Below are 128,979 nucleotides of genomic sequence, written 5' to 3' on the forward strand. Positions count from 1 at the left end.
CTTCATGCTAAAATTGATGGAGCATAAACCGATTCAAATTCATAAACTATTCCATTCAGCATGCACTGTACAATGATAAGACGACCATTTGGATCATTATAAGCTACTATTGGCTGTAATTCATGTCTCACAAGCACATAGTGTTGAGATATATCCTACAGTATGTATGTATGTATGTATGTATGTACGTATGTGTGTGTGTGTGTGTGTGTGTGAGGTGTGAACACACCCTCAGCCCAAGAGATAAGAAAAAGTGAGTGAGAAGAGAAGTGTGATGAGAATGGATGATGTATGTGAGAAATAGGGGAACAATGGAACAAGGTGAAGAAGGTGGTTGAAGAAGATATTCGTGTTTGTCTACACCACATATACACACACTCTTGTTAAGATTGTGATATCAGAGTGCAAAAAAAGAGGCAAGTGAAGCTGAGGAGAAGCATAGGATACCACAAAGTTCAGCCACAAGAAGCTGCAATAGAGGGAAGAGCCTCAAGCAAGGACGAGCACTAGGTGTGGGTGAACAAGGGCCTAACAAGAGGCTCACTCCAAAAAGGCCTTTGCAGATCAGGGTGCCCTCTGGAAACACGCTGTTAGGTAATTTTTGGTAATATTTTCTTGGCATATGTACACACTCATGCATGGCATTTACAAATAAAGGGTGTCCATCTCCAAGGGCCAAAGGGGGTATAAGGCCACATGTGAACGGACCTAACAAAAATATGCAATGTGTACAGTTGGTTATTGGTTTACCTTGATAAATAAGAAATGGAAGGAGTGTGAGATGAAAATCAGTTTCACAAGGCAGGTTTTAGCACTATCATATGTGGACAAGGATGTTGACAAATGATGTGAGCATGCAAAGCACTATTTTTTTTAGAAAAATTGGATAGGGACCCGTCAGAGGAGGTCAGCTACAGTACCGGTCCTTGGCATTTCATGGGAAACAAGGTATTTGTGGTCCACAAGATGTTATTAAGAAGGTGCAAGTCTTCCTTGAATGCAAAAGTCACCATGGGATTTAATACAAGGCTTACTAAAAATAGAAGGTGGCCTTGGATTGTTTAAAAAATTCCTCAACTAGCCTCAAATTTCAATGGGCGCCGCGTGGAGGTGTGGAGGAGAGCTCTCTGGCGACCTGGCATCTTTGGAAGCATTGTAAATAATATAATATATCTTTTTGGGTTGAACGGGCAGCGCAGCCGAATGATATAAAGGGAGGAGGGGAGCGAAGCCAAACCAGAGATAGAGCTTGCATCTATAATGCTCTTAACGCAGCTGTTGTGTGAGAGAGCATGTGTTCTGATTCTCTCAATGAGTTGCGCAGAGTATGTATGCTGAGAAGGTGTGTAGCTGCGCAGTCCATATGCCAGTGTGAGAAATAAGGAAGATTCGTTTCTCTAATGCTCTTAATTGTAGTCTTCAGAAGGTGTGTGGAAAGCTGCCCAGCCCATGTGTGTAGAGAAGCTGCGTAGCTGTGCGTAGCAGAGTGTGTGAGAGAGGCGCTGCACTCTCTATTGGTGTATAGGAAAGGAGCTGTAGCTTTCAGAGTGAGTGAAAGGGAGAACTCGCCATTCTTATGCGCAGTACATGTGCGCAGCCAGGTGTGTATAAGAGATAGCCTGTATAGCCAGTGTGATGGTGAGAGCTCGACTCTCTGATGCTCTCAGAGGGTGCGCAGCCCATGTGAGTAAGGAAGGTGCGTAGTTGTGCGTAGCAAGTGTGTGAGAAAGCACAGCTCTCTCTATTTGGTGTGTAGAAGGGCTCTCAGAGAGAAGCGCTGCACTCTCTATAGGTGTGTAGAGGGAGAGCTACAGTCCACGTGTGTATAGGAGGGCTGCGTAGTTATGAGGCTCTCAAAGAGCTGCGCAATCCATGTTTATAAGAGTGTGAGAGAGCTCGTAGTTTCCAGTGTGTGAAGGGGAGTTGTAGTTCTAATGTTCTCAAAGAGTGCGGCCCATGTGAGTAAGGGGAGAAGCACAGCCATTGTGTGAGAAGGCGTCGTCTTCAAGGTGTGGAAGCCGTGTGTTTTTTTCCTTATGAGTAAGAAGCTGCTCTCTGTGTTTGAGAGAGAAAGGAGACGAGCTCGTTTTCTTTGAAGAGAAGTACCCTCAGAACAGCCCACGGCACTCCAGTTTGGGAGGGGAGGAGAAGCTGCAACGCTACTTGTATGAATGAAGAGAAGGTACCACGCCTAAAGAGTGCGGCTCTCTGTCATGATGGCAGCCCATGCAATGTAAGTGACGGCTGGCCAGTTTTTTGTTCTCTTTTTTGTGAAATAACTCATATACATAGGAGGAATCACCAGTTTGTGGCTTTGGAAAACCCATGTATATGATAACCAACTCTCTGATTTTGTGGAAAGCTCATGTGTATGAGAAAGACAGCCCTCTGGTTTTGCTTGAGAGAATATGTATGTATGGTGGTATGCTTCTTCAACATACAGACTGAAGACCATAAAGTGATTGTGCCTCCTAGTCACACACTGCTTGCCAGGTTGGGAGAATTGAAGTTCCTTACTGATGTTGACTTTTCTTGGGGAACTGAAGTTTTGCAGAAAGCTCATAATTGATGGAATGTAACCTTGCTATGTCAAGTGGTTCTCTCACCATTTCTCTGTGGTGATCATTTTGCTTATGGTTGTGAGCCTATTTCATTATAAGGGTGCACCCCTATATGCATATGTATCAATTGAGTAAAGGGTGGCAGATGTTGATGTGCCCATCTCCCCTTGCATGTCTTGATCAAATGTATGTAGGCTCCCTCCAGTTACTTAGAAAATTGAATGAGGGTAGAGACAAGATTCTATGCTTAAGATGTTAAATGTTGTGTCAGCTCACTGAGTAGCTGACTGGTACCCTTTTTTCTTGATGTTGGTGTGTACTCCGAACTGTGGAAAGGCATTGCTATAGAGGTGTTCCGTGTTTCTCCGCCTCCCTTCACAGTTTTTGGTGGCCCCACTGAGGAGCATTCCAAGAACCTTCAGTTTACAAGACTGAAAACATGTGCATGTGATTAATCTCAGTGAATGACTGCTATGCCAGGACAGTTGTGTGACAGATGCCTTCTAAAATTGTGCTATATTACCTTGATTTGACAGCCAACTGAAGTATGGTTTGCAGGCTGAAATTCTTGGGATTGGTGCCGTTTCACAATTGATGTGTTGCCTAAAAATTCTGGTAGAATTGGGAAATTAGCCAGTCGTGCCTCTTGGGAGTTGGATGGCCACTCTCAATGGATAATCACAATGGACCTCAATTTACTCCCTTCCATTTTACCCAAAGAATTCAGATAAATGTTCATGTGGACAGAAAAATTTTCTTTCAACAGCGTATGGCATATATGTTTGGGCCAGAAAGACTGAGGGAAATATTGGAGTCTCCTTTGCCGGTGGTAATTCCCATGATTAACTATGCAAATTCGTTTGATGTGCATGTGTTCATCCTCTTCTAACCCTGAAGTGTTTTGAAGTTTTCTTCTGAGAATTGAGTTAGTAGAAGGTTTTGTTTTTGCATCTGTGTCAGAAGGGTTTTTTGGGTAACAATGGCTTTCCCTTATCCAGAGTTTCATGGAAAAAGTGATAAGAGTGTGGAAGAGTTCTTAGAAAACATGGAAGTTGCGTGCATAAGCAACCATATCCAGATACCCACTCAAATGTTACGCCTTTTGCAAATCTGTTTGAAGGATGATGCACGGAGCTGGTGTAAGGGTTATGAGGAGGAGTTGCAGAGGGCTGATCCACCTATGCCATTGACATGGGATAATGTCCGACAAGCTTTAACAGCACAGTTTGTAAAGGTGAAAGATCCAGACAAAGTTTGGCATGAAATACAGGAATTGAGACAAAGAAAAGCGGAGCCCATTGATGATTACATCAAGAAGTTTTCCATATTATGGGAAAGCTTGTGTCAAGCCTTGCAGCCCCAAGTGCCCCCACCAGATATGATGAAGAAGGACCGGTTCTTGGTTGGCCTCAAGGAAAACCTACGTTGGAGGGTAGAACTGAAGAAGCCAAGAACATATGAGGATGCATTGGAGGTGGCAAGGAACAAAGAGTGGAAGTTGAATAGACTAACTCAATTGGGAGTGAGCTCACTACCTATGGTGTCAGAGATGAAGCAAATGGATTCCATGCAAAGTCGGGTTCCAGAGGAGGTTCGTCCGGCAGATGCGGTTTCAGTAGCTACTCAAGTTGTGCCAGCAATGGTCACCACTGCAGCACAAGATGATGAACTGAGGCAGGACTTGAGGCAAGTGGTTGATTTGATGAAGAATCTTAGCCTAAATATGTTAAGCAATGTGGGAAATAATCGAGGTTGTGTGAGACTTGTATTACCATATTATAGTAGTGATGTGTGTGAACACACTTAGGACCGCCGGGGCACTTTTTCCCTCACTAGGAGGTTTTTTCCCCCGTGCATTGTATATACGCCCATTATCTTCTAGGGCTTGTAATCTTTCATTTTTGGCACTCATAATACACTACTGTGTTGTGCTCAAGCTTCCTCATCTTCTTGAAGTTGTGTGTGCATTCCTGCAACCCTAATTCCAACAATTGGTATCAGAGCAGGCTTCCTCCTCCCGGGCAGCATCACCGGCACCTGCCGCTTCATCTCCTCCGATTGCGACGAGGTTTCACGAGCGTCTGCAGGTTAGTATATGCCGTGGGAGAGCCCGTAGGGCTCGTTCGTTTTGGAATTTTGATCTGAAGTCATTTCGCCCTCCGTTTTTGCATTCCAAGTACTGCGCAGGCAAAATCGTCCTACTGTGCAGATTTTCTGTCAAGATTAAAATCTGCAGGACAGGTGCCCATTCGTCTGTTTTGGGCTGTGCTACATAGCACAGGTCGATTTTATACAGGTTTACCTCTTACAGACAGCATTTACATCTAGTAGTACAGTCATTGGCCATGGCTGACAACAATGATGTATTCCGCATGTTGGCTGCTGAGGATAAGTTGGATGGCACCAACTATCCATTGTGGGCATATATGATGCGACATGTATTGGTAGCAAAGGGGTTATGGAACATTGTGCAGGGTGTTGATGCACGTCCTATTGTGGCTGGGAATGCTGCAAACACATCAGAAACAGGTACTGTTGATGATGGTGCAGGCACAAGTGCTGTAGCAGCTGTTCGAGAACCACCACTTTCAGCAGAGCAGATTCGTTGGGATGGTAGAGATGCGCAGGCTCATGCCTTGATTGCGCTGTCTGTCAAACGTACCATTATCCCACATATTCGCTCCTGCAGGACTTCTAAGGATGCTTGGGATGTACTTGCCACATTGTATCAGGCAAGAAATGAGGCTCGTGTTGCTTACCTCCGAAAACAGTTGGAGAGTGAGCATATGAACGAAGGTGATTCTATGGATAGCTTTTTGACAAAGATCAAGGATTTCAAAGAGCAGCTCATTTCTGCAGATGAAATCCTGTCAGACAGTTCACTTGTGCAGACTGTTTTGAATGGTCTACCAGATTCTTATCAGGGTTTTGCTTCCACTCTTCGCTTGATGATGAAAGGCAATCCCAATGCCTTATCATTTGAGGAGTTAGTTTCTGTTTTGCTGCAAGAAGACCAGTCAAGGCAAAACAGGAATATTATGCGTGTCGCAGATCAAGCTTTCGTTGCTAGTCAGAGAAGCGGGAAAGGTAAAGCTGGCTTTTCTTCTAGTAAGCAGAAATCTGCAAATGCTGCGCAACCAAAGAAGGAAGACAAAGATGAGAAGAAGGGTGACAAACAGAAGACATTTTGCAAGTACTGTAAGGGAAATGATCATGTCATCAAAGCGTGTCCTAAGCTGGCTGCGAAAGAGGCTAAGAAGAAAGAGGCTGGTATGGCTGTTGCAGATGCCTCTCCTTCTAACAATGAATCTGCTAATGTTGTTCAAGATACAGAATGGGCATTCAATGCGCAGTGCAGTTATGACCCATCTTTGCATGACACATGTATGTCTGCAGTAGATTCAGATGTATGGTACTTTGACAGTGGTGCCACTAAGCATATCACCTCGCAGCGCAGTTTATTCACTTTCCTTGAGTCTGCTCCCACAGGGAATACTGTCACTTGTGCCAATAACTCCTCTTATCCCGTTAAAGGAGTTGGACAGATTGTGCTGAATGTTGCAAATTGCAACACCTTTACACTTTTTGATGCATTGTATGTGCCAGGGATCAAAAAGAATCTGCTGTCAGTCTCCGCATTTGCCAAAACAGGTTTGGTTGTAAAATTTGTGGATGACAGATGTACTGTTCATGATCTCTCTTGTGGTGACATCATTGTAGCATCTGGTTCACTATGTCGAGGGCTGTATAAGCTCAATATGGATGGCAAATGTGTAGAGGATTCAGCATGTGCTATTATGGATACGCAGGCTATTTCAAATGCAAAACTGTGGCATGCACGTTTTGGTCATCTGAATTTTGCAAGTTTGCTGCGCCTGCAGAAATCGGAAATGGTGTCTTCTTTGCCTAAGCTTGAGGCACCTGTCAAGCATGTTTGTGAGGGCTGCATATTGGGTAAAATGCAGCGTGCTTCCTTTCCCAAAGATGGATCAGTGAGAGCTGAACGCAGATTGCAGCTTGTTCACAGTGATGTTTGTGGTCCCATGCAAACTCCATCATTTGGAAACTACCTTTACTTCGTGACTTTCATTGATGATTTTACCAGGCATGCATGGGTATATCCTTTGAAGGCAAAGTCCGAAGTGTTTTTGTGCTTCAAACAGTTTTTGGTTATGGTTGAAAATGTGTCGGAAAGTAAGATGGGCACCCTCCGTTCAGATCGAGGGGGGGAGTATATGTCTTCAGAATTTAATGCATTTCTGGCTGAGCGTGGGATAAAACACCAATGTACAGTGCCGTATACACCACAGCAAAATGGTGTGGCTGAGAGAAAAAACAGGTCTCTCATGGAAATGGCAAGATGTATGGTTAAGAGTCAAAGTCTACCACATGGTTTTTGGCTTGAGGCTGTCATGTGTGCCACTTATGTACTAAACAGGTGTCCCACCAAAGCATTACAGGTTGTCACTCCATATGAGGCTTGGCATAGCCGCAAGCCATCTGTTGGCCATTTACGTGTTTTTGGTTGCCTGGCATATGCATTAGTGCCTGTGCAACATCGCAGAAAATTGGATGACAAAGCTGTCAAATGTATTTTTGTTGGATATAGTGCTGAGAGCAAAGGCTATCGTTTGTATCATCCACAGACAAAGCGCATTTTGGTTAGCCGTGATGTTGTATTTGTGGAAGATGCAGTTCAGCCCTTGGTTTCATGTACTAAGGAGACAGATATCAGCTCACGTGATGTCTATGATACATTGTTGCCTCTTTTCAGTGGTGCACAGTCAAGTGCAATACCTCATGAGGCAGTTTTTCAGCCTATGCAGGTTTTAAATGATGGCACAGATCAGCCTATATCTGATGCAGATGTGCATGATGCACTTGAGGATGAGAGACAAGAGATTGAGGGCTCTAGGAACATGCCTAGATGGCTGGTGCAGACTTTGCGTGACAGCAAGTTGGATGCCCCTTTGTCTAGTCGCACTCGTTCTGGCTCTCATGGTGCCTCTTATGCGTCAGATTGTTATGCATTGGCTGTTTCTAGTATGTGCGATGAAAGTGAGCCTGTTTCATTTGATGAGGCACAAAGTTCAGAAAATTGGATGGCTGCTATGCAAGCAGAATACGATGCTATTATGAAGAATAGTACATGGTCTTTATGTGACTTGCCCCCTGGCAAGAAGGCCATTGGCACTAAGTGGGTATACAAATTGAAGCGTAAGCCTGATGGCACAGTGGATCGCCATAAGGCTAGGCTTGTTGCAAAAGGTTATGCTCAAGAGAAGGGCATTGATTTTGATGAGACTTTTGCTCCCACATGTCGTATGACCACTGTTCGTAGCATCTGTGCATTAGCAGCTCATAATGGTTGGAATGTACATCAGCTGGACATAAAGACTGCGTTCTTAAATGGAGATTTGCATGAGGAGGTGTATGTATCGCAGCCTCGTGGTTTTGTTCAAAGAGGGCAGGAAAACAAAGTGTGCAGGTTAAAAAAGGCTTTATATGGTTTAAAGCAAGCTCCACGAGCTTGGTATGAAAAAATACATGCATATTTGACTGCACATGGGTTTCAGAATAGTCCAACAGAAAGCACTTTGTATGTTAAACGTGTGGATGGTGTACATCTAATCATTGCTCTCTATGTCGATGACATGCTGCTCACAGGACCAAATGAGAGTCATATTGCTGATTTTAAGGCTGATTTGAATGCCTCTTTTGAGATGTCAGATTTGGGGCATTTGCATCATTATTTGGGGATACAATTTAAGCAGTGTGATGGAGGTATTGCTTTGTGTCAGACAAAGTATATTGAAACATTGTTGCGGAGATTTGGCCTTGAAGACTGCAAGCCTATTGCTACTCCAATGGAGACAGGTTTGAAGTTGAGTCTTCATGATGCTGGAGATCACTTTGATGTCACACTCTATCAGACAGCTGTTGGTTGCCTCATTTATGTATGCATTACGAGGCCAGACATTCAGTTTGCAGTCTCACAGGTGAGCAGATTTATGCATAGCCCAGGCATTAAGCATTGGCAGGCAGTGAAGCGTATCTTTCGCTATTTGAGTGGTACTCGGCATCTTGGGTTGTTTTATCCCAAGGGGGGATCATTGCCGCCAGATTTACATGTTTTTTCAGATTCTGACTGGGCTGGTTGTTATGACACACGCGTGTCCACGAGTGGTTTTTGCTTCATGCTTGGAAGCTCATGCATATCATGGTTGAGCAAGAAGCAGCCTACTGTGGCCACTTCTAGTTGTGAAGCTGAGTACAGGGCAGCTTTCACAGCTACGGTTGAGTGTGTGTGGCTCAGACGCCTTATGGCTGATTTGGGTGTTGGGCAGCCATCTGCCACCACCATCTTCACTGACAGTCAGAGCGCATTGGCAGTTGCGCGGAACCCAGTGTTCCATGCTCGTACGAAGCACATTGAGGTGCACTACCATTATGTCAGGGAGAGACTCTCTGCAGGAGAGATCAGTTTGGCTTATGTGCCAACACAGGATAACCTTGCAGACCTTTTCACAAAGGCTTTGCCTCGTGAGAAGTTCGAAGCTTTTCGCAAAGCTTTGGGCTTACTCCCTTTTGTGGATTCGTCCACATAGCTAGACACTTCCCTATACATGAGTGCTAGCTCTTGTTCACCGCATCACTCCAGGGGGGATTTATTACCATATTATAGTAGTGATGTGTGTGAACACACTTAGGACCGCCGGGGCACTTTTTCCCTCACTAGGAGGTTTTTTCCCCCGTGCATTGTATATACGCCCATTATCTTCTAGGGCTTGTAATCTTTCATTTTTGGCACTCATAATACACTACTGTGTTGTGCTCAAGCTTCCTCATCTTCTTGAAGTTGTGTGTGCATTCCTGCAACCCTAATTCCAACAACTTGCAAATCAGCCAGGAGGTGAAGGACAACCAAAAAATGGTTTTGGTGGACAGAATAACGGCAGGGGTTGGAGGCAGTTGCCCACATGCTATAACTGTGGAGAGCTTGGCCACATCAGCCCACAATGTGATAAACCACCAAGAATGGATGGAGATATGTATCCATTGCCTGCACAGTTTCCGAACCGGTCAAATGATTATGGCATAGAGATTAAGGGTGAGGCAGGACCTAGTGGACTGACCAAGGAGGACAAGGGAAAGACAAAAGTGCTAAGTGTGGTCACCTTGGAGAAGGCAGCAATGTTGGAAGATACATTAGTAATGCCTATTGGGAAGAGAACCACAGAGGATAAAGAAGGAAGAAATGAAGCAGGTCCCAGTAGGAAGAAAGGGAAGAGTCATGAGGGTGAAGATGTGAAAGCTAAAAGGAAAAGGAGAGCTCGCCGAAAAAATCACGTCTCAGATTTTCCACTAGGGGAAGGGCAAGATAGCTATGACTTGAAACAGGACCTGAGCAGCAGGAAGGCAGACGTGACCTTTGGACAACTAGTGGAAATGATACCGAAGCTGAAGCGCCAATGGAAGAAACTAGTCAGCCCGCTGGGGAAGGAACCCAACAGAGGGTCAGTAAGAGTGTTGGCCATTGATGAGTCTTCAGACATTTGTCCCATAGTGGATGTTTGGCACAAGAGGAAGAATCTTGGGCAGGGATACGTGGATGGTGGTGCACAAATTTGTGTAATCACTCAAACATGTGTAGAAAAGATGGGCCTGACAGTAGAAGGAGTCTCAGGATTCCGCATACGACTGGCAAACCATCAAAAGATAAAGTGTCTAGGGGTAGTAAAGAGCTTGGAAATCGAAGCTTATGCAGTCAAAACGGTAGTAGATTTTCATGTAATGCCAGCAGGATTAGGGGCTTATCCTATCATCCTTGGAAGACCATGGCTACGCGCAGTGCGGGCCGTTCAAGATTGGAGACACGGTACAATCAGCTTATATGGGGAGACAGGGGGCAAAAGATTATTTGACATGAGTAGCAGGAAGCCACTAGATGAAGATTATGAAGAAGGGGAGAGTCCTAGTAGTGAGGAGTCTTCCACTGAGTCAGATGAAGACAGTGGCACCACCACTAGTAGTGAGGGAGAGGTAAATGTGGCATTTCTGATGGTGGACAGGATCCTTGAACAGACCAGCATAGTCGCATCCATGAAAGGGATTGAAGATGAGTCCAAGGGCCCATATGAGGTGATTGAAGAGCTAATGCAACCCCAGGTGAAGCCACACGAGAAACACGAATTGATGGCTAGGATGATTAGCACAGATCTCTCAGTCATGGAGAAGGAGAAGTATTTAAAAATGTTGTCAACATATCCAGATTTATTCATCACATCTTATGAAGAAGTTCGGGGCTTCAAAGGGGAAGATTTGCACATAGAGCTAAAGGAAGGAGCCAAGCCAGTACGTCAAAGATTAAGGAGAATGGGTCCAGAACAGATGAAGGCTTTGCGAGAAGAGGTGGACAAACTACTAAAGGCTGGTTTTATATGCCCTGTGGAGACAACAGAGTGGGTGAGCCCAGTCGTGGTCACTCCAAAAAAAGACGGAAAATGGAGGGTTTGTGTGGATTTCAAACCTTTGAATGCAGCTACAAAGAAGGATCCATACCCACTACCTTTCATTGATCAAATCCTGGATTCAGTGGCGGGTCATGAAAGATACAGTGTGTGATGGGTTTTCAGGCTATTTCCAGTTGAAGATTGCTCCAGAGGATCAGAAGAAAACTACTTTCATTACGCCATGGGGCTGCTTTTGCTATACAGTACTACCATTTGGGCTAACAAATGGTCCAGCTCACTATCAAAAGAGAGCATATTGGGCGCTTCTGCCATTCATTGGAAAATGTGTACAGGATTTCATTGATGATTTTTGTGTTTACAGCACACGCATGGATCACTGTGAGAAGCTGGAGATGGTGCTGGAACGATATAATGATTGTGGTGGCCAACTCAATCCCAAGAAGTGTTTCTTTGCAAAACCAAGGGTAAAATTGTTGGGTCATATGGTGTCAGAAAATGGCATTGAGGCTGATCCAGACAAGGTCAAGGCAATCATGCTTCTTCCTTCTCCAGAGTCTACAAAAGAGTTGGCAACATTCATTCAGAAGGTAAAGTACATGTCAAGATTCATTTCATTGTCCTCACAGCTTTTATATCCATTACAACAGGTGGCAAAGCACGATCCTTTGCAATGGGATGACAAGTGTGAAGAGGAGTTTCGGAGAGTCAAAGAAGTCTTAGGGGAGATGACAGCGGTGCAGGCTCCCAATTGGGAACAGGTTTTTTATGTGAACCCTTCAGTAGGAGAGGATGCTATTGGTGCTATATTGCTGCAAAAAGGGAAGGGGAGCCAATATATGCACCCTGTCTATTGTGCTAGTAGGGTAAAGTCAGTAGAGCAGAGAGGGGACTGTCAGAAATAGAGCTGGTGATGGTAAGTGTGGTGTTTGCTTGCCGACGGTTTCGCCAATATCTTTTGACAAAGCCATTTGTATTCCTAACTAGTTACACATTCTTGCCTCAGCTCATCAATGGTATAAACATGTCTAAGGCAGTGAAAAGGTGGGTGATTGAATTACAGGAGTTCGAGTTCTCTTTCTTGGTGGAAGAAAGCAACAAAGCTACTTTGGCAGACTTGTTAACTTATAAGGAAAACTCTCTGCTTGTCAAAGAGGAAAGTGTTAGAAAGGTAGAAAATGTGGCAGAAATAAGCAATGCTCATGTTTTGTTCTTTGATGGTTCATACAGGAAGAGCCATGATGCAGCTTCTGGTGGTATAGCTCTTTATGACCAGCAAGGTAAGCTGGTTTGTAAAAAGGGATTTAAAGTTGATGCTCATACTAACAATGAAGCAGAGTATTCTACATTGGAAGCAGGGCTAAACATTTGCATTAAGCATGGTGTAAATATGCATAAGAGGTGATTCTCTACTGGTGGTAAAGCAAATACTAGGAGTATGGAAGAGCAAAAACCCTGCATTGAGGAACAAGTGTTTCAAGATCAAGAGCTTGTTGAAGGAGTTTGAAGCATGGGGCATTCGGCATGTGGAGCGTTCTCTTAATACAGAAGCACATGAAGTAGCACAGGGAATGATTGGCGAGCTATGTGTGTTAAAAGCAGATCTGCCACTTTATCGGGGTCGTGAAAGTCTGACACTGGAAGAAGAGTTTCTGTTGACAGGAGTCATTCCCAAGGACATTGAGAAGGCAAAGAAATATGGGTTTGTACGCAGAGCTTGCAGATACAAGCTCATTGGTGACACCTTATACATGCAAGGGGCTGACTTGGTGTTAAGGCGTGTACCATGGAAGGAAGAGCTGTACAGAGTGCTTGAGGAGAATCATGAAGGAGCATGCGGTGGCCACTTTGCATTTAAAATCACATTGCACAAGATCTTACAGGAGGGTTACATATGGCCAAGTATACAAAAAGATGTGCATCACTGGTGTAGCTCATGCAAAAGGTGTCAGGCATTTGGGAAACGAGTTTTAAAACCAGAGTTGCGCAAGACAATCTTGGCCTTTGACATTTTTGAGAAGTGGGGAATTGATGCAGTAGGACCCTTACCCATTACCAGCAGGGGGAAGAGTTATATTTTGACAGCTGTGGATTATCTTTCCAGGTGGGCAGAAGCTAGAGCAGTGAAGCAAATTACTGCAAGAGATGTTACAAAATTTGTTTATGAAGACATCTGCTGTAAATTTGGGGTGCCCTTGGAGCTTCTTTCTGATCAAGGGCATGGTTTTAGAGCTGACTTGCTAGAATACTTGTGTGCCAAAATGCGGATTAAGCATAATTTTACTACTCCTTATTACCCGCAGTGCAACGGTTTGAATGAAAGATTCAATGGTGAACTTGTACACATTCTTGCAAAGGTGACAGAACATCAGGGCAAGAATTGGGATCTGAAGCTGGTCAGTGCTTTATGGGCTTATCGTACATCGGTGAAGACAAGCACAGGTTTTACACCTTTTCACTTAGTGTATGGCAAAGAAGCTTTGTTACCTGTGGAAGTTGAGTTGCCTGCAGTTAAAATGTTAGAAAAGCTGCTAGGGCCATCTAGCAACACATTTAAAGAGAGACTCTTACAGTTACAAGAGGTTCAGCTGGACAGGATGAGTGCCTTGGAACATTATGAGAAGATGCAAAATAGGGCATTGACAAAGATAAATGAGAAGATTAAGAAGAAGGGTATTGAGGAAGGAGATTTGGTGCTACGCTATAATAGTAAGCTGGATAAAACCTTTCAAAAGAAGTTCCAAGTGAAATGGGAGGGGTCCTTCAGAGTAATGAATTGCTTTGCTAATGGCACATATCAATTGGCTGACCTTGATGGGACCCCACATGTATCAAGGGTGAATGGTTTGCGTCTCAAGCTATATCATGCACGACTGATGATGGTAGACAAGGATGAAAGAATTGAAGAAGTGAAAAGCAGTGAGAACATGGCAATATCAGATACATTGAGTCTCACGACACTGTTTTCTGCTGACCATGAATGATCTAGCAGGCTAGGGGATGGGCAAACTATGTTAGGTAATTTTTGGTAATATTTTCTTGGCATATGTACACACTCATGCATGGCATTTACAAATAAAGGGTGTCCATCTCCAAGGGCCAAAGGGGGTATAAGGCCACATGTGAACGGACCTAACAAAAATATGCAATGTGTACAGTTGGTTATTGGTTTACCTTGATAAATAAGAAATGGAAGGAGTGTGAGATGAAAATCAGTTTCACAAGGCAGGTTTTAGCACTATCATATGTGGACAAGGATGTTGACAAATGATGTGAGCATGCAAAGCACTATTTTTTTTAGAAAAATTGGATAGGGACCCGTCAGAGGAGGTCAGCTACAGTACCGGTCCTTGGCATTTCATGGGAAACAAGGTATTTGTGGTCCACAAGATGTTATTAAGAAGGTGCAAGTCTTCCTTGGATGCAAAAGTCACCATGGGATTTAATACAAGGCTTACTAAAAATAGAAGGTGGCCTTGGATTGTTTAAAAAATTCCTCAACTAGCCTCAAATTTCAAAGGGCGCCGCGTGGAGGTGTGGAGGAGAGCTCTCTGGCGACCTGGCATCTTTGGAAGCATTGTAAATAATATAATATATCTTTTTGGGTTGAACGGGCAGCGCAGCCGTATGATATAAAGGGAGGAGGGGAGCGAAGCCAAACCAGAGATAGAGCTTGCATCTATAATGCTCTTAACGCAGCTGTTGTGTGAGAGAGCATGTGTTCTGATTCTCTCAATGAGTTGCGCAGAGTATGTATGCTGAGAAGGTGTGTAGCTGCGCAGTCCATATGCCAGTGTGAGAAATAAGGAAGATTCGTTTCTCTAATGCTCTTAATTGTAGTCTTCAGAAGGGGTGTGGAAAGCTGCCCAGCCCATGTGTGTAGAGAAGCTGCGTAGCTGTGCGTAGCAGAGTGTGTGAGAGAGGCGCTGCACTCTCTATTGGTGTATAGGAAAGGAGCTGTAGCTTTCAGAGTGAGTGAAAGGGAGAACTCGCCATTCTTATGCGCAGTACATGTGCGCAGCCAGGTGTGTATAAGAGATAGCCTGTATAGCCAGTGTGATGGTGAGAGCTCGACTCTCTGATGCTCTCAGAGGGTGCGCAGCCCATGTGAGTAAGGAAGGTGCGTAGTTGTGCGTAGCAAGTGTGTGAGAAAGCACAACTCTCTCTATTTGGTGTGTAGAAGGGCTCTCGGAGAGAAGCGCTGCACTCTCTATAGGTGTGTAGAGGGAGAGCTGCAGTCCACGTGTGTATAGGAGGGCTGCGTAGTTATGAGGCTCTCAAAGAGCTGCGCAATCCATGTTTATAAGAGTGTGAGAGAGCTCGTAGTTTCCAGTGTGTGAAGGGGAGTTGTAGTTCTAATGTTCTCAAAGAGTGCGGCCCATGTGAGTAAGGGGAGAAGCACAGCCATTGTGTGAGAAGGCGTCGTCTTCAAGGTGTGGAAGCCGTGTGTTTTTTTCCTTATGAGTAAGAAGCTGCTCTCTGTGTTTGAGAGAGAAAGGAGACGAGCTCGTTTTCTTTGAAGAGAAGTACCCTCAGAACAGCCCACGGCACTCCAGTTTGGGAGGGGAGGAGAAGCTGCAACGCTACTTGTATGAATGAAGAGAAGGTACCACGCCTAAAGAGTGCGGCTCTCTGTCATGATGGCAGCCCATGCAATGTAAGTGACGGCTGGCCAGTTTTTTGTTCTCTTTTTTGTGAAATAACTCATATACATAGGAGGAATCACCAGTTTGTGGCTTTGGAAAACCCATGTATATGATAACCAACTCTCTGATTTTGTGGAAAGCTCATGTGTATGAGAAAGACAGCCCTCTGGTTTTGCTTGAGAGAATATGTATGTATGGTGGTATGCTTCTTCAACATACAGACTGAAGACCATAAAGTGATTGTGCCTCCTAGTCACACACTGCTTGCCAGGTTGGGAGAATTGAAGTTCCTTACTGATGTTGACTTTTCTTGGGGAACTGAAGTTTTGCAGAAAGCTCATAATTGATGGAATGTAACCTTGTTATGTCAAGTGGTTCTCTCACCATTTCTCTGTGGTGATCATTTTGCTTATGGTTGTGAGCCTATTTCATTATAAGGGTGCACCCCTATATGCATATGTATCAATTGAGTAAAGGGTGGCAGATGTTGATGTGCCCATCTCCCCTTGCATGTCTTGATCAAATGTATGTAGGCTCCCTCCAGTTACTTAGAAAATTGAATGAGGGTAGAGACAAGATTCTATGCTTAAGATGTTAAATGTTGTGTCAGCTCACTGAGTAGCTGACTGGTGCCCTTTTTTCTTGATGTTGGTGTGTACTCCGAACTGTGGAAAGGCATTGCTATAGAGGTGTTCCGTGTTTCTCTGCCTCCCTTCACAACGCGAATGTGCATGTAGAAAAACAGGTCATCTGCCACTATGAAGGGTGTGGAAAGAGGTTTATGGATAGCTTAAAGCTGAAAAGGCACTTTTTGATTCATATAGGAGAGAGGCCTTTTGTGTGCCCTGTTGACGTGTGTGCCCGTTTTAAGACTGGGAGAAGCGTTATGCCCATGAATACAAGCTACGTGCACATCTCCGAACATGTCATGAAAAGGTATTACCTCCTGAGGTGAAGCTTGGCAGCATATCGTGTCTTTTTTGAAATTTTCAGGTTTCCTATTTGGAATAACTAGAGAAATAAATATGCATTCATGTGTTTGGAACTTAGCAATGAACTTGGGGTATTGTGTGAAACAATGGTGATGCTTCTGGACATGTTAGTGAAGCCTCAAAGTGATGAACAGCAGTGAAATTCAGAAAGCGCAGATTTGGTCATATTTGGGAATTACTATGCAAAGAGCGTTTGATGCTGCATTGTACACCTGTGATTTGCGCAAGGTGAAAGGGGTGATTGTTTGCAGTAAAGCCGTGGAAACACAGCGAGTTGAAGTGGTTTGGGTATTCAAAAAAAGCGTGTTGCTCATTTATCCAGTGCTTATGTTGTGTTGACAACTAGATAAGCATAGCCATAAGACAATGATGTCTGGAATGCTGTGGCCTGCTGCATACACCATAAATGCTGAAAAAGAATTGATGTCATATGCTGAATGTTTGTGTGGGATACAATGGTCACATGCTACATGTATGTATGAGATTGATGTTTGTTGAGCTGAAATCAGCAAGGTGATTTATCATGTCGGAAAGTTCACAGGTAACGCAGATTGTGGGTGAGAAACTCACGAAGGATAACTACCCTGTTTGGTCTTACAGATTGGAAAATTTCCTGATGGGAAAAGGCATGTGGGAGCTATTACAAGACCTGATGAATGTCCAGAATTACCAGATTAGGACCCGTCAGATGAGCAGAAGAGAGCATACAAGGAATGGATAGAGCGGTCAAGAAAAGTCCTACATTGGATTTCTATGTGTGTCAGAGTCATTGATACCGCATATCAAGAAAGGGCATACACCAAAAGATGCATGGGACATCATTGCCAAAGTGTATGGCACCAGTACGGAAGCAAGGAAAATCTAGTTGAAGGAACGGTTGCATGGTATGTGGAGAGGCAACTGCAGTATTTCCGACTACGTGGCTGAAATTAGATAGATCTTGGAGGACTTGGCATCCATAAATTGTGTGGTTGAGGATGATGACTTGGTGTCCGTTACATTAAACGGACTTGGCCCGTAGAACAAATCCTTGGATACGTCTATTGACGTGCGCATTGCGTGGCTCTATGCCGGACTTTGAGGAGCTAGTGGCACTATGCACGACCGAGGAAGTTAAGCTTGGATTGGGTGCATCTAGTAGTGGATCCAACAAATATCAAGTTTTTTTTATCACAGTCGTGGCCGAGGTGGTAGCCACAGAGGATGTGGAGGCTACAATAGACGTTGTGGACGTGAGAGTCATGCCTAAGGACACCATGCAGGAAGAGGCGACTTTATGCCTAGAGGAGGTGACTATAGGCCTAGAGGCAGGGGGAGAGCCCAACCCCGTGGAAGAGACCGGACAAGTCATGTGCCGTGCGATGGAGAATGCCATTTTTGTGGCAAGTATGGTTAATTGCTACCACAAGCAAAATCAAAGCTATAGAGGTCGAGGTGGTAGACATTAGTATGGACATTATGTCGGGTATAAAGGTGGCTTAGGGTACAGAGACACAAGAAATATATATGCTAGCAGGTCTAGTGGCCATCTTTTTGCCATGGAGCATGTGTTGGGAAGTATGTCAGAGCCACAATTGAATGATGATTGATTTTTGGACTCGGGAGCTACAAATCACATGACTTACCATGAAGAATGGTTTGCCATCCGATGAATTTGTGGCCACTGGAGATGATACGATGCATAAGATTACTCACATTGGCAACGTATCTTTGCTAGCTAAGAATGGCACACAAAATGCACTGGGGGATGTGTTATATGTACCTACTATCACGAAGAATCTTGCATCAGTCGGACAGATGACAAATCAAGGTCTACAGGTCCGTTTCAATAGGTATGGATGCTTTATCGAGGAGTATCACAATGGGAGACCGGGTAGAGTACTTGCAAGAGGACACAAGAAAGGAAGACTCTTTGCATTGGATGCCGGAAATCCCTTTGTTTAGAGTGGCATGTATGCCAAGAAAGGTCATGCGCAGAATGCCGAGGTGGAATTATGGCACAAACGCATAGATCACGTGAACCTACAGTGCTTAAAAACCAGCAGACAAGGGAGATTGTGCGTGGATTACCACGGTCCGGACATATCAATTATGAGCATGTTTGTGAAGCTTGTCAGATTTCCAAAGAGGGGGAGAGTAAGCAGGTATCCTTTGGAAATTGTGCATTTAGACATATGGGGACTTGTGAGAATGTAACACCATCGGGATCACGGTATTATATTACATTCATTGATGATTTCAGCTGCATGACCTGGGTCTATTTTATGAAGGCCAAAAGCGAGGCGTTTGAGGTGTTTTGTGGGTATAAGACAATGGTAGAGAAAGAGCTTGGCTTCTACATAAAATGTCTACGCACAGATGGTGGTGGAGAGTATCTTTCAGCTAGGTTTGGTGCCTACTTGCGTGAGCATGGGATACGACGGCAGGTTACATGCCGATACACTTTGTAGCAGAATGGAGTGGCGGACAGAAAGAACATGGTAATTGCTGAAATTGCTCGCACAATGATGAATGAAATGTACATGCCATTGAGCTATTGGGCAGAGGCTGTGCACACGGCGGTCCATATCATGAATAGGATGTCTATAGCCACGACACATGACATTGCTCCATATCATGAATAGGATGTCTATAGCCACCACACATGACATTGCTCCTTATGAAAAGCTTTATGGGATCAAGCCAACAGTGGCTTACTTGAAGGTGTTTGTATGTGTGCGCTATGTGCATGTTCTTACAAACCTTGATTCATCGCTTCCATTGTTCATCTCTAATGACCAACCTATCCATTAGTTTTATCTCCTTCAGACGTACTCCTGGCCTGAATGCAGTGTTGTTCTCCAACATTCTTTGTATCTTCTGATTCACTTTCTCAAGAACATGTAGCCTCTCACTTATTTAGGCATTATGTACTTCTATTCCATATTGTGCTTCCACCATAGTATGCATTGCACTTGTATCTTCTGATTCGCTTTCTCAACATTCTTTGTATCTTCTGATTTGCTTTCTCAAGAACATGTAGCCTCTCACTTATTTGTGCATTATGTACTTCTATTCCATATTGTGCGTCCACCATAGTATGCATTCTCTGTACTTTCATTCGATACTTTACTTCCAAGTGAAGTGCAAATCGGATGGTACAGTGGAGAGATACAAGGCAAGGCTGGTCTCAAAGGGTTATGCTCAAACCCATGGCCTTGACTATGATGAAACCTTTAGTCCAGTGGCAAAGATGACTACCGTTAGGACGGTAATTGGATTCGTAGCCATGTATGGTTGGCAATTGTGGCAAATGGATGTTAAAAATGCTTTCTTGAATGGGAATCTACAGGAAGAGGTGTACGCTTGAAGGGTATGTACACTTGAAGTACCCACAATATGTGTGTTTACTGAAGAAAGCACTGAATGGATTGAAGGAGGCACCGAGAGCATGGTGTGAGAGGATCAGTAAGTTTCTTGTGAGCATGAATTTCAGCCAATCAATGGCTGATTATTCCTATATGTGAAGTAGACAGATGGTGGCTTGGTTGTGGTAGTGATATATGTTGATGACGTGATCATTACGGGAAGTCATACCGCTGAAATTTCAGCCATCAAAAAGTGGTTGTTGAAGGAGTTTGACATGAAAGACCTGGGAGAGCTGAGATATTTCTTAGGCATTGAGGTGGTTGATACACCTACAGGTATATGGATGGTACAGAAGCACTATGCACTTGAATCAGATTGATATGTTACAGAAGTATGGAAAATGGTTGGGAGTCTCATATACCTAACCATTACTCGTCCAAATTTGAGTTATGCTGTTGGTGTGATAAGTCAGTTCATGCAACACGCATGCAAGAGTCATCTTGATGCAGTCAGGCGGATCTTATGCTATGTGAAGACGACTATTGGATATGGGATGTTTTATGCGAAAGGGGGAGACATGTGCATGTATGGATACAGAGATGCAGACTGGGTTGGCAGCTTTATCGACAGGAGATTTGTTAGTGGTTATGCTTTTTCACTGGGTAGTGCTATGTTCAGTTGGAGTAGCAAGAACCCGCCTACCGTAGCCTTGTCGAGCACGGAGGTAGAGTATCGTGGAGCAGCTATTGCCACGTGCGAGGAATCATGGTTCGTGACTCTACTGGTAGACTTGGAATCTATATTGACAGGAGCGTTGTCATATACTGTGACAACATTCGTAGCATCATGTTGGCCAAGAACCCGGTCTATCATCAAGAACAAAGCACATAGAAGTGCATTACCACTTCATCAGGGAGAAGGTGGTATGTGGTGAGATTGACTTGGTCTATGTGAAGACCAATGAGCAGGTTGCGGACATCTTTACCAAGGTGTTGGGTAAAGACAATTTTGAGTACTTCAGAGAGGCATTGGGCCTACAACATGTGTAAGCTCATTCTAAGCTTGAGGGGGAGTGTTGAGATATATTCTGCTGTATGTGTGTGTGTGTGAGGTGTGAACACACCCTTAGCCCAAGAGATAAGAAAAAGTGAGCGAGAAGAGAAGTGTGACGAGAATGGATGACGCATGTGAGAAACAAGGGAACAATGGAACAAGGTGAAGAAAGTGGTTGAAGAAGATATTCGTATTGGTTTTTGTCTACACCACATTTACACACACTTTTGTTAAGACACAGACGCCAGAAAAAGTATTGATGCTTGCATAATATATATCATAATCATGGAAAAAATCAGTTTGCCGAGCAAGAGCATGCTGATTATGCTCCTACGAACACACTAAATCTAGTTTCATTTTATATACATAATCCCAAACTAGTCTCCAAGTTGGATTATTCAAACCCTGTATATTATATGACATGCATTTTATTGTGACATTCATTATCATGATGAAGGGAGGAGAACCAAATGCAATATGAGCTTGTCAAGTGCAGGCCATATCAATAGCATCTTGGAAATCTTGCAATTTCAGCATTTTCCCTTTGACCACTTGAGCCCAAAAACCGCCCCTCTCAACATTTGTAGAGGTGGAAGTTCTACCCTGAGGTGCTGTTGATTCTGCCCATGTACGAGATTGCAATGGTCGAGGTGTAGACTACTTTACGTGCATTTGTAGTTTGCCATCCATGTGCATCTGGCACAATTTTATCCTTGTTAAGAGAGGATTTTTGAGTTGACTCAAGTCGAGTGTTCAATTGTTGTATAGCTTTGTCTCGAGTTTGGATACTTGCACTCACAATCGGTCTTGACATAGGATTAGGCATCTTAATGGGAGGAGGCTTTTGGGTAACTGTATTTGCCAAGACAATTGGAGGCGGAGGGATAGAGTCAACAGGTGGTTGTAGTTTCAAGATTGGACATTTTGTGGCGAGGTGTCCAAACCTGTGACATGTGAAGCATGCTCCTGCAAACATACCCCTTTTTAGCTCAAAGCATTTCTCACCCATATGCACGTTCTCTATTCCACGCTTATAGAATTCGGGGTGGGTTTATCAAGGTCCCATAATATGCAAAATCTATTATGGTTTCCCATTATATGTGGGGGGGCATATCACTACACACAATTCCTTGGCCAAAATTGGCACAGCATCACTGAAAACTACTGGGAAGTTTACTACTTCTACGGATACAAGGCAATGATGCTTAACCAATGCTTGATAATCCAAGGAAGCACATGTACCATCTGCTTGCCATAGAATAGAAAAGATTTTTCCAACAACTGAAAAAACCCCTGGCAGCAGAATACACACCTTCAGCAAAACAGATTTTTCAGCCATTGAGCCACTTCATTTGCAGACGGCATTCTGCCATGAAAAAAAAGTATCCTTGCTCCCTCTGAAAATTTCTTGACCTTGGGCAAAATCATTTGCATGGGAATTTTGCATTTTAAAGTGGGTTTAGGCTTAGTGATTTGCGTGGAAGTCCTTATGCAATGCATCAATGAAAACTGTGCATCCACATCAACATGTTGAGTAGCAAATTATTCTGTCTCTTTCATTCTCTTTGGATCTGAAGCATTAGGAGATTTTTCAGATCGTCTTGAATATACATGATTAAGGGACTCCATGATAAACACACACACATACACACACAAGTGAGGTTGAGTAGAAAGCAGAGACAGCAGCAATGAACAAGAAGAGGCAAAGGCAATCAAGAGACAACAGAGACGGGAAGGGAGCAGGAAAGGGCCACAACAGTAGGAGAAGAAGAGGCTAAGCAAGAATAGATTATAGACAACAAGAAAAGGCAGCAGCCCACTGCAGGAACAGGTGATAGCCCACATCAATGACGGCAGCTCTCTGCAGAAAGAGGCGACAGCCCTCAACAAAGACTGACGACTGCCTAGAGATTGGCAGGAAGAGGCAACGACCAAACTCAGCACAGTAGGAACAGAGGAAGGTAGAAACACTAGCAGAAGCAAGCGACTGTACTTTGAGACACTCACACATGCATCATCTTCTTCACATTCATCCCCCGGTTTTGAAGAAGCCTTCTACTGACTATGAGCTGCTGTAAACCACCCTTTGCTGCATATAAAAAAGTTTCCCCTCTCCTCCCTTCAACAAATTTACTAAAGGCAATTCACCCCACGCAAGTGGAGGAGGAGGGAGTCATGTAGCTGATTGCAGATTGCAATAGTTGTACAGAGGTTATTATGCAATCTGTTTCTTATTGGAATATAATCACATCTCTCGGCTTCTTGTTTAAGCAAGTGTGTGCTTTATTTGCTGTAAATCTCTTCTGCTACTATCCCTTTCTTGGACTTGTGCAAGCTTCCACATTTTTTCTATTTGGAGCCCATTCGCATGCTTGGTATAGCCATGTGCATGTGGGTGGCTTTCTTATCATTGGCATGCATTTACACTACCCTTTGTGTGCAAACCCCAACCCTTATCTCACTGTAACTCAAATGATAGCATCCCTTTGTGAGGACTCACAGCTGTTTTGCGAAGTCTTAACTTACCTATACTATGTACTACAGTCTACAGTATACATGTCCTCATCTGTCTTGTCACACGCATATGAGGACATGCATGTGACAGCCTCCCAAGTGACTCTGGAACATAAAGTGAGCCCAAATAATTTTATATGTTGTTAGTTTGCAAGAGGAGCTGCTTGTTTTAGGTTTTCTTGTATTCATTTCTGCTCTCCTTTGTCTTGCTTTTCTAATGAAATTGCTGAATGTTGTTTAGGGTAAAATGAACACACCGGCAGCTCAAGAGAAGTGCATCACTCATCTATTGTTGTACCACACCTGTGTCAACCTGCCATTGATGATGCTTGCATATCCTATGTTCAGGTGGATGGGTATGACAAGCAAATTGCCTCTACCTTCCTGGTAAGTAGCATGATAAGCTGATTGGAATTTCGAAGATCATTTTCTAGGCCATGAACATTTTATTTATTGTCATATTTAATATGAGATTACCTCACTGGTTCATTCCACCCTTTCCTATATTTTCTTTGACAGGAAGGTAGTGGCTTTCCAGATCATATCATATTTCATCCTTGAAGACTTTATTTTCTACTGGGGTCATAGGATCCTGCACACAAAATGGCTTTACAAACATGTGCACAGCGTACACCATGAGTGAGATTTCGTGCTTCAAATTAGTTTACTCTTCTTGCAATTTAGGCCTCGTGGAACATGTGCATTGCCTAATCTACAGATGGCACTTGATGTGATTTTAATGATGGTCTTGCAGATATGCGACTCCCTTTGGCCTGACTTCAGAGTATGCCCATCCTGCTGAAATCCTTTTTCTTGGATTTGCGACTCTCTTTGGTCCGGGAATAACTGGGCCTCATCTTTTTACACTCTGGCTCTGGATGATATTGAGAGTTTTGGAGACAGTTGAAGCTCATTGTGGTTATGATTTCCCCTGGAGCCTTTCAAGACTGTTCTCTATTTATGGCGGGTATGTCTGTTCAGTTATCTTTTAAGTTGAGCTTGATCAAAGGAATGAAACTTTTGCTACTAAGCGTACCCTTGTTTGCAGTTTTTCGGAAATCAGATCATGTGTGTTATTTGAATGTGACCATGGCTGGGTTGCTTTATTTCTGTCTGTGATTGCGGGTTTTTCTGGCTAGGTTGATGTATTTACCTTCTTATTGGTGAGACATACTGTATGTACGCAGCTCATGAAAGATTTATGAGTCAAACATTGTTTTTTAGCCATCATTAGAGGGGTCATGCACTTTTGTGGGTGTAAGCGAGAATTGGCCCATCTGCTTTCAAGGTTATATGCAGGCCAGTCGTACCCCTGTCAACCTACCATACTAATGAATAGTATCAAGACCGGGTTGTACCACATTAAACCAACAGGGTTGCAAGTTGTACTACTTCGCTGATCATGGCTAGCTTCTAACCAGACTTGAAGGCTTGGGTCAGTGTAAGGTTTAAGAAAAAATGTTTATAGGGGAGGGGATTGAAAAGAACAGAAAGAAATCTTTGGTGTGACCATCTAGTGGAAGATGGGTGTCAATGTAATACATCTCGAAACGTTATTGGCATCTTCATAAAACAAAAGAATCTAACCTATGGGAATGCCAAGTGAAATGAGGCTTTCAACCTAAAACATTACCACATATGAGAAAACTTCCACAAGATAGAAGTTTAGCAAAGATCAAGATTCATGTGTCACAAACACCCAACAAAAGCTATTGGATTGCTCTTTGACCAAAACAACCCCAACAGATGACTGCATAGCTCACCACCCAAACCTTAGGGTCGAACGACCTTACTCTCGAGCAATTGCCATAGAGGAATCCAAACAAACCATTAGCTAGAACCAACTAACAGTCTGCATCCCATACTAGGAACGATCCCATATAAGGGTGGTGTCGGACCTTCCCTAGCACTATTGAGCCAGTACTGAGCTCATGAACAAGAGTCTTTGCTAGTGTAGATGTAACTAATGTCAAGCACCCACTTAAATAGGCTAAGGCAAGTCAACAATAGGGGGTCCCATGCTATTCTCATCTTTTTAGCTATTTTTAATAGTTTTCTAACCTGTCCTAATTAATCTAGCCATCAAGATTTGTAGAACACTTGTGCCTATGTGCTAGGGTTTTTAGAGATAGAAAAAAGCATGGCAAAACCACACACATACATTACACGCAAGAGTCCTAAACTATTGCTCTGTATTATGTACAAGAAAGAAGGAATACAACTGAAATTCAAGTAAAAGATGTGGTTTAGAGCCAGTGAGGTGATAGCTCAAGTGGTGAAGGTGTTTGCCTAGGACCAAGAGGTCCTTGGGTTCAAAACCCCCCTTGGTGCTTCCTCGGTGGCATCGCCTACGGGCGGATAATTAAGCGCCATGGGTGGTGGAAAATCGGTAACTCCGGGAGGATCTTGGGCCAAAGGCAAGTCGGGGAAAAAAAAAGAAAAAAAAGGATGTGGCTGAGAATGAAGATGTCAAATCACAGCCCACACACTGCACCTAAGATTTCCTTGACCAGCATGTATCGTAGAGAGATGCTTTGGAGGCTCTGATGGCTGAGGAATGTAGATGGTTATGACGATTTTGCTACTCATGTATATATATGCATCACTATTGCTAGTCGGCTTGTTGCCCGCTGGCTAGCCACATCATCATTTGCCACGTGGCACTTGTGCTTGCTGCCCACGGACTGTGCCTATATTTGCTGCTGTTGCTTAAGAGCACACAAGCATACTTGCTACAACATTAGATTATATGATGGATTTTTTTTGACAAAATTGTAATCAGCACACCAACGAGTATCAAACTCCATCTCACCCATCATAAGCAGTATTCCGACCAAGGAATGACATCCACTACTTATGTTCTATTGTAAATGAGGGTTGTTGAGATACCCACCAATGTGTGTGCTATAGGTAGACGATCTTACCATTGACAAGATATGACAAGATATAACTCTCCCATCTTAGTGTGTACAAGAAGCATGAGTGCACATGCACTTGTGACGTAATGTGGATGTATTCTTAGCTTGCCTATTTAGTCCCATCATAGTACTTAAGGATTAGTAGCTTACTCCAAACACTAGCTACTTCTACCATGTCAGATCGCGTGTCCACTAGCGCCAGTCTAGATACAATCAACAAAAGTGCTTAAATAGAACGTTAGTAGTTCATTGATTTGGATCCATGATGTAACATCATTAAACATCTTATACCACATAATTGTATTTATCCCCTAGTAGTAGATCATCCAATCTAGAGTATTTGCTCCAAATGAAAATTCGGATTTCATGCAGCATTCTCTTTCTCATGAGATCCATCCTAGTATGACCCATATGTCCGGACTAACAACTGGCCCTCTTGTCATGTATACCATCTCCATGATAACCAAAGAGGAGGAGAAATCTGTGTCCGTGTGTTTTGACGAATACCCTTGTGTATATATGACCACATCCCCGATATACGAGTGGTCAATTATATGACTTAATTCTTACTCAAAAATCTTTCTTCCTCCACATACAAAGAAGCACTTGCTTGGAAAGGGATAAACTTGATTGTGCATGACACCCATCACGGCGGAAAGAAATTTTGAAACACAAATAATTAAAAGAACACCTTGGATAACTTCACAAAGCTTGCGCTGGTGTTGTCAAACTCTTGTGCTAGATTTCTGTCACCACCTTTGCATTATATATGCTTTGATACCAAGTGAGGCGTGCTCATAGGATTCATTATGGATTGCACAAATCCATAGATATCAGAGTGCTCTTTGACTGAAGAACCCCGAACAAATGACACTAAATCGTAGAGTTGAATGAGCTCACCTTGGAGCAATCAAGTTAGTGAAATCCGCATGAACTACTAACTAGAATGGAGAAACTTCCCACATCTCATACTTCAAACAATCCCACCTAAGGGCCGCGTTGAATCTGCTGCAAGCAGTCCTGAGCTCATGAACAAGAGTCTGTGGCAGTGTAGAAGTATGTAACTAATGCCAACACCCACTTAAATAGGCTAAGCCAAGCCAATAATAGTGGTCCCATGCTATTCTTAGCTTTCCAGTTTTTCTTGATAGCTGTCCTCTAATCTTTATGAATTGGTGCCCTTTAATCTAGCCATCTAAGGTTAATCCAAACCCTAGAGTATAGGCATTCATCCTTAGGATACTCTCGTACCCTAATAAGCATCCCACTAGCCCTAGTTAGCCACCAACTCTGGTTGATCCAGGGATATAACAACTACCCTAGACTTGGGAGGTAACTATGGAGCATATTCGTGTATGCCTTTGCAATAAGCGTTTTTAAAATTAATGGTGAGATGTGGTGCTGCCATATGTGAGTGTGAGTGTGTGTTTGTGTGTATGCTGATATATATATATATATATATATATATATATATATATATATATATATAGATATGAATATGTATGTACATGTGTAATGATATTTATGTGAGAGGATCCGATTTCTAGTCTCTGTCTGGGTTGTGCCTAACTGTCTATGCTAATTCTAGCAATTCTTGGCATGTGCATGTTGTGTACATGGCTGATATTACTTTCTCGGCCACATTTATGGTCGGCACATCCAATCAGCTACCCACAGGTTTGGTCCATGCAGCCAAGTATCTCAAAGATCGATTGTGCGTAGCATATATGATTTTCATTATGGCAGCAGTGATCTGTCTCTAAGTGGGAAGTGATGAAGAAAGCTTACATGCAATGCTTGATATGCAGTGTGAACCAGGAATTGTTGTAGTAGACCTGGCCTCAAACTGGAAGCCCAAGAGAGAAATGAAGATGAAGCTTTTGAAGAAGAATGAAACCTTGGAGGTAGCCAAGGCACTTTTACTGTCTTAGAGGCTGATTTTCCAAGTCAAGACAGTCTGCTTGAGGAGAAAAACATCAGTCTCATCTTGGTGCTTCACCCTTGAGACTTTCATTAGGTCAGTACCAAAATTGGGGCTGTCATCCCTTAAATTCATGGCCGCTGCAAATTTCCAGGAAGAAATCTGAGCAACTGTTGAGCAAAGATAGGTGGGAGGATCAGGCCCCTTCCATGCCCATCACTTCGAGGGAAATTCCAAACAATCCCCACTACGGTGGTGTCAGATTCACAGAGTTCCCAAGAACGTTTGAGAAACTTAGAAATGCTTTGACAGGTTTCAAGACCTAAATTTTTTGTTCACTTGTGAAGAACCATGTAACAGAGAAATGCTGAGGTGCACCAGAAAAATGTTAATGTTTACGAAAGGCCAAAATGAACTATGAGAACAAATACTGAACATGAAAACCATGAAGGTATTTAGAGAACAAAACAAGGAAAGAAAACCTACTAATCAGCTAGTAGGTCAGGCATCAAATATACTCGTCTCAAAAATCATCAACTGGTGGTCTTATTTTGGGTTTTGGTTTGGATTTATGAATTTTCTCAACGAGGGCTCTACCATCATGAGAGAGAGAGAGAGAGAGAGAGAGAGAGAGAGCCATATTAACGTTCACTGTAGGCCAAAATGGCCTATGAGATGAATATACATAATTGAAAGACCATATTGTTGTTGAGCTAAATCTATGGTCCTAAAAAGAAAAACATACATGAAAGCGTTGTGAGGTTGAGCAAGAACAACTCCAGGCCTCTATAGCAACTCAACCAAGACACTGTGAATCGTTACATCAACCCAAAACCCAGCCTCAATGGACACTATTACATTGAATCCTTCAGGCTTCAACACCCAAGATACATCGAATTATAATGGTATATGAGAACCAGCATAAGGAACTGAACATATACACGGAGTATACCATCCATTTCAGTTTTTTTCTTTTACAACTGATAGCCATGCAGTAGCACCATGGTCTCAGACAAGCAAAAGCTTCTGGTCTTCAATGGTCTTGAGGTCTTGAATGGCAATGGTCTTCACTACCAACACCTTCACGATCAGCTTCAGTAGCATCTTCCCCACACCCTTGTCTTTTTGATGACAGCATGTACTTCTTTTCTTTTTCTTTCACCCCCAATTCCAGTCGTGTTTTGGCCTCCACTCCTCTTCTCTCGAACTCACGAGCTCCCCCAAGTCCCAGCCTTGGTTTGGATAGTGGCCATGTCATCATCATCATACCTTGCTACGCCATGCTGCACGCCATCAACTTGCCCAAGAAGGGCTCCCCAATCTGCTGTCGTGGATCAGCCGCCTTCCCATACTGCAGTCGGCCAGGGTTGCCATGCCATCATTGTGTGGGCTCAGCCCACACCCTTCTCTCCCTTCTTCTTCCTCCATAGCATTCGAGTCCGGCCATCACGCCATGCCATTTGGCTGCCATGCGCCAGCCCACACCCTTATGCGGCGCCTCCGACCACCCATTGCCTCCCTCCACTAAGGTTTTAAAACCTTAGTTAATATTTTGAAATTTCAACAGCACTAGCCCTTGTTCACATGTCCAAGACTAAAGCGTGACTCCCAAAGTCCACACCTCTAGAGCATGTGCTAAACCAACGGCAAATGCCGAGAAGTCCACCCAACTTCCAAAACCGGAGGTGCAATGTCATCCCGAGAGAGCACTTTGAGCTATCCATCATTGTTTCTTGAGCCTTGTCACAAACGCACACACATTGTGCAACAAGCAACAAGCTATATATACAAAGATGAGTTGATGCATCATTCAAATCCACAATGCAAGCATACTAGTTGACCATTAGTGCACCCCTGTCCTCTAGCAGGTAGAGGATCCTATTACTACTCCAACACAAACACAAAGTAAGAACACCTGAGTGTACCAAGGCAAGAGGTACATACCTCAGCCACTCCTGTACATGAGTTTGGGGTTTGCCAATTTCTCCTTACAGCATCCTACTAATGTACTAGTAAATTTGCAATGTCAAGCTTCAATTACAATCACGTCTGCTAAAAATCACATGGTATTGGTTTTTTTTTTAAAGTTTTGTCTTGGGTTTTTCTTTTCCTAGAAATCCTCAATGAGTTCTCTACTTTCACAATGGATTGGCCACTTGCCTTCTTTCCGAGCTGCCCTCACCTTGGCTAATTTTGTATTATTCTGTTTGAGCTACATTGGGGTGAGTTCCTCAGTGATCCGTATCTTTGTTTCTTTAAGTTGGTTTGATCGTTTGAGGACCCCAATCTTATCTTGACTTGAAACTGAGATTATGTTAGTGTCTATTAAAGACCCAATGTGTCTATGATAAGACCAAAAAGTGTTATATAAGTTCCATTTGTAAACTGAAGACCATAAACATGGAGAGAGAGAGAGAGAGAGAGAGAGAGAGAGAGAGAGAAAGAAAGAAGAAAGAAAGTTATATTAACGTCCAAAAGACCCAAAGGATCTATGAGACTAAAGTGGTACACATAGCGTCCATGAAATCTTGTCATGGATGAAATAAGAAAAAGCAAACAGTAAACTAAAACTGAAAACTGAAAGCTAAGAAGTCAGACTTTGAGATTATACAAGATGAAAAATCTAGATCCTACTATGCCAAGTATAGGGTACAATACAATAAGTGATGGGATATGGGAGAGCTGAATAAAAACAGTCAATCGACCCTGTATGCGGGGCAAGGGCCCATCCAAGTTGTCCATCATGGGTGATACAAGAAGGCTAGAGATGTCGATAGTTTGCTGTGAGGATGAGGCTGCTGGATGGCAGGTGAGGATCTCCTGAATCTGGGGTTGTTGACATGGGGTGGCCGGGGTCCGACGGGACGATGTCTAGCTCTATTGAGTGTGTGGATGTCACTCCCATGGGCTTGTTGCGACGAGAGGGCACTGTGGTATAGGCTCCCATATACATTGTGATGGGCTTTGGTGCCTCTCTCTCTCTCTTAGGCTGGAAAAAACTGGTGATGGTAAGCTTAGAGGAGGGCTGTTGGGGGCAAGGATCTTTGAGTAGTAACTTTCTGTGTCGACTGAGCTCTAGTAGGAAGAGTCGAAGGCACCTTTGATTTGGGTACACTTCATGATCTGGGATAAGGGTCCAAAGCCCTCTCTCAATAGACAATGAAATCTTCCTCTGATCTCAGAGTAGACTGGGCACTGGCTTCTCCGACTCAACCCCCATTTGACAGAGTCTACATGTGGTATCCGCTCAGCTTTGCCAGTCTCTATCCTCAGTCTATGGGATGATACCTTAAGCTAGCCAGTGGCTATCCTCATAGCATGGGACATGAAGGCATTCAGATAACTTGGTCTTTGTATCAAACCATATATATATATATATATATATATATATATATATATATATATATATATATAGAGAGAGAGAGAGAGAGAGAGAGAGAGAGAGAGAGTTATTGACATGTACAACTTACATGCAGGGCTGATTTCCATGATTATCATCATCGACTATTGTATACAAAATCTGGAAACTACTCATCCACATTTACATACATGGACTGGTATACCTGCAGTTGGTTGATTTAAAAAAAACTCGTTATTAAAAGCTTCAAGATTATGCTATTATAAGATTATTTTAATGCCTTTGCAATGCAGGATTTTTGGGACTGACAAGGGTTATCGCAAATTGAAGTCTTTAAAGCAGGGGACAGAAGTTTCAGAAGAATTTCTTGTTGGAAACCTGTTGGAAAGTCCCGAAGAAAATGAAACAAAAAATTGATAATGGACTGCAAAACCACCAGTATCTAGCCTAGTGAGACATGCTTGCCCGCTTATCCCCTCGTGTCCGAGGCTATGTGCTCTTTTCTCAGGGCTCAGGATACAGGGGTTGTGGCTGCCCTTTTGCACTCTTGGAGGAGCTTTTAGATGTAGAATTTGTAGATGATACCGTTGCCTATCTTTTTGAATTGGAGGGGAGGGAAACCTTTGACGCTTTGCAACACCAACTGAGCATGGCTTCAGAGGGGCATGGATCAACTAGCACTAGTCGTGTGGTTTTTGGGTTAGCAGCACCCTTAGATAGACTCGTTTCACTTGTCCATTCGTTTATCATTTGTGCGTGCAAGTCTTTTGTGGTGTGTTAATATTATTATGTTCAAATCACCTCGAGAAGTCTTTCTAATATATTTATGTGTGAGTATAAAGGTTATAGACAAAGATGGAAGTTCCAAGTAAGGTGGCAATTACTATGGACTAGATCAACCTTCCTAGACTCTAGGAATGTTAAGGTGTCACATATGTTGGAGGAACCTAAGTGGTGTAGATGGCACATTGGACACTGCACTTGGGCACATAAAAGTCACATAGAGACGCTTTCATCAATGTATAAATTGATGTAATTACTTTGTGATATTTGAGCTAATTTAAGTGATCTAAGTGGTTCTTTGTGGACATTCTGATGCACTTTATGTGAAACTCCTTTTGCTACGTGCACAGTTGCTCCATGAGGAGGTCCTCATGATCCTTGGCTCTACCATTGTGTAGCTTTAATAGGGTAGTGGTGAAATTAGATATGATGGGGTGTGGATATGAGATAAGTTGGGAGGAAGCTGGTCGGCATGTCATATAGTTGGCATGGTTACGTCTCCCATATGTGATCGGTATGTCGTATAGTTGGCATGCTTACGTCTCCCATATGCGAGGGTTTGCAAAGGTGTCAGCATCCTTTTTTTTCTCAAGGATCCAAGATGTTTGCGCTAAATATTAAAAAGAGACAGTAAAAAAGAAGAAGATTGTGTAACTCCTGATGCTTAGCCAAAAACTCTCGCTTTTGTCCTTGTGTTTTTCTTATTAGTGAGTTTAGATCATGATTAGTTCTTTGATCTTGAATAGTGCTTGCACTTAGTGTGCAATTTATCTCTTTGATGTTTGGTTCATGATTTCTTGATGAGTTGATCAATCTAATGGAGAAGGGTATAATCTCTTTGAGGATTGGTTTATGATTTCTTGGTGAGTAAGTTGATCACATGGAGAAGGATATAATCCCAAACTCATTAAAGGCCTCCATCTCCCATAAAGTTGTAGACGGCCTATTGTTGAAGGAATTTTTAACTATGGGTCCACAAAATTAGCTCTACTAAATGCAATAGACTCACAATAAGGGAGGAGGCAAATCCTACGTGATCCATTGAATTGAGTAGATTGTAGTCATGTCTACTTTTGGTACTCGTGACTTTTTTGAAAAATTTGGCCACACCTCACCTTGTTGCTTGCAAAAATGGGCATGGGCATGGGCATGGTCAAGTACCCACTTTTTTTCAACTGTTTTATGAGGAATTGACAGTGAATAATCTCATAGAACTATAAGTAGCAAATTCTTATGAAGTTTCTATCAAATGTTTCAAGCAAGTAAGAAAGAGGTCTTGGACCTCACCAAGGGAGTGTTTAAGAATGAAGCTCTATCATCTTTATTCAACTAAGGGTGCCCTTATCTTTGTAGCTTGGGCTTATCCTTATGGAAACCTCAGCAAAGGTTTTATGCCTTTAATCTTGCCAATACTACATGCTTGGCAATAGAGTATCATTGTGCAAAGACTCCCATAATCATTCATGAGACAACACGAATACACAAGCGTCCTTCTTCTTATAGGAACCACAATATAGGAAAATAATTAGATTGCTACATGCATTTAGTACCTTAATGCTCATTCCCAAGACACACCAAAGATTATCCTTTTTGTAGGCAAATATAGATGACACTTAACCACACATCACTCAAACTTTATTCACATAGGCACACTTTGATGAAGTCACTTTGTCACAAAAAACACCTAGACTAGAGTAGGAACAAATTGGATGACCAATCAATGATCAATAACTACACAAAAGATCACACCAAGATTGGTTAGTAGTAGATTCTTGGCACATAGCCATGAGATATATGAACAATAAGACCCACTTGGATGAGAATAGGGAAAGGTTTGAAAACGCCCCCATCTAAAAATTTGCTTGATGCAACCCTGTAGTTTGCTGAAGAGAGATTCATGGACAAAGACTAGATTCAAGTTGTGAATACAGGATTCAATGTTTTGGAGAGAGAGAGAGAGATTTTAACCTACAAGCTAAATTGGAGAGCCAAGCCTACACCAAAACAAAGCTATGGCTATGGCTATACATAGACATGGCCATGTAAATGCTTGGCTATGCATAGGCATGCCATGGCGGTTGCCCTTGGCATGCCTATGCATAGCCAAGCCTACAGACGGCCATGGTTATGCATAGCCGCCTGATTTAGAGTATAAGCTTAGCGATAGAGCTTTGAGGGAAGGAAGTGCTCTATCAAAGCGCGGCAACAAAAGTGCTCTGATGCATTCATCTCAAGCAAGAGAAAGTTCAATTTAGAATGGTGGTTGGATAATCAAATAAGGTTTTCCATGTTGAAGCACCATGCATGCGTTTACATAAGATCACTTCAACACATTGTGTAATAGAATACCTTCAAATATGTATGTATGTGCACTCAGTAGTAGAAAACAGGTTGGTATGGTCGGTATAATGTACGATGATTAGATGTGAAGGGTTGGGTAGCAACACAATTCAAAAAGAGGGGCTGCACACTACAATCACTGTGAAATGTGCCCACCCATTCATATGAATGCAAATCCAGTGTGCCTATTTAATAAAGTTATTGGCCTCTTTATGACAATGGTCACCCACATTTTTTAAATGGATATAATTATGACATCCAAGAGCATGTAGTGATTGCCGTGATTTCTTAGCCACCATCATAAATTACATGTAAATGGTAAAATACTTGCAAGTCTGATCCTTTTCCCATCACATTTGATGGGCAAGGGTGCCCGTCAAAAGACAGCCCTAATTACAAAGCTCACTATCCGTCACTTGTTTTGGATCAACTCCATTAAGCTACCTTTGCTAGGTTTCGTGTGTGTACTTCATAATAATGTTTTGTTCACTACTCAATACTCTGTGTGTGATACTGCATTTCTTCATGAATAAGAGAGGGAAGAATGAGATCTTTTGGAATAGGGGCTCGAACCTTGGTGAAAGCCCTCACATGCTTGGCTTCTACTTTGCTATGTTCACTTTTAACATGTGTGTATAGAGTGGTTTCAAACTTTAGCATCCTGAAGGTATATAGGGTGTCATTCTCTTAGCATATGCATAATACCCCAATTGTTAGCGAGCAGCTCTGAAATATATCATGATTCATTTGTATGAAGGCTTTTTTTTTTGGATATGCCATTACACAACATATAAAACTTACAAGGAACCCTTCAAAGTTGAATGGTATTTTATCAAGGATAATCTTGCAATAATTTTTTTCCCTCATGGATCGTTTCATGCATTTTGTACAAAGGCTGAAAATTTTTTGGGTATGCCATTACACAAAATACGAGACTTACAAGGAACCTTCAAAGTTGAATGGTATTTTATCAAGGATAATTCATATTGGTACATTCAACATTTTAAAAAAAAAGGAGAAAAAACATACAATATATCATTGTTTGGGGACCTAAATTTCAGAATCAGACAAACAATTTTAGAAAACACTATATTTTTTAGAAAAATAAGAGACTTTACTTCCTAAATTATCTTAATGAGCAACCGTTGCCTTCTTGACACTTTATCCACAAATACTGAGACAACTTCTCAATATTTAGTCCCAAAGTGTCTTCTTGAACTTTTATACACAAATACGAAGACAACTCAATATTTAGTCTCGTAATATTGACACTTTACTTACATAGTTGACCTAGGACTTATAGAATGAGTCCATTTAAATATGTTTCAACATCTTTTAGATTTAAAATGTCATTCAAAAATGATTTTTTTTCATGCTCCCTTTTCTCCTATCTTTAATCATCCTAGATTATGTTTTTTTGATAAAGTTATTATTTATCATGGTAAGTCCATATTAGAGTCACCTGTACAACTAGTATTATGGCAAGCTAAGAAGCTCTTTATTCATCATGTTTGACTTTCTGCTCATTCCAATTAAATGTATGGTATATATCAAGACCTAGAGGTGAAGGTAAGGTTAAGGAATAGGGTTTATTTTTAATTGAGATTTATTTAAATAATTATAATTATAAATTAAGAGGTAGAAGACCTTACATTCTTTAAAAATACTCTAAGAGATCATATGTCATTGTTTGCTAGCAAGATAAATTCAAGAGAAGACAAGCAATCTTACCACTTTAAAGCTCTTTAGAGTTTTGGTGTTTTTCCAAACTTATCCACTTTCAATGATGAAAGAGAACAAAGTTTACACTTTTTTTTTGAAAATAGGTACTTTGTAGCATTTATCAATAATTTTAGAAAAAATAGTGCTAAGTTGGTTTTGTGAAAAAAATTAAATCCACTTGCTTCATTCTTTATTTTACAAGCCCATGAATTTTCCAAAGCCTTTTGAATTCTAAAAATAAAATTTTTCTTTGGATAAAGAAGTTAGAAGTAAGAGGTTGTGAAAACATGAGGAAATTAATGCAATGGGTCTTTTCTAGAATGCTATTATTGATTCTAAAAGTTTATTAAATGGGTATGCTATTGTTGATTTAAAAAGTTTATTAAATGGATCTTTTCTAAGATGCTATTTTTAATCCAAAATCCAAGTCATTGATGAACATTCTTTATTCAATGAATCTTTTCTAAGATTCCCTTTTAAATCCAAAATCCAAATCTTTGAATGGCTTTCTAGATTTCAATTTTGATTTTAAAGTCAAATGTAGCAACAATGCATATTTTTTCGTCTAAATTTTTAAGTCAAATGTAGCAACAATAATTATGCGTATTTTTCGTCTAAATTTTTAAGTCAAATGTAGCAACAATAATTATGCATCTTTTTTTGTCTAAATTTTCTTTTTAAAAACATGTTATTTTTTGCTCGATAATTTTAATTTAAGATGTGAAGTTATTTTTAAAAAAAATTGAGAATCCAAGTGCTTTTAAATGTACCCTTGAAAATATCACCTAACCAAAAATATATAAAATGTGGCCTTAAAAAAATGAGTTTATGTGAAGGATTATGGTGGGCCTTGATTCTTGTTGGGATTCTAGCATGCAAGTGCACATCAGGTTGCAAATAAACTAATTCATCTTTACAAAAAACTTTTAATAGTCAAGTTTTATTTTTCATGCATTTGCATGGAGGTGTGGCAAATTCTAGGATCCCATCTTAATCTTGAAAAACACTAGATTTGGCTATTGAAATGTGACTCCTCAAGTGAGATTAGAGAATCCCTAGAACCTAAAACTTGATGTGGGATTTGGATTCTAGAATCTAAATGGGATTCCAAAATCCTAAAAGAAAATTGCTTTTCATATAAGCTTGTTGCTTTTTTGTGCTTCATTTTCATGCTTTTCTTGATGTCAAAGCATTGGGTGAAAAAAATAATAATGATAGTTTCTCTTTAGAGGTGAGTAAGACTAAAACCATAATGCAGGCCTTTAGATCAAATATTTTAGAAGGGGGGAGGTTGTGGGAGATTACTACAAGGGTTTCTTTAAAGAGAAGAACCTAACCCAAGAAACCACCAACCAAATTTGTATCTCCTTGCATAAGCATGTTCGGAAATCTTCTCATTTTGGTGTTGCAATTGGTTGCATAAGAAAGATAATTCGAGCTCCTTGTCCTCATGTTTGATCTCATGCAAGCTATTTGGTCCACCCATGGCAATCTATGAGAGAAATAAAGCATGATAATTAGCAAGCTAGTTGCTATGCTTAGTGTGCAGCTCTTCATACGGCTATAATTAGCTATACGACTGCCCGAAAATACGAATGCCAACAAATCATTTATCATTATTTTATAATTAATTAAGTCTACATAGTCAGTTGCTTTAAGTATTGGAAGCGCCTTCACAACAAATAAGGACCCAAATCATTTATCATTACTTTATAATTAATCAAGTCTACATAGTCAATTACTTTAGTTATTGGAAGCGCCTTCCCAAATAAGCACCCAAAACCCTTTTTTCCCCATTAATTAATTAAATCATGTGTTTTTTTGGTTGAGTTTATAAAAGTAAGGTTACCATGTAAGGTTGGTGAATAATTGATATGCAATATCTTTTGAAAGGCCAAAATTGAAATTGTTTGATTCCCTGTTGTTTGCTAGATTCAAGGGATTAAATAAATGGTTCTCTCTCTCTCCCCCTTGAGAAACACAAATAGTTTTCCTCTCTATTTATGCACCACTTACTCTTGCCACACATGGAGCCTGTTCTCTCTCTCTCTCTCTCTCTCTCTCTCTCTCTCTCTCTCTCTCTCTCTCTCTCTCTCTCTCTCAACAAGCACGAGTAGGTTGCTTCTCTGTTTCTACACTGCCTACTCTTGCCACACACAAAGCCTATTCTCTCTCTCTCTCTCTCTCTCTCTCTCTCTCTCTCTCTCTCTCTCTCTCTCTCTCTCTCTCTCTTTCACACACACACACACACACACACACGCTCATATAGTTTTTTTAATATAATCGACTCAATGGTTTTTTTTGGGGATAATCGCTATCAATGGCTTTAAATCAAGCCTTATCACCTTTGGTTGTACCACCATTAATGGGTATAAATGCACTGGTTATTCTTGGCAACATGCGAAGGGGTCCTCTACACAAAATCTCACGTGGATTTTCCATGAAAGCTCATGGCAGTGGTAACTGGCATCCTCTGCTTGATTGCGAGTATAAAAAGGCAATCATCCATGTGAGTTATACAAACTCACTTAGCCTTGTTGTGTATTATAGGATTTTTTCGACTATGTCAATCATGCTTGCTTTGGCTAGGAGCTCATCTCAGGTATCTACTAGTATGATGCCATGGTTTGGTTACACTCTCAATCATGCTTGCTTTGGCTAGGAGCTCATCTCAGTTATCTACTAATCAATCCTATACACATTAATTCTATGCCAAGAAATCTATCCACCATAGTAAAATAAACAAAGGCACTAGTAGAGTGACAATTGCAGCGAAGTAAACCAATGCACATAAAACTCAAGCACTATACATGGCACAACTAGGAAATAAACACGTTATATTATTCATAAATTATGGTCATTAGAGCATACAATTGCTTGGAAATTTTTGCACTCAATACAGGAAAGGCACATCAAAAACACATCCAATTAGTATCGAAGCATGATCTTATGCATTGAAGCATACACTTTTTTAAGAACACACCCACCTCCAAAGCTCAAGGTAACTTTGTCTCTCTTCCTCGTGTGTCGAGCCCCTCATAGATACAAGTAGTACTTGTTGCCACTCCCATGCTAGGTTGATTAGACAATCTAACAAACCTCCCAAGAGGATTATTCCTATCTTCAGGGACATGCCTTTGTGAGAGAGGAAGGAGGGCATGGTGTCGTGACGTGGGCGGTGTCGCTGGGGAAGCGCGAGACTTCTTGCTGTGAGAGTAGTGGTTGAACTTCAAGGGGCATCACCAGCAAAAGCTAGAACCATCATAAATTTAAGACTCAGCCATACATGGGTAGTCAAAGCAACCGAAAGCCTCATAATCCAGGCTAAAAACTGGCATTAACATAGCTTGATTCATAAAACTCAACACATCAAACCCCAGAAAAACATCTCATAGGTATATACATCCAAGATTCACGGCCAGCATTGGCACCATAGTTCATATCAAAGACAAGGCTGACATCATCATAACATGTCATAAACATAGGACCTCAACTTTATGAACCATCTTATCATATTCACAATACTTTGCCTTCAAGGCTTATGCATTCACTTTGCATTCCTGGAGAAGTCGACCAGTAGTAAAGAAAAACACACACTCATTCTGGCATCACCAACCTCTGTGAAATGGCCGCCACAAATACAAAGAATTCACATAAAAGACTCCGAGTGACTTCTGTGCTTGTCACCTTTGTTAGAAGCAGAAGATACCCATGGTGCCTGGTTGTCCAATCAGACACTGCTCACGCACAAGACACCCGAGATGATGCTGCCGCTGGAGAAGCTTCTCCCCGCCTCTACACGTACAAGGCCACCATACTCTGCGCCAGCTCGCCAGCTGCGCATCACCTGTCACCCGCTAGCGACCTCAGCACCAGCCTATCAGCATCCATTCTTTAGAACCTGCAGCTGCGCCCTTCTCTTCTCACTGCGAAGCCCCACCAGTCCTCTTTGGCGCCTTCTGTCACCTTGTGCCCATCAGCTGCACACGCACTTCACAGCCTCCCTTTTCTTTCAAAGCAACTCAGCACCACGACCACTACTCTGGCAGTCTTCTCTCACGTTTGCCCTCCAGCACACTGTACAAATACCCAACCCTCTGTGTATATCTGCTGCTGCACACCCCACCGCTTCCTTCTGTACTTGCCTCCAACCCCTCTCGCCTTCCTGTCGCTACACCAGTGAGCCCCACCACACACGGCGAACTCCCTCCTTCCCCCGTGTTCTCTATCAGGCGGCGTCCTTCCTTTTTCGTTTGCAGGCCCTCGCCAGCTTTCTGGAGGCCCTTCGCTCACCTTCTCTCTGCAGCCCGCGCTTCCATGAACTCCTTGGTGCCTGATCTAGCTATGGTCCCCAAGTTGTTCACAAGATCTGCTTTTGTGATCCCAACCCCACTTACTGCTCGTCGTCGTTGTGCTTGCTGCATACCACCACCCTCTCCGCCACTAAGTATATCCAGTAGAAGCCCACCCCAAACTGCCCTATCATGCTCACCTCTGCACACGCCCAAGGGCCCCCCCCATTTCACTACTTCCCTTCGCTTTTTCTTCTCGCTGCGCGCCAGAGAGCCTCAATCCAGAAATCGCCTTCACGTGCTGGCCGATTTCAAAAGCTCCTCGCTGTGGCTGCCGTGGAAACATCCATGTGGCCATGCTTTATTGGCCATGTTAATGTATTATTTTTCATTTACCTAGAAGATGGCCATCATCAAGGCTTTCACACTCATCTAAAGGCTCCCTTGGCCCATTAATATTAACTGCTCCATGCTCCACACACCTCGTAATGCAACCTTCCAATGTCCACTCTCACTTGGACGCGCACACAAATTCAGGTTACCAAGCAGCTGATACCAACCCCAGCGGACCACATTTCGGACAGGCTTGTAACAGGCTCAACACCAAACCATTTCACCTGTACACCTGGCGACGCCCTCAAAAGCAAAACCCTCCACACACCATACATCCCATATGTACCCAGGCACTTAATCCCATGCATCTAGATTTGCATTTAATGGCCTCACATGCATGGTTTCACACCATAGACGTGCCGTGGCACGACATCCACCCCCTCTAAACCTGCACATCCTTTGGTATGTGCCACACAGGTCCTGGAATTCAGTGTCCATTCATTATTTGCACACCAACATTGGTATATGTACAAGCATCCAACTAGGCATCTTAAACCCTGTCAAAACCTGACCCAGTTGGTATCACCCTAGTAAACATGAAACAGTAGAAGAATATACATAGTGCCGCTCACAAGGGGTTATCCTTTGTTGAAACATAGCATGACATCTTAACCTCCCCCCTAGCCTGCAAGATATTTATATCTTAGCAATCACATCTGAATGGTTCTGCTTTCCCACCTGGATCAAATACCAATCGCTTTTGGCATATGTGCCATATCCTTTGCTCATATGAAGCCCTATCCTCACTTAGATTCCCTGCATATGCATAATTACCCTCATCATTCAAAGTGGGATGCTCTTCAAAATGATTTGCTTCAAAATTTTTCTCAGGCCATGTTTGAAGCCTTTGCACCACATATTGTATGGCCACACCAAGTAACAACTGCATTAACAGCATGGAACACACACTTGGTAACATCCCATCCAAATCTACCGTGCCTGGATCCAGCTCACCCACTGACAAACATTCATTCTTCTTATCTAAAGACGGAAAAGCATCAACACATACAAAGTCCAACAAGGCATCATCGAGAATAGCCTCTAGCTCTGAATCAATCTCATCACAATCATTTGGCTTACATAACACCTGCATATCCTCACTTGCAACCAACAGTTGACTAGCATCAAGCATAGAAGAGCCAAAAGCTGATGGGGATCTATTATATACCATGAAATCATCCAATGCATCATCTAAGATAGCATCCAATCCAGGATCAATCGCATTGAAGCCATTATCACCTTGCAATCCCACATGTTGACTATCATGAACATTCATACCCCCATAACTATATCCATTTGGTTGCTGATATGCAGCCTCTTGAGGCTCTGTGACCACACTTTGCATATCCTGCATGTTATCTCCCAGTATTTCTTGATACCTGTCTGCAGATGGGCTTAGAATTATGGGTCCCTCACCCAAGTACTCTTGAATCTGTATGTCATTGAACCCTGTATGATCCAAAAAGACAGATTCAATTTCCCTCTCCAAATCATCATCATAAACAGGCTTCCAAGCTCGAGATTGTTGCTCACAAATGTGGTTGCAAGGTAACCCTGACACTGATGACATAGCATCACCCTGTTTATTGTTGGAACACCCAGTTAGCATTCCAGGATAACCCAAATCCAAAGAACCTTGGCAACCAGCTTCAGAAGCAACATCACTGTTGGAATCACCCATATCACTCACCCCCTCTAAATCAATCACACATACTTGTGGCCCATCTTGTAATATTTTATTTTCCTCGCATGCATATTCATGTACATCATCCTGCTTATAAGCATCATAACCAGATAAGAATGCAGTAATGATAGCATCTTCTTCTTGTCTTAGATCTTCAAACTTTGCAATCATGCTTTCAGCAAGAAGCATTGGTTCTTGCTGTTCTTCACACATATGGTACGACACCTGAGGAATACCCTTCAAATGAGCACTTTCGTCGTGAGAATCCTCAAGTTTACACAGCTTACATGCTTCACAGCCCAAGAGGAAACTATTAGCGATGTCCTCTTCCTCGTGTATTGGGTCTTGAGCACCTGTCCTGAAGTTCTCTGAATCAAGTGTCTCCTCAAGCATAGGCATACACACATCATTTGGTATGATCATAGGACCCTGTATGTCTGCACCCTCAAACAAGGAAGACAGATTATACTTGCAGAGTTCACCCATTGCATCTTTATGAGGCAGTAGCAAAGCATCCCTTTTGGCACTATGAAGGCCTTGTTGCTCACTAATGGCTTTTTGCAGTCCCAATTTAGCATAAACAGCCTCCACAATCTCTATATCAGCCTTGAATAGCAATTGATTGTCCTCCATAAGACATGCATCGACAACCGCTTCTAAATTGGCTCGGATTGTTGCTGGAACACTATCACAGCTCACATTATACCTGGAACTCGCATAAATAAGTGCATCTGCAAAATCACTCCATCGTTTGGAGTGATACTCTGCTAGTTCCATCACTTCATCTTTTAAATCAGGACTTATAAGGTATGCAAAAGATGCAATCATCATATTTTCTGGAACCCCTTGATTCTTCATCTCTGTCTCGTAACACCTTAGATAGCTTTCTGGATCGAAACCATCAAATATATTGACCCTGTTATATACCAATTGCACCGCAATTTCCACCGCTTCCTGAATTTGCTTTTCTTCTTCAATCTTCCTGAACCGCTCTTCAAGCTCTTTCATCTCTGCATATAAATGCTCCATTTTGCTAGCCATCTCTACGTACTCTCACCCCAGCGGTTTCACGTCGGGTTCACCAAAGCTGTCGTGACGTGGGCGGTGTCGCTGGGGAAGTGCGAGACTTCTTGCTGTGAGAGTAGTGGTTGAACTTCAAGGGGCATCACCAGCAAAAGCTAGAACCATCATAAATTTAAGACTCAGCCATACATGGGTAGTCAAAGCAACCGAAAGCCTCATAATCCAGGCTAAAAACTGGCATTAACATAGCTTGATTCATAAAACTCAACACATCAAACCCCAGAAAAACATCTCATAGGTATATACATCCAAGATTCACGGCCAGCATTGGCACTGACATCATCATAACATGTCATAAACATAGGACCTCAACTTTATGAACCATCTTATCATATTCACAATACTGAGCCTTCAAGGCTTATGCATTCACTTTGCATTCCTGGAGAAGTCGACCAGCAGCAAAGAAAAACACACACTCATTCTGGCATCACCAACCTCTGTGAAATGGCCGCCACAAATACAAAGAATTCACATAAAAGACTCCGAGTGACTTCTGTGCTTGTCACCTTTGTTAGAAGCAGAAGATACCCATGGTGCCTGGTTGTCCAATCAGACACTGCTCACGCACAAGACACCCGAGATGATGCTGCCGTTGGAGAAGCTTCTCCCCACCTCTACACGTACAAGGCCACCATACTCTGCACCAGCTCGCCAGCTGCGCATCACCTGTCACCCGCTAGCGACCTCAGCACCAGCCTATCAGCATCCATCCTTTAGAACCTGCAGCTACGCCCTTCTCTTCTCACTGCGAAGCCCCACCAGTCCTCTTTGGCGCCTTCTGTCACCTTGTGCCCATCAGCTGCACACGCACTTCACAGCCTCCCTTTTCTTTCAAAGCAACTCAGCACCACGACCACTACTCTGGCAGTCTTCTCTCACGTCTGCCCTCCATCACACTGTACAAATACCCAGCCCTCTGTGTATATCTGCTGCTGCACACCCCACCGCTTCCTTCTGTACTTGCCTCCAACCCCTCGCCTTCCTGTCGCTACACCAGTGAGCCCCACCACACACGGCGAACTCCCTCCTTCCCCCGTGTTCTCTATCAGGCGGCGTCCTTCGTTTTTCTTTTGCAGGCCCTCGCCAGCTTTCTGGAGGCCCTTTGCTCACCTTCTCTCTGCAGCCCGCGCTTCCATGAACTCCTTGGTGCCTGATCTAGCTATGGTCCCCAAGTTGTTCACAAGATCTGCTTTTGTGATCCCAACCCCACTTACTGCTCGTCGTCGTTGTGCTTGCTGCATACCACCACCCTCTCCGCCACTAAGTATATCCAGTAGAAGCCCACCCCAAACTGCCCTATCATGCTCACCTCTACACACGCCCAAGGGCCCCCCCCATTTCACTACTTCCCTTCGCTTTTTCTTCTCGCTGCGCCAGAGAGCCTCAATCCAGAAATCGCCTTCACGTGCTGGCCGATTTCAAAAGCTCCTCGCTGGCTGCCGTGGAAACATCCATGTGGCCATGCTTTATTGGCCATGTTAATGTATTATTTTTCATTTACCTAGAAGATGGCCATCATCAAGGCTTTCACACTCATCTAAAGGCTCCCTTGGCCCATTAATATTAACTGCTCCATGCTCCACACACCTCGTAATGCAACCTTCCAATGTCCACTCTCACTTGGACGCGCACACAAATTCAGGTTACCAAGCAGCTGATACCAACCCCAGCGGACCACATTCCGGACAGGCTTGTAACAGGCTCAACACCAAACCATTTCACCTGTACACCTGGCGACGCCCTCAAAAGCAAAACCCTCCACACACCATACATCCCATATGTACCCAGGCACTTAATCCCATGCATCTGGATTTGCATTTAATGGCCTCACATGCATGGTTTCACACCATAGACGTGCCGTGGCACGACATCCACCCCCTCTAAACCTGCACATCCTCTGGTATGTGCCACACAGGTCCTGGAATTCAGTGTCCATTCATTATTTGCACACCAACATTGGTATATGTACAAGCATCCAACTAGGCGTCTTAAACCCTGTCAAACCTGACCCAGTTGGTATCACCCTAGTAAACATGAAACAGTAGAAGAATATACATAGTGCCGCTCACAAGGGGTTATCCTTTGTTGAAACATAGCATGACATCTTAACCTCCCCCCTAGCCTGCAAGATATTTATATCTTAGCAATCACATCTGAATGGTTCTGCTTTCCCACCTGGATCAAATACCAATCGCTTTTGGCATATGTGCCATATCCTTTGCTCATATGAAGCCCTATCCTCACTTAGATTCCCTGCATATGCATAATTACCCTCATCATTCAAAGTGGGATGCTCTTCAAAATGATTTGCTTCAAAATTTTCCTCAGGCCATGTTTGAAGCCTTTGCACCACATATTGTATGGCCACACCAAGTAACAACTGCATTAACAGCATGGAACACACACTTGGTAACATCCCATCCAAATCTACCGTGCCTGGATCCAGCTCACCCACTGACAAACATTCATTCTTCTTATCTAAAGACGGAAAAGCATCAACACATACAAAGTCCAACAAGGCATCATCGAGAATAGCCTCTAGCTCTGAATCAATCTCATCACAATCATTTGGCTTACATAACACTTGCATATCCTCACTTGCAACCAACAGTTGACTAGCATCAAGCATAGAAGAGCCAAAAGCTGATGGGGATGTATTATATACCATGAAATCATCCAATGCATCATCTAAGATAGCATCCAATCCAGGATCAATCGCATTGAAGCCATTATCACCTTGCAATCCCACATGTTGACTATCATGAACATTCATACCCCCATAACTATATCCATTTGGTTGCTCATATGCAGCCTCTTGAGGCTTTGTGACCACACTTTGCATATCCTGCATGTTATCTCCCAGTATTTCTTGATACCTGTCTGCAGATGGGCTTAGAATTATGGGTCCCTCACCCAAGTACTCTTGAATCTGTATGTCATTGAACCCTGTATGATCCAAAAAGACAGATTCAATTTCCCTCTCCAAATCATCGTCATAAACAGGCTTCCAAGCTCGAGATTGTTGCTCACAAATGTGGTTGCAAGGTAACCCTGACATTGATGACATAGCATCACCCTGTTTATTGTTGGAACACCCAGTTAGCATTCCAGGATAACCCAAATCCAAAGAACCTTGGCAACCAGCTTCAGAAGCAACATCACTGTTGGAATCACCCATATCACTCACCCCCTCTAAATCAATCACACATACTTGTGGCCCATCTTGTAATATTTTATTTTCCTCGCATGCATATTCATGTACATCATCCTGCTTATAAGCATCATAACCAGATAAGAATGCAGTAATGATAGCATCTTCTTCTTGTCTTAGATCTTCAAACTCTACAATCATGCTTTCAGCAAGAAGCATTGGTTCCTGCTGTTCTTCACACATATGGTACGACACCTGAGGAATACCCTTCAAATGAGCACTTTCGTCATGAGAATCCTCAAGTTTACACAGCTTACATGCTTCACAGCCCAAGAGGAAACTATTAGCGATGTCCTCTTCCTCGTGTATTGGGTCTTGAGCACCTGTCCTGAAGCTCTCTGAATCAAGTGTCTCCTCAAGCATAGGCATACACACATCATTTGGTATGATCATAGGACCCTGTATGTCTACACCCTCAAACAAGGAAGACAGATTATACTTGCAGAGTTCACCCATTGCATCTTTATGAGGCAGTAGCAAAGCATCCCTTTTGGCACTGTGAAGGCCTTGTTGCTCACTAATGGCTTTTTGCAGTCCCAATTTAGCATAAACAGCCTCCACAATCTCTATATCAGCCTTGAATAGCAATTGATTGTCCTCCATAAGACATGCATCGACAACCGCTTCTAAATTGGCTCGGATTGTTGCTGGAACACTATCACAGCTCACATTATACCTGGAACTCGCATAAATAAGTGCATCTGCAAAATCACTCCATCGTTTGGAGTGATACTCTGCTAGTTCCATCACTTCATCTTTTAAATCAGGACTTATAAGGTATGCAAAAGATGCAATCATCATATTTTCTGGAACCCCTTGATTCTTCATCTCTGTCTCGTAACACCTTAGATAGCTTTCTGGATCGAAACCATCAAATATATTGACCCTGTTATATACCAATTGCACCGCAATTTCCACCGCTTCCTGAATTTGCTTTTCTTCTTCAATCTTCCTGAACCGCTCTTCAAGCTCTTTCATCTCTGCATATAAATGCTCCATTTTGCTAGCCATCTCTACGTACTCTCACCCCAGCGGTTTCACGTCGGGTTCACCAAAGCTGTCGTGACGTGGGCGGTGTCGTTGGGGAAGTGCGAGACTTCTTGCTATGAGAGTAGCGGTTGAACTTCAAGGGGCATCACCAGCAAAAGCTAGAACCATCATAAATTTAAGACTCAGCCATACATGGGTAGTCAAAGCAACCGAAAGCCTCATAATCCAGGCTAAAAACTGGCATTAACATAGCTTGATTCATAAAACTCAACACATCAAACCCCAGAAAAACATCTCATAGGTATATACATCCAAGATTCACGGCCAGCATTGGCACCATAGTTCATATCAAAGACAAGGCTGACATCATCATAACATGTCATAAACATAGGACCTCAACTTTATGAACCATCTTATCATATTCACAATACTGAGCCTTCAAGGCTTATGCATTCACTTTGCATTCCTGGAGAAGTCGACCAGTAACAAAGAAAAACACACACTCATTCTGGCATCACCAACCTCTGTGAAATGGCCGCCACAAATACAAAGAATTCACATAAAAGACTCCGAGTGACTTCTGTGCTTGTCACCTTTGTTAGAAGCAGAAGATACCCATGGTGCCTGGTTGTCCAATCAGACACTGCTCACGCACAAGACACCCGAGATGATGCTGCCGTTGGAGAAGCTTCTCCCCACCTCTACACGTACAAGGCCACCATACTCTGCACCAGCTCGCCAGCTGCGCATCACCTGTCACCCGCTAGCGACCTCAGCACCAGCCTATCAGCATCCATCCTTTAGAACCTGCAGCTACGCCCTTCTCTTCTCACTGCGAAGCCCCACCAGTCCTCTTTGGCGCCTTCTGTCACCTTGTGCCCATCAGCTGCACACGCACTTCACAGCCTCCCTTTTCTTTCAAAGCAACTCAGCACCACGACCACTACTCTGGCAGTCTTCTCTCACGTCTGCCCTCCATCACACTGTACAAATACCCAGCCCTCTGTGTATATCTGCTGCTGCACACCCCACCGCTTCCTTCTGTACTTGCCTCCAACCCCTCGCCTTCCTGTCGCTACACCAGTGAGCCCCACCACACACGGCGAACTCCCTCCTTCCCCCGTGTTCTCTATCAGGCGGCGTCCTTCGTTTTTCTTTTGCAGGCCCTCGCCAGCTTTCTGGAGGCCCTTTGCTCACCTTCTCTCTGCAGCCCGCGCTTCCATGAACTCCTTGGTGCCTGATCTAGCTATGGTCCCCAAGTTGTTCACAAGATCTGCTTTTGTGATCCCAACCCCACTTACTGCTCGTCGTCGTTGTGCTTGCTGCATACCACCACCCTCTCCGCCACTAAGTATATCCAGTAGAAGCCCACCCCAAACTGCCCTATCATGCTCACCTCTGCACACGCCCAAGGGCCCCCCCCATTTCACTACTTCCCTTCGCTTTTTCTTCTCGCTGCGCCAGAGAGCCTCAATCCAGAAATCGCCTTCACGTGCTGGCCGATTTCAAAAGCTTCTCGCTGGCTGCCGTGGAAACATCCATGTGGCCATGCTTTATTGGCCATGTTAATGTATTATTTTTCATTTACCTAGAAGATGGCCATCATCAAGGCTTTCACACTCATCTAAAGGCTCCCTTGGCCCATTAATATTAACTGCTCCATGCTCCACACACCTCGTAATGCAACCTTCCAATGTCCACTCACTTGGATGCGCACACAAATTCAGGTTACCAAGCAGCTGATACCAACCCCAGCGGACCACATTCCGGACAGGCTTGTAACAGGCTCAACACCAAACCATTTCACCTGTACACCTGGCGACGCCCTCAAAAGCAAAACCCTCCACACACCATACATCCCATATGTACCCAGGCACTTAATCCCATGCATCTGGATTTGCATTTAATGGCCTCACATGCATGGTTTCACACCATAGACGTGCCGTGGCACGACATCCACCCCCTCTAAACCTGCACATCCTCTGGTATGTGCCACACAGGTCCTGGAATTCAGTGTCCATTCATTATTTGCACACCAACATTGGTATATGTACAAGCATCCAACTAGGTGTCTTAAACCCTGTCAAAACCTGATCCAGTTGGTATCACCCTAGTAAACATGAAACAGTAGAAGAATATACATAGTGCCGCTCACAAGGGGTTATCCTTTGTTGAAACATAGCATGACATCTTAACCTCCCCCCTAGCCTGCAAGATATTTATATTTTAGCAATCACATCTGAATGGTTCTGCTTTCCCACCTGGATCAAATACCAATCGCTTTTGGCATATGTGCCATATCCTTTGCTCATATGAAGCCCTATCCTCACTTAGATTCCCTGCATATGCATAATTACCCTCATCATTCAAAGTGGGATGCTCTTCAAAATGATTTGCTTCAAAATTTTCCTCAGGCCATGTTTGAAGCCTTTGCACCACATATTGTATGGCCACACCAAGTAACAACTGCATTAACAGCATGGAACACACACTTGGTAACATCCCATCCAAATCTACCGTGCCTGGATCCAGCTCACCCACTGACAAACATTCATTCTTCTTATCTAAAGACGGAAAAGCATCAACACATACAAAGTCCAACAAGGCATCATCGAGAATAGCCTCTAGCTCTGAATCAATCTCATCACAATCATTTGGCTTACATAACACCTGCATATCCTCACTTGCAACCAACAGTTGACTAGCATCAAGCATAGAAGAGCCAAAAGCTGATGGGGATGTATTATATACCATGAAATCATCCAATGCATCATCTAAGATAGCATCCAATCCAGGATCAATCGCATTGAAGCCATTATCACCTTGCAATCCCACATGTTGACTATCATGAACATTCATACCCCCATAACTATATCCATTTGGTTGCTGATATGCAGCCTCTTGAGGCTCTGTGACCACACTTTGCATATCCTGGTTATCTCCCAGTATTTCTTGATACCTGTCTGCAGATGGGCTTAGAATTATGGGTCCCTCACCCAAGTACTCTTGAATCTGTATGTCATTGAACCCTGTATGATCCAAAAAGACAGATTCAATTTCCCTCTCCAAATCATCGTCATAAACAGGCTTCCAAGCTCGAGATTGTTGCTCACAAATGTGGTTGCAAGGTAACCCTGACACTGATGACATAGCATCACCCTGTTTATTGTTGGAACACCCAGTTAGCATTCCAGGATAACCCAAATCCAAAGAACCTTGGCAACCAGCTTCAGAAGCAACATCACTGTTGGAATCACCCATATCACTCACCCCCTCTAAATCAATCACACATACTTGTGGCCCATCTTGTAATATTTTATTTTCCTCGCATGCATATTCATGTACATCATCCTGCTTATAAGCATCATAACCAGATAAGAATGCAGTAATGATAGCATCTTCTTCTTGTCTTAGATCTTCAAACTTTGCAATCATGCTTTCAGCAAGAAGCATTGGTTCTTGCTGTTCTTCACACATATGGTACGACACCTGAGGAATACCCTTCAAATGAGCACTTTCGTCATGAGAATCCTCAAGTTTACACAGCTTACATGCTTCACAGCCCAAGAGGAAACTATTAGCGATGTCCTCTTCCTCGTGTATTGGGTCTTGAGCACCTGTCCTGAAGCTCTCTGAATCAAGTGTCTCCTCAAGCATAGGCATACACACATCATTTGGTATGATCATAGGACCCTGTATGTCTGCACCCTCAAACAAGGAAGACAGATTATACTTGCAGAGTTCACCCATTGCATCTTTATGAGGCAGTAGCAAAGCATCCCTTTTGGCACTATGAAGGCCTTGTTGCTCACTAATGGCTTTTTGCAGTCCCAATTTAGCATAAACAGCCTCCACAATCTCTATATCAGCCTTGAATAGCAATTGATTGTCCTCCATAAGACATGCATCGACAACCGCTTCTAAATTGGCTCGGATTGTTGCTGGAACACTATCACAGCTCACATTATACCTGGAACTCGCATAAATAAGTGCATCTGCAAAATCACTCCATCGTTTGGAGTGATACTCTGCTAGTTCCATCACTTCATCTTTTAAATCAGGACTTATAAGGTATGCAAAAGATGCAATCATCATATTTTCTGGAACCCCTTGATTCTTCATCTCTGTCTCGTAACACCTTAGATAGCTTTCTGGATCGAAACCATCAAATATATTGACCCTGTTATATACCAATTGCACCGCAATTTCCACCGCTTCCTGAATTTGCTTTTCTTCTTCAATCTTCCTGAACCGCTCTTCAAGCTCTTTCATCTCTGCATATAAATGCTCCATTTTGCTAGCCATCTCTACGTACTCTCACCCCAGCGGTTTCACGTCGGGTTCACCAAAGCTGTCGTGACGTGGGCGGTGTCGCTGGGGAAGTGCGAGACTTCTCGCTGTGAGAGTAGTGGTTGAACTTCAAGGGGCATCACCAGCAAAAGCTAGAACCATCATAAATTTAAGACTCAGCCATACATGGGTAGTCAAAGCAACCGAAAGCCTCATAATCCAGGCTAAAAACTGGCATTAACATAGCTTGATTCATAAAACTCAACACATCAAACCCCAGAAAAACATCTCATAGGTATATACATCCAAGATTCACGGCCAGCATTGGCACCATAGTTCATATCAAAGACAAGGCTGACATCATCATAACATGTCATAAACATAGGACCTCAACTTTATGAACCATCTTATCATATTCACAATACTGAGCCTTCAAGCTTATGCATTCACTTTGCATTCCTGGAGAAGTCGACCAGCAGCAAAGAAAAACACACACTCATTCTGGCATCACCAACCTCTGTGAAATGGCCACCACAAATACAAAGAATTCACATAAAAGACTCCGAGTGACTTCTGTGCTTGTCACCTTTGTTAGAAGCAGAAGATACCCATGGTGCCTGGTTGTCCAATCAGACACTGCTCACGCACAAGACACCCGAGATGATGCTGCCGCTGGAGAAGCTTCTCCCCGCCTCTACACGTACAAGGCCACCATACTCTGCACCAGCTCGCCAGCTGCGCATCACCTGTCACCCGCTAGCGACCTCAGCACCAGCCTATCAGCATCCATTCTTTAGAACCTGCAGCTGCGCCCTTCTCTTCTCACTGCGAAGCCCCACCAGTCCTCTTTGGCGCCTTCTGTCACCTTGTGCCCATCAGCTGCACACGCACTTCACAGCCTCCCTTTTCTTTCAAAGCAACTCAGTACCACGACCACTACTCTGGCAGTCTTCTCTCACGTCTGCCCTCCATCACACTGTACAAATACCCAGCCCTCTGTGTATATCTGCTGCTGCACACCCCACCGCTTCCTTCTGTACTTGCCTCCAACCCCTCGCCTTCCTGTCGCTACACCAGTGAGCCCCACCACACACGGCGAACTCCCTCCTTCCCCCGTGTTCTCTATCAGGCGACGTCCTTCCTTTTTCGTTTGCAGGCCCTCGCCAGCTTTCTGGAGGCCCTTTGCTCACCTTCTCTCTGCAGCCCGCGCTTCCATGAACTCCTTGGTGCCTGATCTAGCTATGGTCCCCAAGTTGTTCACAAGATCTGCTTTTGTGATCCCAACCCCACTTACTGCTCGTCGTCGTTGTGCTTGTTGCATACCACCACCCTCTCCGCCACTAAGTATATCCAGTAGAAGCCCACCCCAAACTGCCCTATCATGCTCACCTCTGCACACGCCCAAGGGCCCCCCCCATTTCACTACTTCCCTTCGCTTTTTCTTCTCGCTGCGCCAGAGAGCCTCAATCCAGAAATCGCCTTCACGTGCTGGCCGATTTCAAAAGCTTCTCGCTGGCTGCCGTGGAAACATCCATGTGGCCATGCTTTATTGGCCATGTTAATGTATTATTTTTCATTTACCTAGAAGATGGCCATCATCAAGGCTTTCACACTCATCTAAAGGCTCCCTTGGCCCATTAATATTAACTGCTCCATGCTCCACACACCTCGTAATGCAACCTTCCAATGTCCACTCTCACTTGGACGTGCACACAAATTCAGGTTACCAAGCAGCTGATACCAACCCCAGCGGACCACATTCCGGGCAGGCTTGTAACAGGCTCAACACCAAACCATTTCACCTGTACACCTGGCGACGCCCTCAAAAGCAAAACCCTCCACACACCATACATCCCATATGTACCCAGGCACTTAATCCCATGCATCTGGATTTGCATTTAATGGCCTCACATGCATGGTTTCACACCATAGACGTGCCGTGGCACGACATCCACCCCCTCTAAACCTGCACATCCTTTGGTATGTGCCACACAGGTCCTGGAATTCAGTGTCCATTCATTATTTGCACACCAACATTGGTATATGTACAAGCATCCAACTAGGCGTCTTAAACCCTGTCAAACCTGACCCAGTTGGTATCACCCTAGTAAACATGAAACAGTAGAAGAATATACATAGTGCCGCTCACAAGGGGTTATCCTTTGTTGAAACATAGCATGACATCTTAACCTCCCCCCTAGCCTGCAAGATATTTATATTTTAGCAATCACATCTGAATGGTTCTGCTTTCCCACCTGGATCAAATACCAATCGCTTTTGGCATATGTGCCATATCCTTTGCTCATATGAAGCCCTATCCTCACTTAGATTCCCTGCATATGCATAATTACCCTCATCATTCAAAGTGGGATGCTCTTCAAAATGATTTGCTTCAAAATTTTCCTCAGGCCATGTTTGAAGCCTTTGCACCACATATTGTATGGCCACACCAAGTAACAACTGCATTAACAGCATGGAACACACACTTGGTAACATCCCATCCAAATCTACCGTGCCTGGATCCAGCTCACCCACTGACAAACATTCATTCTTCTTATCTAAAGATGGAAAAGCATCAACACATACAAAGTCCAACAAGGCATCATCGAGAATGGCCTCTAGCTCTGAATCAATCTCATCACAATCATTTGGCTTACATAACACCTGCATATCCTCACTTGCAACCAACAGTTGACTAGCATCAAGCATAGAAGAGCCAAAAGCTGATGGGGATGTATTATATACCATGAAATCATCCAATGCATCATCTAAGATAGCATCCAATCCAGGATCAATCGCATTGAAGCCATTATCACCTTGCAATCCCACATGTTGACTATCATGAACATTCATACCCCCATAACTATATCCATTTGGTTGCTCATATGCAGCCTCTTGAGGCTTTGTGACCACACTTTGCATATCCTGCATGTTATCTCCCAGTATTTCTTGATACCTGTCTGCAGATGGGCTTAGAATTATGGGTCCCTCACCCAAGTACTCTTGAATCTGTATGTCATTGAACCTTGTATGATCCAAAAAGACAGATTCAATTTCCCTCTCCAAATCATCGTCATAAACAGGCTTCCAAGCTCGAGATTGTTGCTCACAAATGTGGTTGCAAGGTAACCCTGACACTGATGACATAGCATCACCCTGTTTATTGTTGGAACACCCAGTTAGCATTCCAGGATAACCCAAATCCAAAGAACCTTGGCAACCAGCTTCAGAAGCAACATCACTGTTGGAATCACCCATATCACTCACCCCCTCTAAATCAATCACACATACTTGTGGCCCATCTTGTAATATTTTATTTTCCTCGCATGCATATTCATGTACATCATCCTGCTTATAAGCATCATAACCAGATAAGAATGCAGTAATGATAGCATCTTCTTCTTGTCTTAGATCTTCAAACTCTACAATCATGCTTTCAGCAAGAAGCATTGGTTCCTGCTGTTCTTCACACATATGGTACGACACCTGAGGAATACCCTTCAAATGAGCACTTTCGTCATGAGAATCCTCAAGTTTACACAGCTTACATGCTTCACAGCCCAAGAGGAAACTATTAGCGATGTCCTCTTCCTCGTGTATTGGGTCTTGAGCACCTGTCCTGAAGCTCTCTGAATCAAGTGTCTCCTCAAGCATAGGCATACACACATCATTTGGTATGATCATAGGACCCTGTATGTCTGCACCCTCAAACAAGGAAGACAGATTATACTTGCAGAGTTCACCCATTGCATCTTTATGAGGCAGTAGCAAAGCATCCCTTTTGGCACTGTGAAGGCCTTGTTGCTCACTAATGGCTTTTTGCAGTCCCAATTTAGCATAAACAGCCTCCACAATCTCTATATCAGCCTTGAATAGCAATTGATTGTCCTCCATAAGACATGCATCGACAACCGCTTCTAAATTGGCTCGGATTGTTGCTGGAACACTATCACAGCTCACATTATACCTGGAACTCGCATAAATAAGTGCATCTGCAAAATCACTCCATCGTTTGGAGTGATACTCTGCTAGTTCCATCACTTCATCTTTTAAATCAGGACTTATAAGGTATGTAAAAGATGCAATCATCATATTTTCTGGAACCCCTTGATTCTTCATCTCTGTCTCGTAACACCTTAGATAGCTTTTTGGATCGAAACCATCAAATATATTGACCCTGTTATATACCAATTGCACCGCAATTTCCACCGCTTCCTGAATTTGCTTTTCTTCTTCAATCTTCCTGAACCGCTCTTCAAGCTCTTTCATCTCTGCATATAAATGCTCCATTTTGCTAGCCATCTCTACGTACTCTCACCCCAGCGGTTTCACGTCGGGTTCACCAAAGCTGTCGTGACGTGGGCGGTGTCGTTGGGGAAGTGCGAGACTTCTTGCTATGAGAGTAGTGGTTGAACTTCAAGGGGCATCACCAGCAAAAGCTAGAACCATCATAAATTTAAGACTCAGCCATACATGGGTAGTCAAAGCAACCGAACGCCTCATAATCCAGGCTAAAAACTGGCATTAACATAGCTTGATTCATAAAACTCAACACATCAAACCCCAGAAAAACATCTCATAGGTATATACATCCAAGATTCACGGCCAGCATTGGCACCATAGTTCATATCAAAGACAAGGCTGACATCATCATAACATGTCATAAACATAGGACCTCAACTTTATGAACCATCTTATCATATTCACAATACTGAGCCTTCAAGGCTTATGCATTCACTTTGCATTCCTGGAGAAGTCGACCAGCAGCAAAGAAAAACACACACTCATTCTGGCATCACCAACCTCTGTGAAATGGCCGCCACAAATACAAAGAATTCACATAAAAGACTCCAAGTGACTTCTGTGCTTGCCACCTTTGTTAGAAGCAGAAGATACCCATGGTGCCTGGTTGTCCAATCAGACACTGCTCACGCACAAGACACCCGAGATGATGCTGCCGCTGGAGAAGCTTCTCCCCGCCTCTACACGTACAAGGCCACCATACTCTGCACCAGCTCGCCAGCTGCGCATCACCTGTCACCCGCTAGCGACCTCAGCACCAGCCTATCAGCATCCATTCTTTAGAACCTGCAGCTGCGCCCTTCTCTTCTCACTGCGAAGCCCCACCAGTCCTCTTTAGCGCCTTCTGTCACCTTGTGCCCATCAGCTGCACATGCACTTCACAGCCTCCCTTTTCTTTCAAAGCAACTCAGCACCACGACCACTACTCTGGCAGTCTTCTCTCACGTCTGCCCTCCATCACACTGTACAAATACCCAGCCCTCTGTGTATATCTGCTGCTGCACACCCCACCGCCTCCTTCTGTACTTGCCTCCAACCCCTCGCCTTCCTGTCGCTACACCAGTGAGCCCCACCACACACGGCGAACTCCCTCCTTCCCCCGTGTTCTCTATCAGGCGGCGTCCTTCCTTTTTCGTTTGCAGGCCCTCGCCAGCTTTCTGGAGGCCCTTTGCTCACCTTCTCTCTGCAGCCCGCGCTTCCATGAACTCCTTGGTGCCTAATCTAGCTATGGTCCCCAAGTTGTTCACAAGATCTGCTTTTGTGATCCCAACCCCACTTACTGCTCGTCGTCGTTGTGCTTGCTGCATACCACCACCCTCTCCGCCACTAAGTATATCCAGTAGAAGCCCACCCCAAACTGCCCTATCATGCTCACCTCTGCACACGCCCAAGGGCCCCCCCCATTTCACTACTTCCCTTCGCTTTTTCTTCTCGCTGCGCCAGAGAGCCTCAATCCAGAAATCGCCTTCACGTGCTGGCCGATTTCAAAAGCTCCTCGCTGGCTGCCGTGGAAACATCCATGTGGCCATGCTTTATTGGCCATGTTAATGTATTATTTTTCATTTACCTAGAAGATGGCCATCATCAAGGCTTTCACACTCATCTAAAGGCTCCCTTGGCCCATTAATATTAACTGCTCCATGCTCCACACACCTCGTAATGCAACCTTCCACCAATGTCCACTCTCACTTGGACGCGCACACAAATTCAGGTTACCAAGCAGCTGATACCAACCCCAGCGGACCACATTCCGGACAGGCTTGTAACAGGCTCAACACCAAACCATTTCACCTGTACACCTGGCGACGCCCTCAAAAGCAAAATCCTCCACACACCATACATCCCATATGTACCCAGGCACTTAATCCCATGCATCTGGATTTGCATTTAATGGCCTCACATGCATGGTTTCACACCATAGACGTGCCGTGGCACGACAACGTATGACAAGAGGTAGTCTCCAAGGGGCCAACATAAGTGTCTTCTACAATAGTGACCGCCAATAAATGCGAGGCATATTTTTGAATCTGACACGTTGATGCTTGCATCGCTAGTTAGCCTTGGAGGTCTAGCAGGTTGGTGTTATACTCCCTCTACATCTTATATCACTCGTTGGGTGGTCCCATGCCCAAGCCTTGTTTGCTTCACATTAGCTTGAATCTTCACAATGCTTCCCTCCTTTGGTCTAAAGACACATGTCATGGTGTCCCTTGAAGCTTGCAACAACCTAAGGGTTGCTTCCTTTTGCTGGGTGCTAAATGTGGGAAACCTTTGACCAATCTTTTGAATGATCTTGTAGCAATTCCCAATCTCTATAGATATATCCCTTGTGAATGTCTCAATCTGGAATATCATCACCGACTCTGCCATCTTGAAACTCTGTATCTGTGGTAGTGGGATTCTCTAACAATGGTAGGATAGACACCATTTCATGTGCATTGTCCACAATAGGTAGAATGGCATACGGATGGGAGAAATGATATTTGATAATAAGTCATAGCCCATATATGTGTTTGCATTCACTTGTCCAATCAAGGTAATCACAATAATTTGATTGCATGGACACACGGTACCATGTAAATGGGTCACTTGTGCTTTGCATTTTAAATAACATGGTTGGCTCATTGATGTCTTGCAGGGTTGATGCATTTGCTTCATACCTTACTAAAATTCTTTTCTCTACTACCAACCTCGAGGTGCTAAGCCATGAATGCTAAAGTGTCAAGAGTCGATTGCAAAACATAAACATGGAGATGGATACAAATCAACAGGTGCACAGACAAACAAAACAAGAATTATATTACATATGTCTGCTTTATACCTATCTCTTGTTTTTGCTTGAAGAACTCCAACAATGTACCCCCTGCTCGTTTGCTAGTAATAGAGTCTCCCATGCAAGAGGTCTAGAATAGACCTGTTTATCTTCGCATCTAATAATGTATATTTATGTACTTCCATAGCCTCTCTACCAAGTTGGTTGTGTCGACATTACCATAATAAAAAAGACATCCAAACTTCGGCCACCTCTTTCACCAGATACATATTTGGCCGCACCATCCATGGACACATACATTTGGACATTCACATGTGCTGAATAATCAAACATTAATTAGTTCTCGTTAAACCTTGCATCAAACAACTCCTTTCTAGGTGTGTGCATAAGATCGCTCAAGGAGTTGTAAATGTAATCCCTCGGCTCTTTTGGTACCTACACACAAGTTGTGCATGAGGACTATGCAAAGTAAGCCAAGACATTGTATAATATATTTTTTGAACTTGTGCGTAGTATGAGAGATATACTTGTAGTAGTAGGCTCTTGACCCACGCCTTCTTGTACATTTGAAGTCTACAAGAATTTGTTCCCCTTCTCCTCGCTTCTCCACCATGATGGGAAAACATACTCATATACAACCTTGACTAGCCCATTTTGCTTGGTAGATCTTTTGGAAATAAGTTTGAATAAGTCTCACTTTGTGCTTGTTTTGGAGATCATCCAAGGAAACCTGTACATTAGACCTCCTTATTGTAAATGCTTGTACATTAGACCTCCTTATTGCAAATGCTTGAGAACATCGCATGGAAAAGAAGCCATGACAGTCCTAACCACCACCTTTGGGAACTATTATGGATGTGAATCTTTTTGAGCACCTAGCAAGAAATGTGGGGTAGAGAAAAAGTGAAATTCATGGGTAAGTGAAGGTTATAGGCCGAGAAAATAAGACATTGATAAACAAAGCAGGTAACAAGCAGTGAAGGAAAAGAGCATAGAAAAAAGCGATGGGTGGCTGCGGACCATTTTTGGCATCCCCTTTCTGGTTTACTTTAAAATTCAAATCCCAAACGTCCCATTAGCTACTAGTCCCCAGCCTACTAGTGATGGCCTACCGGAATCAATGTAGCACGGGCGTCGGAACCAGATGTGCCAATTTTCGAGATGCCAGTGTGCCGAACGATCACGGGGTTGCCTCCAGATCTGGGCCCAAGCTTCCGATCTCTCACCACCATGGCTTCATTCATGGCATATAGTGAGAGGGTCTGCAATTGTGTCCGGCGGTGCAGTTTTCAGATGATGGAGGGGAGCGGCCTCGTTGAAATGAGACCATAGCGTACTGAATTCTAAACAGGATTGGTTGTAGAGTTGACACAACCAAACTAGCGACGACCAAACTGGTGCTGAGAACTGAATAGGATTGGATTGGATGTAGCTCAATCGTGTCCCTTCTGGTCATGGTGGTGGGGAGTCGGGACTCTCTCGACTTTGGAGTCCTCCAGTTGGTGCTACAAATTGGTTGTACCTCAAGCTATTCATGCTACCTCCGCCCCAAAGTCTTAGGCGTGAGTCGCAAAAGGGTGGGCATGTGCACAGTGCCATGAAGGTTGAGGCCGAGGGAGAGGGACTTGGGAGGGGTTAGGTGGTCCTATTCTGATCATGAACCCCACCCTTGCCAACTAGGCACATTACGTTGCATGGGAGCTTGTGTACACAACCCTAGAGCTTTAGATAGAGAATATGTTAAAAAAATATGGTGATTTGAATGTACATGACCTTTCCTTCCCATTCATACACTTGATAAGTTTAAAAAATGTACATTCCTACTGAGTGGTGATTCGAATGTACATGACCTATCCTTCCCATTCAATACACTGTGAGTCTATGACCCCTCCACCATACAACTTTTCTTACATACCTTCTTTGAATTTTTAATATAATATTATCTATTTTTTTACCGGTTTTCTCACTGTGAGTCAAAAAGTTGCCAATTGATTAGCGGGGTCCCATTGGTAGGGGGGCTCAACACTATATTACACGAGTTCTTTAAGACGCTCCCCCTTCAAGTGGGATCACCGATTGGGAGAGAGTTGCATCCCATTGTCGTTTTAAAGCCGTCATATCTAAAAGTAAACTAGGAAAAGCAAACTAGGGAAAACTAGAGAAAACCAGGAAAGTAAACTACGAAAAACTAGGAAAGTAAATAGGGGCTTGGGATTTAAACTAGGATTTGTTAATAAAAAAAAAGAGGGTTGACAATGTGGTGGTAATAGTGAATTGGTTAGAGCTTAGCTCTTTAAGCTAGAGGCTTGGGATTTAAACAAGGATTTGTTAATAAAAACAAGAGGGTTGACAATGTGGTGGTAATAGTGAATTGGTTAGAGCTTAGCTCTTTAAGCTAGAGGTTTTGGACTTGATTCCTAGCTACGCCTACTAAAAGTACACCTTTCGGATTTTGAAATGTGGACTTATTTTATTTTTTTTTGGGGGGGGGGGGGGGGCTAACCTTAACTTCAACGTAAACTAGGAAAAAAATAAACTAAGGCCCCTACTTTACTTTTCCTAGTTTATTTGGCGAAAAAGAGATGCTAAAAAACTTCATTAGCCACTCCTAGTTTACTTTAACATCCAACGGCTTTAAAACAATAGGATGTGACTCTCTCCTAATCCTTGATCCCATAGACTCGGTGTGATATAGTGCTGGGGGTGGGAATAGGAACTAAGGATACCCTACTCCCCCTCCTCCCCTTCTCCCAAAATACCAAAATAGTGCTCACATAATCCAGTATGTAGTGTAATTTTTCCCTACTAAAATCTTGGTTTGAATTTGATGTTACCTTTAATTTTAAGGGATGAAATTTGTACATTTTAGCTATCAATCCTGGCATTTGTATGATTTCTAGTGATTTTCAAGTCTAAATCCCGGATAAGCCTAAGCATTGCCTTTAAATTTAAGGGTTCGGGTGCTTTCCCCCCGCCCCCCCTGAATTGGGCATTAGGGTTGTTTTTAGAGGGTAGAAGTTGAGATAGAGGTGTATCACACACGTGACAGTTGAGATAGAGGTGCATCACACACGTGACAATTGGAGCAGAAGCACGAGAGAGAGAGAGAGAGAGAGAGAGAGAGAGAGAGAGAGAGAGAGAGAGAGAGAGAGAGAGAGCACAAACAGAGACTCAATTGTCACAATGGGGAATGTCTTCTTGCATCATGTAAAAATTTAACTTGGATATAAAGAGCCTAACTCACATTTGGTAGAGAGTAAGTGACCCAAGGTGCCCATATCTTCTATCTTAAGGTTTTACATGGTTAGCCCAATAAGTCCAACTTTCCTCCCTATTATATGTTTAGCACTTAGTGTGCAGGAACATAGTAAAAATTCATTGGTTAGAACATTTTGTAATAACATTAGCAATTACATGCCTGAAGTCCCAATCACCTAATAAGTCACTCAACTATTTGATGAAGTCCCAATCACTCAATAATTCACTCAACTAGTAGATCAAAGCTATATCTAGTAGCAACATTTTGTAACAACATTAGTAATTATATGCCATATTTGAAGAAGTAACAATCACCTGATAAGTCACTCAACTAGTAGATCAAAGCTATATCTAGTAGCAACTCGTGCATCCAGAGAAAACAACTTCCTATGCAAGTTATTTCTCAAGGATGCCACTACTAGCAAGACCTATTCTAAGAATAATAGAGTTGTGCACTTGATGGGATTGTTCACCAACAAGAAAGGGCGATAATGCTAATGTTTCATTAAACAAAAGTCTATTTGATGGCATTTTAATACTCAACCACACACTTAATTAAAGTTGGCACCTAGGCACATTCATGAATCTAAAAGATATCATCCAACTCACCCACCATGTCACTTGGTGAGACAATAGTTATCCATTCCCACCGCATATGCCTTTTTAAAGAGTTTCACATGCACTTGCCAATTTCCCTTGGGCATCCAATGAACCATGGTCCATATGAGGTCATAACTTTGATTAAAAGTACATTGACCACACCATGTCCTTCTGACTCCTATGACTAGTAAAGGGAATGTTCTGGCACAATGCTTGGATCTCTTGCAGCAGCTGATGGCTCTAGCAAGGGGCACGTGTGAACACAATGGAGCTAGAAGATTGATGAGGTGTTGAGAGTGGAGTGTTCAAGAGCCCCTTGGGAAAATGGGGGGCATGAAAAAGCTGTGGTGTGCCTTTCAAAATCGTGACGAGGTTGTTTCAAAACATTTGAAACATTTGAAACATTTGCCTGAAACAAGAAAGCGAACATCATCGAGACTGGAGTCCTCTGCTTGAAGTGCTTGGTGTCAAGACTCTAGGTAGCTTCATGCGCCCTCAAGCGGTGAGCTTGAACACTCTAAGGGTCAAGGGTCTTTACACATTTCATGTGGACTGACATTTTTACTAAAAATAGCATGGAATCTGTGCCCACGATAAGAGCTCCCACTTTCCGCAAGACAAATGTGTGAACGCGTGCCAAATAAGAGATTTTAACTCAACGTAATGTCACTAAGGCTATTGCTAACGTATGAAGGAGGCTTATAGGCTTTATTAAAAGTTGGAGAGCTTTCCTCATCATCATGATTCATCATGGCTAGTAAGGATTCTAAGGAATTGCCCGGAAATGTGTCCGAATTGATCGTGGTGCGCCATGGGGAGACCACCTGGAACTTAGCGGGCATCCTGCAGGTGCTTCTCTCTCTCACACACAGGACACACACTCTCGTCTCACACACACACACACACACACACACACACACACACACGAGCAAAGTCATGTCACATTCCCTTCTTCGCTGTGTATAGGGTCAAGCGGCATCGAGTCTAAATGATGTAGGGAGGGACCAAGGCCGCGCGGTGAGTTTTTTCTTGGGAACACTCTTTCTGAGCTTCGTATGCCGGCTGTCTCACTGACAATCGTAAGAGCTCATCAGGTGGCCAATCGCCTCTCCATGATGGAAGTTCCTGTTGCAGCAGTCTATTCGTCAGATCTGGAGCGAGCAGCGGACACTGCAAACATCATTGCCAGCAAATGCCACGCCCTACAGGTGGTCTATTCTTCACTTACCTTGTGTGAAGATAAAAGTAAATGCTTGTTCTCTGCCATAGATGTATAGGAGATGAAAGTCATGCCTTCATGCAAAGCAATAAGAGAAAGTATGATGATGGCTTTCCTGACCCGCCTTGGTATGTACAAGCAAACTTCAATAAGAGAAAGCATAGATGAAAGTATAATGATGGCTTTCCTGACCCGCCTTGGTATGTACAAGCAAACTTCAATATCTCTGGAGTAGGAATTCACTTGCCAGAGACTAGGAGCATTTCAGAAGTGCGCATTTTCCTTTCAATTATTTCATTGGGTTGTGTCAACGGTACAGAGTAAGATAGCCTGGGCACACGAAGACCCGGCCAGGGAGCTGTTGTCAGCTGCAGTTCCAGAATCAGACATGGGATTCCACTAGTGACCGATCATCTTGGCACCAAAATTATCACCAGTTCAACTTCACCATCTTGTGAATGATAAAACTGGGATGGCTTCAGGTTTGGACACATGAGCTGATGTTCTTATCGGAGATGGTGAAAGGGCTCTCTCATTGGGACTCAGCAACATGATTGCAAGCTGCCAATGGCAGAAACCAGGATTTACCCCTGCTGTGTCTGCATGGTACCATTAGCCTAGGCTTAGAGGCTACATGCCCACATGTTTCAAGACCTTGAGGTATACACTACATGGATCAACTTCATTAAGGCCAGATAGGGATGGTTGAATGGGCTCTCAATTTATTATAAAATTGCTAGTTTGGTTGTCGATTACAACCTCTACCAACATTAGATCTATATGTCCAGACCATGTGTTGCAAACAAGAATGTTGACCTATGCTACTCCGCTAAACACTCTCCTCCTGGAGGATTAGCTATCCTGCTTTAACAGGAGCCTAACTTTAGCGAAATCTCTTTTCATTTGTTTGTTAACTACGTTCACTACATAGACTCCACTTGCAATGGCAACTAAGAGAGGGCTCCCTCTTAGCCTCACTACAACGGGATACTTGCAATTGGTGATGGCTACCTTAATCTCTAGATAATTTGGGCATCCATGTAACATGTAGAAGCTCGGTGGAAGAATCAGTAACTTCAATGCTCAGAATTCAGCAATTGTTCGCGATGAAGATAATGTACAAAGGGGAGGTGTGTTTGAAGGGCCAAGACAACCAAGGGGAGTGCCCCAGCCAAGGTGAAGAGTGCAGGTCAAGAACTAGTCTTTATTTTCAGATTTACATCATTCTAATAAAGCAAATACACCATTCGTGGAGGGGGGCCCTACAAAGGGTATTCGGGACCCAATACTGTGTCCTCTTCTCCTTGAACAAGTTCCCCTTGCCAAAGTAGAATACATCCTTGAAAGACTCAACGGTGCTAAGTACTTCACAAAGATCGACCTCAAAATTGGCTATCATCAAGTCAAGATCTTCGAAGCTGATATCTCAAAGACGGCCTTTCGAGCAAAACGAGGTCATTACGAGTTCGTGGTCATGCCTTTTGGCTTAACCAATGCACCGGCGACCTTCAACAAGATGATGTCTAGAGTCTTCACCGTACTCATCCGTAAATGTCTATTCATTTTTTTGGATGACATTCTTATTTTCTGCCACTGCAGAACAACACGAGAAGGATGTGCAGAAGGTCTTGTAGATTTTGCTAGATAACGAACTCTAAATCAATGCAAAGAAGAGCATATTTGGAGTTCAAGAAGTCCAGTACCCAGGCTGAGTGATCGGTTCCGACGGAATTCACCTTGACCCTGAGAAGATAAAGGCAATCCTGGGGCTAAAGGGGAGTGTTTGATTCACAAAATATCAACATGATAGTGTGACAACATGAGTGAGTTTTTGGACCACTTTCTGCATCTACTGGATCTCGGAATACTCCGTGTATGATGATAGTTGACAGATTCAGGAAGTTTTGTATGCTTATACCATGTAAACAGACGGCCACAACAGAAGATATAGCTTGGCTCTTTCTCGGACACTAGTATCCAGTTTGTGGTTTGCCACGGACCATTACTTCATATCGGGATCTGAAGTTTACATCTCACTTTTGGCGAGCTCTGTTCGACAACTTTGGTACTAAATTGCAATTGTCGAGTGCATTCCATCCCCAGACCAATGACCAAACAGAGATTTACAACTGGTTGGCTCTCAATGTGCTTAAAGCGTACTGCCATTACTGCCATGATCACCAGTCGACTAGTAATGGCAGTACGCTTTAAGCCTTTGGTCAAAGATTTTCATCCCTTCTCACGCGGATGATGTCTCTTTCCTTGGAAGTCAACAAGACGTCAGAAACATTTTCGGCCATCATTGAGTCAGTCAAAGAGCGCCTGGGTGAGTATTTGGTTTGCACCCAGATGCTAGGCATGTGTCTAGAAGCATGTAGGTTGCATGTAGAAAGGGGCCAACCCTTAGGGCTACCCCAAAATAGGGATGGAATCTCTTGCATTGGGCATGGGGCAGGCTTTGTGCCACCCTAAGAGGCCAGGAAGTCCCTAGGCCTTGCCCACCAGCCTTTCGGAGGGCTGGGCAGGTTGTCAGCCAGCCCAAGGGGCTTGGCGAGGCAGCCGATAGGTGATGGGGAGAAAACTGAATTAGGGTTTAGAGTTCATTCATGGGAGACATACACAGAGAAGAACAAGGGAGAGAGAGAGAGAGAGAGTTGTGGGGATAAGTCAACTCATGAAAAGTATGAGTGTGTGACTCCCCTATCACACATGTATATTGCACTAGTACACATAGTGCACTTAGTACATTAAAAGTACTAAGTGTACTATGTACTATAACTTATGGGCTTGTACACACTATAAGGGTGGGCATTATGCCTTTACCCCAACAACCTCCCACTTAAAGGCAAAGTGCCCTTAAGTAAAGGAAAAGAAAAAATCAGCATGTACATGATAATATACAAGGCCATATCAAGGCTGAAACTGGCCTCATCCAATGCCCATCAAGTGTCTGCAATGAGCAAACCGCTCCGGAGGCAAACTCTTCGTCAGCAGATCAGCCGGGTTGTCATCCGTATGAATCTTAACAAGCTGAATTTGCTTGTTCTCTATCACCTCTCTGATGAAGTGATACTTCACATCCACATGCTTCGTCTTTGCATGAAAAACAGGGTTCTTTGCCAACTGAATGGCACTCTGACTGTCACAATGCAACAATGGAATATCCCCTGTATAACCCAAATCAACCACTAACCGAGATAGCCATAATGCCTCCTTGCAAGCCTCTGTGGCTGCAATATACTCGGCCTCTGTAGTAGATAAGGCAATGCACTTCTGCATCCTGGATATCCATGACACAGCACCTCCTGTGAATGTAAATACATAACCGGTAGTAGACTTCCGGTTATCTGGATGACCGGCATAATCCGAATCCGTGTAACCATGCACTAATGCATCCTGTTTGCCAAAGCAAATGCACAAATCCTGTGTGCCCTTCAGGTATCTCATGACACCTTTCACTGCTTCCCAATGCTTCTTGCCAGGGTTGGCCATGTATCTAGAAACCACTCCCACTGCAAATGCAATGTCCGGCCTAGTAGCAACCATGGCATACATGAGACTGCCACAAGCTGAAGCATACGGAATCTTGGCCATATCAGCCCTGTCTCTATCCGACTGTGGGCTGTCCATAGCACTGAGTTTCACATATGGAGGCAAAGGAGTACTAGCTTTCTTCCCCCCGTCCATATTGAACCTTTGCAAGACTTTGCCAATGTATTCCTTCTGAGACAAATACAACACATGCTGATTTCTGTCCCGAAGTATCCGCATACCCAAGATGTGATTTGCATCACCCAAATCCTTCATATCAAAGGTTTCATGCAGCCTCTTTTTCAATGCATCCATCTCTTTACGAGATTTCCCGGCAATCAACATATCATCAACATACAAGATGAGGATCAATAGACTGCCATCCAAAGCTTTCTTGGTGTACAAGCAGTGATCTATGTCACTGCTCCTGAATTTCTGGGATTTCATGAATGTATCAAATTTATGATACCATTCTCTTGGTGCCTGTTTGAGCCCATAAAGACTCTTTTTCAGCTTGCATACAAGCTTCTCCTTTCCACTTACTGCATAACCCTCTGGCTGCTGCATATATATCTCCTCATGGAGATCACCGTGAAGAAAAGCAGTCTTCACATCCATCTGAATCAAGTCCAGATCATCATGCGCAACCAAAGCCAACACAGCTCTAAGTGTGGTCATTTTGACCACTGGAGAGAAGATCTCATCAAAGTCCACACCATATTCCTGCTTGAAGCCCTTAGCCACTAACCTGGCTTTGTATCTTGGCTTTGCATCTGGTGCAACTTTGAGCCTGTATACCCACTTGCATGGCAAAACCTTCTTGCCTGCAGGCAAATGCACCAACTTCCATGTTTCATTTTTATGCAGAGAATCCATCTCTGACTTCATGGCACGCTCCCATAGAGCTTTGTCTGCCCTCTGTAAAGCCTCTTTATAACATGAGGGCTCCCCATCAACTTTGAGCCTGTATACCCACTTGCATGGCAAAACCTTCTTGCCTGCAGGCAAATGCACCAACTTCCATGTTTCATTTTTATGCAGAGAATCCATCTCTGACTTCATGGCACGCTCCCATAGAGCTTTGTCTGCCCTCTGTAAAGCCTCTTTATAACATGAGGGCTCCCCACAGTCAGTAAGCATCAAATAGTCAACCCCTGGAACAAACCTGTCAGGGGCTCTGGAGGGTCTTGTGGACCTCCGTACCCAATGACCATCATTTGCAGGTTGCTGTCCAGCCTGCATATCACCCATTGGTGGCTCCTGTTCCATGCCATAAGGCTGAAAAATCATGCCCGGTATCTCCTCCAACTGTGGTATATCCATAGGGATATCTTCTGCCATCTCTGGCTGTCCATTTGGACCATTTTCAGCACCATTTAAGGGCTGGTTTTCCTGCTGTAATGGCTGATTTACAGCCCTTTGTTGTTGTCCATGATGTCCATCATCATCAAAGATGACTCTGCCAGGCTCATGTTGCCTTGCAGGCTCCTTATACATGCATGTTTCATCAAAAATGACATCATTGCTGCGTATGATCTTTTTATTCACGGGATCCCAAAGTCTATACCCCATTTCACCTCTGTCACCATATCCTAGGAATATGCATTTATGAGACTTAGGATCAAGTTTGGTGCGCATTTCCCTGCGTATGTGCACGTACGCAACGCAACCAAACACTCTCAAGTGCTTGTATGACGGAGGCTTCCCTGTCCATACTTCCTCTGGCACTTTTCCACCAAGCCTCGTGTTAGGTGACCTGTTTATAAGGTGAACGGCTGTCATAACAGCTTCAGCCCAAAAACCATGAGGTAATGCAGCATGTGACAACATAGAACGGACCTTCTCCTGTATGGTCCTGTTCATCCTCTCTGATGTCCCGTTTTGTGGAGGATCATAAGGAGTAGAGAGCTCCCTCTTGATGCCTTTAGCATCACAAAAGTCCTGAAATTGTTTGGACATGTACTCTCCACCATTGTCGGAACGCAAAGCTTTCAGTGTTTTGCCAGTTTGATTCTCAACAAGAGCAACAAACTTCTCAAACACTGAGAATGTATCACTCTTCAAACGAAGAGGATAAACCCACACCTTGCGTGTGGCATCATCAATAAAAGACACAAAATATTTTGCCCCTCCCAAAGAAAGCTGAGGCATCTCACATACATCTGTATGCACAAGCTCTAACTGAGCATCTTTCTGTCCAAGAGCTTTCTTGTGGGGGCACTGTAGTTGCCTACCATATATACAATGCTCACAAAACTGAAAACTTGAAAACTTTAGAGAAGGCAAGTAACCCAAACGAGACAATTGCTCCATTCCTTTGACACTCATGTGTCCCAACCGGCTATGCCACATAGAGATTTCCGGCAGCTCGGTTGCATTTACATTAGCATGGTGACAAACACCTGCATGCATAAAGTAAAGAGTGTCCACCTTAGAGCCTCTGGCAACAACCAGTGAGCCCTTACTAATCTTCCACTTTCCACTACCAAATGTGGTAACATAATCAGCATCATCAAGCTGTCCAGTAGAAAGCAGATTCTTTTTGATCTCAGGCACATGCCTGACATCATGGAGCATAAGCTGTGAGCCATCTGAAAACACAAGCCTCACATCACCTCTGCCAAGAATCTTGCATGCATGGTTATCACCCAAATAAACCACTCCTTCATTGCCAGCAGTATACCTGACAAACAAGTCTCTGCAACCTGTGACATGAAAGGAGGCACCTGAATCAATGATCCATGAGTGCATACCATGACCACCTGTAAGAAGTGAATGGGCATCAAGTGAAGAAGTAAATAGGACCTCATCCTCACTGCCACCTGCATGTGACACATTGATTTCTTCAATCTTGACTCCACTTTTGCCCTTTGGCTTTACATCTTTGGCTTCATCCTTCTCTTTGTCTTTGCCTTTTCCCTTTTTCTTTTGATCATTTTTCCATTTGTAGCATTGCTTTTTAATGTGTCCCTTTTTGCCACAATAATGGCATTCCAAATCCTTTTTGGAGCGAGACTTGCTCCTTCCCCTTTCTTGGCTTTTCCCCCTTTGCTAGGATCTCCCACGTGCATTCATTGCATTGGACTTTCCAACAGAGTTGTTTTTCCTGTTCATCTCTTCTTGAAGAAGAGCACCCTCAACATCTGCATATGACAGCATAGCATGCGAATTGCTAGTGGCTGTCCTGAATGTGTCCCAACTCTCTGGCAAAGTGCATAACAGAAAAGTGGCTTTGAACTCATCGTCCATTGCCAACTTTTGATTAATGACCTGGCTGACAATACCATTAAACTCATTTAGATGGGCTGTCATAGAAGCCCCTTCCTTCATCTGAAGGCCTATGAGTTTCTTCAACCAATACACTTTGCTTGAGGCACTTTGTTGGGCATACAAGTCCTGCAATCTCTGCCACATTCCCCAAGCTGTCTTCTCTTCACGAATGCTGAAAAGTAATGAGTCTGACACAGACAACATGATAGTAGATCTTGCCAGCTCATCCATATCTTCCCACTCTTCAGCAGTAAGAGAAGCGGGCATTACACCCCTTTCTTTGATAGGCTTGTGCTGCTTTTTCTGGAGCAACACATTGTAGCACTGGGTTTGCCAAATATCATAATTATGCGAGCCTTCAAGCTTCTTGATATGAAGCAATGAAGAGCTCTCACCTGTGGTTGCCATAACAAAATGCAACCTGTCAATGCCTGCCTCTCGCAAAATGTGCAAACACTGCACCCAAAGCACACAAAGTGCTCACAGTTATTCTCCCAAGCTTTATCTCCCACTGCGGAAGCAAGAATGCAACTTTTCTCCCACTTTATGTGATGAAAAACACCAAAATCTGGTTGCTGCAGATTTTGGACAGCACCTTGAATGTGCTCTTTTGCCCTTCCAAAGTACTGTACAGCAGTACTAAGTGCTCACCTGTAATATACCAAACCTGTCCCGGCAAGTACAGCAGCTGAAATTGAACCTTTTGGTCACTCAAAACAGTGTACAGCCATGCCAAAACATGCACAAAGCTGTGCCAAATCTGTACCAGCAGGTACAATAGCAATAAATGCTCTCCTGGCTGTCCAAATGAGTGAAAATCAGACTTTTACAGTCTCGAACACTGCATGCAACAGTCCCGAACAGAAATTGGGCAAAAGCCCCTTGACTGCAAGCTGATTTTTGAGGATTCAAGGCATAAATGTCTTGCCTGCTGCTTTGCCAAGCTCAACAAGCATACAAACTTGAAAAGCCCCTTGATTTAAGATCAATTTCTGATCATACATGGTACATTGACGCACATGAAGGCATCCAGAGTGTTCACGATGCTTCCCCCTGGCCACATATACATTTAAATAATGAAAGCCCCTTGATTTACAGGCACATTGAGTGCTTGTAAGGCATCAACACATTATCCACAGCATCAAATGCGATTGCCTGCATGCAAATCAACTCAATCGGCACAAAAGCCCCTTGATTTGCACTGCAATTTGCTGCAATTTTGCCCAAATGTGCGATTTTTCACATCATACAGCATGTATGAGTGCTTAATTGCACAATTACATCAAAAGCCCCAAATTTCGACATCCAATTTCCTGCAAATTGATCCTGATTTGACCAATTTCCTGCAAATTTATCCTGATTGTGACCAATGTCACCCAATTTTGCCAATTTTGCTCAAAAATTGAGCAATTCGACGCCTGTATCTGCTCAATTAATTTAATTGATAAGAAATTCGCAAAAATTAGAGGCAAATACCTCTGAAATTTCTGATTTTTCTGAGTTTCTTGACTTGCAGGCTGAGATTCAGTTGTTGCAGGAGAAAGGGGGGAGCACGTGTTGATGGAGATGCGCCTGCTGTGCTGCAGATTTAGATCACCTGCAGGTACTGTACGGGCTGGGCTACGTGGCTCTCCTCAGCAGGTGACGTGGAGCTGAGCGCATACTTACGCTGGCCAGTCCTTTCCAGTTACGTGTCCACGCTCACCCCACCTTGGCTACCTGCGCTAGGCGAAGCAGGCGGACAGGCGAATGCGTTGGCTTTTCGCTACCTCACGTATTGCTGCCGATCGACGGAGCTCTTACGTTTTGCCTGCACCGGAACTCCACGCTCGTCTAACGCCCAGCGCTGACACGTGGCTGTGAATAGTGCGTAAAGGCGTTGAATGCGCTGTCCTCCTCGCTCGACGCCTGGCTGCTGCCTTCGCCGTCTCCGCCTAGCAGCGCTACACGATTAGCGCTGCTATTGACGCCCGTCTGCCTTGGCTGCTGTTCGCTCAGATGTTGCTGCTTCTTCGCTTGATTGGCTGCGCCTGAGTGGATGGGCAGCCCACGCTACTGGCTGGATGGCCTTGACTTGGGTGATGGGGCAGCACTATCTGGCCACAGTGCAGCCTATGCAGCAGAGAGATTCAAAAGGGCAAAGGCTGAATAGATGATTATGCAAAGCCTCTATTTATACTAGTGATGTTGCTAGTCGGTTGGCACTAGATGCTGGCCGACTGCTATATAAACATTAAATGCTTAATGATGATGCATAAATGCTGAAAATGATGGGCGTTGCATATGAAATGTGTTGGGTGGAAAGTAACATATAGCAATGTATAGGGGTCTACCCTCATCTGCCCTCACTCTGACCCACATGTACCTCGCGCTCTCATCATGGCGCATAATATGGATAAGTGGCTGAAACTCCTCTCTAAAAAGAACTGCAACTCCTCCAGATCCGCGACTGCCATGCTTCAAACGGGCCTCCTGTCTACAAGTCGTCTCCCATCTGTATCCCGCCACTCTTGGTAATGTGCTCCCTGGGGCCTGATGTGTCTCCGAGTAGAAGATGATGTCCCTATCTTTGAAGCTGTCCTCAAAGGCCCCCACATCCAGTCTCAATGCTCCGTTGCAGTTCCATACTGCAAGTCTCAGACTGGTCCCATAGGTCTCACACCGTCAAGTGGTGCGTCTCTCTAGTATCACCACTCTGCCTCCTCTGTAAAATGCTAGCTTCCCTTTTTCTCTGGCTGCCTTAATCTCCGGCATGCACTCCCTCATATGTGCTAGTTGTGCCAAGGTGAGGTCATCTCCTATAAAGATGCCCATTTTCTCAAGGGCGGAGCGCTTGGCCAAGAAATCCTTCTTGGCCTCCAAGGTGGGAAAGCGTAAAATGAGAGCTCTCTCCTCCATTCTTGTCTTTCTTGCCCACTCTCCAAGCCCCCGTGTGTGTAGGCCTCGAAATGCCCATGCGTGTGTATAAATCTTTGGCTTCCTCCTCTACATTGTCACCGTCCTTAAGACCCGTGATCCGCACATGAAGTTCCCTTGTCTTTCTTCTTTGTTCCTCCTCAATGGTTAGGTTGATAATCTGCGAGGTAGATGTGCTTTCGGCCTCCTTGTTCTTACCTTTCTTGACCACTTCTATCCATTTCTCCGTTTCATCTACTTGCTTTTGCGTCTTCGTGAGCACCTCCACCCCCGAGGAGGTCACCTGGGCCTTCTTTTCTTCTCCCTCTTGAAGTGTTCTCACTTGGGCCTTGATGGTGTTCAGCTCCTCCATCATGACGGGCTGAATTTCACCTTCCTCGAGCTTATGTTGAGGCACGTGCTTCTTCTATCTCCTTCTTGAGATTTGCGATCTCTGCATCTTGGGCTGCTATCCGCGCTCAGAGAGAGAGAGAGAGAGAGAGAGAGAGAGAGATGAAATGAAATGATATATTAATGTCTCTAAGAGGCCATAGTGGCCTATGAGACCAAAACTGAGAGTACATTTGAAGTTGGTGTCTCATCAAAGAGAACAACTAAATGAGACTAAAAAGTACAATAAAGTGATTGTCCTACAGTTATAAGAACAGAACTGTAAGACTTCGAGATGATATTGAGTAGAAAATACTGGAAAATACTGAAAAATGTATATCAGGTAGATCCATGTATGCTGATCAGTTGAAGTGTTGCCCTCTCCTTAGATCAAGTATCTCCGCCATGGGGCTGTCTAGAATGGAGAGGTCGTAAAAGCGAGGTAGGCGCCTCCGATGCCGAGCAATAATGGCTCTGATCTGGCGATGGTGAGGATGCCGTGGTCGGGATCCTAGTGGGCGTGGCCGACGAGCACGACATAAGATAAGTGCTCTATCAGTGGTGACTCCCTGGGAGCGTGTTCGGTGCCCTGATGACCCAATGGAGGAGGTATCAGGAGGTGTGGGGGCTGGGTTGCTGGTCCTGGTGCCGGTGCCGAAGAAATCTGTCAGGGTCCTCTGTCTAGGTACATCATGGCTCGGTCTCCTGTCTGCCAAGAGGGTCTCTCTGTGTCTCCTGAGCTCAAGTAGAAACAATCCCAGGCATCTCTGATCCTCAAACTCCATGACCCTGCGTAACGGCCCAGAACCCTCTCGGAAGAGGCAGTGATCTCCTCCTCGGATCTCATAATAGACTGTATATCGGCAAATGTAGTGTTTCTCTGTCTCTACCTCCTGGTAGCATAGCTGACAAATGCGGTCATCCAAGATCTGATGAACATATCGCCCTGTCTCAATCCGCAGCTGGTGTGATGAGGTCTGGATCTGTCCAATGGCACAACGTATCCCATGGTGTGAGAGAGATTAAGCGTCTACTGGCCTATGAGACCAAAGTGATACAATAATGTCCATGACATATCTCATCATGGAATGGAAAATAAAACAGAAAGAAAACATAAACATAGCTATCTCACTGGGGTGATACAAAAGTGTCCATGGAAACTCATCATGGAATACTAAGAACATAGAAACATGCGAGCAGCATTAGCTCTGAGTAGATGGTATACCACTCTCCAAAATATCAAGCATGGGGCTAGTGAGTATGGCGGAGAGGTCTCCCTGAGCTATGTCACGTGGAAAGGTAGCTCGATGGCGGTGGAGCATGTCTTGGATCTGGAGCCGATGAGGTGATCGTGGCCGACGGCCGAGGGGTTGGGGGCGTCGGGCATGCTGGAGTGCGGAAGCTCGGTCCGAGGTAACTGCTCTCGGCGAGGTAGGTCCAGAGCAGCTTGTGGAGGGTCCAGAAGATCCACTATATTGGTGTCCACCTCCTGGGTCCCGAAGAAACTGGTGATGGTTGGTTGGCGAGGGAGGGGGCGGGGTGGCTGGGGCCGAAGCTCTCTCAAGAAGGTGTCCCTGTGTGTGCGGAGCTCAAGTAGGAAGAGGCCTAGGCAATGTTGGTCCTGGAAGTCAATGATCCTGGAGAGTGGACCAAATCCCTCACGAAATAGACGGTGAAACCTCCCACGGATCTCATAGTATACTGGGCAGCGGCATATGTAATCATAGAAGTCCCGGATCAAATGCTAAACCTGACCAATACATGCCCATGAGAAAGACCAGCAGGAGATAATGTACCACGTGGTGGCAAGAAGAACCTGGTTCACCACCACTACTCGACCAGCTAGGGAAAGCTTGGCTGAACTCTAGTATAATAGCTTCTTCCGAATGCTCAGAATAAGATGGGTGAGTTTCTTCTTAGGGGAGATGTCAATGCCAACCTAGCATCCAAGATAACGAACTGGAGTTTCCCTCAGGATGCACTAAAAAGCCTCAGCTAGATGCCAAGTTGGGGCAGGCGATGAGCCAACCCAAAATCTACATGACTTGTGCCAATTGATCTTTGCTTCAGATGCATGACAAAAAATCTCAATCTCCTCGACAAATCTCTGTCCTTGGGAATCAAGTGAATCAAACCCTCCGACAGCCTTTCTGGCATGGCTCCTGTAACCATTATCTCATTGAAGGCATCCCTGAGGCCGCATTCCATAAGATCCCAATGTCGCAGAAATAGAGAGGTTGGGCATTTGCCCCTCGGTAGTGCCGTCATAGCCTCTACCAAACTCCTCAGTTGTGAAGGGGGTCAGGAGGAAAGTCCTAAGAGAGTGAGGGACCACCTCTCTCGTGTTTTGCCACACGCGCTCATGCACATCCTTCACCTATGCGGAAATGGGGGCACCGATGAGAAGAGTGCTGAAGAAATCCATGGCGATGGCTCTCACATGGGGGGGGGGTTTTAACAATGGATCCATTTGGACCTCGCAACTTGCGGATACCCTTTCTCCGTCGGTGTGGTCCTATAATCTCAAAGAAATCTGGAGTGACCCTGTCTCCCATTTGTGTCCAAAAAGAAGCTTCGGCGTGGTATCTGCACTCCACCTGCCGCTCCTCAATGGATGTGAACTCTGTATGGGCAGCATCTAGTTGACTCTCAATCCGTATCTAATGCATTGTCCTGAAGCTACTGTAGAGAGGCAAGACTCCTACGAATACTCCTCTCTTGTTCTTGGAAGTCAGCCAATCTTCTTTGCGCCGCCTCCTGTAAAAGACTGCTAATCTTACCAAGGCCTGCATCCAAGGCTCTTACAACTGCTCGTGAGTGAAAATCTAGCCTCTCCCAAATCCCCTCTATCGTGCTGTAGATCTCTGGGTCATGAATGAGGCTATATGGAATCTGGTTAGTCATCTGTCTATCATGCTTCTAGGGGTCATCTAGGGAGAGAATAACTGGAGCGTGGTCGGAAAAAGTTGTGCCAGCCAAAATAACAGTAATGCCACCATCCCCACGAGCCCACTCGTCAACATAGAAATGATCGAGTCTGGATAGGTTAGGGCCTGTGTTCCTCTTGTTAGATCTGGAGAAACATTGACTCCTGGGACTATGTCCGAACTCTTGAAGATGCCAAGGGTGCTGTCCCTTGAGCGCCAAGATCAACTCCTCCCGAGTACTCTTCACCATAAATAGTGGCCATGCCACCTCCGAGTCTATCATCAGGCGACTCTAGCATGTTAGTCTCTGTACCGGCTGCTGCCACGTTTGGCACATAGTCATTTAGGAAGCCAACATAGTCCTCCCCTATCCTGATGGTAACACATTGAGCCTATCTAGTGATAATGGTGCTTGAGTCTACCATTGTTGGCAAAATCTGCTCACTGATGAAAATGCATACTCCACCTCGTGTCCCGGAGGGGAAAAAAGAGTGGGAGGCGAAGGTGTGACTCCTACCCTGCAAGATCTTTCTGCACTGGCGGGTCCGTCCCTTTGAAAGATGGCGCTCCTGTAAGAAGAGAATGTCAATGGGACCACCAATTTCTGCTTTGTGGAGCTCCTCTCTAAGGACACCACGCCTTTGGAAGCACTGTGTGCCCTCCAACCCCTGGATGGTCAATGAGACAATCCGCATAGCTAAGAGGGATGAGAAGTGGAACTATCGAAACTTCCCTCCACTTGAAGAGTCTTGGATGTGGGTTTCGATGGAGAGTAATCACTGTCAGTCCTGGGGCGAAGCCGCGCCAGATGGGCATGTATCCTGGCCTCCATGTGGACACACTCTGTTTGAGCCCTAGAGTATGCATACTCGGGACTTCAGTTGTCACAATGCAAGTATTTGTAGGATGGGGGAAGAGGTGCTACCATAGAAACATGTAGGAAAACAAAAAGCAGCACCTCCAGGATGGAGGACACCATCTCCCCTGCCTGATCCCTGAGGCCGGAGCTGCCCAACTCCATCTGAGCCAAAGACCAAACGTGGGTAAGCACATCTGTGATGCGCAGGTCATGCAGATGATGTGAAAGCTCTGTGGCTTGCCCCTATATAGCAGTGGATACTGACTGTGTGCTCGAGTCCGTCCCCTGTTTTGCACTCAGGGGGAAGAAGAAGATCATCGCTCCACTCTCTGGGGTGGACGGCTTGGAGTGGTATAACACGACACAAATGCGGGTGGGAGGCATCGTCTCCTCAAACATTCCATCTCCATCAACAGGGAGGGACTGGAAAAAACTGTAGTCTGCCGGCTGTCCCAACATCCTGTGGGGGCCGCCTGGCAACTTTGGAGGGAGAGCCCAGACCGAAGAGGCAGCAATGGTCATCTCTACCAGCTCAGAAAAATGATGAATCAATCGGCGGCGAATGGAGCTGGTTGGCTGTGTGCTGCTCTGGACCTGGCGCAGTCGGAGGGCGGTAGGAGTGCTTTGGAGAGGTTGGGAGAGGGGGGGGGGGGGTTCCTCGAGGGAACTGCGGGGGTCCATCACCGTCAGGGGGCTGCTGAGATAAATGCTCAGAATGGTTTTCTGACAAAACTGTATCCTTCTGGATCCTGCTAGCTTGGCACACATGCTGACGCTACTTAGCTCTTGACGTTGGCCGGAAGTCCCACCTCGGGCCATCGGTGTGCCACTCTCTTGCGCCGTTAGCCAGGGCCTCGTGCTCTGGTACATGGGGACCTGAGCCCTGCCTATCCCTCTGTGGAGGGTTTGAACTGTGGCTAGAGGAGGGGGGGTGGGGGGGACAACTAGACAACTAGAGGCTGCCTCTTGACTGCCGACGAGGTGTCCCATCTGGTGACAGATGAAATATTTGCTTGGGAGGCCACAATACTCCAATATCTGGAAAATTGGGTCCCCCTGCAGACCAGGGAATGAAATGATGTGAGGCACTGAGTCTGGGGGGGGCATTGCAGATACAAAGAGATCCGCGCAAGAATCAACACGGCGGTTTGGGGGGGGGGGGTGATTCCATCACCCTCCCAATAGCTCCACCTATCATCGGGAGGAGAGGAAAGTATTCCTTCCTGAGGCTTGGAAAGTAGACCGTCATAGGAAAGCCTGAGATGCCAGCGAGAGGATCAGACGCCAGGTTGAAGCCGTGCTACACCTTGCAAAGAAGGCCTGCGCCGTACGCATTGTGATGGGGCTTAGTTGCATGACTCTGTCCGAAGCTGCAGGCGAATCGAACTCATTGTGGTAGTAGCCACACCCAAGCGAATGAATGTCTGATCTTTCTAGGCGTGCCGAGAACGCTTGCCTGTAAACAGATCTCTGAACTGTCCACGCGCCGGGCGGCAACCCACAATCTTGCATACCAAGGTGGAGGCCTCCAAAGAGGCAGGACCTAGAGCACCAAGGATCTCCACCACACAGATACAGATCCATGAGATTCTGCGACGACATGACATGCCCTCACCATAGCCACTTATGCCATCAAGAGGCTTTTCAGTTTTCATGTTCTTTTCCCTGGCACTGTACCCATGGTATGATTGTACTATTCATGGTCTCATTGGTCCTTCGGGTCTTTTGTAGGCGTTAATAGATCTCTCTCTCTCTCTCTCTCTCTCTCTCTCTCTCTCTCTCCCCCCCCCCCCCCAATGCTCCTTTAGTTGCAAACTTTACCTCTTTTCTGAGGTTTTATGTTTGTTTTCATTCAGTTGTACTTTTTCTAAGAGCTTGTTCTTGGATAAAAAAGACTGCACAACTATTTCTTTGATTAAATTTTCTTTGCAACATAGTATGATGATAAATGAAACTGAAGGTCAAAATTATGAGACTCGGTGTTATTGTTTGCAATGATTGTTATATATATATGTATATATATATATGTATATATATATACACACACACACACACATATTTTCTTAGACATAGATGCTGCATTGAGATCACAATTAATGTTTTTGATTGAGAAAAGAGTTCGGATGACAAGTAATAATTCTACATGGATTCAGACCTAAGAACTAGAAGGGTGTCTTTAATCCTCCTTGAAATGATTTTCAGGTTTCCTTAATGGAGGAGTTGCGGGAGAGGCATCTTGGTAAGCTTCAAGGTCTTGCACGAAAAGAAGCTCATCATCTTGAGCCAGAGGCCTATCAAGTATTCTCCTCTCATTGTAGGGATGAGCCAATTCCTGTAAGCATCTGAAAACAAGGAGTTCCATGCAAAAAATGTAATGTGACATATGAATTTGCTCTTAGATGTGAATTTACATGTGGTGCTCAAGTTACTATATTTAACTTTATTCCCACTTCTTGATTATAACCTTTGAATACCAGCAGGCAAATGAATCTATATGCCTGTAAAAAATTAGCATGTTGAACTTCTACTTTTATCTTCTTATGCACAAATGTCTTATGAAGCTGGCTCTACTTGCAGGGTGGTGGGGAGAGCTTAAATGAGTTTTTTTGGCGCTCAAAGACAGCACTGGAGAGTATTGCAGAGAAGCATTATGGTATTTTTCTAAATCAGCTCACCCCTTTCTGGTTAGTTGTGAGGTTAATGTTTTTGATCAGTAGAGTTTCTCTGGCTGGTGGAACAGAATTTTGTTCAAGAGTTCACCATATTTTGTAACTTTAATTGGTGTCGGAACAAGCTATGTCAGAAGAGGATCACTGTTGTTTCAACAAGTTGGCGTAGCAGCATCCTGCTCACATTTGAGCCTCATGCCGAAGGGAAATGAAAAGATCAAGGATGGGCCAAAATCAACATTTTGGGATACACACAAAAAGGCAAATTGTGCATAGATGTGATTAGTTTCCAAAAAGCGCATGCTATGGGTTTGAGCCTTAAGAGAATAATAATCCCAAAAATGAAAAAGAAAATAATCCAAAAAATAGAAAAGCACATTTTTCTAAATGATGTGTATTGTAAAAGTGTCGTACGCGTATGGAACGTGATTTGTGTCACATGCAGGGAAGCTGTGTGTATCTTCTTTCAGCTCTAAGTAACTGAATAGGAACCTTGATGCAAGTCACCAACAAAGACAGAGGGGGGAGCGAGAGAGAGCTGTATTTTCATCACGTTCTACTATACAAAAAGATGTATGAGACTGTACAGATTCTGTGGCCTTCGGCCTTCGAAAAAGACCACCCAAACGACTAACTCTGGATCTGCCCAAAAGGGGTCAGATGCTCACAAATGAAAAACGCCTTGACTTTTAAAGGCTCTTGGAAGCCCTTCCATCTGGCCACCTGCTGGTGGGCCACAAAAATTCAGATATGCTGTTGACCTGAAGTGTGGCACCTCCTATGTGGCCGACTGCTGGTCGGCCACATAAATTCAGATATGCTGTCGACCTGAAGTGTGACACCTTGTATTCCTATCCGATTGGATCATAGTATTGGGGGGGGGGGGGGTGTACAAGACCAAAAAATGCTAGATTATGCCCTAAAATAGTGGGTATATCTTGTACAATGTCTAAACTTACACAACATGCATCACTAAATACTCTAAAACATAGTGAAATAGCAAGTTTGGATTGTTGCATACTACTGGCAACAATTGGGAGTTGGTTGTTGGCAGGTGCCTGCCCTTTGCCATGGCCCAAGACAAACCTTAGAACTCAGAAGACAGATTCATGAGCCATAATCCACATTCCCTTAGAACTACGGCAAATCATGAATCAAAAGAGCTCTCAAAGAGCGAGAATTAGATATCCAGATCATGAATACAAATGTCATAAATGGTGGCCCATGGGCCAATCACCAAACTGAAGAAAAAAAACACAATTTTAAGAGTCAAGGGTCAAGCAACAACCCCCAAGTGTCAGGCCTCAGCATCATTCTGATTCCTGAAGATCCTCCACCTCCTCGATCTCATGTATCTGACTCAGTGTCAGAAGGAGACAATGTCTCAACATCGCTAATGATCAATCTTTGCATCTGCCATTGCCGCACTCTTAGATGCACCATTTGTAAATACATGTGCTCATGTGATGCGAGTTGGTGCCATCATCTCCTTGCAAAGCATGGCATAGATATCTCGCTTGTCAGAAGGAATCTTTGGAATGTCCTTCACCTTCTCGATGTCGATCTTGTTGACATTCACTTGCCGTGGCTCTATGGGATTGCCTCTCTACTCAATTAGACAGGGGTTACAATCGCAATAAACTAACAATTCTAACTGAGGAGTGGACAACTTGTTCCTCTTCTTCGTATGGAAGAGAGCCCGTGTGCTCCAGTTCCTCTCACATGGGCCTGAGCTGCAATCTTGTGAGAGGACCCAAAGTGCAAGGCATTTTTGTCAATAAGAGAACATAAAACGTTGTAAGTACGAGGAGGGACACTCACGAGAAGAGGGATACCAATCCCACATTTCTCCCACCAAGAGACTGGCCGAAGCTGAGTCTCTCTCAAAAGAGCCGTGGCTCTCCCAAAGGCAGTGCTCCTGTGTGGAATATCAAGAGCTCATCCTTGAGCTTTTTTAAGAGGTCAATGTCACCTCTTGTCCACCTATGAATATAGTCTTGCCAACCCTCTTCAAGCTTTTCGTTACTGAATTGCTCCTCGCTCCGCCATAGAGGGTGTAGGATTGTTTATGAAACTAATCCCATCTGCGTTCATATCTCTCTAATATCTTGGACCCTAAACAATGATAGAAGAAACATGCCACATTAGCCTTTAGCATACAAAAACAGCCATACGACAAATGAGAACTAAGCAATCAACATTATTAATTGTTGACATGCTTACTTCGCAGGTGATAGGACGGTGCATCGATTGAGTGCCTGGCCAATTCTGTCCATAAACTCATATAAGAGTCCAAGTGTGTAACATGCAGCGGAAGTGTTTGTAATCAAGGATCCTGTCACACAAGTAACACACCGCCTTCTGTATCCTGAGTTTTGTGAGTTTAGCAATACACTTTAATGACTTCAAACTTTAAAGAGATGTATAGAGAGAGAGAGAGAGAGAGAGAGAGAGAGAGAGAGAGAGAGAGAGAGATGTACACTAGATTGGGTCGCAAATTACTCGCTGAAGGGCCCCCTATCCCGTTACCGAAATAGTATTTGCTTTATTACTTTAGAGAGAATGACTGTGGACTGTAGATAAGCCAAACGCAAGATCTCGAAGGATCGGAAGCCTGGCTGACCGGAACACGGCTGTAGAAACACCACAATGAACTGATCTCGAGCCTATGCACTCTTCCCAAGGGTATGAGGAAGGGTTGCACACCTGAGGCTGAGAAGGGACTGTAGTGGATTGTTCTAAGCTATGAATGAATGCTGAAAATGCTTATGAATGCTGTGTTACCTTCACCAGATGGTTGGGGCAGATGTTGATGATGAATGGAATGCTGAGAACTGAGGTAGAACTGAAAACGCAAGACTGAAGGGTACTGTGCACAGGCCGGGTTCTGTATATGCAGAAAACGCAAGAGATCTTGTTGGAAACCGGCCTAGGACTACATGCACTGCTGCGTTTATCTACGGTAGACTGCTGCAGGCTTAACGCTGATGCCCAGGGGTACTGAAGGGGCAAAACGCAGGCCTGCTGTGAAAAGGGGGGGGGGGGTGGTTGGCGGATGGAGCTGGGTATGCTCCTAGGGCTGAGGAAGAAGGCGCTTGAATCTGAATGCCCTACTAAGCACAAAGGCTTGCCTATTTATAGTGGTTGAGAGTTGGTCAAAGTTGGCTGATTGGACATAAAGTTATTAAACTTTATGTGATAAAAATGGCATTAAATGCTAATAAAATACTATAAAATATTGAAAAAATACCAAATAAATCCTAGTTAATTTCCTAAGGCTTCTGTGATGTTCTAAGTGATGCACAGGCATATGAATGTATGTTATGCAAAATGCAGAGTGCTTTTTGATGCAAACCCTAAGGCTTCTACTGACTCTACATGCATGAATGATTCTCTCCAAGTGGGTTAAGGGACTTGACTGACTGATTGGCCCGCTACGGCGTAGAAATGACCTACGTAGCTTGTGCCTGACTTATCCTGGACTGAGGATATACAATGGGGTCACGACATACGACAAATAACATCCTACTGGGTTCTAATAATGTACAGATGTTGCACTGCTGATGATGAGCAATCTTGTCACCATGCACTGAGTGCAAAGTGCATTTGACATTCCCTCCTGGTTAGCTTGGCGGCAAGTTCATGGCTTCCAAGTAGTCCGCCAACAACTGTGGGTACTCTTGAAAGAATTCTTCATCCAGCCACACTGCGTCATGGGTACCTCGATCTCGAAACTTCGTATAAAACTGATGAAGTCGTCGTCCAGAACCATGCTTCCAACGATGAAGAAGGATCTGCTCAGGGTCAATGACTTCTGCTTCGTCTACCACGTCTGGTTGTTGTTCCTCTATAACATCAAACACTTCTGGTCTAACATACGGTTTTAGCTAAGAGACATGGAAAAAATCATGCATTGTCCAACTTTCAGGCAACTTTAACTTCACAGAGACATCACTTAACTTCTTCACAATGGAAAAGGTCCAAAACTATGGAAAGAAAGCTTGGGACTACGTTTGTCCACTTGTTTCAGTCTCTGTTTCATTATGTGCAAATAGACCCAATCTCCTTCCTTGAAGTTGACATCTCGTTGAGACTTATTTGCCTGTCTGTTGTAAGCTTCTTGAGCTTTGATCAAGCGGTTTTTAACGGACTCAATGATTTCGGAAAATGCTTCCGACGTTTTGTTAGCCTCAAGAGATGGTGACACCATTCTCGTCAAAAGAGAAGAGAAACGATGACCAAAGGCTGCTTCAAACGGAGTCCGTCCAACACTGGAGGAATGAGTGTCGTTCAAGATAGCTTGGACCAATGGAAGATAATGTTCCCATTTAGATTGCTGGTCATGACAATATGACTTGAGAACATCAAAGGCCAATTGGTTATAGATTTCTGTCTTGTCGTCTATTTGTGGATGGAATGCACTAAACAACTATAATTTGGTTTCAAAGTTTTAAAATAATGCCCTCCAAAAATGTGAGGTGAACTTGGAATCCCTGTTTGATGTAATGGTTCTAGGCAATCCAAAAATGGGGTACCAATGCTTGAGAAAAAGGCGGGCTACATGCTCAGCTGTGGCTGTATGCTTACATGGGATGAGAATGCAAAACTTATAGAAGCGATCCACAATGGTAAAACACTGAGTGTTGCGAGATCCTGTGGATGCGGGTAGAGGCTCTACGAACTCCATAGAAATGTCGATAAAAGGTCCGTCGGGTATAGGCAAAGGTTGAAGTAACCCAACCTTCTTCGTATGTGGAACCTTAACTTTTTGACAAATCTTACAGGCTTGTACATGTGCATAAACATCACGCCTCATCTTTGGCCAATAAAAGGACCGTTCCAATTTCTCAAGGGTACTGTTGATACCTCTATGGCCTCCAACCAAGGAGTCATGGGCATCATGGAGAAGAGCTGCTCGCTTTGCTCGAATGACACAGAGACGGTTCTTGTAGAATAACCAACCGTTTTGTACTGAGTAGTGGCTAGGCTTAGAATTGAGGGTCAAACTGTACTGAGTACCAAACTTAGTGAAATCGACATACAGATCTTTCATGCTATCCAAGTCTTTTCTAGTGATTTCGAGAATGGTAGACTCCTGAATGGTCTGGATGTTGGCCTTTCGACTAAGAGCATCAGCGACGACTGGGTTATGCTTACCAGGGATGTACTCTATCATTCCCCCAAATTGTCATGTGCATCAGCAATGCCATGGACCTTTCTAGGGCTAAATCCAGAAGGGGCAAGCAGATAAAGACCATGAACCAGAATGATCAGAGCTTCAGGTGCCTCATCTGAAGTGGACGTGGAGCAGGACAAGTGGGATCCAGATAAGTGCAGTAGGCTGGATGCAGAATTGAGTCGGCTGCAGGACCAAAGGAGGTGTCGGCTGTCCATAACAGGGTCGGCTGAACCAGCAGATAGGGGGGCAGCAGCATGCGCAGGAGGATATCTAGTCGGCTGGCTTATAAAAGCATTTATGAAGTATGAACTGGCCGACCAGCAGTCGGCCAGTTTCCCATGTAGTCCAAGGGGCTATAAATAGCCCCTCTTGCTCTATGGTTTAATCATTCCACCCACTAGGGGTGTGGGTCACTTAGAGGTCCCATAGGGGACAGATTTTAGGGTTTATTACCTTTTTATGAAGGCAGCCCATGGCTGTACAGATTTGTACCTTTTTTGTACATAGTATATACTGAATTTCCAGCACTTCTTACTCTCTCTCTCTACTCTCTCTCTACCTGCGTTTTTGCATCATGGTGCGTTTTTGCATCAGGAGGTCTTCAAGAGTGTTTAGGGCTGAAAGAAGACTACCCAGAGCTTCCGCGCGTTACACAAATTGTTGGAAGATCTGACTCCACCTGGCTTGCCGATCACTCCACTGGGCACTTGGCATGGTCTGAAGCCACTTAAGTGCTTGGTGGTCTTTGTTGACTGTGAAGACTTGCCCGTAAAGGAAATGCTTCCAATGCTTGAGCGTTGTGATCACACCCAAAAGCTCTTTGTCATAAACCGAATAATTCTTTTCAGCGACATCCAACTTTCGACTGTAGTAGGCCACAGGACGATTGTCCTGCTGAAGGACTATACCTATGGCTATGTTACTGGCATCGATAATGACCTCAAAAGGTTCATCTCAAGATGCTAACTTCAAGACAGGCGCTTCTGAGGCGGCTTTCTGGAGTGCACGGACTGCATCAAGTGCCTTGCCTGTAACTGAGACTTTTTGCTTGCGAGTCTTCACCCCCTTGAGCAAGTCGGTGAGAGGTGCTACAAGGTTGGAAAACTGGTGGACATGGGTACTATAGGCTTGGCAAAGACCTACGAATGAGCGGATCTCTTGGGCGGCCTTAGGAATGTCCCAATCTAAAATCTCCTAAATCTTTGAGGGGTCGAAGCGAATCCCATTGGAACCGATGATGTAGCCCAAGTATTGAATCTCTCTAACACCAAAGACAGACTTTTTGGCATTTATGTAGAGCCCATTATCTCGCAAGAGTTGCAAGACTTTCTCCACATCTTTCTCATGCTGCTCCGCAGTGGCTTAGAAGACTAGTATGTCATCAAACAAGGAATATGAAAACACACTCCCAAATGAGGATTGCGAAAATCCTGGACATCATTTTATTGAAGGTTACTGGTGCATTCGTAAGCCCAAAGGGCATGACTATGAACTCGTAGTGACCACGCTATGTCCGGAAAGTTGTTTTGGGAATGTGAACTTCGAAAATGCGGACCTGATGGTAACCACTCTTGAGGTCGATCTAAGTGAAATATTTGGCACCGTCTAAACACTCCAAAATGTACTCTATCTTTGGCATAGAAAACTTATTCTTGATGGTGAGTTTGTTTAATGCTCTGTAGTCTACACAAAGGCGTGTAAGACTTGTCCTTCTTTTGGACAAATAGGATAGGTGCAACAAATGGTGAGGAAGAAGGCCGAATGAATCCGGCTCGGAGGAGCTCAGGTAACTGTTTTTCTAACTCGCCCTCTAAAGTCTTGGAAAGACGATAGCGAAACCTACTAGGAGGATCCGATCCAGGGATCAAATCAATGTGATGGTCCTTACGGCCAGAGGGTGGGAGACTGGGCGGGAGATCGTCCCTGAGCATAATGTCCTGATGTTTGGACAAGAGGTCTGCTAACTGAGGGGTCAGAGATGAAGATGAGATAGTCGTTACCGAAGGGGTAGAGGGTGTCTGAGCACGAACATAAAGCAATGCTCCTTCTTCTCCCTTGCAGATAGCTCCTCGTCGGGCCTAGAGATGCGAAATCAATGGAATACCAAGAATGCTTCTATCCCCACAAATCATGACAGGCTCAGGAAAACCTTCTGTCTTGCCCCCAATTGGGAATAGGCTCATACACTGATGGAACCACTGAATTCCTAAGATCATGTCACAACCCAACAAAGGCGAGACGATGAAATCTCGTTGGAATGAGGCCTTTTGAACTTCAAAGGCAAACTGCTGTGCCTTCTGAGAAATGTGGGTGTGGAGACCAGGTGTAAACCCATACACATCCAGATGATATGGGACTAATGTGGAGCTCATTTTGGTAGCCAAGTGGGGAGAGATGGTGTCACGTAGGCTGTAATGCCTGTGAGACCGACGGCAGACCGGATGGCCATGTCCGGGGTTCAGTGGGAGAGGACGCCCATGCGGAGTCATGGGCGGCCAGGCTAGTGTGGACGGTAGGCCACACACTATATAGCCTGGGGGATGAGGGGCAATCCTCATTCTTCCTCTATGGCTGGGTGGTGAGCCAGAGGCCGTCCCCTCCTGTGGTAACGCCCGTAGCGGCGTTACGGATATCTAACACTGGTATCAGAGTGTGGTTCGATGGGGTCGTCAGGGTCCGCGCGTGACCGGGGGACCGGAGCCCACTCGATGGTTTTCAACCATTCATCTTCTCATCCTTATCTCCAATGGAGTGTGTGGAGGGAGGCGGCCAAGAAGAATTGAAGGGAAGAACTCTCTCTCTCTCTCTCCCCGTCTCACACAACTATACGAATTGCAGGTAAGCATCTCGTTTTGTTTTTTTTTTCTCTCTGCGTTGAAATTGTCTGCAAATCGAATTCGTTTGGTAGGAGAGAAATCGCCTATCTCTATACTGTGTGTGTGTTGGGGGGGGGGGGGGCGAAGACCAGCCAACGACCTGCGTTTAAGCTTTCTCTCTACTGTGTGGGGGTGACTTGCTCGGTTGTGGCAACACTGCACTGGGTGATGGTGTTATGCCTGGGTTTGTGGGTCGTAAAGGCATAGGGCGAAGACCAGCCCCACGGCGGCTAGCCCAGGCGACCAGTCCAAATGGCCAGCCCAGGCGGCGGCCAGCCGGCCAGCCCAGCGGGCGGCCATGCCAGCGGACGGCCAGCCCAGGCGGCCATGTTGTGGACACTCCCTACGGGGGCGGGCGGCCACGCCCGAAGCGGCGAGGGCCGGCCCAGCCCGTTATTTAAAAAAAAAAAACCAACAATACACCCCACGAAACAAACCCAACACGGCCGTCGCGCCGTGTGGCCGTAGTGCCCGTTTTCCGCGAAAGAGACCCACCGCACACGGCCGTAGCGCCGCGTGCTAAGAGAGAGACAAATCCCACAGCCGTAGGGCCGAGTCCTTCGAGAGAGAGCCGTTCTATGGTCGTTGTGCCTAGTGAACACTTCTATGGCCGTAGCGCCTCGAAAGTAGCACATGTGGTGATCACACATTTGGTTCAGAGAGACTAAATTTAAGCTAAGCATAGACTTAGTATTAACCATCAAAGTCACGTAGTTTGGCTATAGTGTAAATCTAAAACTGCGGTGTGTTTTACTTGGGCTAAGAGGATTGGCAGTGGCGTCAGTTGTGCCCAAATTAGACGAAGTGCTTATCACGAGAAATCAAGGTAAGCCTAATTGAGCCGTCCACACTAGCCTGGCCGCCCATGACTCCGCATGGGCGTCCTCTCCCACTGAACCCCGGACATGGCCATCCGTAACGCCGCTACGGGTGTTACCACAGGAGGGGACGGCCTCTCGCTCACCACCCAGCCATAGAGGAAGAATGAGGATTGCCCCTCATCCCCAGGCTATATAGTGTGTGGCCTGCCGTCCACACTAGCCTGGCCGCCCATGATTCTGCATGGGCATCCTCTCCCACTGAACCCCGGACATGGCCATCCGGTCTGCCGTCGGTCTCACAGGCATTACAGCCTACGTGACATTACCCCCCCCTTAAGAAGAGTTTTCGTCCTCGAAAACAAACTGGGGAAACCTTTTGGAAATTGCACTACGGCGTTCCCAGGTTGCCACCTCCTCATCCCTATCTGTCCATTTAACAAGTACCTCCTGGTACACTCTTTGTCGGGTTTGTCTGTCACGATACTGTAGAATCTTTTCAGGTTCATGTGGTATCTTTGGTGGCTCTATCAAGTCCACCAAAATCTCTGGAGAAACTGCGTTCTCTAACCCGTGAACTGATTTCTTTAGTTTACTGACATGGAAGACAGGATGGACTTGAGAACTCTCCGGTAACTCAAGTTTATATGCTACGTCCCCAATCTTCTTAAGGATTTTAAAAGGACTACAATATCTCGGAGAAAGTTTATCACACTTTCCCGTTTTCATGGTTTCTAACTGCGAAGGAACCTTGAGGAATACAAAGTCACCTTCTGCAAAGGTCACCTTTCTTCGTCCTTTATCCGCATAAGTTTTAGCGCGATCCTGAGCGCTACGAATGCTCTCTCGTGCGGCTCTGAGCATATCATTCATATCTTCAAGGAAATCCTTGACAGATTGAATCTTCTCCTTTTGTAAACCTACAGCCATCGGAGATCTCGGCTGGAATCCATACATTAACATGAATGGTGTAAATTTAGTTTGAATGCTTGGAGCTGTTATAAGCAAACTCCAATATGGGCAAATATTCTTCCCAATTTGATTGTTTCTTACTTACATAAGAACGCAACATATCCTCTAGAATTTGGTTAACTCTTTCAGTTTGACAATCAGAATCCAGATGATCTGCCGTACTCATACTCAGAGTAGTATCCAACTTTTTGAAGATTTCTCTCTAAAAATGACTGTTGAACTTTCTATCTCTATCCGACACTATATCTGCGGGCAGGCCATATAGCTTGTAGAGATGTTCAATAAAGAGTTTTGCCAACTCTGGCGTTTTTCCAGTTTTCTTCGTGGCAATAAACTTTGCCATTTTAGTTAACCTGTCCACTACCACCCACACCGAGTCATTCCCTCGACTCGTCTTGGGTAAACCGGTAATGAAATCCATGGAAATGATTTCCCATTTCCCTTGAGGAATCTCCAGCGGCGGATGGAGTAGTCCTCCAACCTTAAGACATTCATGTTTATTGACCTGGCACTTACTGCATTTCAGCACATAAGTCTGGACATCCTTAAACAAACTAGGTCAATAAAACTGTCTTTTTACTAGTGCATAGGTCTTCTGAATCCCAGGATGACCCGCACTTGGACTATCATGACTTTCTTTAAGAATTTGGGCCCGAAAGTCACCAATAGTTGGTACACATACTCTACCCTTGTAAAGTAAGTACCCGTCGTCAATGGAGTAATTAGCATATTTCTCCCACGTGTCCGGTCGAGCTCAACCGCCGCTACGGGCAATCCGACGTGCCATTACAGGCTACGTGACATTACACCCCCCCCCCCCCCCCCTTCTAAAGAGTTTTCGTCCTCGAAAACAAACTGGGGAAGTCATTGGTAAGCAAATGTCTAGTAGTACTCACCCAAGCCGTGATTTGGTATTTCAACCAAAACCCCAAGGCAAATTTCATGCCTTGATTTTGCATCATGTCATTAGCATGAAAGCTAATGTACTGGAGAGCACTCTAGTAGCGCAAGTTCTTAGACTCTGCTACTAGATATTTGTAGACTACGCTACCATGTTGCATCACCAACTTGTTAAAACTTCTCGTTGGAAAGCTCTACGGCCATAGGAGAAATAAACTAGAGCCAATCTAATCATGCATCACAAGGATTAGTTCCAAAGCTGAGAGATACTTTCTCTCTTAGAGTAACATCTTTGCACAAGCATATGCTCTAGAATCTTGTTGAGTTTCTAACTACCATCAATCTACGGATGGTTAAACTCCACTCTAACTCAGAGTAAATGTAAGTTTTGAAAATTTCCCTTCAAATATAACAATCAAACTTCCTATCTCTTATGCCATACTATATCTGCGGGGCCCGGGCAGATCATATAGTATGTGGAGATGTTTGATAAAGATTCTTGCACCACTACAGGTGTCTGGAGTTACATCCAATCACTTACAACTCTTTGTTGCTATTACCAGACACATCCCTTCAAGTATTGTCTGGACTCACACAACTATTCGAGTTTATGTGATATTTGAGGATAACCCTCCTTTCCCTCAAGAAAGGTTTTTGTCCTCAAAAACTCTACTCTCAAGCGGACTACGCGCTAGTGTCATAGGTCCAAGAACAAATCTAGACCGTGTTTAATATCATATGTTATATTCTTGAGTCCTTCCAAGAAACTTTTAAACATCTTGCAACGAAGATGTGGTATAGTGTCTACGCACATATGGTGGTACTATTAATAAACTGCTTTGCAACAGATCAGTGGTTTCACACTTGTAACAAAGTGCTTCATTGTTGTATATTATTATCCTTCATAAGCGGTTACACACTTATGAATCATTTGGGTGGGTTGTACCATCTATCAAGAAAAATTCCAAACTACTAATAACCACATTATCAATCCACAGATAATGACTGAGCTTGCTGCAAAGCCATAGGTTGCTAGATAATTGATGGTAATTACACAAGCCCAATGTCTCATTACATCATACATTCAATATAAATGCAAACATCACAGTACTTCGTGATGATGAACTTAGGAATTTCATCCTATCCCTGTTTGGTGTTGGTATGAAGTATAACTATGAGAACATTATTTGCTGCCTCCTCATTATAGCGGCAAAGCTACCTACCCATCACAAGTGGCAATTTATCAAGCTATAACCGATGACAAGCAAATAAACGAGTACTCTTGTAAGAACTTCATAACCATATCTCACACCAAACTCATAATCACTACGGATTAAATGCCAAGGCTTGCAAAATTGAATGTTGTCTGATAGGTAGAGGGGATCATCAAACTACGGATGACCTTGACAACTCACTAGGACTAGTGATGTGTAACTTTTAAGTTACTCCACTCTCCTTGCTTATTCCATACCATCGAACAAATCGGTCCCTCGATTTGAGCAACGTCAACATATTTATGAGTATCTCGATACTCATGGATTGTGGTTCGGTAATTTAAAATGTTGATCTAGAGTATCTTTCACTCGAGGATCTTAATTTTATTAGCTGCTATGTATTAGTAGTGAGTAACTACGTACCCACTATCATCACACTAGTAGCTCCATACTAGTCTGTGAGTAACTCCGTACCCAATGGCGTACCTCCCCCGAGTGGGAGTACCATATACAACCATCTATAACAAGATGCTTAAGTCACTTGCTGCTAAGAAGTGACTACACAAATTGACCCCTCCATTGCACATTGCAGTACAATCTCTGGTATTACAACACGAATTTTTGGACGTCCTTATCATAGAGGTCAACTTAAAAACTAGTGCATAGGTCTTGTGGAGTCTCGGCTGACCTAACCACACCACTGGTGACTTCCTACAAAAAATGTGGCGCCGAAGTCACCACCTATGTACTTTAACTCCGTATAGTACATGGTCTTCATCTATCATCTATGGAAAGTTGTAAAACATTCCTGCGATGGATTTTTATCACCCTAAAATTATCGTGCACTATTTTAGTGTGAAGGGCTTTTTTCCTGAGTACCATGGTTCACCCCAAGCTCATCTGTTGCTAAATTCTCCGATTTAACAAAAGATATGTCTGCCTCCGAACGCTTCAGTTCAGCCCCAGACTTTGAGTTTACTTCTTAACACTCGGGTTAAGTCAAAACTCACCAGATACAGTAGGATTTACCACTAAGCTCTCCGGCTTAGCCTCCTATCCTAACTCAGTCCGAGTTTATGTACACTACATATGTCGGATCCGATACTGACAACAACCAGGCTCGTCTGGAGTGAGATACTACTCACTATTGCCATGTAAAACCTTATTAAATCCTAGAAATGCTCCACTCATTCCCCAGGGATCATACGACTTATAGGATTTACACGCACATGAACTTGTAAGCAAAATAGCCTGTCATGCAATATTACAATTGCTTATGTAGGAAAGTAATATATTTCCCAAATTCATATGGTAGCAACTTAAATGTGCTCACAATCGCACACTTATGTTGAACATAGGCAAGACTACGCTTGCAAAATGCTATAGGGCGTCCCGCATGCATGAAACTGTCCAACCAAACTAGTCTTACTGCTAACCTCTAGATTTAGATCACTCCGGAACTAAATCACTCTGTTAGCACTAGTACACCATCATGGTCTTGCTACCTAGAGCTTCTCCGAACTCTGTAATAACTGGGTTTTATCCCAACTTATGGCTAAATTTGGTAATTTTCAAAGTTCAAATTTTATCTTGCATACTTTATCAACCTCCAGTGATGCCTGCTCTAGCCTTTTCCTCAGGGGTTTTCTTAGGTTTGGATTCCTTATCTTTCTTACCCCCTGAACTGGAGCTACTACTGCCGTCCTTAGCATCTTTAGAAGATGTATTACCTTTCCTTGGCTATGCAGCTGTCATATGTGTTGGGTTCAAAGTTACGAACTGTGAACCAAATGTTAGGATCTAATCCACAAACGAATTGATCCATCTTGGCTTGCTTAGATAACCTTAACTACTGTGCTAAAGTAATAACCTTGCCTGAAAACTGAAGCACGGGTGACCCGTTCTGTTTGAGTCCATAGAACTCATTTGCCAAGCTGGTCATATACTGGGGTGGGAGAAATCTGGTTTTCAGGTCATGGACAAAGATGTCCCAGTCAAAGGTTGTGACACCTGTGGTCTGGTCTGTATGAATACTAGACCAATGCTGCCACCACGTGACTGCCTCACCTGTAAGGTGGGGAGCCGCTACGTGGACTCTATCTTGAGGGTCTGTGATCCTAGCTAGTGGAAAATGAGCATTAAACTGATGAATAAGTTGATTAACTGCTGAATGATCATGCTTACCATCATACTTACTGAAGTTTGGCTGAGTTCGAATGATGGTGGTTGATGTTGCGGCCTGCTGGCTAGTGGCACCTATGGCTGGGGAAACTGAGGAGAGATGCTGATACCTCAGGTGTATGGCCTCCTTTTCCCGTTGGTGCTCGAGTAACATACATTCTCGATCAAGCTCACGTTGGTGCTCCCAAGCGGTGATTTTAGCCTGACGCCGGTCTTCGTCGATCCTGCATTGGGCTTCCTCATAGGCCCGTCTTTCTACTCTTTCTCGATCTTTTTCTTCTCTCCTTCAAGCCTCATCCTCTCTTCTTTGTTGTTCCATCTGAAAGAAGAGGGAGATGTAGTCGGGGGCTGCTGGAGGTGGAGGAGGAGGAGGGGGGCGTGCTGCGGTTGCCTCCAAGAGTTGGAGGCGCTCCATGAGAAGCTCGTTCTGAGCTCTGAGTAGAGCTATGGTGTCTGTGGGGTAGGCGGAAGAGCAAGGTGTCCTTCGGGGGAGACATCTTCCGGCTGATGGGTACTCTCCTCTGTAGACATGATATTGAAGTTGGTGGTCGTGCTGGAACGAAATCTAACCATCCAAGGATGCCCTCACGCTAGGATGCAGTGTGTGTGGACAAACTGAATATGATACCAATGTAACATGCAGCGGAAGTGTTCGTAATCAAGGATCCTATCACACAAGTCTCACACCACCTTCTGTATCTTGAGTTTCGTGAGTTGAGCAATCCACTTTAATGACTTCAAACTTTAAAGAGACGTAGAGAGAGATATATATATATGTACACCAGATTGGGTCCCAAATTACCCACTGAAGGGCCCCCTATCCCGTTACCGGAATAGTATTTGCTTTATTACTTTAGAGAGAATGACTGTGGACTGTAGATAAGCCAAACACAAGATTTCGGAGGAGCGGAAGCCTGGCTGACCAGAACACGGCTGTAGAAACACCACAATGAACTGATCTCCAGCCTATGCACTCTTCCCAAGGGTTTGAGGAAGGGCTGCACACCTGAGGCTGAGAAGGGACTGTAGTGGACTATTCTAAGCTATGAATGAATGCTGAAAATGCTTATGAATGCTGTGTTACCTTCACCAGATGACTGGGGCAAATGATGATGAATGGAATGCTGAGAACTGAGGTAGAACTGAAAACGCAGGACTGAAGGGTACTGTGCACAGGCCGGCTTCTGTATATGCAGAAAACGCAGGAGATCTTGCTGGAAACTGGCCCAGGACCGCATGCACAGCTGTGTTTATCTACTGTAGACTGCTGTGGGCTTAACACTGATGCCCAGGGGTGCTGAAGGGGCAAAATGCAGGCCTGCTGTGAAGAGGGGGGGGGGGGGGGGGGGGGGGGGGGGGGGGGGGCGGGGGGGAACTGCTGGCTGCAGGCAGGTATGCTCCTAGGGCTGAGGAAGAAGATGCCTGAATCTGAATGCCCTACTAAGCACAAAGGCTTGCCTATTTATAGTGCTTGAGAGTTGGTCAAAGTTGGCTGACTGGACATAAAGTTATTGAACTTTATGTGATGAAAATGTCATTAAATGCTAATAAAATACTATAAAATATTGGAAAAATACCAGATAAATCCTAGTTAATTTCCTAAGACTTCCATGATATTCTAAGTGATGCACAGGCATATGAATGCATGTTATGCAAAATGCAGAGTGCTTTCTGATGCAAACCCTAAGGCTTCTACTGACTCTACATGCATGAATGATTCTCTCCAAGTGGGTTAAGGGACTTGATTGACTGAGTGACTCGCTACGGCTAAGGAATGGCCTATGTAGCTCGTGCCTGACTTATCCTGGACTGAGGATATACAATGGGATCACGGCATATGACAAATATCATCCTACTGGGTTCTAATAATGTACAGATGTTGCACTGCTGATGATGAGCCATCTTGTCACCATGCACTGAGTGCAGAGTGCATGTGACAAAGTGTGCTGCCCTCCATGTTTGTAATGCGACGAACATTGTAAATGGGCTGAATTGCCTTCACAAGTGCTTCAGCCTCTAAACACCAAGTGTCTTGCATGATTGTGTGCACAAAATGTATCGATCTAGGGTGCACACGATCCTCCCACAACACCCACTCCCATGAGACAACAGTACGGAGTAGTCCTTGATGGACTCTCACAAGCCTCTCAACCACAATAAACATGTAAAGCAAATTTGGTCTTTGAAGACTTTAGCAACTCAAGATCATTGTTGGCCAGGACCTTGGGCCTCTTTGTCACAAATTAGACCTTGCTCTGAGATGTGTTAAGGATTTCAGCAATCCGTCTGATTTTAGCCACATCTTATCCAAGCTGTGGTTAGCACAAGGGGTCCACATAATATGTGGGAACTCATCCTCTAGCATCGTGCCCATGGGGACACAGTTTGACCCATTGTGGTGATGATCTGCACAACATTCTGTGGGCCAATCTCTAGCGTTGCCTCATGGAGATGCCTCCAAATAAATGCACGTGTGACCACTGTCCTTGCTATATAGAGGCATCAATAGCATGCAAAAAAAATAGTGCCCTTGCAAGAGGACACCAAAATGTTGGACACATTTCTCTTTCTAATGTCTGACCAGCCATCACAGAAGATAGTGCTGCCATATTTAACCCAATGCCCCTTCAATGGCTCCATCTCTAGCTCTTCATGCTCGTTGTCTTCTCTCAATTGGGTTTTGTGTAAGGATTCATAAGAGGGGCCCTCCCACTTATATCCAATGTGGTTAAATGCCCTTATTGCCTTCTTCCAATGAAGGGTACACACAATATGAAAGGACAATGCACATTGTATAAAGAGCTTGGTCAACTCTCTAGTGCCTCTTTTACAACCTACTCTTGAATCCTTGGTCTTATGCTTGCCCTCTTTAGGCCATGGCCACCACCAAGGGTGACCAACAAAGATGTCCTTTGATCTGGACGAGCAGAGCTAGACCCAACTCCAGTTTCCATACCACTAGGCATATTTGCTTGGCTCTGCATAGTATCCTGTGTAGGATTGGCATCCTAACTATTGTTTATCTGCTACCCAAATGAGGGACTATGGCCATGTCCATGTGTGCACATGACATTCCCTCCTACTAAACTTGATGAACCTTTGACCTTGGATGACTATCATCATCCCCTTGTCTCTTCTTGCATCCCCTTGTCTCTTCTTGGACTCCCAAACTTGTCATCCTTCCTTCCCAGCAACCTTTTCACTGAAAACCTTGCCATGTCTTTGATTCCACTCCACATCTGGTGTTGAGATCTGTGCATCTGTTCCACTTTGTCCCCTTGCCTTCATGCCTTGTTCCTGAACAACTACAATGGTCTCCTTCCCAAGGTTGATCATGGCATCCTTGCTCAAGTGTTTTCTTGAGTGCCTTCCTTGGTATGCCCCAAATGGAATCTGACCCTTAGGGCTGCCATTTCCTTGGGTTTTGCTGACACTTGGCTGTGTTACTGTTACTCTCCTTGGACTTGTGCAACGTTCCTGGGACACCTTCAACACTCATCTTTGTCGTGCTTGTTGCTTTGATACCAATGTCACATGTGTGGACGCTCTGTGTGTCTTCTTTCAGCCCTAAGTAACTGAATAGGAACCTTGATGCAAGTCACCAACAAAGACAGAGAGAGAAGAGAGAGAGATAGCTGTATTTTCAGTATATTCTATTATAACAAAAGATGTATGATTATGTGGCCTTCCAAAAAGATAACCTAAGACCACTCAAAAGACTTACTCTTGACTTTCCCAAAAGGGCTCAGATGCCCACAAATGAACGCATAAGAGGTAGTGGAATAGGCAAGACTTCATGTTCGGGCAACATATCATATGCAACATAGTAGCTCCTAGAACACCTATAAGGGTAGGGATAGATGATGTGATTTGGATGATGGCCATTAGACATCCTAGGCCCAAAACCTGGTGTCTGCTTATTAGCAGGCAAAGATGGCCATTAGACATCCCAAGCCCAAAACCTGGTGTCCACTTATTAGCAGGCAGAGGTCCCGGGGCAGTCACTCTTTAAGTAAGAAGTGCTCCTATCATGTGTGCTGAAGCCTCTATATAAAAAGTCCCTTCGTACATCTTTGAGACATTGTAGGATCTCCTAATGTGTAAAATCTCCTTTTCATTAGTGGTAAGGATGCATATGCACATGCATTGGTGGCACTTTTCGTGAAGAGTAGCATTATTCTTTATATTTGCTTATGTAAAAATGCCAAGCAAGCTTGGGATACGTTTACTACGCTTTACCTGGTATGTAACGAGCATAGTCACATGGAACGTGGAACGGGAGCGGGAACGAGGCCCGATTTCGGAACGGGGACATTTGGACTTAGAATGGGAACAACACATCATCATGAGAAGAAGAAGAAGAAGAAGAAGAGTGTATTATCGTCCATTGGGGGCCAAATATGACCCATGGGACCAACAAACTAGTACAAGACAAAAAAAATCTCCTTCTGTTACTATGAAGGGTAAAACTAGCAAGCTAGTGTGTGGCATAATGTGACTCAAGCTCCTCTCTATGTTTGACGAGTTGAGTGATGAATGCCTCGAAAACATTGGGTGTGGCTGTAAGTAATACTTGTGGCAGCTGTGTGTGGCCTTAAAGGAGTTTGCTGAAACTGCCTCGAATATGTGTATATCGTGGACAAAACCGTGACCATATGTTCTTCTGTCTCCATGGCCTTCATGTCACAAAATTTGTAGATTCTTTCCTGCCTTGGCACCTTCTGCCCTGCTCCTCTTTCATCTCAAGCTTCTGTGATCTTGTCCGAAGACATGCTATATTCCTTCGTGCATGGGGTGGCATTGGTGTGCTTATGTATGCTTGAGTGTTGTCCTCTCCTTGTGTGTAGAATGACCAAAAATCAGGATTAATGGCAGAGAGAGAGAGAGAAAGAAAGAAAGCTATATTAACGTCAACTAGAGGCCGAACTCGACCTATGAGACAAATCAATGTACAACTGTCAATGTCTTTCAATGTCTTCTGGAGAGAGAGAAAGAAAGAAAGAAAGAAAGATTTTATTAACGTCTTCCAAAAGACCGAACTCGGCCTATGAGACAAATCGGAGTACCTGTATGGGGTATCCTCTGTCATCCCAACAAAATGAAAAAGTACTGAACAAAAAAGCTGAATCTGGGTGTGTAGGGGATGGAGCTCTACTACTAGGAGAATGCAAAGCTATATGCATGGAGTATACAATCATGATATGCAACCTAGCTAGCTCCATCCTGTACCATACTGGGGGTATAAAATGGTATACATCAGTGAAGGGGGTGTCCACAGCTCCCTGAAGAACATGCCTGGGTGTGCTCTGAAGAGTAGAGTGAGAGAGAGAGAGAGAGAGAGAGAGAGAGAGGAGAGAGAGAGAGTCTAAACTCTAAAGAGTAGAGTGAGTGAGTAGAGAGAGATTACAAAATAGAAAATGTGGACATGTGGTAATGTCATAGCTATAGGAATGAGAGGTAATGACATTCCGTTCCATTCCATGCTCCCCACATACATCCATTCCCGGAACGCGTTCCGTCCGTTCCCGGAATGTGAGTTGTGTGACCAGCCGCCTCACGTTCCATGACGTTCCCACGCTCCCCACATGTGCTAAGGGGCGTTCCCATGTTCCAAGCATTTGGGAACAACCTTCCATGTGACTGTGGTAACGAGGCAAGAGTGGCCTACTTGCGCAAGTAGTTAGAGTCCAAGTATATGAATGACGGAGAGTTAATGGATGTGTTTCTCATAAGGGATTAAAGATCTCAAGGAGCAGCTTGCATATAGTGATAGAGTGTAGCAGGGTTAGCTACCCGGCACACTACGGGAGTGGTGATTCTACTCTGGGTAGTATGGTTTAATGTATGTGTGTATTCATCCTCCTATATTTTAGACATCTCACCTATAAACATACTCTAAATGAGGCCTATAAGTACGCCTTTTGTATACCCCGTATATTGCATGATTTAGTAATATCCTTCCGGTTAACTGACGTGATACCATACATTTGTATAGAGTGACTGCGGAGAGGCCCCACGTTGTATCTTTGATCCAGAAGAACATACTGCTGAGGCTTATAGCTAGAGGGTGTACGGTTCTATCTAGTAGGTAGCCCCTACTCATGCACACATCTAGGTCTAAGAGTGCTGTGTGTGTCTGTAATCATGTTCTTTCCATAGAAACAAAAAAATGTGTTTCAAGCCCCTTCTCTCCCTCCTTTCTCCTTCCTTGCTCCCTCCTTGGCTCACTTTCTTCTTCCCCCTTTGCTCTTCTCCTCTTTTCTTTTCCCCTTGGGCCTTTGCTCTCTTTTGTTCAAATGTTTTCTTCTTTCTTTTTTCCATTGAATCTCCATCTCCTATGTCCCATTTCTCCAAATTTTTTGACATGTTCCTTATTTTCCTGATTTGCACAAGGCATCACCAAAATCCCCGTGATTCTACCTGTGATGTATGGGAAGACACCATTCTAATTCATAGATACACCAATTAATGAACATGAAAAAGGGCTTAAAGATAAAAGTAAAAGGTACATCCGGTATGAAATGTGTGGTTTACAAGTATTGTGGTGACATATTGTGTGGTACTTGTGTGAAGGCACATTACACTTGGGAGACTAAGCCATAAGCACATGGGTGCTTTATCCCTTTGAGAGTTGACATTATACAGCTACCACTAGTGACCACTCTTAAGCTTTGATATATTTTTGTGATTTCAAGTTTGAAGTTTGAACTTTTGAAGCATTAGTTTATTAGAAATTAATTTTACTTTGTCTTTCAAACTTCACTATTGAATCTTAAGACTTTGCATCTTAGAGTCTAGGAGTTCATGCTTTGTTTCTATGTTTGAAGCTTTCAAATTCATGAATCATTATATTTTTTGGTCATCTATCTGTGTATAATGGTCTCTAAATGCTCTCAGTATGTTAAAAAAGTAATTAGTGTTTTGATGTTTCGAAACCTACTGTTTTTAAAAAAACATTGGGATGAAACGTTTCTAGCCAAAACTTCAAAAACCTCGAAATGACCTCAAGACGTTTCTTGTGACTGGTTCTTGCCTCCTATCCTTGATACACTCGATTCATACAGTTTGCCGTACACAGTTTTTTATGCTACTCCATGGTATGTAGTTTGGTTGGGTTTTTTACTGTTGTGCCACTGTGCATGATGGATGTGTTGATGGGATACTATTCTTGTGGGTCTTGTGTTGAGAAAAAGTACTTCTATTTTTACAGTGCATATTTGGAGACATTTGGAAGAATAATATGGGCACAGTTGGTTTGTTTAACAGGAGAACGAGTGGTAGTTGTTACTCATGGAGGTGTCTTATGGGCATTTCATCACCATGCGACAGGAGTTCCTCCACGTGGCAGAGTTTTGAATGCATCCATGAATGTGTTTAGAATAACAACCGAAAAGATTTGGAACTTGCGCATTTGGGGGGATGTGACACATCTGAAGGGAAGGATAGCAGCCAAATCATTCGCATTTGGGGGGATGTGACACATCTGAAGGGAAGGATAGCAGCCAAATCATTCGCTGATCAAGATTCAGTCTGAGGACAAATATGAGACTTGATGCACAGACACGTTTGACACATTGAAAGTTTTTGTAGATTAAACAGAATTGATATTGAAAGCCATTGTTTAAGGACGCGATGTTAATGAATAGCAAATCACAGTCAGACAGCCTTCTGACTTTTCGCTTGCAGATACATCCAGGTAGAGTGCTGTTGTCATATTCGAATGGCGGCCCGGGCACTTTCTGGCTCCCATCCGCCTCTTCCTAGTTTTTTATGTTTCTTTTTGTTTTTCCGCCTTCCTGCTCCTCGTTTCCCCTTCTTGCCTCTCCTCTTCAGTGCTTCTGAAGGCAGGTTTTCAGTTCTTGGGGAGCACTTCCTTCCGGCAAGTTTTGGCCTCTTTCGGTCTTCAACCCCAAGAGGACTCCCATTGCAGCCGCTCTGTCATCCCCGACCAAGGCTGCCGTCCCTTGCCTCTCCTTTTTAGAAGCGGACCTCCAGCTCCTCACTTCGATAATCGCATCCTTAGAGGCCTCCACTTTGGTCTGCAAGATTATTGGTAGCCACCCGGTGCACGGACAGCTCAGGGATCTTTTACAGACTAGCCTCCTTGGTGCACCTGGAAAGATCATTGATATTCATCCTTTGGGGCGTGGCTACGACCAGGTTGAGTTTGACTCTCCAGCAGCATCAGACATAGTCATGCAGTTGAGCCCTGTCGCACTGCGTTCAGCCTAGGCCTTCTTTGCGAGATGGCAGCATGGCTTCGACCTAGCACCCCCCGACCCTCTAGCTAGCGTTTTAGGCTTTCCTGTGACAGTCTTCTTTCTAGGCCTTAGGAAGGAATACCTTCCTCTCCTCTCGGTGATAGGTAGTGCTATCGGGAGAGTGATGGAATCCCCCTCCACCGCCACTTCAGTTCTTGCTCGGGCGGCCAGGATTCATCTACATAGCCTCTCCATATCTCTTCCTTGCCTCCAAGGAGCCCCTATTTTGTAGAGAGTAGAGTACTCTGCCCCCTAGGCAATGCTTCATTTGTAGGCAGATGGGGCATCTTGCTAGAAGTTGTCCTGATCATTAGTCCAGGAGACTGCTCCCAGTGGTCCCCCCCTCCCCCCCCCCCCCCGGCCCCTCCCCTCCCCCTAGTTCCAACTGAGATCCTCTTAGGGGGGTGGGAGGGAAGTTGGCCATCAGGCAGCAGAGCACCAGGATCTGGCCACGGCCGCCGACACTGATGCCAGAGAGTGGCAGACCCCGTTGGCTCTGAGACGGAGCTGCTAACTGGCTTCTAGAGCTGAGTGGCGCCGCCGAGCACACTAGATTGGCAGAGTACAGGAGGTTACAATTTCGTCAGAGAACCGTTTCGAGCATTTATCTCGGCAGCCAGCCAACCACCCGACGGCGATGCCCCCCCCTCCCCCCCCCCCTCGGTTACCTCAAGGAACCTATCTCCGGTCCCTCGTGTTTGGAAGCCGTTACCTTGCCGAGATTCCTCTCTAGGTTCCTAGATTCCAGTGAGGCCCTTTTACTTGCGGGGGTTTGCATTGTGCTTCCTGCACTCCTCATCCCAAATCTCTTAGTGACAATATCAAGGCTTTTCTCCCTCTACGTTCAGCTTGCATATAATGTCATTGCGCCAGTGCTTCATGGCATCCACCACGTGATCTTTGATCCACCTGGGATGGACCTCTTCACTGCCTGGGGCTGGCCTAAAGTCACTCGTGATTTGATTGACGATGTGGTCCTTCGTTGCGTGTTCTAGTTTATGCCATGTATTCATAAAGTTGTAGGCGAAAACTATATGGCATAAATCACGAATGCGAGTCTTCATCTCATTGCCGACATCGTTGAGGACTACATTTCCATCCACTACTCGGTATTGGTTACGAGTCAGATTGGGGGTAGAGGGGTTTGTGTTGAAGCGTCAGGATGAGTGTGAGCGTGGTGTCCCCTCGTAACTGTTGGTATGATGACAAACGTCGAGCCACATGCTCCCGTCTTAAGCATGAGATATGGATTGGGCAAATCAGGAAACGCCAAGCGCAATGGATTTCTCAATGGCTCAACGCAAGAAACGGGAGTCCTACACTCAGAAAGAGGATGACTTATATCGACTTTTCTTAGGGTCGATCTGCAAAGAGGCCCGGAGGAAACTCCGAGAACATCCCCCCCCCTGGACTATTGTTCAAGTGGCAGCAGCTGGTCCATGGACTTTGTGATGGGAAATTTTTGCGTGGGTTTTTGACTCATGTTTCGCTGGAAACGTGCATAACACGTGGGTTTCTTTGCTAAGTGGAAGGGCTTTAAGCCCTTGCTTTATTGGCCCAGGTTCGACTCTCTGCTGTGCTGTGCCTTGGTGTGGTGTGGTGTGGTGTTCACACTTGGGCTTTGTGGTGTGGTTGGCGCTCGCCGTTGTAGTTCGGTCGCTTTGCTTGGGGCCACGTGTTGGTTGGCTTTCCATGGTTGTTTGGTCACTGGTGGTGATTTCTGTCAGCTGGGCTTGTGTGGACATATTCGGCTTGGGTGGGCCCTAGCAGAGATCTGCACAGTAAAATAAAATCATATATAAAGCCATATTTTTCAAAGAAGCAGAAAACCCAAGAGACCCACCCAGACTCCAAGATTTCAGAAATCATCCCGTGAAGGGAGAGTTTTTTTTCAAGGAGTTAAGCTTGCAAAACGGCATTCTTTCCTTGAATGGTGTTCACGCACACTTTGTGCCTCTTATAGGTGGATGAGCTTGCATTTAATAAGGGTCAAAGGGTTTGGTATATTGAAAGGGCTATATATGCAAAGGCATTGTGCTTCATTTTAATATATCAATCAATATCAATCCACGTATTAATTTAAGCATGCAATCTTCCGTCTCTTTAGCATCTCGTCAAGTTCTCTCTCTCTCTCTCTCTCTCTCTCTCTCTCTCTCTCTCTCTCGTTTGTACACCACCATTGAGTCCCCTATGGTCGTGTTGTCATACTTGTACATTTTATTCTCACTCCACATTTTCCTCTTGATGACTGGAGGAACATCATTGTACTACTAGTTTGTCTCATAGGCCAATTTTGGCCTTTTGCAGACGTTAATATATCTTTCTTTCTTTCTCTCTCTCTCTCTCTCTCTCTACACAGTACCAGAGCAGCCACCACTACCGAACCCTCCAGACCCTTGTCCACCCACTTCTACCTTCTTCACAGCAGAGATGGTGAGGAGGGCCATCAACAGATTGCATACAGGGAGGGCACAGGATCATGAGAGCATTGTAGCCGAGCATTTCATACATGCTAGAGACATGATTGCAGACTTGCTAGCTCTCATGTTTAGTAGAGCCATGTGTGAGGGGTTTCCTGGGACTTGGAGTACTTCCACAATTGTGCCGGTACTCAAGTCTGGAGATCCGAGCGTGTCCACTAACTACCGCACCATTATGATTGGTCACTCGCTGGCCAAGCTATATGCCTCTATTCTTGAGCAGGAGTTGAGCAGATGGGTAGAGAGACAAGGGGTCCGAGCTCAGGGACAAGCCGGTTTCAGGAGGAGATTCTCTACTTTGGATCATATCTTTACCCTTAGGGCTATCATTGAGGAGGGCAGAGCACATGGGAGGAGGATCTACTGTGGCTTTGTGGATTTCCGCAAGGCCTTTGACACAGTGCCTAGAGCTAGATGATGCGCAGTCTACAAGACTTGGGGGTTCCATGTGAGCTCATTTGGGGTATTATGGCACTTTATGAGACAGTAGTTGGGCAGGTGCGGACTTCAGAGGGTCTCTCCCAGCCAGTACACTCCACTATAGGGGTGAAGCAGGGCTGCCCACTCTCTCCGACTCTATTTGGACTATACATTGATGAGATCTCTGATTATATTGGGACACGAGCTCTCATCAGCTAGCCATGGAGGGAGACACTTCATGTTGGTATGCGCAGATAGCATCCTGGTTTGAGCTCCATGGGTTCAGTTTAGACAGACTTCCACCCTTCCAGTACTCTCTGGAGGCACCCTCTCTCACCTTGACACATTCTGAGATTAGTAGAGTCATCAGACAGGACTTCATTCAGTTGGACACTAGGAAGACATGGCTAGATCCCTCACAGGAGTTGGGAACGAAGATGGCTTTCTATAGAGACCATCTTCTCCGCACCACTGAGGATGGCTTTATACTTTCACCGAGCTACATGGATACCCATTTGTCTCATGGATTGAGGTGCACCATTGGGCAGATCCGCACCTCTTCACATCAGTTAGAGATAGACAGGTAGATTTAGAGGCATACCTCTAGGGGATAGGATTTGTCAGATTTGTTGGATAGAGCCAGAGACGGAGGAACACTACATCTGTTCGCTGCACAGCATATTATGAGATTCGAGGGCGCTACCATTGCCTTTTCAAAGAGGGATTTGGACCACTGGCTAGAGTCATGGACTATTGTGATCAGCGATGCTTGGGTTTTTATCTCCTGGAGATCCACAGGCTCAGAGTCTCGATTATTTGTTGCGGGAAGAACTGCAGACCACTAAGAAAGATTGGGTGGAGGTGGTGAAGAAGCACAAACCCCCACAGAGCATCATACATGAGACTATTGAGGAGGAGAAACGCAGGAAGGATAGGGCCCTCCATGTGCGAGTACGGGGGCTACAGGCGGGGGCTTCCCCCAAGGAGGATGCCATGACACTTTGCCAGATGCTAGGAGTGGACGGGATCGCCCCCCCCCCCCCCCCTTTGCAGATACATGGAGGGAAGGAAAGGATATGCCACGAGCGACTCCTCATCATTAGATTCCTTGATGCCACTAGCAGACATGCCTTCTTAGACAGGCGGGCTGCCCTCAAGGGCACATAGGTGTACATGGGAGATGATCTCACTCTAGCACAGGTGGCACACCAACGTGAGGTGATGGTGACTGTTCATGAGGCCCGCAGAGCAGGCAAGTGGGCTATCTACAGAGATGGTAGAGTCATTATCACTGAGCGCCGTCCCAAATAGGGACGCGAGGTCTATGAGACCAAACACCTGGGGTTGGCAGTATGGAACTGCAATGGCATGCCATGGTCGAATCCAGGAGGCTTGGGCGAGATTCTCACAGGCATGGATGTCATTTTTTATACAAAGACTCATCAAAGCCCTGAGAGGGGCTTACCATACATAGCCGGGTATGAGTGGGAGTCAGCTTTTTGAGGCAAGACCCGCACATCAGGAGGAGTACGTGGCTCGGGGGGGGGGGGGGGGGGGGGTGGGGGGGGTTTAGCTGTCCTTTTTAGATCCCATCTCCGACAGATTCTCAGCATCATCCAGAAGGACGACGAGGATGCACGATATCTTTGGGTGCGGTGAGAGAGTCATCCACATTGCTGTGTTATTTTGCACCACGCCACTCCCCTTACGCCGCAGAACATGGCCAGTCACCGTACTTACCATTATATGGGGATATCATGGAGTTCTCATAGTTGGGGAAAGTCCTCTTGCTCGGGGATTTCAATTCTAGGACGGGAAGTCAACAGGTCCCACTACTCGATCTAGACGCACGACCCTATTAGACTACAGGAGCTGGACATCACTAACACAGGGCTGCAACGATCATCACAGGACCGGGAGGAGGTCGTAGTGTATGGGAGATATTTCTTTGAGCTGGGAGCTGCACATGGTCTCATTATCGATAACGGGATGTCCCGATGGCCCTCCTTCGGCGCCCTCACCTCCTTCCCCCACTTAGGGAGGCAGGTCTCACTACTTGATCTAGACGACCCTGTCAGACTACGGGAGCTGGACATCACTGACACAGAGCTGCATCGATCATCACAGGACCGGGAGGAGGTCACAATGTATGGGAGATATTTCTTTGAGCTGGGAGATGCACATGGTCTCATTATCTATAACGGGATGTTTCGTCGATGGCCCTCCTTCAACGCCCTCACCTCCTTCCCCCACTCAGGAGGTACTAGCACTGTGGACTACCTTATAGGATCTCCGGCTTTGGCACACCTTATCCCCGACTTCTCCATTCTGCCACCCCCTTTTGAAGCTGACCATGCCTATCTCTCTTTCACTCTTACCTGCACACCACCCGTCCCTCCACCACCACCCCCCATCTCACATTACACTCAGGTCCTTTTTGATCACGAGCTTGACCTTGTTTACTCCAACCACATCTACCGCCAACTCCAGGATGTGGAACCTACTGTCCCCCTATCCACCCTCACAACACAACTCACCACCATACTCCACACATCCACCACTACTTCTTTCATCTGCACACGGCGGTCTTCTTGAGAGAGCCTCGGCCCCAGCCACCCCGCTCCCTCCCTCGCCAGCCAACCATCACCAGTTTCTTCCGGACCCAGGAGGTGGAGGACACCGACATAGTGGATCTTGTGGACCCTCCACGAGCTGCTCTGGACCTACCTCGCTCGAGAGGAGTTACCTCGGACCGAGCCTCTGCACTCCAGCGTGCCCGACGCCCTCGACCCCCCCGTTGACCACGATCACCTCATCAGCTCCAGAATGCTCCACCGCCATCGAGCTACCTTTCCACGTGACATAGTTGAGGGAGACCTCTCGGCCATACTCTTCAGCCCCATGCTTGATATTTTGGAGAGTGGTATACCATCTACTCAGAGCTGATGTTGCTCTCATGTTTCTATGTTCTTAGTACTCCATGATGAGTTTCCATGGACACTTTTGTATCACCCCAGTGAGATAGCTATGTTTATGTTTTCTTTCTGTTTTATTTTCCATTCCATGATGAGATATGCCATGGACGTTATTGTATCACTTTGGTCTCATATGCCCATTGGGTCTTTAGTAGACGCTTAATATCTCTCTCTCTCTCTCTCTCTCAGTTGTTGTACCAGCTTTGTACAGTCAGAGAGCTATTTTGGTAAGCTTCAGTTTAAAACTTGTTGCAAGTGTTTTAAGTATGGTTCTATGGAGTCAAATCAATGTTAATACATAGCTACTCAACACTCTTGAAGCTTTTGAACTAGGCGGTTTGCGTGAAGTCTATGTGCTGAACAAGAGTGTTTGCCAAGCTGAGGCCGATTAGTGCAATAGCTCTCTCGTTGCGTTGTCACTACCACAGCTATTGCTTTTTTGGGCTCGTTGGCCCCTGGGTATTCGTCATCTCCAGAGATTATGCTCCAAACACCCTCCCTCAAGAGAAGCTGCATCTTGGTGTGCCAGGTAGGAAACCCAGCACCAGAGAACCTGTCGATTGTAGTGGTTGATAGAGCCATAATGTTGATGCAGGGGCTTCAATGTCGATCCAAAGGGTTGACTTTTATAAAAAGCCCTAATTTTTTCGACTATTGCAAGCTTCAACTGAAGCAATTATGGTGGCTTATAATGATCAAGAAGCAACATTGTGAAGCATAATGAAATCCTTGAGCTAAGGAGATTAAGACATGGATTAACAAAGCATAGGTGTGATTAGTATAATCATACACCCATTGTATTAATTGAGTTACCTCTTAAATAGGGATCATGGTTACATTGATTCACTGAAGGAACTCGTGGGCATAAACCTAGGGAGCACCTTCTGCTAAACCTCCTTCATAAAGCCTAGAATCTCTCCACCTCTCCATAACTCATGGGCTCTGATTTTAAACTCATCTAGTGGTGCTTTTACATGGATAAAATGATGTCCCTTGTTCCCTAATGTCATAAAGAAAATTTTGGTGTATTTAATCCAACACTCCCCCTCAACAAAATATCCATGACTAAAGTTGATGACAATGCTAGTCCTAGTTAGTGTTTACAATGATATGTATGATGACCATGCTGGTGCCCGTGGGTCTTACTCTAGTTAGGTTTACAATGCCATTTATGATGCCAGATGCTAGATCCTAGTTATGTTTACAACTAGTTCAGGATATGGGAATGAGTGTAGAAGGATAGGTTTCCTTTCTTTTAGAAAGGCCAGCTATCTTCAAGATAGTTGGTCTCATGTGAGGCTCCTACTTCTTCCTTTGCTTCATCTCCACTTGAATGTGCTTCCTCTGTAAGTAAGGCCTTTCGAGCCTTTTTCCTTAAAAAACAATCCTTCTCTTCATGGTTAGTTTTTCCCCGTAGAAGCTAGAAGACTTCTTAGGAAACTCCTTTGTCTGAAAAGATTCTTTGAAGGATGTCTTTGATCCGTGTTTCTTGTAGCCTCCTTGGTTAAAGTAAGCATCCTCCTTGTAAATGTGCCCTTGCCTTTGCTTGATCTTCTTCTCTTCTTTGAGTAGGGAAGCCTCTACATCCAGTAATGAAGAAGAAGGGAGGTTGGTAAGTGTGGTAACAATGTTACCATACTCATCTTGTCGTAGACTCTTTAGAAGCACTGTAGTAACTTCATCATCTTCAACATGTTTGTTGATTCTTACAAGTTGGGTTAGCATGCTCTTCATATAGTTTAGAAGAAGGGAGGTTGGTAAGTGTGGTAACAATGTTACCATACTCATCTTGTCGTAGACTATTTAGAAGCACTGTAGTAACTTCATCATCTTCAACATGTTTGTTGATTCTTGCAAGTTGGGTTAGCATGCTCGTCATATAGTTTAGATGAGTGGGAAGAGAATCCCCCACATTCATTTTTAATTCAAAGAACTTTATAGGAAGAGAGATTTTGGAGTTCTTGGCTTGTGCTCCAAACAGTACGTCAAGTGTCTCCCACCCAAGCTTCATTTGAGGTGTCTTTTCCATCAATATGGTGTATGAGATTATTTCTTAATCCTAAGGCTATAATAGCAAGTGCTTTTTTATCTGGTTAGCCATGTAGCCTTTGCATCCCTTGTACTTGGTTTCTTATCTTTACCATTTGCAACATACCACAAACCTTTCTTCATTAAAGTAAATTTAATTTTAGTTTGCCAAGTGTGAAAATTGTTCCCTTTAAACTTGTCTATCTTCATTGAATAAGCCATTGTAGGAAAGGTCTTACCTTTGGGATGAATACCCAAAAAGCAGTGTCTAGTCCCTTTACATGTTTTAATGGCAAGACAATCTAGAATTCACCCTCTCCATACAAATGCATGTTGTTCTCAAAAATTCACTTAGACCCATAGTCCTTGCAAAAAACATAGTAGTGTGGCTTCTTTTTTATCTTTGTAATCTTCTTTTTAATATAGTTTCTATTAGACGATTCACTTGAGCTTGGCATTATGAAGGTTCAAAAGAAGAGTGAATATGAGCTTCCAATACTAATAAGCAATGAACTTTCAATGAGCAATGAGCTTCCAATACTACTAAGCAACCATAATATGAGTTGATAGAAGCTTGTGACAATTTTCCATTGGCATGATTGAACAACCAATTGCAAAGAAAGAATTGGATTAGGGATGCTTAATCATTGATTAGAAAATCTTAATCCTATGTTGCAAACTAGCAAACAAGGCCACTTCGGTGGAGACTTTTTTTGGTAACAAAATCACTAATTCTAAGGTTTTCTTGAAGTTGAAGTTCTAGGATTTGAAAATGCTAGATAATAAAGAATTAAGTGATCACCTTGCCAAGTTCTACTCACTAGTTCAACAGCTCATCGTTAGTCTTAAGTGTGAGCCTGATGATGAGGACAAGGTAGCAGTTCTCACCAAAAGTATGCAAGATGTTACCTAGTTTCAACAAACCATCGAAATCATGCACATAGCTTCAACATCATTTGAAGATATGGTACCCTTGCTACTAGAAAAAGACAGAAAAAACAAGGAAAGTCAATCAAGTAGCATTGTAAAGTATGACAAAGCTTTTGTAGGAGAACAAAAGTGGAGAACCAACAAGAAGATTCAGTGCAGGTTCTACAAGAGAATGGGCATAAAGAGGTCAACTGCTTCAAAAAGCTAGAGAAAGAGCAAGAGAAACGCCATGCAAATCTTGATGTTGAAGATGAGGAGGAATCTACTGAAGAGGAGAACATATCTGTAACAACGCCCCAACTCTCCCTTGATGAGGTGGACGAAGATTGGGCATTCTAGCTGCCTTTATCAATGTCTTTGCCTTGGGTAGTCTCCCTAAAATCTGATTGGATCTATGTGTGTTTGCCTTAAGTTATAAAAGGCTTCTTTTTCTCTATCCTAGTTAGGAGACATGGGGTGACTAAGTGCTAGCCTTGCTACCACGGTCTTACCTTGACTACTATGGCATGTAAGGTGAAGATGGTGAGGTAGGGTCGATGGGGTAGGTGGTAGCAACTTTTCTTTTGCTTTCAGGTCTCACTACCTTCACTCCGAAGGGGGGATTGTTGGGATATATTGGAGCTTGTATGTGTGTGAACATCCCCTTTAATAGTTGTAAGTGTGCTTTAGAGTATTCGCGTGTGAATCACCTCTTAGAGGTGGATGGGATCACATTTAATAAGGGTAAAAGGGTTTGGTATATTGAAAGGGCTATATATGCAAAGGCCTTATGCTTCATTTTAATCCTTTGTCCATGGACGTGTTTCTTGCAAAGTGTAAGTGTCAAAGATAGATGGGGTGTTCAAGGACGCATACAAAACTTCAAGTTTTGGCTTGAGGATGATGTTCAAGGTTGGTGCTTTTCTTTGCCCCAAGCTATTCTTCAAGATTGTGATGCATTAGTACATGCTTTTTGTACAAGGTTTGGGCCCGTTGGGAGCCTACAAAGTTGTGGGTGGAAATTCTAAAATTGTCAAAAGCTCCTAGAGAATTTGTGCAGCAGTTCATGGCAAAGTTTAATCGCAAATATGTCCGTTTTGAGTGAGCGGTGACTCAAGAACAGGCAGCGGTGGCCCAACTCGTGCTCCTAGCCCTAAGGCTACTTTCTGACGTTAAAATCGCTTTATTGATGCTTTGGATCTCCTGTCCTACAAATCAAGGTTCGAGGACGAAGGCTAGCCACTCTTTAAGATGCCATTTAGATTGTCGAGGAGACAGAGACAAAGATGCGATTGGCCTTGTGTCTTCCATCATCTTCGGAACTAGATGCTACTCAAACACCGGTTGTTGCTCCTCAAGGTGAGAGTTTAGTGGATCATTGGTTAATAAGCTTTGCTAACCTTCGAGTTCAATTATTGGCAGCAACAACCAAGAAATACACAATGTAGAGAGGGGGGTAGCCCAAGTGGAGTATTTCATTGCCAAGAATGTGGCCATGTGCGTCTCAATTGTGCGAGGCTCTCGGAGGCCAATCCTCTTCAATGCTAGGAGCTAATGTGTTGGGTGTGTCTATTGAGGAGAGAGCTTCGGGAAGCCTCGAACAAGTCGAGGCGGAGGTTCTTGTGAGCGAAAGAACTCTTGCTCAAGTGGAGGTGAACACGGAATAAGTTTAGACTTCTCGTATGGTACAGAATCGTAAAAAGAAGAGCTTGAGGAGGAAGATCAGATTGGGTGATTTTGGCCTTGGCACCAAGGCCTACGACTTGATGGAGCATCTATGAACACTCAAGGTGGACATGACTCTTTTGAACTTTCGGCTATTTGTCCAAGCATGAGGAAACGATGGTCACGAGCTATTAGTATAAGGTCATCCAAGCAACGATCCAGGGGAGTTCGAGGCAAGTGATGTTACAATCCATTTGCATAATGATTTGCTAGTGGATTGATGTGATTATTGAGGGCTTAACCATTCGTGGAGCCTACATTGATTTTAATGGAGGAGAGGCTATGAATGTTATGAGTCTAACTACCATGGAAAATCTTGGGCTTTGTTGTTATGAAGCTTCTTCCTTTTGTATCAAGTTGGCCAATAATTCTCGTATACAAGCTCTTGGGGTGATTAGGAAGCTTAACATTGGTATATGTGGTATGTGTCTTCAATTTTTTAGGTTATTCCTACCAAGGTGGACGGAGCGACCTACGCCCTTATCTTGGGAAGGCCTTGCATGCATTACAAGTTGACATGATCCAAAAGTGGAAGACGGGAGATTTTCTTATGCAATATGGTGACGATTGAATAAGGTACAACGTTTGAAGTTGGCAAGCTCAACAGTTGAATAAGGTACAACATTCGAAGTTGGAAAGCTCAAGAGATTTTCGTATGCAATATGATGACAATTGAATAAGGTACAACATTCGAAGTTGGCAAGCTCAAGAGTTGGAGGAAGAGACAACCTCCTATGATAGTGGAGAGTAAAACATCGATGCTACAAGCTCTTCTTATGATGATGAGGAAGAGGATTCACCACTCAACAAGATTTCTATGGACGTGTTGGGGTTCATCTTGATGTTTTATATTGGGATACCATGTCGGCACATGAGAGGACTAATAATGCTAAGATGTTAGGATGCTTGGATCCTCTTTAACGGAGGAAGAGAAGGAGGATTATCTTGATATACTTGATGGTTTTTCCTTTCCAAGGTGAGATTCTTGATTGTCTAGTAGGTCATGAGATGTGTATAGTGTGTGATGGGTATTTGGGCTACTTCTAAAGTTGTATTGCCGAGGAGAACCAAGTGAAGACCACTTTCATTACACCATGGGGATGATTTGATTATCGTCTGATGCCCTTTGGATTCACCACTGTGTCAGTGACGTTTCAACACTTTGTGAATGCGGTGTTTGATCCATATCTTGGTATGTTTTTTCATGTCTATTTGGATGATTTTTCTAGGATTAGGCACCGTGAGAAAGTTTGTGAAGCTTTTGAGATACTTGATAAGGTTCAAGGATCTCTCAACCCTTCATAAGTGTCACATTGTTGAAGCCAAATTTTGTTTGCTTTGCCATGTGGTTTCATTCGATGGTATTGCTTTGGATCCTCAAAAGGTGGAGGCTATTCTTTCTCTACCTATTCCTGAATCGACTTGCACATTGTTGAATTTCGTCAATGAGATTTAAGTATTATACACATTTCTTGGAGGAGCTTGTTGCCAACTTCTCTACCCTCTTCAACGTCTTACTCTTTAACCATGTGCTTATGTTTGGAACGAAGCACATCAAGCCATATTTGAGGCCATGAAGCAAGCCATTGTGGAGGCTTCTATCCTTACGCCTCCTAATTGAGATGAGGAGTTCTATGTGTGTTTGAGTGTTGGCAAAGAGACTTTGAGGGCTATTCCATTACAAGAAGGTGAACAAGGTTTTATGTAGCCAATCTACTACTACATTGGGCGCGCGATGCTTACGGAGATGATGTATATGGATAAAGAAGTTTGGTTTGGTTCTTCTCTTTGTGGTAAGGAAGCATCGTTCATATCTTCTTACTAAGCACTTTATGGTCTGTATGGATGAGAAACGAGGAACATGGAGGAGAGTAAAGAGCTAGTGTTTGGGACTATCTCAACACAAAAGGATCCATGACATCATTCTCATAGCGTGTCCTCAGTTGAGCCTGTAGCCTCAAAGCTAGGCTGATAGAGGAGTGCCATTGGAAACTGCAGAGCCCAACTCCATTGGGCAAGAGATATCGTACCCTAAAATGGATGGTTTCAAGTAACCTCTCCCTTACATTCCATCTCCATTGGAAACTACAGAGCCCAACACCATTGGATAAGAGATCCCATACCCTAAAACAGAGGGTTTCGTGTAACCACTCTCTTACATTTCACCTCCCTGTGAATACACACAAGACATGTTAAGGACGACGTTTGAAATGGAAGGAGGGGTTGCGACAAACATAGCACCTTGTCAGGATCTTTAAGATCCTTGGAGAAGGAATTCTAATTTCTCAACACAAAAATTAGAGCATAACATATATTTGCACAAATTAAGAGCATAAACCTTAATAAACAAAATAAAATAAACAAGAGAGATGGAGAATAGACTAGAGGTCACTGTCAATGCAAGAGTGGGTTGAATCTTCCTTAGGATGAGTGTGGTCCTTGTATCACTCACCCATATTTATATATATGCGAAAAAGTGTTTGCTTTCTCAAAAGATAATTCAAAAAACAAGCACAAGTGCTTTTAAATTTATGAGTGTGCAAGCTCTACAAAAATATAGTAAGCATTAATATAAATTCTTGGGCCTACCAAAAGTATAAAATACTATTTGGTATGTACAAAGGTATCATCTGGAGCTTAGCCTTACAAAAATATTGATGTCTAAATATGAAACCATAAAAGGTGTTCACATGTCTTTCAAAATATCTCATAGTGATCCAACACATCTTCCATCCACAATTAACACATAATCTGTCACTCAATCTCATCGCCTTTCTCTAAAATAATATTAGTCATTGCACACAGCTGATTAAACATATTAATCCTAACCATATCATACCAGGGTACACAGCTTGATTAAACACATTACTCTTGGTAGATAATAAAAATAAAAGATGCATCCAAATAATGTCTCGAAATAAAATAATGGACGTCCTCATAGAGGTTACATTTTCTCTTGCTCGAGTTGCAATTATCCTCAATTTCATGGATGGTATGAGTGGATGAGATTTTGTTAAGACCAGAAAAACTTTCTGGCATGCATTTGGCATGAGATATTTAACATAAGTGTTATCAGTGCATGTAGTGATGGTCTCATTGGTGAATGATAGAATTAGGTATAAGATATTCTAATCGGATAATGTTGAAAGGTCCATAAAATTTATGAGCTAATTTTAGTATATGTTACTTTCTTGTTCTGAATTTGTGCTTTTATTTTTATCATTTTTAAACTTAATTGTGATTATTTTGTTTTTAAAAAAAGAAGCATATGAGATGGAAGTGTATCTCCAACACATCTTCCATCCACGATTAACACATAATCTGTCACTCAATCTCATCGCCTTTCTCTAAAATAATATTAGTCATTGCATACAGCTGATTAAACACATTAATCCTAACCATATCATACTAGGGTACACAGCTTGATTAAACGCATTACTCTTGGTAGATCTAATAAAAATAAAAGATGCATCCAAATAATGTCTCGAAATAAAATAATGGGCGTCTCCATAGAGGTTACATTTTCTCTTGCTCGGGTTACAATTACCCTCAATTTCATGGATGGTATGAGTGGATGAGATTTTGTTAAGACTAGAAAAACTTTCTGGCATGCATTTGGCATGAGATATTTAACATAAGTGTTATCAGTGCATGTAGTGATGGTCTCATAGTGAATGATAGAATTAGGTATAGGATATTCTAATCGGATAATATTGAAAGGTTCATAAAATTAAAGATCATTGGAAAGATCTTAAAGAGTAGGATCTAAATCTATGATGTCCGACAAATTTGGAGTTAATATGCGCAAGATACGGCCAAAACTATGTTGAAAAAGTAATTCCCAAAGTATGAGATTTTTTCCAAGTTATCTAATATTATCTTCATAGCGCTAATTATAAGATCTTATGCATACAAGTGCATGCATAATGCATAAGAGCTATGCATTATCTATGTACATAGCTCTATGTGCTCGGGTTTACTTATAGTAAATCCCCCAAGTCTATGCGTAAGAGCTTATGCATAAGGCTTGTGCATAAACGCTTGCATGTAAAGACTTTCATATGTAAGAAATGAGAGAAAGAAAAAACCAAGTGCACAAAGGTGACACACAAGGGAGCCAAGTGAGAGAGATGATGAGGAGAGAAACCTTAATAAAGAATGATTGTAGATGTCACCTTGAAGGAACCCTTCTTGATGTGCTCAAGAAGGGACCCTTATACAAGTACAAAGAATGCATAAGCCAAGAGCTTGCATAAAGCTTTATAAAGTTTTACGCATCTAGCTGTATAAAGCTTAATATGCCTCTATGTGTAAGATGTATGCAAAGAGGTCTATGCATATACTTCTCTACATAAGTTCTATGCATAGATCTATGTATATGTCTCTATGCATAGCTTTATATGCAAAAGCTCTATGCATTGAGCTATACATAGAGGAGGAAGGAGTATGCACCTTTGATCAACCTTGACAAGAGAAATGGAGAGAAGCCTAGAAAGAAAAAGGGAGGGATGGGGAGCAACGGAAAGATCTGAGGTCTCTCAAGCTGTGTTGTAATGTAGTAGAGTTTGAAGTATTTTCAGGGTTTTTCAAAAAAACGCTCGCCTAAATTGACATGACAATAATTTATATACCAGTGCTAAAAGAACAGTAATCTGGTGCCCTTGTTTATATCAAAAGATTTATGTACTGATATGCCAAATTATTACATTTCAATTTGACACATACAATTTGTTTAAATGCAAACAAAGGGGAGCTCCGTCTAGAGAAGACATAGCTGCATCGCGAGGTTTGGATGGGTTTAGTACAGAAAAGGAGGACTGTAGGTCTCCCAATGAAAGAAACGAATTACAATTCTGAGAATTAGGGCAAACCAGAGCCGGAGAAGCTCCAAGGACTGTGCAATTATGGAATTGCATGCAGCCCATGAATATATATATATATATATATATATATATATTGTTGATTGGATGCAGTGCTGCTGCTGCTGCAGCTAAGGGTACTGGCTTCCTGCAAAAGTTTGCCCGAATTGCCAATTGGAGTCGGCGGCGTTGTAGCTCACGCAGGATGCGCCGTCGCTTGTGATCACTTCGAAGGAGAGGCTCTGCCCCACCAGCCGTTTGGTGCACTCCCAATTCTGGCCCCAGTTCCTTTTCATGCGAATCCACCCCGTTTTGGAGCCCTTGATGCGCACCGCCTTCACGTCCCCGGCGCCTCCCACGTTTGTTATCAGCACTAAGTTGAAGTAAGGGTTCCCGTTGATGCTGAACTCGATCCCTCCACTCTTGTGGCATTTCACCCTGCACTCAAAACAAGACATAATTAGCTGTGCTGCTCCAGGAATTTGCTTATTCTATGGTAGCACTGGAATCATGGACTGCAGAGACGAATAGAATAGAGATCAGCAAGAAGTTGCAAAAAATTTGATTCATTACTGGGGCTATAGACTCATGATATTGTGCAGATGATGAGAAGCGCGGAGAGAGATGATGAAGAACCTTCTGAATTCGACGGGAACAACGCCTGCAATGTACTCTGCGATCTTGAGGAAGGAAGGCTCGGCCAGGTCGAAATGGACGCGGGGGGGGTCGCACCACCCACCAAGGCTGCCGGTGGGGCAGAAGTTGGTGGCCGTGATGGTGATGCTGCCCGCCTTGCAGCCTGCGTTGGCTCCATAGCATTTGAGCTCGAAGCACGCCCCGCACGCTGCACCTCCTCTAAATAGCGGTGCGCTCAACGCCGCCGTCGCCGTACCATACCCCATACTGTACAAGTTGCCATAGCCGCATGCACCTCCTGCGTGTGCCCACAACAGAAACATGGTCTTGAAAGCTATACAAGCTGCGCTTGGCTTGGCTTTGTTTTGTTTTGTTTTTTTTATGATTAAAATCACTCCACACAGGGGTGAGGTAAATAAAAACGGGGTGTTGTTGGGGGTGTGGTGGTGGTGTGCACTTCCTTTGGAAAAACGGGGTGTTGTGGGGGGAGGAGGGGGTGGTGTTGTTGTTGTGTACTTCTTTTGGAAAAACAAGAAAATTACCCATGGTGCCAGAAGCATCACTACCACCATAGAATGTTGCATGGCCTTTCTTCCACTTGAGGTAGGGGGTGTAGTCTCCACCACAATCTCTTACAAGAAGAATCAATGATAGAAGCACCATCATGCCAACAAATGTTAGGTATTGGTTGATGAGTTGAGCCATGCTTTCCATTGGGTGAATTGGTGTGTTGGAGAGAGAGTACAAAAAACCTTCTAGTTTTGTGGAGCTTGTTTGATGGTTTCCCCAAGAAAGTTTATGTATTATAGGGCCTTGTGTGCTGGCTCCCACTCCCTCTCATGCCTCTTTAAAAGTGCCATCTCAACTTATTATGTACACAACTTAAGGTGGATCTTGTCCCTTGCTTTTAGCTCAGCCGCGTGCTCGAAAAAAACATATTTTTCAACCAACCAAAATAAGAACGCTTAAATTTATCCAGCTTTTGTTTCTGAAATTTTTACTACATGTTGGTTTTATAACTAAAGTATATGAAAAATCATTCCTTAAAATAAAGGCTACTTAATATCTCTGCCGCCCACGATTTTTCTTAATTCTGGTCGGTACAAATACATTAGAATGGTATTTGTTTCTAACACTGGAGCGCCCTTGCCTCCCCTCTTCCTACCTTATAAGAGTGTGTCTAGGCCTCAGCCAACCCTTTAGTTAATCTTTAAATTGTAAAGAGATGAGCATCTGTGGTAAACCTAATTTTTCATTGTGAAGAAAAACTTGCTACTTGCTTTTCCAAGGCATCAAAATTAAGATGGCCTTATCCCAAAGCCTCACTATTTTTATAAAAAAATCAAGCTTTTAATTCTTGATTATGTGTGCTCCAAAGAAATGGCAAGTTTTTTTAAAAAAATCATTATTATTATTATTATGTGGTGTGCAATGAAATGAAAAGTGTATTTGCGTTCAATAGGAGGAGGAAAAGCGAACCATTGATTTAGAGCATTTTGCAAAGTCGGCAGCATCGCCAGCTAAAGTGCCCAATAAGTTTACTTCAATCCTAGCATGCCGCCGTGATTGAAGTCTTTTTTTCCTCTCGCTTTTTTTTTCGTTTTTCTTATTTTTTTAAAAAAAAAGAGAGTAGCGATTAGTCTCCCAATTCACACTGAGCTACTTGGGCACCTTCACGCATGTGCTGTGATGCAGCTTGGAGAAAGTTATTGGCGGCGATTCCGCACAAAAGCCTTTGCATTTACTTGTGTGTGGGTGTCGTGTTGCAAACATGGCCCCTTTTTTTTTAATTAAAGTGTTAAATTCTAAAATTCTTTGCACCATCATGGAACAGAATTCTCTTATGTGCACAGCTTCCATCTTCATCGGCTGCGTTCCCCTTTTCTTTTTGCCGAGATTGCTCTTGCAGTGTTGCGAAAGGCGTAGAAGCATGCGAGTAGTACGGCAAACCGTACTCCCGAGTACATTGCAGCGAAGCCAATGAATGTATTGGGCATATAGTATTTATAAAAAGCTTTTTTGTATGTAATTTAATGTGAATTATTAAAGCTTGGTGGCTCTTCACGTTTTGACTCAGTGATGTGTCAAAAATATTAAATCGGCCTGTGCAAGGGTGGCGCATCATGGGGACGCCTGCTGGCCAAAAAGGGGGCGCCCGTCTCCAGCCGGCGGGCGCGGGCGCCCATTAATGCAAGCACATGGCAAAACGACCCCCCCGACGCTGGGTGACCAATACATACGTGCCGTGCACAACCCTCGCCCTCTCTACACCACCAGGACAGGACGCCTGCCGCAACTATCTGCCTGGCCCTTTGGACGTATAAGGCGGCGGCAGGCCGCCGGGGTGGTGGCCGGTGCCAATGTGTACAGAGCTCAAATATCATCATTTTGATCCACCTTAGTACTGATTTTTTATTTTATTTTTTTATCATAGTTTAAGCAGATTGAAATCTAACACTGAAATCACGACTTAGAACCCTATCACCTCATTTTTCAAACGTCATGTATATGTCACGTAAAGCACGCTACAAGATGTGTGTGCTATATATATAGTGTTAAAAAACAAAGTTTTTGGCATGTTAACTTAGTTTCAGCTGACTCTTTTTTTTTAATGCATAAAGAGAGTTGTATTGACACTCCAAAGAGAGAAGATTACATCATCAAGAGGCTAATGTCTCTCCAACCTCCTAATAAGACTACCTACTATAGCTTTCTAATTAGGACTATTGTTAATATAGTTTCAGCTAACTCTTTTTTAGCATTAACTGTATTTCAGTTACTCCTCCACTACAACCACAATATCTTTTGTTTGAGACTTATTTACAGCCACGACAGCCTCCAAATCTTTTGTTTGAGACTTATTTACAGCCACGACAACCTCCAAATCTTTTGTTTGAGACTTATTTTGTCATGTTTGCATGCTTCAAGCCTTTCTCTCATCTTTGGTCGGTGGCTTCTTGTTCTCACACTTTCTTCTCTGCTCAACAACTATTATTGTGTTACTTCTAGCAACATGGCATGTCTTGCTATAAGAGATCCAGTGTTGTTACTATAGACATCCAAAGGTAGAGAATTGAAAGACTTCATTATGACATTTGAGCAAACTTGCACATGATCACCTAACAAGAAGGATATTTGTTATCCAAAGAAATGGAAGGAAGAAATACTTAGAACATGCAACACCCTCAACATTTTGTAGATGAGCCTTAGATATATGACTGACTATATCCTAAGCATTCTCATGGTTTGTTGTACTTTTTTAACTATGTAGTGGCATAAGTTACCTTGTACCAGTGTGCTATATGGCAATATATGATAGTACTATGTTGTTGTTGACAAATATAAAAAATAATCAAAACACTTTTAACAATAACTCATGCTAAATATATGAAGCGACAAAATAATAAAATAACCAAAAGACATCTCCTTTTGGAAAAGGCGTGAAGCCTCTTTGTAGATACACACACCTCCAACAACACTCGACCCGAAGCAGAGGCAGCCAACAACAAGCTCCATCTGCTACTTGATTCATCGATTCTTGGAGCTAATAGAGATGACCATCGCTGCTTCCCCAATGAGGGCTCTCCTGCTAGAGTCCCTAGGTGGGCCCCCAAGGACCTTGGGGCTACTTGTGGATTACAGTTTCTTTCGATATCTTCTAGCAGAAGGGACATATATTTTTGAGGAGACAGTAGCTCCCATTCGGATATGTGGTGTTTCATCACTTCAAACCTTCTACACTACAGAGTGGCATGATGATCTTCTCCTTTCCCTTGAGTGCAGTCCCATAGATGGAGTGGGACTCGGAGTCGGTGGCTATCGCCATCCAAGGTCAAGTAGTAGAGCTCTCACACCATCTTCACAATCTTCGCATCACTGACGTGCCCACCTACCTCTGGCCCTTGGCTAGGATGATGAAGCTTGGAGGCTCAGGCCGCGATAGAGACCAAGATGGGGAGGAGGTGCTGCTTTTTGTGTTCCTTCATATCTCAATCGCTAGTACCCCTCCCCCCTTCTTACAGATACCTCCATTGTGATCAATGGAGTTCAGAGTATGCCCCCTTCTTACAGATACCTCCATTGTGATCAATGGAGTTCAGAGTATGCCTACTCTCACGGTCGGACATAGTGGCCACACATGGAAGACAGGATCCACGCCCACTTGGCTTGCCTTCGCCCTAAGGCTGATTGTGATTACTCCCCATCTAAATCCACGCCCAAGGCTCTTTGAGTGGAGGGCAGTTCCGCCTCCCATAGATATTGATATGCGGATAGCCTCATGGAACATTCAGGATTTAGGGGGGCCTCACAGTGCTTTCAAAGGTGAGGCATCCTCAAAGAAGAGCTTCACACTCGCTTCACAGAGCTATAGTTGGGAGACCCATCGACATTCTTTTCCTCTAGGAGCACCACCTTTCTAAGGGGCGTACCCACCGTTGTGGGAAGATTTTACCAGGCAGGAGCCACACTTTTTGGTCTCCCTCTTTTAGCCCATCGGGGATGTCAGTGAGAGAAGCTCTTGCCGACAGTGACATTCTCAGGTGTCATGGTCTCTAGACGAGCACAGTGGGTTACCATTCTGATTAGAGAGGACTGCATGACCTTCCTCAATGTTTATGCCCCAAACACTGCAGTAGGTAGAGTCATCTTTCTGGAGCATAGTCCGTCAGGCCCTTCCTCAAGCTAACTTTTGGTGCATGGGTGGAGACTTTAACATGATTGAGGCAAAAGAGGACAGACTCAGAGGAGGTACGGCTACCATCTCAGGCGCAAAGTACTATGCATGGGAGGAGTTATTCCTAGCACCCAGGCGACAGGACCCTTGGCATCTCCTAGAATTTGGGCGCAGCAGCGGGAGCCTATGCTTCTTGCGGTCTAATAGGAGCAGCACTCGCCCCAACCTCTCTCGACTTGATGGGTTTTATGTAGATGAGTGGGCTTGTGGCCATTTGGGCATGATTGACATCTTGGCGGGCATTACTTTTTCTGATCATGCTCTAGTTATTCTATCCTTAGAGGACCCGTTGAGGCAAGACGGGCATGCGAGCACTAGGATTCCATACAGCCTTATATAGGACCCCGAGATTTGCAGGATAGAGCATATATGGGTAGGACTGGATTTTATTTCAAGGTTTACCGCGTACACCTTAGATGCGAGATCAACAAATTTTTGCAGGTGTGGCAGCTCAGAGCAGATTGGAGGGATTTTGTGAGCAGGAGAGGGCTTGCTTCACTCCAACATCTTCAGGAGAGTTCCCCTGCGATTGCATATGGATTGAGAGTCATCTTACTGCTGCCCGTACGGAGATAAGATCCATGGAGGAGAGGAGGGTGGAGTACACGTAGCATGCCAGAGCTTCCTTTTGGACCTAAGCCAGTGATAGATTCATGGGAGACTTCTTTGAGATACCAGGCCCTCATAGCAGGTAGAGAGATGGTATTCGTAGGTTGCGTGGATAGAATGGAGCTATTGTTTCTGACTCCCTCCCCCCCATTTGAGAGCCATTACCCCACTTATTTTTTTCGATCTCTCCTCATGAGTGCTCCATTATCCCCACAGGTGATGGATGGGTGCAAGAGGGTCTAGTGGCACACAAGAGAGGTGGTTTCCCCGCTCTTTTGTCCTTCTCCCTTCGTTTTTTGCAGAGGAGCTCGCGGAGGCATTGACGGCTCTTCCTAGGGGAAAATGCTCGGGAGCGGATGGGCTTCCAGTTTCTTTCTTTCTTCGCACACTGGGACCTCATGGAAAGCAGCCTTTGAGCATCCTTCATGGAAAGCAACCTTCGAGCAACCTTCAATGAGATTATGAACACGTGTGCCATGTCAGAGAGGCTTTCAGAGGGTTGATACACTTGATTCCTAAGGAGGGTGGTGACAAATTAGACATCTAACATTGGAGACCCATCACCCTTCTTGGGACCGCCTACAAGATCCTGGCCAAGGCCATCACACAAAGACTTCAGCCTTTCCTCCCTAATTTGATCCATGACAGTCATATAAGTTTTATTCAGGATCGGAGAATTTTGGACAGTATCTTCACCTTCTGGGAGGGGACAGCTTCTGCCAGGATGTGACAGCAAGACCTCATACTGCTATTACTAGACTTTGAGAGAAAGCTTATGATAGCGTTGATTAGAGCTTTCTAGAGGGCATGATGAGCCAGTTGCGGTTCTTCCCAGTGGTGTTGATTCGTGGTGTTTGAGGACTTTACTCAGCCTCTCATAGTCAAGTTCTCAATCAGGGAGCCCAAGGCGATAGATTCCCCCTTTCTTGCTCGGTCCAACAGGGCTATCCTCTAGCACCTTACTTTTTCCTATTTGTGCCGAGGCCATGAGTAGTTTTCTCTCAACTCAAGTGACTGGGCTCCCCAGGGATTGCATCTCTCCCTCCATACTAAGGAGGAGCTGCTGGACTCAGAGTTTGCAGATAATACAACAACTTACCTTTTAGGAGATGTTGAAAATCTCCAGAGATTCATTGAGGCGATTGAGATCTTTTGTTGCACATCAAGAGTGTAGATCAACTGGCACAAGTCATGTGGTTTCTAGGTAGGCGCTACACCCGCCGCCTTGACTTGGAATCCAGTCGAGGATTTCCAATGGATCCCAAGGGGCACTCTAGTCCACTATCTTGGATGCCAAGTGGCCATCGACATCTCTCCAGAGCAGCAACTCGCCCCTCTTCTTCTAAGCATTTGGAAGAAGCTTTTGCACTAGATTTTTGCGAGACTCTCCTTAGTTGGTTGAGTGGTGGTGGCGAATCAGGTCCTTCTTGCCACCATGTAGTACAAAGTAGGCATCTTGCTCACACATTCCAATTAAATGTGCTCTAACGGCGGTGACCAAACTTCGCAGCGTGTATGTGTGGACCTTTGAAATTTTTGATCACCATCCAACTTGATTTGGTTGGCATTAGCAAGCCACCATGTTTCAAGTGCTCAATTTTATTGACTTGGCATTATTAGAAATTTCAAACATATTATTATTCGAGGTCAGTTTTCAACTTTTCCCAAAACAAATCTCTTATTACCAAATGCTCATTAGTCCTCAACACACCCAAATGATCAACAGAAGCTGTGTCATGATACTCAAACATGATGCAACTCCTTGCACCATCAACATTGTGGTATATAAACATTTCCCTTTCATGAGAAAACCATTCCAAATAGAATACTCCCTTATACTAATAGAAATAAGGGTCATCCCAACCTTAATAATATTTCAGATTCTACCAAATAATTTATCAAGGGAGATACAAGCCCTTGAAGGAGTCAAACTAAATCTCAACAAAATGAAAATTTATTTACATGACCAATTCTACTCAAAAGCATTTGCCACCTTATTGGTAGATCCTTTACAATAACAGATCTCTGAATCAAACTCTTGCATAATCTCGGACTAATGAGCCTTCCCCCCCCAACTCTAGAGAATTGTAAAAATATTTGCCAAAGTATTTCAAAAAAATACCACAAAAGTAGAGCCATAGAGATAATGTCTCCACTTTTTCAAAACATAAATAACATCTCTTTTTCATATGTAGGCCACTTTATGTGTGGGTCAGTTAGCTTTTTACTTTCAAAAGAAATCGGCATGCCATCGTGGAATAAAGAAGATCCGATGGAATCACTGGCATCCTTTCCAACCACAATTAGCCATAATTTATAACATAGGAGTTGTAGTAGCCTGATACTTCAACTCATTGAAACATTTTTCTAACTCCCGAGTCCACTCACTAGGCTTTTACTTGTTATACTTTCCTTCCTCCACCCCTTTGGAAAGATTTGAAAGAGGTAATGAAACCTTTTCATAAATTTGTATAACTATTTGGAAGAAGTTGACACATCCTAAAAAGTATTGGACTTGATGGTCTTTAAGATTTGACATTCACAGACCTTCATGTCCTTTCTTAATCAATGTAGACACCATTATTAGTAATAACCTAAAGGTATGTTAGCTCTTACTTAAAGGAATATTAAATAAGACTTCTTTTCCAAGAATGACTAATAGATTTCTCAAATGTTGAGCATGTTTCTCAAGAGTCTCACTGTATACAAGGATGTCATCTAAAAAGACAATCATAAAATTTCCTAGATATGGAAGAAATAAATCGTTCTAAAAAGTTGGTGCATTTGTGAGTCCAAATGGCAAAACCAAGAACTCATAATGCCCATACCTAGTCCTAAATCTAGTCTTAAAGATATCATCCCCTCAAATATCCTAATTTGATGGTAATTTGTGCTCATATTTATCTTCATGAAGATCATGCTCCAAATCCAATCAATAAGGCCATCTATCCTAGGCAAGGGATATTTATTCTTAATAATAACTTATTAATATCCTTGTAAAGCCAATCAATAAGGCCATCTATCCTAGGCAAGGGAGATTTATTCTTAATAATAATAACTTATTAATATCCTTGTAATCAACACACATTCTTCTAGTCTTATATTTCTTATCTACCAAAAGAACATGTGCACTCCCTGCTAGTGACTTACTAGGTCTTACATGTCCCATTCGACGTTACTCTTACAATAGTCTTACAATTTCATCCTTCTCAATATGGCTTAACATGAGATATTAGTCTACTCCCTTGCTATTGAACACAGTAAATACATCACCCTCTTATAGCAAATATGTTAGCTCATCATAGTTGGCCACCATGAACATAGGACAAATGTGCTCATCGAACAACACTGGATGTAAAGGATGCTCAAGAGAGATCATTGTCTATATCCACCATGCATCTACCCATCCTCTCAAGGCACAATCTAACCAATCATCATCTATACATGCTCCACAAAAGACATTTGTTGATATCTTTACAGTGGTGCTTCCAAGCACATTATTTCCCAAAGAAGTTTGGTCAAAAATTTAAGATCGTGAAAAACCCCTGGATTTTCATGCCCAAAAATTTCTTTGTTATTGCATCAAAATTGTCCACTTTTTCTTAGCTCTAAGGTTGAACTTGTCATATTTTTCTTGGCTCAAAGGCTCAACTTGGCTTCTCTCGTAGCTTAGAGGTTACACTTCAACCCATGGCTCTAATACCATGCTCGAAATTGGGTGGAGGGCCAAGTCCCGAAAGGTCACCCTAGTTATGTTCATGCTAATGAGCCCTTAACTTGGATGTTTCCACAAATTAGTCTAGCCATCCACACCCCAAAACCTTACGGTGATGGAGGACCTTTGATCTATCCATTTTGTACAAATCTCCTAGTGCTACACTTGGCACCACTTTTCTTAGTTACACTTATGTAAGTCCACATAATTATATCTATCTGTGA

At 44.0% G+C, this 128,979-nt stretch overlaps 3 protein-coding genes across 10 annotated transcripts in view; 2 read left to right on the forward strand and 1 right to left on the reverse strand.

Annotated features, from left to right (window-relative positions):
* LOC147642179 (methylsterol monooxygenase 2-2-like) overlaps nt 1–32,340 on the forward strand; it is a 43,944-nt gene extending 11,604 nt beyond the window's left edge. For both annotated transcript variants that reach the window (XM_086803385.1, XM_086803377.1), the window contains 5 exons: nt 23,827–23,972; nt 24,105–24,224; nt 24,340–24,552; nt 31,901–31,981; nt 32,076–32,340. In XM_086803385.1, coding sequence (XP_086659511.1) covers nt 23,827–23,972; nt 24,105–24,224; nt 24,340–24,552; nt 31,901–31,981; nt 32,076–32,199 — 684 coding nt within the window. In that variant the 3' untranslated portion in view covers nt 32,200–32,340. The remainder of the gene's footprint in view (nt 1–23,826; nt 23,973–24,104; nt 24,225–24,339; nt 24,553–31,900; nt 31,982–32,075) is intronic.
* Nucleotides 32,341–64,207: 31,867 nt separating this feature from the next.
* On the forward strand, nt 64,208–115,287 carry LOC147642180 (phosphoglycerate mutase-like protein 4). 7 transcript variants are annotated; one of them, XM_086775603.1, is made up of 7 exons: nt 64,208–64,352; nt 64,470–64,520; nt 64,598–64,711; nt 80,797–80,928; nt 81,172–81,247; nt 102,654–102,809; nt 102,863–103,088. In XM_086775603.1, exons 1-6 carry the CDS (start codon nt 64,254–64,256, stop codon nt 102,779–102,781), a joined length of 600 nt encoding a protein of 199 aa, XP_086631729.1. In that variant the 5' UTR covers nt 64,208–64,253; the 3' UTR covers nt 102,782–102,809; nt 102,863–103,088. The 7 variants fall into 7 exon arrangements, with proteins under 7 accessions (XP_086631729.1, XP_086631621.1, XP_086631786.1 ...); XM_086775495.1 differs by having other exon boundaries at nt 102,670–102,809; XM_086775660.1 differs by lacking the exons at nt 102,654–102,809; nt 102,863–103,088 and adding an exon at nt 114,645–115,287.
* A 3,568-nt stretch (nt 115,288–118,855) lies between these two features.
* LOC147642181 (expansin-A4-like) lies at nt 118,856–120,560 on the reverse strand. The gene is made up of 3 exons (XM_086775944.1): nt 120,239–120,560; nt 119,697–119,994; nt 118,856–119,498 (listed from the first exon to the last, which is right to left on the reverse strand). Exons 1-3 carry the CDS (start codon nt 120,408–120,410, stop codon nt 119,192–119,194), a joined length of 777 nt encoding a protein of 258 aa, XP_086632070.1. The 5' UTR covers nt 120,411–120,560; the 3' UTR covers nt 118,856–119,191.
* Nucleotides 120,561–128,979: the final 8,419 nt, after the last annotated feature.

This window comes from Cibotium barometz, chromosome 1, assembly GCF_041138505.1.
Source record: "Cibotium barometz isolate CiBa-2024 chromosome 1, ASM4113850v1, whole genome shotgun sequence".
In the NCBI taxonomy this organism is placed as follows: Eukaryota; Viridiplantae; Streptophyta; class Polypodiopsida; order Cyatheales; family Cibotiaceae; genus Cibotium; species Cibotium barometz.

What these genes read in the sequence shown, in the direction of transcription:
- LOC147642180 (XM_086775495.1), top strand. Translation starts at nt 64,254, where the DNA reads ATGGCTAGTAAGGATTCTAAGGAATTGCCCGGAAATGTGTCCGAATTG. An exon ending in GGAGGGACCAAGGCCGCGCG is followed by an intron (nt 64,521 to 64,597) that starts GTGAGTTTTTTC and finishes AGAGCTCATCAG; the next exon opens with GTGGCCAATCGCCTCTCCAT. An exon ending in CCGAAAAGATTTGGAACTTG is followed by an intron (nt 102,810 to 102,862) that starts CGCATTTGGGGG and finishes AGCCAAATCATT; the next exon opens with CGCATTTGGGGGGATGTGAC.
- LOC147642181 (XM_086775944.1), bottom strand. Translation starts at nt 120,410, where the DNA reads ATGGAAAGCATGGCTCAACTCATCAACCAATACCTAACATTTGTTGGC. An exon ending in TGATGCTTCTGGCACCATGG is followed by an intron (nt 119,995 to 120,238) that starts GTAATTTTCTTG and finishes GGGCACACGCAG; the next exon opens with GAGGTGCATGCGGCTATGGC. An exon ending in GTTCCCGTCGAATTCAGAAG is followed by an intron (nt 119,499 to 119,696) that starts GTTCTTCATCAT and finishes TTTTGAGTGCAG; the next exon opens with GGTGAAATGCCACAAGAGTG.